This window comes from Pelophylax lessonae (genome assembly GCF_965119305.1).
Source record: "Pelophylax lessonae genome assembly, chromosome: 11".
In the NCBI taxonomy this organism is placed as follows: Eukaryota; Metazoa; Chordata; class Amphibia; order Anura; family Ranidae; genus Pelophylax; species Pelophylax lessonae.
Window position 1 is genome coordinate 221,889,726 of NC_138778.1, and position 144,179 is coordinate 222,033,904.

Here is a 144,179-nt window from a genome sequence, read left to right on the forward strand (position 1 = left end):
TCATTAAAGCACATAAAGGCCACACGTTCATTAAAAAAAAAAAAAAAAACGCTGTGTGGTTGATATTTGCTGTTGGGACGATATTGTGCATTGGATCTTCCTGTTCTTCCAGTTTAAGCATTACCCGCACACTCATCTCCCTGGTAAGAACCTGCTCTTTTGATCTATATTTGGGACCCCGGCTCTATGAAGCTTCTATTCCTTATGCTAATTTCTCGTAACTTTCTGTGGTCGCTTCCCCTGTTTGATTAGAAGAACACAGAATTTCACAATCCCCCGGAGCTTTGTTAGTAAAACCCGACGAGGATCTTAACCTTGTCTAATTTATGCTTTCATTTCTCTCTCTCATATGTGAAGTCTCCTTTAATGTTTTGTTTTTTGCATATGAATGATTTTTTTTTTATTCCCTTTTTATTCATTCTGCAGGTTTTCTGCGTGGGCAAAGCTTTTATTGTGCTTTTTTTTTTTTTTTTTTTCTTTTTTCCTTTCCTTTTCAGATCAACGGCCAATGCAACAGATTTCAGAGGTTTTCAAATGTAATTTTTATGGTTTTTTTTTTTTTTCTTTATTTAATAGGGCCATTTTCGCTGTTTCCATTACCGGAGCCGGGTGACCCCTGAGGTCGGTGGGTCATGTCAACAATTAGGAAATTAGATAAAAGGGGCAATAAGAGTGCTGCTGGTGTGATTAAAGAATCATTTGGAGACAGCATGCTCACCTTTCCTAATGTCACTTCTATTATGAGTGGTGTTAAAGTCATTAAGTGGTAGGGGGGGTGCAGAGGAAATTTGTTTTTCTGAAATAAAATTACTGTTAAAAGCAAGTGAGCTCCTGGTCGCAGGTAGGTAAGGCTGATGTCAAGGAAATGCAACCACTTAAAACAAATTTAGAGGAGAGAGATGGGCGAAATATACAGAGATTGTAGGTAAACAACACGTTGGCTTTCAGTTTAAATATTATTTTTTTGGGAAAAAAATATATATTATTTTAATAAAATCTTGCTTTGCTGATTAACCCTCTGTTTTCATTTTTTTCAATTTTAGTCTTTTTATTAACCACTAAAGCCCCGGAAGATTTTACCCCCTTCCTGACCAGGGCCTATTTTGCGATTTGGCACTGCGTGACGTTAACGGACAATTGTGCGGTCGTACGACGCTGTACCTAAACGAATTTGATGTCCTTTTTTTCCCACAAACAGAGCTTTCTTTTGGTGGTATTTGATCACCTGTGCGATTTTTTGATCATGCGCTATAAACAAAAAAAGAGCGTCAATTTTGAACAAATAACAATATTTTTCACATTTTTTTATATGAAATTCCCCCCCCAAAAAAATGTAAAAATCAAAATTTTTTAACATTTTCGGCCAATTTGTTTTATGCTACATATGTTTGGTAAAAAAAAATCGCAAAAAGCGTATTTTGATTGGTTTGCGCAAAAGTTATCGCGTTTACTAACAAAGGGAAAGATTTTTGTCATTTTTGTTGTCTTTTTTTTTTAACGCGTAATGGCGGCGATCTGCGATTTTTTTTGCGGTACTGCGACATTGCGGCGGACAGATCGGACCCTTGACTGACATTTTTGACACTTTTGGGGTTACAGTGACATTACTACAGTAATCAGTGCTATATACATGCACTGTTACTGTAAAATTGCACTGGCAGTGAAGGGGTTAACTTTTTTTTTGAGAGGGAGGGGTTATGTGTGTCCCTAGGGGCGTGCTTCTAACTGTGATTGGCTGTGGCTTGAGGTGTAGGAACAGTGATCAACGGTCCTACATAGTAGAACCGTATGATCACCATTCTTACACAGGGGAGAATGACAGGCGGCTTGTTTACATTAGCCGCCTGCCTTTCTCCCTCTCCACCGACGATCGCGAGTGACCGGCGGACGATCGGGTCCGCCGGTCACACGCGCGGGGGGTCCGTGACCACTCGGGAGCGGGAGCGCGCCTCCGGGGGCGCGCGCTCGCTCCCTAGACCCTCACAGGCTAGCGACGTAGTACTACGTCGCTCTGCCTGTGAGGGGCTGAACGCTGCAGTAGATAGTCGTGCGGCGGTCGGCAAGTGGTTAAAGGCATCTTTATAAACATACATATTTCACAATACATATTGCATAAAATAAAACATTTTCATCACATCTTTATTAATTCCTCTAGACCTAATGATACCTTCACCTATTTTATGCCTCATTTAACCCCCCCAAATAAATAAAAAAATAAATAAAAAAAAAAAGGTTCTCCAATGGCACTAACTTTTCGAAATGGAGTCAACACTTCAATATGGAATCGACACTCCATGAGAGCTTTTCCTTCTTCCGAAAGAATAAATAGATTCCAAGCTTCCCAAGTTTTCTTATATTTCTCCCTACAATGTCTAGAATTAAAATCCCTCTGTTATCATGTCCTACACAAGATTTGTAATTTTTTTTTAAATTCAAATTCTTCTATTAGTATTAACCACTTCTGGACTGGAAGATTTTCCCCCTTAATGACCAGGCCATATTTTGCGATTCGGCACTGCGTTACTTTAACGGACAATTGCGCGGTCGTGCGACGCTGTACCCAAATAAAATTGATGTCCTTTTTTTCCCACAAATAGAGCTTTCTTTTGGTGGTAATTGATCACCTGTGCAATTTTTATTTTTTGTGCTATAAACAAAAAAATACGACAATTGTGAAAAAAATATATATATTTTTCACATTCTGCTATATAACATTCCCAAAAAAAAAAAAAAAAATCTAAATTTTTTAACATTTTAGGCCAATTTGTTTTCTGCTACATATTTTTGGTTAAAAAAAAAAAAAATCGCAATAAGCTTATTTTGATTGGTTTGCGCAAAAATTATTGCGTCTATTAATCACTTTAGCCCCGGGGGATTTGGCTGCTCAATGACCAGGCCCTATTTTGCGATTCGGCACTGCGTTATTTTAATGGACAATTGCGCGGTCGTGTGACGCTGTACCCAAATTAAATTGATTTCCTTTTTTTCCCACAAATGGAGCTTTCTTTTGGCGGTATTTGATCACCTGTGCGATTTTTATTGTTTGCGCTATAAACAAAAAAAGAGCGACGATTCTGAAAAAAAAAATATATATTTTTCACATTCTGCTATATAACATTCCCAGAAAAAAAAATTATAAATCAAAATTTTTTAACATTTTAGGCCAATTTGTTTTCTGCTACATATTTTTGGTAAAAAAAAAAAAAAATTGCAATAAGCTTATTTTGATTGGTTTGCGCAAAAGTTACCGCGTCTATTATTCACTTTAGCCCTGGAGGATTTGGTTGCTCAAAGACCAGGCCCTATTTTGCGATTCAGCACTGCGGGATTTTAACGGACAATTGCGCGGTCGTGTGACGCTGTACCCAAATAAAATTGATGTCTTTTTTTTCCCACAAATAGAGCTTTCTTTTGGCGGTATTTGATCACCTGTGCGATTTAAATTTTTTGCGCTATAAACAAAAGAAAACGACAATTCTGAAAAAAATATATATATTTTTCACATTCTGCTATATAACATTAAAAAAAAAACAAAAAATTAAAAATAGCAATTTTTTTAACATTTTAGGCCAATTTGCTTTCTGCTACATATTTTTGGTAAAACAAATCGCAATAAGCTTATTTTGATTGGTTTGTGCAAAAGTTATCACGTCTACTAACTATGGGAAAGATTTATGTCATTTTTATTGTTTTTTTTTTACTACTAATGGCAGCGATCTGCGATTTTTAGCGGGACTGCGACATTGCGGAGGACAGATCGGACCCCTAACTGACATTTTTGACACTTTTGGGGGGACCAGTGACATTTCTACAGTAATCAGTGCTAAAAATATGCACTGTTACAGTAATAATGACACTGGCAGGGAAGGGGTTAACACTGTGGGTGATCAAGGGGTTAAATGTGAGCCTAGGGGAGTGAATCTAACTGTGTGGGGGTGTGGCTTATGAAATGATCACAGAGGCCTGTGATCCTATATAGAAGGATCACAGGCGCTCTGTGATCATTCCTGAGAGAAGAACGGTTGGCTGTGTTTACAACAGCTGACCGTCCTTCTCTCTCAGCCGGCAATCAAAGCCGCCTGCCCCGTGCATCTGAGTCCCCGCTGCCGAATGGGGGCAGGAGCTGTCCGCTGTTTTTGCGGTAAAAGTTCGGAATTCGGCCACCAGAACCGCCCAAAATGCAATGGGACAGGAACTGAGCTTTGAAAGCCTGTGATTGGCCCAGAAACATCAGTAAAAGCCGATTGGAGTGACTAGGGGGTCCAATCAGGAGTGAATACGCCTCCCATACGCCCCCCAGTATATAACATAGCCCCACCAAATCTCTAGCACTGTAATAGAGAGGCTGTGGAATAGAGTGGAAGCATTTCTGTTACTCCTGCTGCTCCAGTGTCATTTTGCAATTATTAGTGTGAGGAAAGGGATATGCAGTGTAGTTAGGGTACTATATACCACTATAGTTAGATTCAATAATCTAGTTTTTGTAGGGAAAGTGTTAGGTGTCAGGGTGACCATAGTGTAGTTTAGGGTGAACTGACTTTGCTATGCCAGGGTGACCCCACTATGCAGATTCTGGGTTAGGGGTATACATATATATACATATATATATATATATATATGTGTGTATATATATGTATATACACACACACATATATATATATATATATATATACACACATACATACATATATTTATATATATATATATATATATATATATATATATATATATATACATACACACATATATATATATATATATATACCCCTATACAGAAGTTCAGATGTTATGCCTGCCTCCAAAGACGCCCAAAAAACGCCCAATAAACGCCTGAAACAAAAACGCCCAGGTGTGAAAGGAGGGTAACACCATCCCTGCGCTACTGAAATTCTAAGAAAAATTATCTTTTTTTTCTGGTTCTGGACATGCTACAGAGCTGAAACTTCACAGGTACACTTTTTAGACCCCCAGACACTAAATCCAAAGAAATCTAATTTTATTTTTTTCAATAATTTTTTCAATAATTGGCTCTCTATCAAAAACGACAATTTTTAAGAACTTTTTTTGTGTGATTAATAGTCCCTGGGGCATGACCCAGAACCCTAGGCACTTCTTAGGGGCATTTATTGGGTTTTAGGGCTTCAAAATGGTGTTTTTTGATTCCAGAAGTTCGGGTCCCATTGATTTCAATGGGGTTCTGGAATCCAAACCGAACTTTCGGGAAATTCGGGTGTTCTGGTCGAACCAAACTTTTCAAAAGTTCGATCATCCCTAACTACCAATAGAAACTTTGGAAATGACCACTAGGCCATATCTTAAGGTAGCAGCCCAGACTGCTTAACAAGGGTCCATTGCCTTTTTTTCATCCAGTCGGGCCAGATTGATTGGAAGTTAATTTCCCCAAGTGGCGCTCTCTTACCTACCACCCACCCACAGACCCTCTATCGAGTAGGTCAGTCCAGCGCAGTCACCAACTTTTTAAAAAAACATATCTCAGTAATAAAGAATTAACGTATTTCATCCATTGTTTAACTGTTGGGATGGTGGGGCCATCCAGTATCTTCCTATCAACTTTATAGCTAAATATAGAAGGCGTAGAATCATTGGGTGTACTCCTGGTTGGTACAATTCAGGGTCCAGAGCACCCAATAAGTACACTAATGGATCAGTAGTTATAGAAACTTAAGAAACTAGAGCAGGGATATGCAAACTGTGGCCTTCCAGCTGTTGCAAAACTACAAGTCCCATCATGCCTCTGCCTCTGGCTGTCTTGCATGTGGCTGTCAGAGTCTTGCTATGCCTCATGGGACTGGTAGTTCTGCAACATCTGGAGGGCCACAGTTTGCAGATCCCTGAACTAGAGTAACAATTTGTAACACCTGCGTCCAATATCTCTTAAGTTTTGGACACCTCCAAAGCATATGGATAAAATTGCCTCTATGTGAATTACACTTCAGACATAGAGGTGAGTCTCTCCTACCCCAAAGATTTTTATTTTTAGCAAATGTTGGACATAGAAACCCCATTTTATTTTCCCAAAAATGAAAGCATGGACTGTGGAAAATGTTGAATTTCATTTGAAAATCTAGGTCCCAGAGTCTGGAGGAGGAGTGGAGAGGCACAGAATCCAAGTTGCATGAGGTCCAGTGGGAAGTTTCCACAGTCAGCGATGATTTGGGGAGCCGTGTCATCTGCTGGTGTTGGCCCACTGTGTTTTATCAAGTCCAAAGTCAGTGCAGCCCTCTAGCAGGAAATTCTAGAGCACTTCATGCTTCCCTCTGCTGACCAGCTTTATGGAGATGCTGATTTCATTTTACAGCAGGACTTGGCACCGCCCACACTGCCAAAACTACCAATACCTGGTCACATGATCATGGTATCACTGTGCTTGATTGGCTAGCAAACTCGCCTGACCTAAACCCCATAGAGAATCTGTTGGGTATTGTCAAGAGGAAGATGAGAGACACCAGACCCAACAATGCAGATGAGCTGAAGGCCGCTATCAAAGCAACCTGGGCTTCCATAACACCTCAGCAGTGCCACAGGCTGATCACCTCCATGCCACGCCGCATTGATGCAGTAATTCATGCAAAAGGAGCCCCGACCAAGTATTGAGTGCATCCTATACTGTACATGGACAGACTTTTCACTAAGACAACATTTCTGTAATAACATCCTTTTTTTTTATACTAGTTTTATGTAATATTCAAATTTTCTGGAGATGCTGAAGTTTGGGGTGTCACTAGCTGTAAGCCATAAAAAAATAAAAGAAAGAACTGCTTGAAATATATAGCTCTGTGTGTAAAGCATTTATAAAAAATATCTGAGTTTCACTTGTTGAATTGAATTACTGAAATAAATTAACTTTTTGATGATATTCCAATTTTATGAGATGCACTTGTATTTTTTTTGTTTTTGTTTTTTTTATTGCATCAACATACTTTTTGCATCAGAAGGCTTTTTTTTTTTAAATTAAAATATTTTTTTTTCAATAAAAATTTTGTTTGCATCAGAATCTTCTTTTATCTTTTTTTGTGTTTTTTTTTTTTTTTTACCTTAGAATGCTATAGTTTTTTTTTAGAATGGACATACTTTGGTAAACAACATTTCTGTATTAAAAATATTTTTATTTTGGGTTTCCACTAGCTGTAAGCCTTAATCACCAAAATAAAAAGAAAGAAATGCTTGAAATATATCACTCAGTGTAACGCACCTATATACAATATATGAGTTTCACTTTTTGAATTGAATTACTCAAATAAATGACCTTTTTGATGATATTCTAATTTTATGAGATGCACCCGTATATATATATATATATATATATATATATATATATATATATATATATATATGGCACCCATAGGGTGGTATCCTGGGTACACTACCAGGTAATCAGTGCCACGTCCCGAAATTGAAGCACAATGTTTTGAAAATCAAAAAGTATGGACTTTGAAGGCACATAAACATATCATCAAAGTTTTAAAATGCATTAATTTTTATTATAACAACATCATAAAATCTTATACCAAAATACTTTTCAATTAATTTTGAGACTTATAAAAACACGACTAAGCACTATATGATCCAAACATGGTGTGATCCCCTATATAGGTGTATACTGCACACATGGAGGTTATGCATAGAGCTGGATGTAGGCCATATTTTTTTAATAGAAACGTTTTTATTGATTTTCAACAGAAATGAAAGTACAACGTACAACATGACACTACAAAATGTAGGATACAATACAAGGAACAGTGTATATCACATCAGGTCGGGTAGGATGTAGACCATCTTATTCAGATTCCTCCAGGTGCTGGGGTTCCACTTTACCATCATGGATAGCTCTACATGTTTCGCGACCTGGTGGCTTCTTCAGGAGTCTATAGTGCATCTATTTAAAAGGGAAGTACATTCTTTAGGTACACAATGAATTACATAAACATAACTCATATGTTTCTAGTAGTTCAACACGAGTAAGCGGAACCCCAGCACCTGGAGGAATCTGAAAACAATGGCCTACATCCAGCTCTATGCATAACCTCCATGTGTGCGGTATACACCTATACAGAGGATTTGGAACATATAGTGCTCAGTAGTGTTTTTATGTCTCAAAATTAATTGAAAATAATTTTTGTAAAACGTTTTATGGTGTTGTTTATAATAAAAATGAATGCATTTTAAAGCTTTGATGTTATGTGCATGTGAATCCAAGTTCCAAATGTTTTCATTTACCAAAGTGTAACTAAAACCAACCAACAGAGGTGGAATAGAACGAGGAGAGTCTACATCTGGCTTTATACATTTTCTTGTTGGTCTTGTCCTGCCAAAACATACCAAACAAATCTTGAATGTTCACCAATCCTTTCCGTTTATTGGGGGGCTAACTTTGTTTCTCCTTTAGAATCTGGTTGACCCTAGTAAGTAGCTAAACTTTGTGTATACATTTATCCTTTGGAGCAAGACGTCATATTCCCTACATATAATTAATATGTGTATGTTTTAATGTTGGTTTATAGATCATAATTTGTTTCGGCTCCTGATGAGTGGCCGTGAGCCACGAAACGCGTAGAGCCTAGAAGATATGAAGCCAGATCAATTGAAGACTGACTACATGTTGTTTATATATATAATGTGCTGACCCAAATGTTATTCATTTATTGAATTTATGGAAAAAGTATTTATATGAATTTATGTATTGCATGTACAGTTCTTGATCTGTGTATGTCTTTTTTATATTATTGTACCCTCTATGAAATACTCATTAAATAATATATACCAATATTTTTGATATTCTATATCGTTATCGATATTCACTAACATGACTGACCTCATTTAAAGTCCCAACGCCCCCTATTGCTCCCCCTAATTCCTCCTTATTTTTATATGTATATCAGGGATGGAGGTCTAGTCTTTTTTACACCACAAGATCATGTCCCCTTTTTTATCCTTTCCGTTTATGGTTGATTGGGGATGGCTGGACATTTCCATTAACCAAACTCTCTTTCAGATAGGAAGCCAATCAGACCAGATAACTTTCTTCCTAGAAAAGGGCCAGGTTTGCGCATCAGGGATTGCTTGGGAGTACCAGCCTGCGGAATTGTGACCATGATTCTCGTTTTAGCTGAAGAAGCCCCCTGAGGGTATACACATAGGAATCTACCCACATATTCAAATCTCTCAGGGAATATTTTCTTCTTTCTGGTCTCTATACTGATCTATGTGTTGCTCTAGACGTCATGGATTTTGGTTTGCCCTCCTCAGGTTTTACAAACCAGTGGGCTTCTATGCCCTATGTAAATTATTTTTTTCCCCTCCCTCCTAAAGACAAGGGTTGCCTTCCAAGGAAAATGCTCTAACCTGGTTCCTATAGGAATATACAATATATATATACATGTACTCAAGACTAAAACGTCTATACTGGTTGTTGTACATATTCTATATATCTACAAATAAATATATGGGATACCAAGAGGGATTTCTAACAAGAAGGAGTCCTCCACCCCTGTGAAAATGATATGTAAACATGGGGTAGTACTTATGTACTTAGTCATTTTATATTTATATGTTTTGTACTGATAAATGTTTGTAATAGTATTAATATGTGTCTTGTTGCATTATCCTCGGGCACCCTATCGTGGAAATTTTATAGATAGGCAGCTCCTATCCTTGTATTGATTAGTGGTTCCAAATTAATACCTACTGTAGTAGGAAATAGACACAAAAGATACACTCTTGCATCTTTTCAAATAACTGTTCTGTTTTTTACGTAGGTATCGCATTATTATTACAATTGTACTTTTATGGTAACAAGGGGCGTAACATAGGCAGGCTAATTCTAATCAGGACTCGAAAGAATGAAAACATTATTAGTGCCGAATTACGCCGAATAAACAGAACAGTTATGTGGAAAGATGCTGAGTGTATCTTTTGTGTCTATTCCTCACTGTAGTAATTATTTTTTAATTTGGAACCACTAATCAATACGAGGATAGGAGTTGCCTATCTATAACATTTCCAGAACAACCTATAAAGTCCAATCATTGCATTAACATTTTATATTTTAACCAGGAGATGGTGCCTTTATATCTCTGCCACTACCCTCAAAGCTTTTCCTGGAAAAGGGTGACTGTCAATATAATTAAAAAGATTTTTATTGTGCCACAAATGTGATACAGGTATTCGTACATACAGGGATTGGTACTCAAAGACAATATAAACAAGCCTGCAGGCTCTGCGCAGGATAATCGTGAAACTTAACAGGATTACAGTACCAAATCCAAATTTAGCTGGATAAAAATCCTTAAATAACCTGAGGGAAGAAATGGTAGCACATAGGTACAGAAAATTGTAGGAGACGGGCTGTCAATATAATGCCTGCCCTCCCCTCCCATGCAGTGCTCACTGAAAAATTGACAATGAATCATACACAATGATCATTACCACTAGATATAGGTTAGCTTGTCTACATTCTGTAAATGTTGCAATGTTCTGATTTAATACAAACTCTATAGTTCTAAATCCTTAGTGACCAACCCGCATGCAGCCCTTTGGTATATGATGTGCGGCCCTTGGACCTTGGGTCTGTAGTGGGAACATTGATTAAGGTAATAGCGCAGCCCAATGTAACATGTTCTAAATGTTTTGTATTTGCATATCTCCAGCCATAAACATAGCATGTCCACACTCTCTGACCCTTATTTCCTCTATTACAGGGATGCTGCTGCCAGGCTTATCCACCTTACCAATTGCTCAGCGTCTGCCTCCCCTCTCTGCCAATCCCTACACTGGCTCCCGATTGCCCAGCGAATTAAATTCAAAATACTAACTACAACATACAAAGCCATTCACAACTCTGCCCCGAGCTACATCACCAATCTTGTCTCCAAATATCACCCAAACCGTCCTCTCCGCTCCTCTCAAGACCTCCTACTCTCAAGCTCCCTTGTCTCCTCCTCTCATACTCGTCTCCAGGATTTCTCCAGGGCCTCTCCCATCCTCTGGAATGCTCTACCTCAACCTGTACGGCTATCTCCTACTCTAGCTGCTTTCAGGCGATTCCTGAAAACTCATCTCTTCGGGGGAAGCCTATCACACCGCCAACTAATCTGCCATCAGCTCATTCCCTACTGTTACAACCTCTTGTAACACCCGCCCCACCCCATTAGATTGTAAGCTCTTATGAGCAGGGCCCTCTTAATCCTCTTGTATTTTATTGTATTGTAACTGTATTGTTTCCCTCTAACATTGTAAAGCGCTGCGTAAACTGCTGACGCTAAAGAAGTCCTGAATAATAATAATAATAATGTCAAACTTAATTTCATCGCGGGCCGCATCAGCATTATGGTTGCCCCCCTAGGGCCAGTTGTATCTGAAAGACTATATAAATGTATCTACTGCATTTTCTAAAAAGGAGGATCGCACACCGCTGGTATCATTCACAAGAGACTTTACTAGAGACCGCTCAGAGAGAACATGCCATGGTGTTCCGTCTGAAGTCTCCAATAAAGTTTCTTGTGGATTATACCAGTGGTGTGTGACCCTCCTTTTCAAATGGCATGGAATCGTAGTATTCTCATAATACTTATAAGCAGATGTCCAGAGCACCCCACCCCCCCCCCCCCTTACATCAAATGTCAAGAGCCCACCCACCATCAGAAGTCAAGAGTCTTCCACCCCACCCTTACATTGGTGTACTGTAACAGTGTACTCCCTTAACTTGTGCTGCTGCCCGGAAGAAGCTGGGGGCCAAGCTGCAGGAGAGGTGCAAGGTCCACATGAAATTGCCTGGAGGACCACATTCGGTCCCTGGGCCTTGTGTTTTACACGTGTGCTCTATTGTGATATGTGAAGGAACCCTCACGCTGCTCTGACCTCTCTAGATCTCTCTGGTCAAAAGCCGCTCACACTGCTGTTAAACCACCAATACAAAATTGTAACCCAATAAATCAATATAGTAAAGATTTTTTTCAAATAAAGATTATTGATCCTAGTACTGCCACAAAATGAACATACTCTATGCAAACATGATATTAGTGCACATAGTTCCAAATAACTAAAAAAAAAAAAAAAGTTTCAAATGAGAAACTACATATGACCAACACCATCAGGAAGTTGCGCCAAGGCCAGTGATGTACAACCAATGCTGGAGAGAGTGCGTGTAGATAAAGCGGCTGAAAGGGACTGGAGGAGATCAGTAGTACTGAGATTGGAAAAATTATTTTCAAAAAAGCTAAAACAGTATCTTATGGTAAAAAAAACACATGCCAACTGTTTTTTTTATACGAGGGCTGTAACAAAGGCAATGCAAAGTGGCTATTGTTTTTTTAACTTACATAGGTTGTTTAAATTTAACATTTTGGTAGATTAACTCTTCCTGTATAGTAACTCTTCTTCTTCTACATTACAGGTAAACAATAGATTCCAAGCAAAAGCAACGTACTCTCATTGTCCAACATCTGTAGAAGGCTACAGAATGTGTATGGAGATGACACCATTGATGACACCAAGAGCAATGTCTTCTCATTGGTTACTCTTGTCAATGGTGTCATCTCTGTAAACATTCTGTATCCTTCTGTGGATGTTGGTACAGCCTGCACCCCTCCTTTCTGAAGAACACAATGATGGCACGTTGCTTCTGTTTGGGGGATGGGGGGGGGGGGAGAAGAAGAAGAAGAAGAAGGAGAAGAATGAGAAGAAGAAGAAGAAAGAGTAGAATGAGAAGAAGGAGGAGAAGAAGAAGGAGAAGAAGAAGCAGAGGAAGGGGAAGAAGAAGGAAAATAAGGAGAAGGAGAAGAAGAATGAGAAGAAGGAAAAGAAGAGAAGAAAAAGAAGAAGGAGAAGAATGAGAAGAAGAAGAAGAACAAGGAAAATAAGGAGAAGAAGAACAAGAAGAAGGAGAAGAAGAACAAGAAGAAGGAGAAGAAGAACAAGAAGAAGGAGAAGAAGAAGAAGAAAAACAAGGAAAATAAGGAGAAGAAGAACAAGAAGAAGGAGAAGAAGAAGAAGAAGAAGAAGAAGAAGAAGAAGAAGAAGAAGAAGAAGAAGAAGGAGAAGAAGAAGCAGAAGAAGGAGAAGAATAAGGAAAATAAGAAGAAGAAGGAGAAGAAGAACATGGAAAATAAGGAGAAGAAGAACGAGAAGAAGGAGAAGAAGAAGAAAAATAAGAAGAACTCGGAAAATAAGGAGGAGAAGAAGAAGAAGAAGGAGATGAAGAAGAAGAAGAAGAAGAAGAAGAAGAAGAAGAAGAAAAAGAAGAAACAGAAGAAGAAGAAGGAGAAGAAGAAGAAGCAGAAGAAGGAGAAAAAGAAGAAGAAAAAGAAGGAAAATAATGAGAAGAAGAAGAAGAAGAAGAAGAAGAAGAAGAAGAAGAAGAAGAAGAAGAAGAAGAATGAGAAGAAGAAGAAGAAGAAGAATGAGAAGAAGAAGAAGAATGAGAAGAAGAAGAAGAATGAGAAGAAGAAGAAGAAGAAGAAGAATGAGAAGAAGAAGAAGAAGAAGAATGAGAAGAAGGAGAAGAAGAAGAAGAAGAAGAAGAAGGAGAAGAAGAACTATGCAAGAAGACTTACTCTACCAACATGTGAAATTTGAATGACCTTTATAAGTTAAGTTAATAAAAAAAAATTTGCTCACTGTTACATTACTTTTGGTACAGCCCTCGTAAATGGTGCTTTAGCAAACAAAATGTCATACAGTTTGGGTTTACATCTACCTTAATTTGCTTATAATCTAAGCTGATTACCACCATATTTTCACATCATATTTTATACTTTCATATCATTCTTTATGGAATGAAAATTGGAATGATTAATAATAATTCTCTTATAGATTTATATTTCGTTACTCGTGTTATATCTCCCACACGGATCTTTACACCATACCCATCAATCGACTGTTTTGTTTTTGCACTGTATTCTTCTTTCAATAAAATAAGTTTGGAACAACAAAAAAGTAATAATATTTCACAGATTTTCTTTTGAGGGATCCAGAAATTCAACATGGCTGCCATAAGACTGGGTTACCCCGATTTCACCGTCCAAGATAGAGAATGTGTCTGGTCACATGACCCCGTTTTAATGTGACCAGCCTCTGCTTTACTCATCACAAAGACGAAATCCGACAAGGCCACTCTGATGATTCTAAACTCAATGATATCATTGCAGCAAGTCACCTTTTTCGAAGCCATCTTGCTTCATCTGTGCTATGGAATGATTTAGTAGAGAGATCTTTAATGGTGCAGCCAGCTGTCTCTTACATTACAGCCAGAAATTCAGTAACGTCTGATAAAACGAAACATTCCCCACCTTCTTGCTGTGTAGCAGATAATAATTCTTCCAGCGCCAGCCTCTCAACGTTTCCCCTACCGATTCCTTAAACTCACTCGAGTGCCTTTTTTTTACTGCTGGTGAATAAAGTTGTAACCTAAATTTTCATGGCTTATAAATTGATTTTTAGTTTTCTTTTTGACCTTATGAATTTCAATCAGGTGCGCAACCGTGAAGCCGAATGATTTACTGTCGCTGAACAATAACACTGAACAACGGTATTATCACCGGCACCCGGTGGATTTACTGAGACCCATAACTGAGCTTCCTCTTTTGTAATTTAATCCAGATACTCTAGATAAATTGGTGCGCGGCCTTCGTGCAATCTGTAATCATAATGAACGATGATTAGCATTATGTTAATAATTAGATTAGGCCTTTACAAAATCCACCAGGGATTATTAATCAATTCGTAAAAAAATGGAAGAAAAGGTCGTAAACCTTCACAAAGCTCTACTGAAAAAAAAAAACAAAAAACGAATATATGCGTTTGCTTTGTACTACCATTTTTTGGATAGAGCAGGGAAAGCATTTTGGTCAGGTTTTTATATCTGCCGGTGACCCCAATAAGGAGATTTCTTCCTCCCTTTGTGTCCCTGTGATACCTGTACAGAGGGATGTGGTTGCCAAGAAGACACAGATGCTATCAGAACTGCCTATCTGTATTTAACCACTTTACCGCTGCTCATGTTGATACTACTGCGGCAAAGTGGCTCTTGTAGGTCTGACGACATAGACCTACGTCGGCAGACCCTCCCCCTTCTAGGCGGTGCGCGCGCGCCGCCGGAGGCGCGCTCTAGCTGTATTCAATCACAGCGGGAGTCGGGCCAGGGGAGGAGCCGCTGCTCTTCCCCGATCGTCGGGGAATCGAGTGTGGAGATCCGCCCGCCTGTGTAAACACAAGCGGGCGGATCTCCGAAGTGACAGGCAGGGTCAGATTGCAGGGTTCAGCATAGCTGAACCCTGGATCTGTCCTTGTGTCACTCAGTCACCTCCCCCCACACACGTTAGAAAGCACCAGGCATACATTAACCCCTCCCTCTCCAATAAAATGACCCCCTTCACTGCCAGTGTCATTTTTACAGTAACAGTGCATATTTATAGCACTGATTACTGCAGTAATGTCACTGGTACCCCCAAAGGTGTCAAAAATGTCAGTCAGGGGTCCGATCTGTCCGCCGCAATGTCGCAGTCCCGCAAAAAAAATCGCAGATCGCCGCCATTACTCGTTAAAAAAAAAAAAACACCAAAAATGACAGAAATCTTTCCCTTAGTTAGTAAACGCAATAACTTTTGCGCAAACCAATCAAAATACGCTTATTGTGATTTTTTTTACCAAACATAGGTAGCAGAAAACAAATTGGCCAAAAATTAAAAAAAAAATTTGACTTTTACATTTTTTTGGGGGGAATTTCATGTAAAAAAATGTGAAAAATATTGTTATTTTTTCAAAATTTACGCTCTTTTTTTGTTTATAGCGCAAAAAGTAAAGTGGTTAAGGCTGGTCATACACTAGTAGATCTTTGAACAATTGTCCCTACAAGTAGTCATAAGAACATTGGTTTAAGATTTTTTAGTACAGTCACTGACTTGATGAATAGAAAAGTTAGATATTTGGAAAGTAGATCAACATTTAATTTTGCATAGAATGTTCAATTTTGGAACAAAATGAATTTCCCAAACAAAAACCCACAAACACTACTAGAAATTATTGAAGAATCTTCCATCCCGCTCCTCTGAATTTTCTCATCACTGTGGTCAAGATTCTGATATTTTATGGAAAGTTTAACCCTTCCTGAAGTAAAGGTCCCACCACCAAAAATCCCTGCCTGGTGGTACCCCCACCCCTGTGGCTGCCTGGTTTTACTAGGCCCACTTAACTTACATCGCCACCTGCTGACAATATTTGACACTGCAGCTCCTACATCTAGCTATAACGGTGTTCTATGAGTGTATTATATACAGCAGAATGGACTCAGAATATACTGAGTGACATAAAAACTGGTTGAATGATCGGGGGTTAGAAGCTGAATTTCACTTAACCAAGAAATAAAAATTAGGTTATGTTATAAGGCTGGTGGAAGCCTGTCGTGCAGAGAAGGCTTACCGTTGCCATTGGGCGGAGCTTGGATGGAAACCCCTGAGGTGAGTAGCACAGGCTAGCCTGAGGTGCGGAGTCTAAGTATCCACCGGTCTTCACCAGAGCCTCTGATGGTGAGGATGGATTTGGCTGCAGGTGGATACAAGGTCCCGATCTCCAGGGTCGCCCCATCAGAGGGTAACCGGTCAAGGTCCGAAGATGGATGAGCACACAAGTAGGATCCAGAAGAGTAGTCAAACGAGTTGGGGTCAGGACAGGCAGCAAACAAGCAAGGTCAGGGACGAGCCAAAGGTCAACAGGAATCAGACAGGAATCAACAGGATGCAGGTTCAGGAACACAGAAGAGCTGAAGACAAAATAGCAAGGAGCAAATGCACCAGCTGCTTTTAAATAGGCCTTCTTTGGCACCAAAATGTCCGGGTCAAATGTGAGAACGCATAACGTGCGTTGGGGGTCACGCACATAGCGAACGTGCGTGCGCATGCGCATTAGCTAATTCGCGCATGCGCATTAGCCAATTAGCGGTTTCTAACAGGTTAAATGTAACGTAAGAGTAAGTGAAGTAACTCAAGCTAGCTACTTGATTGGAGCTCTTTAACCGCCTTAGCGGTATCCCCGAGCGTGACTCGGGGTAGGAATTTTCTGCTATTAGCGGTATCCCCGAGTCACGCTCGGGGTCAATGGGCAGAGCGTGCAGACAGCGCAGCGGAGCTTCTCTTACCTTATCCTGGCGATCCAGCGATGAGCTCTCATTGCTGTGACCGCCAGCCGAGATCTCCGCCGCTCGTCTGTCGGTAGGAGGACTTCCTAGTTCCGTTCCCTGCAGCAGCAATGCTGCATGGGAGCGGAACTAGGGAGGGAAATTCAAAAAAAAAAAAAAAAAAACGTTGCACAAAACACATAACACATAACACATTTTATATTATATATATGCATATATATATATATATATATATATGCATATATATATATATATATATATATATATATATATATATATATATATATATATATATGCATATATATATATATATATATATATGTATATATCTATATATATATATATACCTATATACACACACACACACACATATATATATATATAAAATTATATTATTGATTCGATTATAATTCATGCGTTATATATATATATATATATATATATATATACACACACACACATATATATATATATATATATATATATATATATACACACATTATATATATATATATATATATATATATATATACACACATATATATATATATATATATAATATATAACGCATGAATTATAATCTAATCAATAATATAATTTTATTATATATATTATATATTAAATAATAAAATAATATTATTGATTCGATTATAATTCACTTGTTTGTGTTTCAAATTTATCACATCTGGGATGTCTACTAGAGACTTGTTTTGGTCAGGTTTAAGTCAGTAATTACTAAGAATTGTAGGCCTATAATACATAACGCCAAATTTCCATGAAAAGAATTGTACCGCTTTTGGAACAGAATTCCTGACAGAATCATACCGCCAGGGAGGTTAAAGCTGAACTCCAGGCAGGTATAAAAGAAAAAAACACGACTGCACATAAGGTCTTTATGCAAGGTATTTTTTTGTGCAAATTAGCTCCTACAATAAAAATCAAAGAGCCTATGAAACAGAACTGGTCATGAAAACAATTAAAACAAAAGCCTTAAATAAACAGCAACCGTCACACAACATCGGAACTCCTTAAGCATAGACAGATAACTCCCTTCTCCACTCCAATAAAAAAAATCCCTGAACTGTAATAAAGCTAACCAGTTCCCATTAAATAAGTATGGGCTTATCTAGTAAAAAATACTTCAAATTCAAACCAAGCACCTATAACTCCTTCTTTTGGCCCCTAAATGAGGCCCTTCATTCTCCCACAGACTACCCTAATATACAGACCACCCTCACTGCCTGACACCAACCCTTGCTATCCCCATTTACTCTAAAGCAGCCATTCTCAACCAGGGTTCCGTGGAACCTTATGGTTTCTCTAGTGGTTGCTAGGGGTTCCTTGAGCTATGGCTAACTGGCTTTCCATTTGATGGTTCCTGCATAGTTCCAGGGTCAATGACACTTGACAGAGCCAGCTTGAGAACACCAATGAACTTTTTATCTGTCACATTCTTTCCACTGGCCACCAATGTAAAGGACATTTTTCCCACTCGCCACCCAGTTAAATGGTTTTAGCAGGGGTTCCCTTCCTTAAAATGACCTCAATGGTTCCTCTGGAATATCATAGTTGGGAAAGGATGCTCTAATGCCTTGCAAAAACGAGAGATTCCTTTAACAACCCTCAGATATTTAAAATGAGAAAACCTAAATTCTTGGAAAAAGGAGGAGGTTATATTACTGCTATCGCACATACAAAGGGCCCTTACTTTTAAACTCTTTGTCTGTCCCCTACTGAGCACTACCAGTGCCTATCATCCAACCACCTCCGACACAAGCAACCCATGCAAAATATGATTTTAATAGATCCGAAGATCCAGTCTTTTGTCAATCACTCTGTGATTGAGGGCATTCTGCTAACCTACAACACCTTGGACAATAAAGACCACTTCTCCGTAACCCACACTATGCTAAAATGGGAATCTTAAAATGGAAAAAAAAAATATCCAAAAATGGCATAAAGCATGTGGATGTTCATATAAAGCATCCCAATATTATCCTGTTCAAACTTTTGAAATTCTCACCTACTAACTCACCAATATGCTGGAGATTGTGCAGCTAGACGAGATCTTTTTCTCACTGGTTGTGGCACTGTAGATCCCTGGGATCTTTTTTGTGTTTAATTTCTGTAAAGGAAATTTGTACATCCTGTATATTTTTGTATTTTATTTTGTATGTATTGCACACTGCACTCATTGTGCACACAGCAAGAATAATGTTTTCATTACATGTTTGCATTCTTTCGAGTCCTGATTAGAATTAGCCTGCCTATGTTACGCCCCTTGTTACCATAAAAGTACAATTGTAATATTAATGTGATACCTACGCAATCATGTGTATAAAAGCCTTCAATTGTGTCAAATAAAACAGAACAGTTATTTTGGAAAGATGCGGAGTGTATCGTTTTTGTGTCTGTTCCCTACTGCCATAGTTAATAATTTGAAACCACTAATCAATGAGAATGAGGATAGGAGTTGCCTATCTATAAAATGTCCAGAACAATTTCTCTTTTATTATTTTTTCACCTTTTAAACAACACACAAAACTTTTAAAAATCCACTCCCAGTAATTAACACATCATACAATAAAAACATATTCTATTTGAGACACATACTTACATTTCACTGTGGAAATATATAGGATCAAAAGGTTACAGTGGATTTAGTGGGGTTGGACTTTAATGGGTATGGTCTGGCTAGTCAGGGAGCACACATAGAATGTAAAACATTCAAATTTTTATTGTTATAATGGATAAAAAAAATCTCAGAAATTGTCCTAACAGATACATTACAACTTGAAGAGTCAATCAAGAGGAACAAACAAGGACATTCATTATCACTCATATGGTTCGACGCGTTTCGCAAAGTAGTTGAGAAGTAGCTTCCTCAGGAACCATTATGATTGGTTAGTGTCCTTTGTAACTTTTAGAAAAACATACATAAAAAAGGAAAAACATAAAATATGAAATATGAGAACATATCACATATTAAGTTGAAAATGCATGTGTATATACATTGTATTAAATATAAATTATACAAGAACTTTCATGCTCACCTATTGACAAAAATAATCTACCATGACAGTTGTAGCTTCAAACAGCCCATACAAACTGGACAACAGACCTCCAAGATTACCCTCAGGTGGGTCAAAAGAGCCACGAGGGTGCTGTGGATCGGACCAGACCCAGAAAAGCCAAAGGGTCTCAGCAGGTAGGTTGGTGTATCCAGAACAAGGTGGGAATAACAAGCATTGCACTTGGTAAAAATCAACCACCAGTATACCTAAAATGGGACAAGGTACAATAAAGGACATGAAGTCAGGAGTGTTCCAAAAGAAAAAAAGGGGGAAGTTAAATCCTGATCATAAAATTCTTTAAATTGCCATGGATGTGGGCGTGGTACTGGCAATTGTTGGTCATTTGCAGCCTTCAATATTTCTACATACTTACATTTCAGAATTAACACCCTATACCTTATCTACAAAGGTATGGAGCGTAGTAAGTTAAAAAGAGTGTGCTGCTCAAGACTTCGGGGGTCCTATAACTCTTTGTTCTGCCAGATTATCATATCCATAAAGGTACAAATAAATACCCCATTTTAAACAAATAGCCCTACTCTATAACAAAAACCCAAGAAGAATGGAAGGACACTTTTACTTAACACAATATTAAATAATTCTACCTAGATAAAAGGGAATGCACCCCTACACCCAGCCATTATACTATAAGTATTATATCAATACAAACAACAAAATTATATTTTCAAGATACTCTTATAGCAATGTGTTCTCTCTATTAACATCTGCTACATGTATCCTTGTCCCGAGGGTGAATAATAAAAAAAAAACAAATTACCTAGTGTGCACTTACATCAGTGCATATGTAAATTTTTTGATCTCAATGCTTCTGATAGACTCCAATAAGAACAAACTCTGTGCAAAAAAAAAACTAATTCGAGCCCTGGTTTGTCCTTATTGGAGTCTACCAAGCCACCATTCAGATCTGAACAGGATGTCACCATGCTCCATTAAAACAGTTCAAGGCATTTCTACTTTTGCCATCTGGTGAGTGGACAGATTGGTGGAGGGTCTTCACGGTGAAAAGGCACCTGGTAGCATTGTTGGTGTAAATGTGTATTTCTATGTGCTGGAAATGATTTACTCTCCGTTGAGTGGTTTAGGCACACTGCACCAATATAGCAGTTTTTGGATTCTGAGAAGATTTCTTTGGTCACGTCACTATTTCATTCATGGGATTTTATATGTTTGCATAATTTATGGACATTTATTTTAGTGTTTTTCATTGGAAAGCGCTGCAATTATATTTGACTTTATATGATTATTTGGAGGTTGTATATTCACCTTTTATGTTCCAGCTGCTACATATTTAATTTAGTGCTCACTTTTATTTTATTGATTAAAAACTGGTTTGCTCAGACCTTAGTTGGACGCCCCACATTAGTCTTCCCCCATTTACAGGTAACTTCTTTCAGAAGTTGGAGGGACTACTCCCCACTGTAGGGTAGGCATTTATACAACCTGTCCAGAGGGGTCCCTGAACCTTGACACTTGTTACGTGGTTGGTTGGGCTATCTGTCCATGCTTAGTTTCATCCTCTGACAACTGCTCAACTGCTCCAAGTGATCAACCCATCCAGAGGGGTCCCTGAACCTTGACACTTGTTACGTGGTTGGTTGGGCTATCTGTCCATGCTTAGTTTCATCCTTTGACAACTGCTCAACTGCTCCAAGTGATCAACCTGTCCAGAGGGGTCCCTGAGCCTTGACACTTGTTACGTGGTTGGTTGGGCTATCTGTCCATGCTTAGTTTCATCCTCTGACAACTGCTCCAAGTGATCAACCCGTCCAGAGGGGTCCCTGAGCCTTGACACTTGTTACGTGGTTGGTTGGGCTATCTGTCCATGCTTAGTTTCATCCTCTGACAACTGCTCAACTGCTCCAAGTGATCAACCCGTCCAGAGGGGTCCCTGAACCTTGACACTTGTTACGTGGTTGGTTGGGCTATCTGCCCATGCTTAGTTTCATCCTCTGACAACTGCTCAACTGCTCCAAGTGATCAACCCGTCCAGAGGGGTCCCTGAACCTTGACACTTGTTACGTGGTTGGTTGGGCTATCTGCCCATGCTTAGTTTCATCCTCTGACAACTGCTCAACTGCTCCAAGTGATCAACCCGTCCAGAGGGGTCCCTGAACCTTGACACTTGTTACGTGGTTGGTTGGGCTATCTGCCCATGCTTAGTTTCATCCTCTGACAACTGCTCAACTGCTCCAAGTGATCAACCCATCCAGAGGGGTCCCTGAACCTTGACACTTGTTACGTGGTTGGTTGGGCTATCTGCCCATGCTTAGTTTCATCCTCTGACAACTGCTCAACTGCTCCAAGTGATCAACCCATCCAGAGGGGTCCCTGAACCTTGACACTTGTTATGTGGTTGGTTGGGCTATCTGTCCACGCTTAGTTTCATCCTCTGACAACTGCTCAACTGCTCCAAGTGATCTTTTTTTTGTTTTTTATTCGGGCAGGTCTTGCTAATTCATATTGCTTACATGTTCCGTGAAGTTGCATTTTTATGGTATATTTTGCATACCACTAAATAAAAAAAAAAAAAAAAAAAAGAAACTACATGGATTTAATTCCAATACAACCCTCAAAGTTGTGGTACGATAGCTTCTGTCCAGACTCTGCTCCAGGGCTCTGTGGCTCTTAGTTCCACCTCTAGAGTTGTCTCAATACTCGGATTCCTTCAGCTCGCAAACAGTTAAGCACAAAACGCAATCAGGTTCCATTCCATTAAGCAGTCTCTGAAAGAAATTCGCTAATGCAGTTTTATGTGGACAATGGCTTTTAAATGCTTACAGATTTCCAGAAGAAAAAAAAAAAAAAATCTGAAGACAATGAAATGAAAATGTTAATTTTAGTTGCTTGTAAAAGATTCTATTGTCATTCCTCAGCACGCTGTCTGCGTACAAGTGATGAAGGCACACGTCTCTTTTCCCCTTGCTGTACTAATTTAATTTAATTGGCTATCTGCTTTGGTTTACTGAACAACTGGGTGTTAATGATCGTGCTCCACTAATAGGAAGACTGGCGGAAATTAAAACAGCCTCTTCTGATAATAGTATGTTTATTTCCCAAACGCCAAAACCACCCCCATTCCTTTATTTATTTTGGTAATGGTCAGGTCCGTGTACTTATTAGATTTGGGGGGGGGTTTGTTGGAGCTTTTCATTAGAGGAGACCTTCCAAACTTTGACGGAACCGCGCTTTGTGGCAGGATTGCTGGCTGCGTATTGTGGTAGAGCTTCATCCGCATCGATGAGGAACCGGAGTTGTATTGAATATCCATCTTCGAAGTTCTAAGTTGGCAGAATCCACACTGTCTCATTTTCTTTTCCAACTTGAACAAACTCAGACATCACCAAGCAGATAGATTTTTTTAAGTTTAGAGAGACATTATTAACAAAACAATTTTCCAAGTTGAGGTTCAACTCTTTTCGTCAAGAAGTGATTCAAATATGACCAAAGTTAGGTGGAGCCTTCCTTGGCTTTACAAATTTATTTCTCTGTGGACATTATGCCTAATTGAAATATAAATTAACCACTTAGAGCCGGTTCGCATAGAGGCAACACGACTCCTTACTACTTCGGGGGCGACTTGTGCATAACCGTGCACCACGACTTCGGAGCGACTTGCAGGGACTTGACATAATGGAAGTCTATGCAAGTCGCTCCGAGGTCGCCCCGAAGTAGTACAGGACCCTTTTTCTAGGTCGGAGGGACTTGTGTCGCTCCTATTAGAACGGGTCCTGTAGCGGTCAATGGACCACGAGGGAGCGCGACTTGTCAGGCTGACAAGTCGCCTGACAAGTCGCGCTAGTGTGAATGGGCTCTCACTGATCGCCGCATAGCAGATTTAAAGCTACAGGGCGGCTCTCCTGCGCATAATCATGTATATTATTATTAATATTATTGTTATTATTATACAGGATTTATATAGTGCCAACTAGGGATCGACCGATTATCTGCAAAGCTGATATATCGACGGCCCCAGAGGTTACCGATATTGCCGATATTTCGGGAAAGTGCTGTACCAAAGTGATGCCTGCAGCTAGATGCATCACCCCGGTACCGGCATCCATAGCCGACAGTCGGCTGTCTTGTAATGACAGCTGATGCAGCTGAGAAGCCGTTCAGCTGTCATTACAAGGAGCGGGAGGGGACGGGAGGGGACAACACCCCCCCCCCGGGTCTCCCGTCCCACCGGAAGAGCCGGGCTAGCAGCCTGCACGGCTGCCGAAGACCCGATCAAAGCCGCTCTGATCGGGTCTCCATGCAAAAACCCAGAAGTGATGTCATGAGTGACTTCACTTCCGGGTACTGGCGCCAGATTTAGAAAAATGACAGCGTTCAAAACAGCCTGCAGCTAGATGCATCACCCCGGTTCCGGCGTCCATAGCCGACAGTCGGCTGTCTTGTAATGACAGCCGATGCAGCTGAGAAGCCGTTCAGCTGTCATTACAAGGAGTGGGAGGGGACAACACCCCCCTCCCACCGTCTTCCGCTACTCGCCCGGGTCTCCCGTCCCACCGGAAAACCCGGGCAGCCAGCCTGCATGGCTGCCGAAGACCCGATCAAAGCCGCTCTGATCGGGTCTCCATGCAAAAACCCGGAAGTGATGTCATGACATCACTTCCGGGTACTCGGCGCCAGATAAAAAAAAAATGACAGCATTCAAAACAGGCAAACTTGGCGTTTTGAATGTTTTTAAGTGCAGAGGAGGGGTTTTTGGGTCTTTTAGACCCCCAGATCCCTCCACAAGAGTACCTGTCAAGAAAAAAAAATATATATTTTTTTTAAATGTACGAAAATATCGGCCGATACCGATATGCATTGACCAAAATATCGGTATCTGGTCATGCTTTATGTCATTGCAGAAAAGTTTTAATACAAACACTTCTGGTTTCACCCGACCCACTCCCATTCGAACATTGGATTTATTGACCATACTTTCAGCATATGTGCAACATATACAACACTGAGAGCTGAATATTTGTTTTATTTGTTGTTATTTTGTGATTTTTTTTATTGATATAAGCGCTGCGCATACTGTTGGCTCTATATAAATCCTGTATAATAATAATTGATATCCTGGCGATTCTTTATGGGATGACACACTCCATGAGTAGAGAATGAATTAACTTACTGTATATGTAACAAGCGTGGATCCTAAAGAAGCGTTTTGCAAAACGCGCTAATCTGAGACGCCACATACTAGATACTTGCATATACAGAAGATTTCATATAAACATCTTTGCTTTATTTGTTATTTTACCTTTGTAATAACGATTGGAATGATTTTATATAAGTGTGTGATTTCTTGGTGGCGCATATAAAACATTCCCATTTTCCTATTCCCACCTTTTAAGGGCAGTAGAGGGTCTTTAACCACTTGCCCTCCAGAAGAATTACCCCCACCCTTCATGACCAGGCCATTTTTTTGCGATACGGCACTGCATTACTTTAACTGACAATTTCTTTATTACTTTAGGTCAATATGTACAGTATATACGTGATCCTGCACTTCTGGGTATCAGGTTTGAGTGCGAACCGTCTGCTACATATTTTTGGTATAAAAAAGAAATCACAATAAGCGTATTTTGATTGGTTTGCGCAAAAGTTATCGCGTCTACAAACTATGGGAAAGATTTATGTAATTTTTATTGGTTTTTTTTTTTTTTTACTAGTAATGGCGCCGATCTGTGATTTTTAGCGGGACTGCGACATTGCAGCGGAAAGATCGGACCCTTAACTGACACTTTTGGGGGGACCAGTGACATTACTACAGTAATCAGTGCTAAAAATATGCACTGTTATTGTACTAATGACACTGGCAGGGAAGGGGTTATCATTGTGGGTGATCAGAGGGTTAAATGTGAGCCTAGGGGAGTGATTCTAACTGTGGGGGGGAGGGCGTGGCTTGTGAAATGATCATAGAGACCTGTGATCCTATATAGAAGGATCACAGGAGCTCTGTAAACCTTCCAGGGAGAAGAACGGTCAGCTGTGTTTACAACAGCCGACCATCCTTCTCTCTCAGCGGGGAACGATCGCGGGTGTCCGGCGCCACCAATCGGAGACACCTGACCCGTACATCGGCTTCCCCAATGCCAAGCCTAGCTGCCGGCGCGCGTCCGACGTAGGTCTATGTCGGTTTGCGCAGGAGAGGCGCACTGCCGCAGTAAAAAGGCGGCATGTGGTCGGCAACCGTTAACCCCTAATAGCCATTGTCATTAGTCCAAAATGTCTGGGTAATACCTTGTACACACGTTTAAATAATTGTACGACTTATCGTTCGCATTTTGTTACATGATACTAATATCGAATTCAACAATGCGTACTTAGCGTATGATTTTTTTTGTACGATTCTGGAAAAGCTTCCTGGTTGCGTAGCTACGTATCGGATAGTGCAAAACAAAAACAGTGGCAGCCAGGCTTTTTCCGGGTTATTTTTGTGTTTCTGATCATGCGTGGTCTTTGTCTATCGATTTTTAGCGGACGCATACTGTACTGAATTAACGATTGTCGTTTGCTAGGCTAACGTACGACAAATTTTCGTGTCTGTCCCTTCGGATTTTGATGGACAAACTGTCGTGATCGGCTGTCGAAAGCTGCGTACTAACGATCAGATTATCGTGCGATCAAGTCTAAAGCGATTTTTTTCGTACGATTATCTGAACGTGTGTACGAGGCATAAGTGTTCCCTTCACTGGAACTAAAGCCCCGTACACACGTAGCGATTGTCGGCCGAACGATCGGCCGTCTTTTGTCCGGTGCTGTCCTGTCGGTTGAAAAGTGCTAAAGACTGCACACGAACAGCCGACTGCAGAAGTGATGTCATGTGATGGTTGACTTTCCGTGTGTTTTTTCTTCTCTGAGCATGCCCAGTCTTGCAAATCTGCTGTTTGTCGGCTGAATTCTGTACTGACTGAGGAACAATCGGCCGTTCTGGTGTTGGCCAACAAAATTTTATAGCCTGCACAACAGATTCTGTTCGGCCGAAAAGTCACAGTTGGTTGTCGGAAGCATCATACTAACAAGCCGACAATCGGCCGATCGGACGCTGGCCGAATATTTACGGCCGACAATCGCTACGTGTGTACGGGCCTTAAGGGGCCAAGCCCAACACCTGAAAAACAACCCCACACCATAATCCCCCCTCCACCAAATGATTTGGACCAGTGCACAAAGCAAGGTCAATAAAGACATGAATGAGAGAGTTTGGGGTGGAGGAACTTGACTGGCCTGCACAGAGTCCTGACCTCAACCCGACAGAACACCTTTGGGATGAATTAGAGCGGAGACTGCGAGCAAGGCCTTTCCATCCACATTAGTGCCTGACTTCACTAATGCACTTCTTGAAGAATGGTCAAACATTCCCATGGACTCAGTCCTAAACCTTGTGGACAGCCTTCCCAAAAGAGTTGAAGCTGTTATAGCTAGACTGATGCCTCGTACACACGCAACGATAATTGGCCGTGAATTTTCGGCCAACGTCCGATCGGCCAATTTTCGGCTTGTTAGTATGATGCTGCCGACAACCGACTCGGCCGAAAAAAAATCTGGTGTGCAGGCTATAAAATTTTTGTTGGCCGTCAACACAACGGTCGATTTTCGTGCAGTCAGTACAGATTTCGGCAGACAAAAATCTGATGAGCAAGACTGGGCATGCTAAGAGAAGAAAAAACACACGGAAAGTAAACCAGCACATGACATCACTTCAGAAGTAGATTTTTGTTGGCCGAGAAAATTCGTGTGCAGTCTAGGCACATTCCAACCAACAAAACACCACTCTGGACAAAAGTCGGACGATCGGTCGGCCGATAATCGTTGCGTGTGTACGAGGCATAAGACTGGGATGCCATTAAAGTTCATGTGCGTGTAAAGGCAGGCGTCCCAATACTTTTGGTAATATAGTGTAGATGCAGGCAAAGGACTCCTCTACCAGCGCAGTATAGTGTATTGTGTAGAATTCACTTGTCCAAGTAAAGTCAGGGGTGGACCAGCACTATCAATACTTGCAATTCCCCTTTTCAAGTCTCCTTGTTCAAACGGATGCATAAATAGTGTTCTCCAATTAACAATAATGGAGTCCACACAATAGAGTAGCAGGATGAATCCTCCGTCTCCCTTCGGAAAGCCTCCTGCTGACAATGCTTTTTTTGTCCCATGGTCTGCCTTGGGATCCGACCCATGGGATGTGTTGGATCTTAATCTTTAAGGTCAACTTACAGCTGATTGTACTGTTCTCCTCTAACCACATAGCACACGATCTTCCATTCGTGTTCTTTTAAAAAAAAAAGTAAGAATTAGAGGCAATAAACGCAGCTTGCGCCTCCAAATCTTGTCTCCATGACAACAAAGGAAATTTTTTTTTAATTATAAAATAAGATTTGGTGTAAAAACAAATTATTGTGGGATACAGAATTAAAATTGGATCTTGAAGATCATCCCTGATAAATGTTTATCTCTACAAGCAAAGAATAGCTTGCCTTCTGCTGCCTGTGCTTCCTTGAGACGACATCTACATTTTGATTTGCGTTGGAAAGTCATAGAAAAGCCGCTCCAGAGTTTATTATTAGGGATGATCAAACTTTTCAAAAGTTCGGTTCGACCAGAACACCCGAACTCCCCGAAAGTTCGGCCCGGATTTCAGAACGCCATTGAAATCAATGGGACCCGAACTTCGGTAATCAAAAAACACAATTTTGAAGCCCTAAAACCCAATAAATGCCCCCAAAAAGTGCCTAGGGTTCTGGGTCATATCCCAGGGACTATTAATCACACAAAAAAAAGTTCTTAAAAATTGTCATTTTTGATAGAGAGCCAATTATTGAAAAAATTATTGAAAAAAAAAATGAGATTTCTTTGGATTTAGTGTCTGGTGGGTCTAAACAGTGTACCTGTGAAGTTTCAGCTCTGTAGCATGTCCAGAACCAGAAAAAAAAGTTCATTTGTATTAGGCTCGGGTCACACTATTGCGATGCGGGAAGGCTGCGAATTCGCAGCCTGTTCCCGCATCGCACACGCACCCCCGGCAGTTCACACTGCCATATGCGATACGCTGGGGGTGTCAATGTAATCTTAACGACACCCCCAGTTTGATCGCATATCGCAGTGCGATCGTGCAGTTCGCACAGGATGGGATCGCACAAGTGTGAACCGCTGTGCGATCCGATCCTGATGCGGCTGCAAAAATGCCTCCTGTGCGTGTTTGCACCGGGTGCGATGCGAATTTAGCCATACAAACTGTATGGCTAAACTCGCACCGCACAGCTGATCGCATGTAATGTCGGAGCAGTGCGCTCCGACATTACATGCGAACCCGGCACTCGCATGAGTGTGAACCGGGTCTTAGAGTTAATATAGAACAGGTTAGTAGCTTCGCTACTTTTAGACCCGGCTTTTTGTTGCAGGCGTCTTATTGGGCTTTTTTGAGGACATGTTTGGAGTCAGGCATGACATCAGAACTTCTGTGTACGGGTATATATATACACACACACATGTATGTATATATACACATACACATATATTGGTGTGAAAGTAGCAGAAACCTATGCTTGCGCTAATGAAATAATTAACAGGCATATGGCTTCTCTGCTATAACACCTATATGTGTGTATGTGTATAAATACATATAAGTGTGTGTGTATATATACCCCTATACAGAAGTTCAGATGTCATGCCTGACTCCAAACATGTCCTCAAAAAAGCCCTATAAACGCCTGCAACAAAAAGCAAGGTGATAGGGGTGAAGCCACCATCCCGTTCTGTAAGTGTTCTAAGAGAAACAATCTTTTCTCTATAGTGGTCACCCTGACATGGAAGAGTTTGGTCACCCTGCCATAGCAGTCAGAGTCAGTTAACCCTACACTACACTACGGTCACCCTTACACTTAACACTTTCCCTACAGAAACTAGATTATTAAATCTAACTATACTGGAAAATAGTACCCTAACTACTCTAGATATCCCTTTCCTCACACTAATAATTGCTAAATGACACTTTGAGAGCAGAAGTAACAGAACTGCTTCCACTCTCTTCCACGTCCCTGTACTACAATGCTAGAGATTTGACGGGGCTATCTTATATACTGGGGGGCGTATCACTAATGATTGGCCTCTGGACCCCCTAGTCACTCCAATCACATTCCTAGCATTCTCCTGCCCCCTCAATTGGCTTTTACTGATGGTTCTGGTCCAATTACGGGCTTTTAAAGCCCAGTTCCTGTCCCATTGCATTTTGGTCGGTTCTGGTTGCCGAATTCCGAACTTTTTCAGCAAAAAGTTCGGAATTCGGCCGAATTTTCGAACAGTCGATGTTCGGGTCGAACCGATGGTCGACCCGAACCGTTCGATCATCCCTATTTATCATATTAACGAGAAAAGTACAAGTTGATGTTTCAGGGCTTTCGGAGGTGGGAGCAAGCCAGGGGTCCATTTAAATCCTTCAGGCAGTTGATAAGGGAATTTTCTCTAAATTCTCGGTGGTTTTATCAATATTTGCTGCATCATGCGTAAAATTCCTCTTCTCCAGTTTGGTTTTCCTCAGCGCCAAGGTTTGGATAGAGTGGTACAAGTGACTCCCACCAAAGGCCTTATTACAGCAACTTATCTAGCCCCCTTAGAGAGATCTGCTCATAAATTCCCCTTTCCTTCTAGGGCAAAGTGGTTACAGGATATTGGGCCTATCTTGGCCAACATCTGAGATCCTTCGGGCACCTATTCTCTTGTCTTTCTCTCTCCCTCACACAGGCTAACTCAGATCTTTATTATTCATGGGATGTATAGGACCCCGGAATTCCTGTGTGCTATTGACTTAAGAGCGATCTGTCTAAGATGTGGTAATCGGGTGTCCTTGCTACACTTATTTTAATGCTGTCCTCCAGAGGTATTGGGTGGAGGTTGTGGGCACACTTAATGGACTTTTAGATGTGAATCTTTCAGTGGATCCACTCATATGTATATTGGGTTACGTTAATTTTTCTGTCCTTAAAGGGTAAGTTCACCTTTACAGAAAATCTGTAGGGTGAATTTACATTGGACCCCCTTCCCATCCTCCCGGTCCTCCTGTACTGGACTACCATGATGCCCCGCTGTCAGGCACTGAGACACCGCTTTACCGATCTACGCTTTACAATTACGTCATTTCTATGATGAAACGCGTCAAGTTGTAACGCACGCTGCCTCGTTCTGGGCCCTCAGGTGAACCGCACGCCATCTTCCCACTTCCGGGTATTGCGCGAGTCTCACAAACAGACACCGGAGATAGCTGCAAGGCTGGTTTAGGTCGGTAAGGGCACCAGTTTATTCTGTTTTTTCTATTTTTAATCTCAGTATTTCTAATTTGTTATTGCGTGAAGTTTTTATTATAAAAAGGATCTTTTTAACCGTCTGCACAATGAGGAGCCTTTTTTTCTTCTATATCCTGAGCTAATGAAGGCGCAACCCTTGGACCCCCACATACCACCAGGGATCCGGAAATATTGAGACCAAGCCTGTATTGATTTCTGCTGGCGTATGCCAACAGGAATCCATGTGATCTGGTAAGTGGGCCATCTTACCATTTGGCACCGGAGGTGAAGTGGAGGGTCACACCACTACTGTACAAGCATATGCACTTTTATTGCCACCCATTATAGCTGCACTGAAAGGACCTTTTGCACCATTTGCACTTTCCCTTTCCAGCACTATCCTACTACGGACTATATATTTTGTTCCACCCTGTGAATTTACATTGCACTTTATGGACGTTATTTATTTGTTTATTTTATGACTAGTATATGTTTATTTGCTAGCACATTTTATTGCACTTTATGGATGCTATCCATCCACACAGAGATCATTTGTCACCAAATTGATAGTTTATATTTGCACTTTAATATTTGGAACACTGATGGTGAATAATCTTGTTGCTTTTACATTTTTATAATTTTATAAGCATATTTATAATTGTGACACTTTTTTTCAATTTTTAATTTATTATATGGGCACACGGTAGCACTACCTTAACCACTTTACCACCGGAGGATTTTGCTGTCTTACGTCCAGGCCACTTTTTGCAATTCGGCACTGTGCGAATTTAACTGACAATTGCGCGGTCATGCATCGCCGTACTTAAACGAAATTTGCATCCTTTTTTTCCCACAAACAGAGCTTTCTTTTGGGGGTATTTGATCACCTGTGCGATTTTTACTTTTTGTGCTATCAACAAAAAAATAGCGTAAAAAAAACAATATTTTTCACATTTTTTTATATGAAATTCCCCCCCCCCCCCCCAAAAAATTTAAAAATCAAATTTTTTTACATTTTTGGCCAATTTGTTTTCTGCTACCTATGTTTGGTAAAAAAAAATCACAATAAGCGTATTTTGATTGGTTTGCGCAAAAGTTATTGCGTTTACTAACTAAGGGAAAGATTTCTGTCATTTTTGGTGTTTTTTTTTTTTACGAGTAATGGCGGCGATCTGCAATTTTTTTTTTTTTTTTGTGGGACTGCGACATTGCGGTGGACAGATCGGACCCTTGACTGACATTTTTGACACTTTTTGGGGTACCAGTGACATTACTACAGTAATCAGTGCTATAAATATGCACTGTTAGTGTAAAAATGACACTGGCAGGGAATGGGTTAATTTTATTGGAGAGGGAGGGGTTAATGTATGCCTGGTGCTTACTGACGTGTGTGGGGGGGAGATGACTGAGTGACACAGGGACAGATCGCAGGTTGAGCTATGCTGAACCCTGCAATCTGACCCTGCCTGTCACTTAGGAGATCCGCCCGCTTTGTTTACACAAGTGGGCGGATATCCAGACTCGATTCCCCGACGATCGGGGAAGAGCAGCAGCGATCGCCGCCACTCCTCCCCTGCCCCGACTCCCGCTGTGACTGAATACAGCGGGAGCGAGCCTCCGGCGGCGCGCGCGCGCCGCCCACAAGGGGAGGAGTCCAGCAACGTAGGTCTACGTCGTTGGACGGGAACGAGCCACTTTGCCGCAGTGCAGTCAACGTGACTGGTCGGCAAGTGGTTAATATACAGCAGTTCGTTTATACATGAGTATTGTCACATAATATATGCAGTAGGGTTACACAGCCCTCCACTACAGGGTTTAGCGCAGTTTTCTACCCATATCCATTCCTAAACTATACCCATAGTTTGAACTAGCGGCTTCCCTTTCCACATCCAATATCCCAGAGGCGCGAGTGATATTATACTTACATATGTATATTGGGTTACGTTAATTTTTCTGTCCTTAAAGGGTAAGTTCACCTTTACAGAAAATCTGTAGAGTGAATTTACACTGGACCCCCCTTCCCACCCTCCCGGTCCTCCTGTACCGGACTACCATGATGCCCCGCTGTCAGGCACTGGGACACTGCTTTACCGATCTGCGGATTTGAAATCTTCCTGGATTTCTCTCCTATGCTCCAGCGCTGACAGGATGGGCTAGGTGGAGTCTGATCCATGTGATGGTCCTGACCAATCAGAATGCCTCCTATCCATACACGCTGAGAGGTACAGATAGGGGATTAAGCCACGAGGATTTCAAATCGGCGAAGCTGTTCGCGGCTCACAGCTAAATTGCCATTAGTTGGACTTCCCGGCACCCTCCAACCTTTTCCAACTGGATATTGGACCTTAATAAATGTATTTCTTATGAGAAACTTAGCTTTTTTCTTAGAAATGTATTAAAGAGGTTTGATGCAAATTGGTCACCTTGAATAGAACAGATGAGCCAGAGATAAGTTATACCTTAGTTACAGCCCCTTAAGTTAAAGAAGTTGTAAAGGCAGGAAGGTTTTTTATCTTAATGCATTCTATGCATTAAGATAAAAAGCCTTCTGTGTGTAGCAACCTCCCCAGCCCCCCCCCCCCAATACTTACCTGTGCCCCATCTCTGTCCAGCGATGTCCAGGAGTCTCTCGGGACTCTCCCTCCTGATTGACTGAGATACAGCCGCATTGCCATTGGCTGTCAGTGAGCCAATCAGGAGAGAGAGGGGGTGGGGTCGAACAGCAGCTCTGTGTCTGAATTGACACATGGAGCTGCAGCTCGGCACGGGTGCCCCCATAGGAAGCTGCTTGCTGTGGGGGCACTCGCTTGGAGGGAGGGTCCAGGAGCAGGAATGAGGAACCCGAGAAGAGATGAGGAGGATCTGGGCTGCTCTGTGCAAAACCAACTGCACAGAGGAGGTAAGTGTCAGGGTGCCAGGAAACCAGACCACACGGAAATGCAGGTAAAATAAGGCAGTTTTTTTTTGGAGCAAACAACAATAAATGCACATCAAGAGAAAAGAGCAAGATCAGGAACAACCGGGGTCAATTCCAGAAGCTGTTGGTCATCCAAGCCGGGGCTGAGTCCAGAAGCGGGTAGTCATCCAAACCGGGGTCGAGTCCAGAAGCGTGTAGTCTGCCGATGACGGGTCATCTTCCGATACGGGGTCGAGAACCAGGAGAGTCGTCAGCCAAGCCTGATCAAACACAGAGGAACACGGAGAACAAAAGACTGCTAGCAGAGATGCACCTTGGAGCACAAACACAAGGGCAAGGACTGCAACCCATCAGGTGATAGATATAGTCAGGTGTGTAGCATCATCACTGTGCGATGCCCAAGCAGCAGACAAATGATGATGCAATCAGTGTTTATAAGAGGCAGCAGTCTGCACATGTCCAAGATGGCTGCCCACAGGAGGGCAAAGTAAGACCGTGACAGTAAGTATAACATCTTTGTTTTTTTTAATTTTATTTTTTAAATAGACTTTGCAATCACTTTAAGGTTTCATGTCCTTTCAGGTTTAGCTGCATTGATGATGTTATTAAAAATGGGGCCCATAAGAAAAGTTAGATGTTTGCTGGTTATTAGTCTGCCATTTACTTATTTATTGTTTCAGTTGCATTTAGGTATGCTCTATGTGTGTGTTTGTAGTTTTCGGTTTTTATTTTATTTTCTTTCAAATTATTATTTTTATGTGGTGTATTTTGTGTATCTGTTTATGTGATTAAAACTTTTTTCTAATAAATAAAATCTGATTAAAAAAAGAATAACTTAGCTTCTGCTGCCTGTGATTTCTTGAGGCGACATCTACATTTCGAGTTGCATTGAAAAGCCATGGAAACCCCGGCATTTATTATATTAACGAGAAACATACAAGCTGATGTTATATTTACTACTGAAAATGATCATATATGTTCAGTCTGTGTGGAAAAATAGAATTTTTGTAAGAACTTACCGTGAAATTATTCTCTCTGAGTCCTCTGACAGACGCAGCCACTTCATAGTTTTCTCACAAATGGGTAATGCGCCACCTACAGGAGTAGACTAGGCAGTAAAACTATTTAGAAAAACGTTTCACTAGACACACCCTTAGGGGCTGTCCCCTCAGACATTACCCCCAGACACATCCAGCTTACTAATCAGTTTCGTAGCAAGCAGGGAAGGAAAAAGACAACCAACCCCCAAATAGAGGGGCAGGGGCTGCATCTGTCAGAGGACTCAGCGAAAAGAATTTTACGGTAAGTACTAACAAAAATTCTATTTTCTCTTACGTCCTCTGACAGACGCAGCCACTTCATAGTTTCCTCACAAATGGGATGTCCCAAAGCAGTGTAGGCATGAGGGGTGGGAAGAAACGCAACCACTAAACGGTAACGATCCATCTAGGCCAGAAAAAAACGTAGCCAACAGGGCAACAGAATCTCAACCAACAGGAACTAACCCCAAAATGAAAATTCACCCCAGGAAGAGAAATACAAGTCTCTTCAGCAAACAGCAGCCTGCAAAACCTTGCGGCCAAAGGAAGCATCCGAGGATGCCAATAAGTCAATCTTGTAGAATTTTGTAAAGGTGTGTACTGACGACCAGGTCGCCGCCTTACACATCTGAGCCACAGAAGCCTGATGGCGAAAAGACCAAGAGGCCCTCATGGCTCTAGTAGAATGTGCCCTAACAGGGAAAGGAGGAACCTGACCCTTTTGTGAATAGGCCTGAACAATAGTCTGTCTGATCCACTTGGAAATGGTTGCAGCGGATGCAGCCGAACCCCTACGAGGTCCCTCAGGAAGTACAAACAGAGAATCAGACTGCTGAAAAGATTCCATGGCCGACAGGTAAACCCTGACCGCTCGGACAACATCCAGAGTATGCAGAACAAATTCCTTGGGATGCTTGGGCTTTGCACAAAGCAAAGACAAAACAAGTATCTTCAGCAAACAATTCTCAAAGAAAATAAAAAACTGAGACCAGAGTCCCAGCAGGGAAACCTAGTTCCTACTCCTAACACTAGGCAGCAAGAAACTGATTAGTAAACTGGATGTGTCTGGGGGTAATGTCTAAAGCCTAGTACACACGCAACGATTATCGGCCGACCGATCGTCCGTCTTTTGTCCAGAGTTGTGTTTTGTTGGTTGGAATGTGCTCTAGACTGCACACGAATTTTCTCGCCCGACAAAATTCTACTTCAGAAGTGATGTCATGTGTTGGTTTGCTTTCTTTGTGTTCTTTCTTCTCTGAGAATGCCCAGTCTTGCTCATTAGATTTTTCCCTGTCGAAATCTGTACTGAGACTGCACGTAAATCGGCCGTGTTTTGGCGGCGGACAAAAATGTTATAGCCTGCACACCAGATTTTTTTCAGCCGAAAAGTCGGAGTCGGTTGTCAGAAGCATCATACTAACAAGCCGAAAATCGGCAGATCGGACGTCGGACATAAATTCCCTGCCGATTTTCGACGCGTGTGTACGAGGCTTTAGGGGACAGCCCCTAAGGGTGTGTCTAGTAAAAAGTTTTTCTAAATAGTTTCACTGCCTAGTCTACTCCTGTAGGTGGCGCCTTAACCATTTGTAAGGAAACTATGAAGTGGCTGCGTCTGTTAGAGGACGTAAGAGAAATTAGGATTTCCATGAGGAACAGGAATGCTGTATGTATAGACATGTTGAATTCAAATGAGATTTTTTTAGGGCCATTTTGGTCCAAGCATGTTTTAACCACTTGCTAACCGCATCTCTTAGATGTACGGCGGCAGAGCAGCTCTTTTGTGCCAGATCATTTACCTAGTAAGTGATTTAGCACTTCTGGGTAGGGGGCACGCACACACGCCACTGGCGACCCAGCTGTGCTGTGATTAGACACAGAACAAGCCGATCAGTGGGTGTCAGCCAATGGATGTCCACCAGCACCCGCTAATTGGCGAGGAGAGAGACAGGACAGAGCTCTACCTATGTAAACAAGGCAGGGCTATTCATCAGAACACCTCATTGGTCCAACCAGAACAGTCAACTATGGGCCACTGATAACGTTTGACGGGCTCATAATAATAATAATTTTATTATGAGCCCGTCAGACGTTATCAGTGGCCCATAGTTGACTGTTCTGGTTGGACGAATGAGGTGTTATGATGAATGTCATTGCCTTTCCTTCCATTTCAGACTTTAACCATTTGGTGTACTGGGCGATGTGCTGGATGCGTTTCTTCCTGTTCCCCTTAAGTCTTGTTTGACCAAACCAAGGATATCGGACTCGACACCCCCTCTTTGGGCTGGGCCCTGGTTTGTCCATGGGCTGTGAGCCCCCCCCCTCTCCATCTGGCTCCCGTTGGTTGCCTGGCACTTGGTTTGGGTGGTCATTGACCGGATCTCACGGCTTTCCCAATTTATCAGCCTTTGTAATTTGGTGAGCGTAACAAATTTTCTCTACTGTTATGTGCAGATGCAAATTTAACATGTGTTTATTTATGATATAATAACTTTGTATAAAAAAATTTGTTCTAATTGTGTACTTTTTTCCTTGTAATAGTCCGCCTGGGATACTACGTGGTCTTTGAAAAAGCCTCTGTGCGAAACGCGTCAGGCCCATCCCTTCTGGCTGAGACTACAATGGTTATATCATATGTATTTATTGATATGTATTGTGAGACTTGTTCTCTTTTAATAACATTTTTCTTTTTATTTCTTTAATAAACTTACCTATTTTTTCAATATGTTTTGGGTTATTTGAATCTACGCTCACCCATCAGGAGCCTTCCTCAACAATCCATTTCTTTTAATTAGAGGAACCGGTGGTCTTGTACCCTTTAGGGTCTGAGCCCGGCTGCTCTTATACAATTTTAGTCTTACCTCTGTACTTGCCAACAAGGGTTTCTCCACCAAATACTAAGTCATGTTTTGCTTAGGGATCAAATGCTTATTTTACTCACTAAACTGCAAACAATTTATAAAATTTGTATCATTTTTTTTTTTCTGGATTTTTGGTTGATATTCTGTCTCTATCATTTAAAATACACCTATTATAAAAATGATAGACCCTTCATTTCTTTTTAAGTGGGCAAACCTACAAAATCTGCAGGGGGTCAAATAACTATTTTCCCCACTGTAGATGCATAAACAGTGATCTCCAATTAATAAAACCGTATATACCCAAATATAAGCCGACTGTTTCAGCACGTTTTTTTAATGCTGAAAAAGCCCCCTTCGGCTTATACTAGAGTCACAGTCTCATTTACCTTTTCACCGGTCAGTAGAAAGCCCGTACACGTTCGGCTGTTCCCTGGCAGACGGCGCATGTGCTGTGACATGTAGGCGCCGGGTGGCGCCATTTTAAATGCAAGGCGGAAAGGTAAGTGAGACTCCTCCATAGCCCCTGCATCTCCTCAGGAGATGTAGTGCTGCGAGAATGGTACAGGAGATTTTCCTTTACCATGCCCGCAGCACTGTATCTCCTGTGCCATGCCTGTACCATCTGTGCCATGCCTGTTTACCATCTACTGTGCCATGCCTGTGTACCATCTGTGCCATTCCTGTACAATCTGTGCAATGACTGTGTACCATCTCCAGTGCCATGCCTGTATCATCTCCTGTGCCATGCCTGTGTACCATCTCCTGTGCCATGCCTGAACCATCTCCTGTGCCATGCCTGTGTACCATCTCCTGTGCCATGCCTGAACCATCTCCTGTGCCATGCCTGTACCATCTCCTGTACCATGCCCTGCATCTTCTGTGACATGTTGGCGCCGGGCGGTGCCCTTTTTTAAATGCAAGGCGGAAAGGTAAGCTAGATTCCTCCATAGCCTCTGCATCTAGTCAGGAGATGTAGTGCTGCGGGCATGGTACAGGAGATTTTCCTGTACCATGCCCGCAGCACTGTATCTCCTGTGCCATGCCTGTACTATTTGTGCCATGCCTGTTTACCATCTCCTGTGCCATGCCTGTGTACCATCTGTGCCATGCCTGTACCATCTGTGCCATGCTTGTGTACCATCTCCTGTGCCATGCCTGTGTACCATCTCCAGTGCCATGCCTGTGTACCATCTCCTGTACCATGCCTGAACCATCTCCTGTGCCATTCCTGTACCATCTGTGCAATGCCTGTTTACCATCTCCTGTACCATGCCTGTACTATCTGTGCCATGCCTGTACCATCTGTGCCATGCCATGCCTGTTTACCATCTCCTGTGCCATGCCTGTGTACCAGCTCATGTGCCATGCCTGTGTACCATCTCCAGTGCCATGCCTGTGTACCATCTCCTGTGCCATGCCTGTACCATCTCCTGTGCCATGCCTGAACCATCTCCTGTGCCATGCCTGTACCATCTCCTGTACCATGCCCACAGCCCTGCATCTCCTGTACCATGTCTGCAGCCCCTGCACCATGCCCGCAGCCCCTGTTTTGGGTCTCGTGGTGGTCCAGTTGGGTCCAGTAGCTGCTGCATTTGCCATCCTAGCCTTATACTTGAGTCAATAAGATTTCCCAGTTTTTTTTAGGTAAAATTAGGTGCCTCGGCTTATATTCGGGTCGGCTTATACTCGAGTATATACGATAATTTAGTTTTAACTGATAATCTGGGTATGAAGCTAAACATATATGAAGAACGCAATTCTTTTTCCCTTTTTCTAAAGATAATGTAGAAATTATGAAAAAAACATGGAACACAGCTGCTTCTTTCTCTACATTTTCCCAAATGGTGCAAACCACCAGTTGGTTGCCAGCATGTTAAGCGGCTGAAGCTCACGGCTTCCACAACACAAAAAATATTTTTCTCATTAGTCAAAACGTTTCCGATGTCAATCAGCCAGGAAGCAGTAGCAATAATGCAGAGAAACCATGGTGCTCCGAACCAGGGCATTATGGGAGATTAGCGGCGTAAGTCCTAAATTGATTGGCTTGATGAATCTTGAGCATGTGATAAGATGTGGAATCATTACCAGCGTTGATCTGCAATGGTCGAACGGGGCTTCGCCTACCAAAAAGCATTGGTGTTTTCCATCCCCGGGATGTGCGTCCCTCCTCTTCATACTTAGTTTTATTTCTAGTCAGCTTCTATTAGTCATAACAGCAACATAATGGTACCTGTCAATATAGATTTAATCGACTCTGTTTATCCTGCAGTGTCTTGTCAAAGTAAATAATCCCAGCTAGGCATTAATGCTCCAAACTGTAATTGTGGTGGTGGTGGGGGGGGGGATGAGTCACTCACGCTAAGGTAACGGCGCAGTCACTGGATCAGATGGCAGTGATGTCTGCTCAGTGTATTAGAGAGCTGAGAAGAGCCGGCATCGCCAGGATGAAACGCCTGATTCCCTATAATGGAGACAAAGTGATCGCTGTCTGCCCAACACCGCGCCGTCCTGGTAACTATGGAAATGAAAGGACAACCCCCGGGCACGCAAAATGCCTCCATTGGATTTATAAGTACATTGCTTAACATATATAAACTGTGAATGGAATTACACAAAATCCTTCGGAGAAAAAAAAGGCCAACTCTAGCCAAACAGTGGCAAATGGCTGGAACCGGAGTCAGGCTTTCGCTTTCAATATTTTTCATGATTTTTCCAGCATAAAAGAGGTATCAAATATAGTAGGGTCATAGTATCCATAAGCATTGAAGTATTTGTAAGCCTTTGAAATAAAAAATGAACAAAGTATATCCTTCTATAGCGTGTACTTGCCTTGATCCAAAGCACCGAGTGTGATTTCTGTCTCCTCTGCCTTGCCTCTGTTCTCTGCATGAATCACTTCTGACAGCTTATATCAGGGGTCTTCAAACTCTGGCCCTCCAGTTGTTCAGGAACTACAATTCCCATCATGCCTAGCCATGTCTGTGAATGTCAGAGTTTTACAATGCCTCATGGGATGTGTAGTTCCACAACAGCTGGAGGGCCGTAGTTTGAGGATCCCTGGTCTATATGGACACCAGACAATCCTGGGAGATGGCCCAAAACTCCCTCCAGCACACAGCAGGTGATTGACTGCCTCAGCTGGTCATGTTTCCCTAACAAACTGCGTAGGGAGGGGGGGGGGGTCACCTCTCTCCACTCAGGTCTCAGATTACACTCAGCTCCCTGCTCTACATTGTGCAGTGTGTCGCCTGCTGGAGTTGAGAAATGCTGTGTAAATTCTGCGTGTGTACAGCTGCAAAGGAGAGAGGGCTGCAGATCAACGTACAATATATTGTCAAAAGTTTTGGGACGCCTGCCTTTACATGGCATCCCAGTCTTAGTCCATAGGGTTCAATATTGAGTTGGCCCACCCTTTGCAGCTATAACAGCTTCAACTCTTCTGGGAAGGCCGTCCACAAGGTTTAGGAGTGTGACTATGGGAATGTTTGATCATTCTTCCAGAAGCGCATTTGTGAGGTCAGACAGTGACGTGGACAAGAAGGCTTGGCTCACAGTCTCCGCTCGAATCCATCCCAAAGGTGTTCTATTGGGTTGATTTCAGGACTCCACCCCAAAATCGCTCATCCATGAATTTATGGACCTTGCTTTGTGCACTGGTGCGCCGTCATGTTGGAACAGGAAGGGGCCATCCCCAAACTGTCCCTACAAAGTTGGGAGCATGAAATTGTTCAAAGTGTCTTGGTATGCGGATGCCTTAAGAGTTCTCTTCACTGGAACTAAGGGGCCAAACCCAACCACTAAAAAACAACCCCACACCACAGCATCGGTGGGTGCCAGGGGACATCAAGTCCGCCGTACTCGCTGTATAATAATAATCAAAGTTGAAACTTGTGCGCCCAGACTTGGAAATATCAGCTCACATACTAGGTATGTGATCAAGCACAGAGCGGCCGCCCTCTCACGGAATATATACAGTGGGCGGTCCACAAGTGATTAAAGTAGAACTAAAGGTAAACAGAAGTCATAGAAGTCTCTATGATTAAGCCCTCTTGGTGGGCCGAAACACGTCAGTGGTGTGGCCTGGGAGGAGCCAGCTTGAAGCTGCTTTCCCCTTCTACACTTGAGCTTCTTGCTCGGTGGTTCAGTGTTTTATCTTTCTAATTTCCATGTGTATAACCCATAGCTGTCAGTTTTATTTTTGCCATTTGTATCCTATTGTGGAGATTTCCCTTCATTTCCTGTCCCATAGCCAAAACAGGAAGTGAAAAGAAAAAATACTTTTCCACATACCTGGCCATGCCTCACTAAGAGATTCAGCAAAAAACTCCAATTCCGAAATTATTTAAAGGGATTGGTAATTAAAAAAATAGTTATTCTACATACTGTATATCAACCAAACATCAACATAAAAATTGTGCCTGTCCAATAGCTTATGCCCCACCAACCAAGGTAATTGAAAACAGTATTATAAGAACTAATAGCCTTCCTTCCTGGTTGAGATCAGCCATGAAATATGGAGGAGAAAGAGTGGCATTTGAGGAGCTCTCCTTTAAGATGCACAAACTCTGCCGCCTGACTTTCATATCCGCTTCTCGTCTGGCATGTTAATGAAATGAGTGTCAGAGTGATTTATTTGGAAGATATGGCACCGTCAATGATTGATGGAGCCGTCCAGCCTCTCAGACTGTTATAGAAGAGGAGTATCTTTGTAATTAAGACACTGACCTATAAAGCGAATGACCCTTCACATGAACCCATTGTCAGAGGAGGTAATGATGAACAAATAGGAAGGGAAGGGGCATTGTTTTTATCTTTGAATATAGTTTATCTGAAGATGACACAATGGAAGGACGGAAATACTGAAACCGCCGTGTTGGTTTATAAAGCCGGGATCATCTGTGTTCTGGTTGTCACTAATGTTCTCGCCTACAAGGTGGACTCTTCCTGGACACCCTGGTGAGCAGGGCTGGCAACCATTAACTTACCATCATGCCAACATTTTGGTTATGGAAAGTCCATGGAGTACCATACCTTCCTTGCCCTTCAAAGGCAAAAGTAAGATCTCCCAACAATACCCCCATCTCCATGCAATCTTTACCCTCCTGCTGCATTGTTTATAGTTCCACTTATATTTCCAGCACGGTACCAGGCATGTTTGTCTATCCTCCTTAGAAGCAGCTGTGGAGTCCTTTTGGGAAAAGAACATGTAAAATGGGCAAACAGGTGCAGCACTCAGAACAAAGGAACTACTATGCAAGCTTGAAATGGAATCCACAGAGAGGTGCTCTGGCTCAGATGTCCTCCAACCATCAATCAAATCCCAGCAGGCTTCAGATGCCCACAATCAGGATGGCTGCTTGCTGGATCTGGAGCTTAATGTCCAATTAGCTGTATAAATACAGGTAACTTTTCCATATGCAGCACATGCCAATTTTTAAATCATAAGTAGCCACTATCACGGGGGGAAATAAAAAAAAAAACGACCGGAACTCCTCTTTAAGCGTAATAAAATGTAAAATACATTTTACTTGTTTCAAACGAAATATGGAGCCGGTAACTCCAACTTCCATTTAAATTTCTTTATTTGCTTACATGATATAGAATATAAAAAAGGTCTAACACGTTTCGGCAGGAAGCCTTGCTCACAGGCTTCCTGCTGAAACGCGTTACCCCTTTTTTCTAGTCCATATCAGGGATCTCCAAACTACGACCCTCCAGCTGTTGCGGAACAACACATCCCATGAGGCATTATAAAACTCTGACATTCATAGACATGACTAGGCATGATGGGAATTGTAGTTTCTGAACAATTGGAGGGCCATAGTTTCAAGACCCCTGCTGTATATCATAAGCATGGTGGTGGGAGTGTCATGGTCTGGGGCTGCATTCATGCTGCCGGCACTGGGGAGCTACAGTTCATTGAGGGAACCATGAATGTCAACATGTACTGTGACATACTGAAGCAGATCATGATCCCCTCCCTTCGAAAACTGGGCCGCAGGACAGTATTCCAACATGATAACGACCCCAAACACACCTCCAAGACGACCACTGCCTTGCTAAAGAAGTTGAGGGTAAAAGTGATGAACTGGCCAAGCATGTCTCCAGACCTAAACCCTACTGAGCATCTGTTGGGCATCCTCAAAGTGGAGGAGCGCAAGGTTTCTAACATCTACCAGCTCTGTGATGTCATCATGGAGGAGTGGAAGAGGGCTCCAGTGGCAACCTGTGAAGCTCTGGGGAACTCCATGTCCAAGAGGGTTAAGGCAGTGCTAGAAAATAATGGTGGCCACACAAAATATCGACACTTTGGGCCCAGTTTGGACATTTTCACATAGGGGTGTACTCACTTTTGTTAACCGGGGGTTTAGACATTAAAGGCTGTGTGTTGAGTTATTCTGTGTGGACAGCAAATGTCCACTTTTATACAAGCTGTACACTCACTACTCACCTTTCTTCCACTTCCTCCCTCTGCGGCCGCGGCCCGCGCCATCACTTCCTCTTTGCATTGATTCCTGGGAGCTGAACGTCATCGCTCCCAGGAATCAATGCGACGGCACCGGCCCCGCTCGTCACTTCCAGTGCGGCGCCTCATTCCCTGCTAAACAGCTTCTGGGCATGCCCAGAAGCTGTGGAGGGATGACGCGCCTGCACCGGAAGTGACGAGCGGGGCCGGTGCAGGCGCATTCTGGGAGAAGAGGACACGGAAGAGTACACAGAAGAGGATGCACTGGCTTCAGCTGCCCACATCCGAGATGGCAGCACTGGAGAAGAAATTTTCAAGGTAAGTCTTTCTTCTTTCAGGTAAGTGCGACCCGGGACAGTACAGAGGCTATCCATTTATGAATGTACTAGCCCTGACTGTCCCGGTAGTATTTTTATTGAAAAAAAAAATTTGTGGCTTGAACTCCGCTTTAAGGTCAAGGAGGCAAGGAGGCGATGAGGTGATGAGGCAGCCCGGTTTCCAGTATCGCCCACTGTCCTCATCTGGCACGTGCTTTCCAGCGTGGTCCCCGAACCCGGGCCGCTTGCTTATTGCCTCCTTGCTACTGCACGTCTTCCAGAAATCTAACAGCTGCTGGACAGCTCTCTCCACTCTCCCTCACAGATAAGAACAAGGACAAGCGACTTGCATGAGGACTTTTCTATGATATGCCTTCTTTTAACCATGACCCTGTAAGTGTTTTTTAACCCCTTGTGCTCTATAATAAACCTTTTAATATTGCACTTCAAGGCGCCTTTCTCTCTTTCTCATGATCTTTTAGAGTTGCTTCTCCTCTCATAAGTGCTGCCTGAAGTGCCGCCCCCCCACCGGTACTCATTATACTGGTATAATATGTTTTTATTGTATGGAAGTATCCAATCCTAAAAAATGGTCATTGAATTTTTTGTATGTTGTTTAAAATGTGAAAAAATAAAAAAAAATAGAGATTAAAACAAAAAAAACGAGGATGGAGTAGGGCGGAGCTATGGGGGGACGCCCAGGAGGCTTGTCTTCTAAATCTTTGCCAGTGTCCAATCAACTGAAGGCATCAGCCTTTAACCCAAGGCCTATGAATGCTCAGTGTATAATATATTTTTATTGTATGGAAGTATCCAATCCTAAAAATGGTCATTTAATGTTTTTTGTATGTTGTTTAAAATGTGAAAAATTCTAAAAATAGAGATTAAAACAAAAAAACAAGGATGAAGTAGGGCGGAGCTATGGGGGGGATGCCCAGGAGGCTTGTCTTCTAAATCTTTGCCAGTGTCCAATCAACTGAAGGTATCAGCCTTTAACCCAAGGCCTATGAATGCTCAGTGTATAATATGTTTTTATACACTGGTATAATATGTTTTTATTGTATGGAAGTATCCAATCCTAAAAATGGTCATTTAATTTTTTGTACGTTATTTAAAATGTGAAAAAATTAAAAAAATAGAGATTAAAACAAAAAACTGAGGATGGAGTAGGGCGGAGCTATGGGGACGACGACCAGGTGGCTTGTCTTCTAAATCTTTGCCAGTGTCCAATCAACTGAAGGTATCAGCCTTTAACCGAAGGCCTATGAATGCTCAGTGTATAATATGTTTTTATTGTATGGAAGTATCCAATCCTAAAAATGGTCATTGAATTTTTTTTGTATGTTGTTTAAAATGTGAAAAAATGTTAAAAATTGAGATTAAAACAAAAAAACGAGGATGGAGTAGGGCGGAGCTATGGGGGGGATGACCAGGGGGCTTGTCTTCTAAGTCTTTGTCAGTGTCCAATCAACTAAAGGTATCAGCCTATAACCCAAGGCCTATGAATGCTCAGTGTATAATATGTTTTTATTGTATGGAAGTATCCAATCCTAAAAATGGTCATTGAATTTTTTGCATGTTGTTTAAAATGTGAAAAATTAAAAAAAATAGAGATTAAAACAAAAAAACGAGGATGGAGTAGGGCGGAGCTATGGGGGGGATGCCCAGGGGGCTTGTCTTCTAAATCTTTGCCAGTGTCCAATCAACTGAAGGTATCAGCCTTTAACCCAAGGCCTATGAATGCTCAGTGTATAATATGTTTTTATTGTATGGAAGTATCCAATCCTAAAAATGGTCATTGAATTTTTTGCATGTTGTTTAAAATGTGAAAAATTTAAAAAATAGAGATTAAAACAAAAAAACGAGGATGGAGTAGGGCGGAGCTATGGGGGGATGCCCAGGGGGCTTGTCTTCTAAGTCTTTGCCAGTGTCCAATCAGCTGAAGGTATCAGCCTTTAACCCAAGGCCTATGAATGCTCAGTGTATAATATGTTTTTATACCCTGGTATAATATGTTTTTATTGTATGGAAGAATCCAATCCTAAAAATGGTCATTGAATTTTTTGCATGTTGTTTAAAATGTGAAAAATTAAAAAAATAGAGATTAAAACAAAAAAAACGAGGATGGAGTAGGGCGACGCTATGGGGGAGGGGGGGGACGCCCAGGGGGACTTGTCTTCTAAATCTTTGCCAGTGTCCAATCAACTGAAGGTATCAGCCTTTAACCCAAGGCCTATGAATACTCAGTAAGGGGTAGGAGAAGAAAAGCAGCGCCACCTCAGTGTAGATTAAAAGGTTATTTATTACATAAAAACAACGTGGTAACTCACACAGAGGAAATCGTTGATCAGCAAATGGTGATGGTTCATCTGCAAAACTGCAGGGATGTTAGGGAAGTACACTGTGATGGCCGTGGTCCTGGCTGTGCCGGTGGAGTCCGACACTTCCTGTGGTTCTGGCAGCGTTCAGTATCCAGGCTTACATCCAATAGTGGCAGGGGGGTGCTCGCGTTTCGGAGGATGCATGCTCCTTCCTCAGGCGATGCTCTATATACAAAGTAATATGTTTTTATATACTGGTATAATATGTTTTTATTATATGGAAGTATCCAATGCTAAAAATGGTCATTGAATTTTTTGTATGTTGTTTAAAATGTGAAAAATTCAAAAAATAGAGATTAAAACAAAAAAACGAGGATGGAGTAGGGCAGAGCTATGGGGACGACAACCAGGGGGCTTGTCTTCTAAATCTTTGCCAGTGTCCAATCAACTGAAGGTATCAGCCTATAACCCAAGGCCTATGAATGCTCAGTGTTTAATATGTATTTATTGTATGGAAGTATCCAATCCTAAAAATGGTCATTGAATTTTTTGTACGTTATTAAAAATGTGAAAAAATTAAAAAAATAGAGATTAAAACAAAAAACTGAGGATGGAGTAGGGCGGAGCTATGGGGGGGATGCCCAGGAGGCTTGTCTTCTAAATCTTTGCCAGTGTCCAATCAACTGAAGGTATCAGCCTTTAACCCAAGGCCTATGAATGCTCAGTGTATAATATGTTTTTATACACTGGTATAATATGTTTTTATTGTATGGAAGTATCCAATCCTAAAAATGGTCATTGAATTTTTTGTACGTTATTTAAAATGTGAAAAAATTAAAAAAATAGAGATTAAAACAAAAAACTGAGGATGGAGTAGGGCGGAGCTATGGGGGGGACGCCCAGGGGGGCTTGTCTTCTAAATCTTTGATAGTGTCCAATCAACTGAAGGTATCAGCCTTTAACCCAAGGCCTATGAATGCTCAGTGTATAATATGTTTTTATTGTATGGAAGTATCAAATCCTAAAAATGGTCATTGAATTTGTTTGTATGTTGTTTAAAATGTGAAAAATTCAAAAAATAGAGATTAAAACAAAAAAACGAGGATGGAGTAGGGCGGAGCTATGGGGGGACGCCCAGGAGGCTTGTCTTGTAAATCTTTGCCAGTGTCCAATCAACTGAAGGTATCAGCCTTTAACCCAAGGCCTATGAATGCTCAGTGTCCCGTACTGTACGATTAGGATACAAAATGTTTATTTTCCCATTGATTAAACCATGTCATAACTGAGTTTACACATCCCCATGGACCTCTGAAGCAATATCACGCCGGGTGGACTTAGTAACATCTGATCGGACACAACGCATTCCAGGAAATCATTTTACGATGTTGGCGACTATGATTTCACAACCCGGGTAATCCAAGGGTGGCTGCTCCATAAATCTGTATCAGATCAAGTCATCCTGAGTGTCTCATCTCAGAAGTACTAGGCGATATTCCCATGGGTGGGCTAGACCCGTACACGTTAATCTTTTACACCCAGGCTGATGAGACTGTGTGAGCCGGCTGATCCAGTATAATATCTACAATAGGCAGCATGTTCAGGGTACAAAATGTCCTCATATATTCTCATATCCTGGCACTCTGACAAAAGCCGTAACTCACAGCATGCTTAATATCTGTGCATTGGTCAGAGATGAATCAGTAATATTCCTGCGCAGCCTCATCGGAATCAATCATTGTGTTATCAGAGTGCCGAGATCCTCCTGATACAGCATGTACCTGTGTAGCAGAGCATGGGGTCTGTCCTCCAATGACAGGGGGCCAATAGCTTATAGATGATGGAACGTTCCTCTTATTACAACAATGGACTGGGGGTGCCAGCAGGATGACTCTCTTCAGAAAGTCAGAAAATTGACTATAGTCAGCTAAAAGCAATTCACTTTAAAGCAGAACTCCAGGCAGATGGTAAAGGCACATGTAGCCCCCTCCTAGGAAGGTGCTAGAGAGTGAGTATAGTTTTTGGCTCTGTCTGCCTATCAGAGGAGCAGCAGGTAAATTCTATATTCTCACTGCCTAACAGGGAGCAGGATCTGTGAGTTAGGTCTGCTCAGTGTGTGATTAATCTGGTCTGAGGGAGTGTCCCCATTGATCCAATGGGGAGGCACATTGGATAGTGGAGGAAACGTGGCCAATGAGTACACAGGCGTTGATACAGCCCCAGGGATTTGCACAGACTGCTGTGTCGGTGCATTGTAGGGTGTAGTATAAAAAGCCAGGGGCACATGTGCTCAAGGTCTTTGGCTGGTGAGCAGAGTCCCGGAAGGAGGGTGGCGGCTGCCTCCTCTTCTGCAGTGGTTGGAGTATGGCCGCGGGCAGTCAGCCTGGTGAGCCAGAAGTGTGGAGCTGAACCCAGAGGTCCAGGAGGGCTGACTGAAGGAGAACCTGGAAAGCAGTATCGTGAGTGCAGAGGATCGTGCCTAGGGGCCTGACCAGGAAGGGGGCCACTCCGGAGTGGAGTAGTCAGTGGACGGGTGTCCGTTGGTGGATAGAAAAGGGGGTACTAGGTGTGTGCCCTGAAGATAAGTACTAAAAGGAACATTATCTAAGATTCATCTAGTGGCAGGATGAAGCTGCGGCCTGGCTTCATTCTCAGATAGAAGTCCTCAGCATTGTGAATAGTTCAAGTGTTGGAGTATCCCACTCATCCCTTCTCCCATCCCAATTTCAAATAAAACAACAAAAACAACAACCCCTAGACCAGCAATGGCGAACCTTGGAACCCCAGATGTTTTGGGACTACATTTCCCATGATGCTCCCGTACTCTGCAGTGTAGTTGAGCATCATGGGAAATGTAGTTCCAAAACATCTGGGGTTTCAAGGTTCACCATCACTGCCCTAGACTGTTCATTGACTGAGCCAAGAAAGTAAAGTGTTAAGATTCTGCATGCAGTTGCTATGGGTAACCCAGGGGAATCTAAAAGTGTGAAAAACCAGCAGCCCTCAAGGGGGCAGTGCTACACACACATCAATGCAGCTCTGTATTACTTAACACATTATTGGATGTAGTTTGTTAATGCAAGCAGTGGAAGTACCTGAATTTGACCTGGAATCTCTGTACATCAAGAGGAGGACGGAGAAGCAGCACAAGGAGCCATTTAGGTATGCTGCAATGCAAGGAGCATGCTAATAGGAGGAGAGAGTGTCAGAGAGACAAGCCTATCAGTCTGCTGCTTCTCCTTTCACTGCCCAGTTTCAGGGTGGGAGTGAGAAGAAGACCTGTAAGTGTACCTGGTTGAGGCCGAGTTGACGAGAGGGCTTCCATTACACCTCTTGTCTTGTTGATGACAGGATATAACAGAGTGGAACGACTGCCTGCAAGAGGTCCGGGTCGAATGAACTGGTAGCAGATGCAAAGCTGAAGACAATATAACATGCAAGCTGGCAGCTGGCAGATACAGGATCACAGATGCGCGGTCAGCAGGAGTACAGAATCAGGAACCAGGAGCAGAGTCAAAGCCAGGCCAAGGTCAGTATCAGGCAGCACAGACGGTAAGAGAACAGCAGACAGGAAACAAGGTCATGTCACAAGTCAAAGTCAGCAACAAAGATTTAGGAACATCGGAGTCGTCAGGATATGGATATGCACAGAAGATCAGGTCACAGGCAGAAGAAGCTTACAATCACTCAGCAATGATCCTAAGTCCTGTAGGGCTTTAAAGCGGTAGTATACTCCGCTATTTGACTTTTACCTACAGGTAAACCTATAATAAGGCTTACCTGTAGGCAGAGATGTATAATAACTAAGTAGAACTACTTCACTACTGTACTTAAGTACCGAAAGGCGGTATCTGTACTTTCCTAGAGTAGAATTTTTTTCTCCTACTTCCACTTTTACTTCACTACATTTTTTCAATGATTTCAATACTTCTACTCCGATATTTTTTTTTTTGTGCTGCATAGTTACTCGTTACAATTATAAAAATTACCACTGCCAGAACAATAGTTGGCAGGTTTCATGAAGCTCAAAACATGTGTATTATCAGCGCATACGAAAATAAATGCTACTGTATGTATAAATAAAAGCTGCATTTGAAATAATAAAAAACAATATGATGTTCAAACTTTTGACTTCTTTCTTTAATAACTACATAACACAGTACTTGTACTTTTACTTTCAGTACTTGAGTAGCAATTTTTTTTCAAAACTACTGGTACTTTTACTTTCAGTACTTGAGTAGCAAAATTAAAAAAAAAACTACTTGCAATACTTAAGTACAAAAAATGTTGAATACTTTAGTACTTCTACTCAAGTCACTTTTTGATCAAGCACTTGTACTTTTACTCAAGTATGGGTTTCGAGTACTTTATACAACTCTGCCGGTAGGTACAATTAATATCTCCTCAACCTACATGGTTTAGGAGATATTCAACCTGCATGCAGCCGCTGACGTCTGTGGTGCATGCGCTCTGAAGGTCTAGCGGACCTTCAGAGCTCCTTGCCGGATCTTGCCGGAAAGTGAAACTCCCACAACGCATGCGCAGGAGTGACGTCATTGTGGCTCCGGCTACTCACAGCACCGGAGCCGCCGAACCAGGAAGAAACGCAGAGGGAGCATGTCAGCTCCCTCAGCATTGTCCAGACGACCGTGTCGGGCTTCGTTCTAAGGTAAGTATTTCATTATGAGCTAGTATGCGATGCATACTAGCTCATGGTGCCTTTGTCCTGCAGGATTTGTTTTTTTTGTTTTTTTTATTAGTATAGAACCGCTTTACAGCCCATTTATACTGGCGCGACACGACTTTGGGGGGCGACCTGTGAAGTCGCGGTGCACGCTGTGCACCGCGACTTCGGCGCGACTTGCACGGACTTCATATAATTGAAGTCAATGCAAGTCGCCTCCAGGTCGCCCCGAAGTAGTACAGGACCCTTTTTCTAAGTCGGAGCGACTTGTGTCGCTCCTATTAGAAAGGGTCCTGTACTATTCAATGGTGAGCGACCGACTGCGACTTGTCAGGCGACCAAGTCGCCTGACAATTCGCGCTAGTGTGAATGGACCCTTAAGCAAGCCACCCAGTGCCAAAGTCCATCCAAGCATAAACTCTCATGCTCATGATCAAAGCACGAGCAGCATGCTAATACTCACGTGCACGTTCTCATGTAGATGCACACAAGGTCCTAATTCTATGGATCATTCTGTGCGCATTTCTTCGAGCACAGGCATAAGATTAGTTTTCCTGACACCCATGTGGGTACAGGTGTGTGTCTTCAAAGGCAGGAACTTTCAGGAACATGCACCTGCATGGCTGTCAAATTAAGACCAGTGGTTGTGTCTGTGTAGCCCCTGCGTACCAATAGAATGAATGGGACTGTATGCACATGAATGCTCAGAATTTCTGTGCATCCTTTGTGGGCAAAGATGGCCCTTCACACAAATGTACACATGAGGCCTGAGAATAAGAGTCTCATGATGTATGGCTTGTCTAAAGGCAGAGGCGTAACTACAGGGGTTGCAGGGTTTGCAATTGCAACCGGGCCCCATGCTCCAGTGTGGCTCCCCTGTACACCTGGATAGGAGGGGCGGCGGGGGCAGCATGTAGAGAAATCACTGTCCTCCTTTTTGTTTCTGTAGCTGCAGGAGGAAAATGGAGGAGATTGGTTCCTCTGTATGCTGCCCCCGCCAATCCTCCTATCCAGTTCACTTGTGTTCTGCTGTCTCTGGGCCCCTGTGTGCTCCCTTGCCCCCCCCCCCCCCCCCCCACACACACACACAATTAAAATAACAAAAATTAAAAACTACTGACACCAGTGGGTGAACTTCCAGGATCACAAAGGTCACACTTGTGACCGGGCCCTGGATGGCAGGAAGTGGGCCCCAAGATGGCAGGAAGGGGGCCCACTGCAGAACTTGTGAAAGAGTCCCGCTGCAGGACCGTAATAAAGGGCCCCGCAACGAGAGTAAAGGGCCCCAGGATTAGTGGGAAGAGCCCCAGGCTTGAAGGGAAGTGCCCCGGCCAGGGGTCCGGGGGGGCCCTTCGTGGTTTCTTGCACCGGGGCCCTGAAGGTTCTAGTTACCCCTCTGCCTAAAGGGCAACGATGAGTTCCCCCAACTTACTGCAAAATGCCTCTGCAGTAGAGGCTGACCCTTCCTATTTTATAGGTACAAAGACCATATATCCACCACAATTCCTCATTGGCCAAGTCCCAATATACATTATGGTTGGCCCTCGGGGTGGTGAAGATGGGAAGATGTTCCACCACCCACTGTTCTCAAATGAGACATCCCAAGCTGTCTTCTACTCTCAGATGCTTCTGTCTCAGCCAGATATGTTTTATTGATTTCTGGAAATCCAGTCTACTAATGGATACACAATGAAAATCCCCGGAATGGGAAGGCTGAGGGTCCCTGACGCTTCCATAGCTCACTCACCCAGGTCTCGTAATTCCTACCTAAATAAACACTGGTAATTCTATGACACATGACCGGGTCTCAGAGATGATGGAGCCGCCGTGTCCCGCCGGGTCAGAGAGGAGCCATCATTCATGTGTTTGTGTGGAACGCTTCAAAGCCGTGTGCTGAGTGGTATTTATATATGCGTTATGTCTGTTATCATTACATATGAAAAATATTTATTTTTACTTTTAGGCATTTTGAAACATATTTTATATCTCAAGAGAGAGAACTATATACACAGGCTCTGAAAAGGGGACAAAACCCTATATAATCATTCACAGAAACCATTCAAAAGTATAAAAAAAATTTATAATTCAACTGATTTCCATGACTTTCACAGCAAACTACACTCACCGGCCACTTTATTAGGTACACCTGTTCAATTGCGTGGTAACACAAATTGCTAATCAGCCAATCACATGGCAGCAACTCAATGCATTTAGGCATCAAGACATGGTGAAGACGACTTGATGAAGTTCAAACTGGGAAGAAAGGGGATTTAAGTGACTTTGAACGTGGCATGGTTGTTGGTGTCAGACGGGCTGGTCTGAGCATTTCTGGGATTTTCACACACAACCATCTCTCGGGCTTACAGAGAATGGTGAGAAAAAGAGAAAATATCCAGTGAGCGGCAGTTGTGTGGAAGAAAATATCTTGTTGATGTCAGAGGAGAATGGGCAGACTGGTTCCAAATGATAGAAAGGCAACAGAAACTCAAATAACCACTCGTTACACCCAAGGTCATAGGTGTGTGCACAGGGTGTGCCAGGGGTGCCCAGGCACACCCTAATCACCCTGTGCAGCACAGATTCCCCCTACTGCCCTGGCTCCCCTTCTTCCCCTTACCCCCACAGATCTTCTGGCTTCCCTCCACTCCACTCCAGCCGACTGTTGCTGTGGGGATTTTTTTGGATGAGCGGGGAAAGGGGCCGGTAAATATATCATTTGCCGGCCCCTTCCCTTTCTGAATGAACATTGTGAGTGATCGGTAGTGTGTGTTTGAGCTTTGGTGTGCACACCCTAATGCCTTAGGCTGTGCACACCTATGTCCAAGGTATGCAGAATACCATCTCTGAACTCAAAACACATCAAACCTTGAAGCAGATGGGCTACAGCAGCAGAAGACCACACCGGGTGCCCCACCTGTCAGCTAAGAACAGGAAACTGAGGCTACAATTCACACAGGATCATCAAAATTGGACAATAGAAGATTGGAAAAATGTTGCCTGGTCCGATGAGTCTCAATTTCAGCTGGGACATTCAGATGGTTGGGTCAGAATTTGGCGCATGGATCCATCCTGCCTGGTATCAATGGTTCAGGCTGGTGGTGGTGGTGTAATGTTGGGGGGGGATATTTTCTTGGAACACTTTGGACCCCTTAGTACCAATTGAGCTTCGTTTAAACCCCACGGCCTACCTGAGTATTGTTGCTGACCATGCCCATCCCTTTATGACTACAGTGTCCCCATCTTCTGATGGCTCCTTCCAGCAGGATAATGAACCATGTCACAAAGCTCCAATCATCTCACCACTGGTTTCTTCACCATGACAATGAGGTCACTGCACTCCAATGGCCTTCACACTCACCAGATCCGGTCACTGTACTCCAATGGCCTCCACACTCACCAGATCAGGTCACTGTACTCCAATGGCCTCCACACTCACCAGATCAGGTCACTGTACTCCAATGGCCTCCACACTCACCAGATCCGGTCACTGTACTCCAATGGCCTCCACACTCACCAGATCCGGTCACTGTACTCCAATGGCCTCCACACTCACCAGATCAGGTCACTGTACTCCAATGGCCTCCACACTCACCAGATCAGGTCACTGTACTCCAATGGCCTCCACACTCACCACATCTCATCCAATAGAGCACCTTTGGGATGTGGTGCAACAGGGATTTGCATCATGGATGTGCAGCCGACAATTCTGCAGCAGCTGCGTGATGCTATCATGTCACTATGGAGTAAAATATCTGGGGAACGTTTCCAACACCTTGTTGATCCTATGACACAAAGAATTAGGGCAGTTCTGAAGGCAAAAGGGGGTCCAACCCGGTACTAGCAAGGTGTACCTAATAAAGTGTCCAGTGAGTGTCCTCACCCTTTTCTTTCATTGGATTCCAGTTTTTTTCAATCATGAAGGCTCATCTTCACATGTGGGTGTTACCTAAGGAGGTTTGACCCAGTATACTCTATATTATAACAGACCTGGTCAGACACGCCCCTTCATTTCTTCTGCAATATAAGTCGGTGACAAGGGGTGTGGCTGTTACTCAGCACTGACATCACAGAGCACTGGAGTGTGAGGGCAGGAAGCAAATTTCCATAAGGAGACATGGGTATTTTATGTCAATAAAAAATAAAAAAGTTACAAATCCTAAGATGCAGAGTATGTGATCAGAATCAGAATGAGAACAAAAGATGTTAAACTTCAGTTGGGCTTTAATCATACACAGTTGGACAAATGAACTTTTCATTAATTATAAATGAATGGAACGCCGCTTACCTCCAGATTGTTTTCTCGAGTTCCTTTGTGTCTGTACTCTCCGGAGCTGCTGCACAAGTTCAGTTGATAGATGGAAGCACACACACCCTGGAAAGCTGCAGAGAGATAACAAGAATCAGCTTCATAAAAACGCTCATGAGTTACTGAGGGTGATTTGCAAAGAGCGCACACACAAAGATGTCAGTGATTTACAGGATGTGCGCCCGAAAAGCCAACTTGTGATCGAATCCAACAGGCTAAAGCTTTTATTTTTCTTTTAACTTTTCGGAATAAATCACACCCTATGATTAGATTAACTATTCATTCACTCTGTACACCCTATATGAGGTTTCATTTGGTAAAACAATTCCTGGTAATGCTGTTTTTGCTTTTTATCCATCTGTTTTTCCAAGCTGATCTCCTCCAATGTCTTTAAACCACTTCCTGTCTACAGTAAGGTGACCAGATGCCCCTGGGTTCTGAGAACAGTCCCTGATATTAGGCGGTTTTCCCCAGGAAAGAAATGTCCCCGGATTTGTCCCCAGTTCTCCAGTGGTGTCCCCGGCTTATGGGTTGTGCAATAATATGGAACATTTTGCTTGGGAGGCACTTTTCATGCTTTTGACCCCTTTACTATGTGCTTTACATACTCCAGACCCCTGAACTTTGTGTAATATTCACTTCTGACCCCTAGACTCTGTGCTTTACCTATCGCAGACCTCTGCACTTTGTGTAATATTTGCTCCTGACCCATGGACTCTATGCTTTACCTATCCCAGACCTCTTCACTTTGTGTAATATTTGCTCCTGACCCATGGACTCTATGCTTTACCTATCCCAGACCTCTGCACTTTGTGTAATATTTGCTCCTGACCCATGGACTCTATGCTTTACCTATCCCAGACCTCTGCACTTTGTGTAATATTTGCTCCTGACCCATGGACTCTATGCTTTACCTATCCCAGACCTCTTCACTTTGTGTGATATTTGCTCCTGACCCATGGACTCTATGTTTTACCTGTCCCAGACCTCTTCACTTTGCGTAATATTTTCTCCTGACCCATGGACTCTATGCTTTACCTATCTCAGACCTCTTCACTTTGTGTGATATTTGCTCCTGACCTATGGACTCTATGTTTTACCTGTCCCAGACCTCTACACTTTGCGTAATATTTTCTCCTGACCCATGCTGACCCATGGACTCTATGCTTTACCTATCTCAGACCTCTTCACTTTGTGTGATATTTGCTCCTGACCCATGGACTCTATGCTTTTATTTTTTTTTTTTTAATTTTTTATTTATTTCTGGCTCATGGACTCTGTGCTTTACCTATCCTACACCTCTGCACTTTGTGGAATATTCACTTCTGACCCCTGGACTCTAAGCTTTACCTACTCCACACCTCTGCACTTTGTGTATTATTTACTTCTAACCCCTAGACTCTGTGCTTTACCAACTCCACACCTCTGCACTTTGTGCATTTTATTTCCATGACGCCTGAACTCTGTGCTTTACCTACTCCAGACCTCTGAATTATGTGCATTATTTATTCCTGACCTCTAAAACCTGTGCTTTACCTACTCCAGACCTCTGCACTTTGTGCATGATTTACTCCTGACCTCTGAAATCTGTGCTTTACCTACTCCAGACCTCTGCACTATGTGAATGATTTACTCCTGATGCCCGAACTCTTTGCTTTACCTACTCCAGACCTCTGCACTATGTGCATTATTTACTCCTGACCCCGGACCATGTGCTTTACCTACTCCAGACCTCTGCACTTTGTGCATTATTTACTCCTGACCCCGAACCATGTGTGCTTTACATACTCCAGACCTCTGCACTTTGTGCTTTGTTTATTCCCCATCCCTGGACTTAGTGCTTTACCTATTCCAGACCTCTGCACTTTGTGCATTATTTATTCTTCACCCCTGAACTCTGTGCTTTATCTACTCCAGACCTCTGCACTTTCAAAGGGAAGGTATTATGGGGAAGGTAATATTGGGCGTATGCTATAGGCCCCCCAGCAGAGGGAGGAGGGGGAGGCGGACCTCCTATCACAGCTTGAAATGGCAGCAAGGATGGTAAATGTCATTATAATGGAGGATTTTAATTATCCAGATATAGACTGGGCAGAAGGAACCGCGCATTCATCTAAGGCTTGCTATTTCCTAAATGTTTTGCAGGACAATTTCATGGGTCAGATGGTGAATGCACTGACAAGAAACAATGTGTTACTAGACCTACTGATTACTAACAATACAGACCTGATCACAGATATAGAAATACGGGACAACTTAGGAAACATTGACCACAGGTTAATTAGTTTCAGTATAAATCATAGAAATAGTAAACACAAGGGTAATACAAGGACACTGAATTTCAATAGAGCAAACTTCCCTAAACTGCACTCTTTGCTAGAAGATATAAAATTGGATAAAATTCTAGGAACAAAGAACACGTGGGAAAAATGGGAGTGCTTTAAGAACATACTAAAAAAAGGTATTTGCCAGTGCATTCCAATGGGAAATACATTTAAAAGAGCTAAAATAAACCCTGGGTGGCTAAACTCCAACGTAAAAATGCATATAAAAATAAAAAAAGGCCTTCAAAAAATACAAGGCGGAGGGGTCATTGGCAGCATTCCAACATTACAAAGAATGCAATAAGAAAGTAAGAGTGCAATCAAGGCAGCTAAAATAGAACACGAAAGGCACACAGCAGAAGAGAGTAAAAAAAACAGAAAAAAAAGAAATTATTTAAGTATATAAATAGAAAGAAAGTTAGGCCAGAACACATTGGCCCCATAAAGGACGACAAAGGGAATCTGGCTACAAAGGACAGAAAGAAGGCAAAGGTGCCTTTGGGGGAATCTAATATGGAAAAGGACCTGGGGGTCCTAGTAGAGGACAAGCTCAGCAATGGCATGCAATGTCAAGCTGCTGCAAGCAAAGCCAACAGAATATTGGCATGTATTAAAAAGGGGAGTCACTCCAGAGATAAAATGATAATTCTCCCACTCTACAAGACTCTGGTCCGGTCGCATCTCATGTATGCTGTCCAGTTCTGGGCACTGGTCCTCAGGAAGAATGTACTAGAACTGGAGATAGTCCAGAGAAGGGCAACAAAGTTAATAAAGAGACTGTGGGATCTCAGCTATGAGGAAAGACTACAAGCATTGAACTTATTCTCTCTGGAGAAGAGACGCTTGAGAAGGGATATGATATCAATGTACAAATACCGTACTGGTTACCCTAGAATAGGGAACAAACTATTTAGTGAAAGGGAATATAAAAGGATTCACTGCCATTTGCTAAAACTAGAAAAAAAACGATTTAACCTTAAACTGCGTAAAGGGTTCTTTACCGTCAGAGCGGTAAGGAAGTGGAATTCTCTTCCACAAGCAGTAGTGTCAGCGGGGAGCATCGATAGTTTAAAAAAACTATTAGATGGGCACCTTAACGACCACAACATACAGGGGTATACAATGTTTGACATGAGCACACACACACTCATCATAGGTTGAACTGGATGGACTGGTGACTTTTTTCAAGCTCACCAACTATGTAACTACATCCCACTGTTAGCACCATTTGACCATATGCACCATTAGGCTATTAGACCCATTCCTGCCCCAACCATTAAATGTAGGCTTGGTCAAACATAGTGCTAGATGGTTCTACTGGGAACAACTTCAAATGTTCAATGAATATCTACAATATTGAGTAGCTTTCTTTCACATTCCATTTTTCTATTTCAGGAGTTGACTCTTCAGATACACTCGCTGGCCCTGCCTTTTACCCCTCCTGTCCTTATAATCCTTTTTTTTTCTTCTTTGCCTGATTTCTGGAGCCCTCTATCTCCATATTTTCTTTCTATTACCCTACTTCTTCTTCTTCCCCCTTCCAACTACACCTATAAAACTATTGAAAATTTGATGCATATTAGACTCGCTTATGTGACTGACGAAATAGGGATGTAGAATTGACAATTGATGCACTTTGTACCATGTTGTAATACATTTATGTTTGTTTGCTTGATTACGAATAAGTGTATTTGATCATTAAAAAAATTCAGAGTAACTTGTCGGTATATCAAATCCTGATATAAACCTATAAAAAAAAAATGTAGGTGTGGTCAGTAAGATGTCCCCAGGCTTCATTTTTAAAATCTGGGCACTTTAATCTACATGCACTCTGTTAAACGGTCAGGGGTCAGGCTCGGAGACCAGTAGAGAGGCTCCCACCAACCAGCTGGATATGTACAGAAGCAGGTCACCATGTCAGATGACAAGAGCTCATCTGAGCTGCGGAGTCTAAGCACTAACCAGTGTTCACCAGAGCTCCTGATGGTGTATATGGGCTTTGCTGCATGCTAGTACCAGATCGTTGTCCTCAGGATCACCCCACCAGGAGGGGAGCAAGCTGGGGTCCAGTAGCAGATATAGCAGGTAGGGATCAAGCAGAAGAGTAGTTGAGGAACAAGCTAAAGTTTGTTAACAAGTAGTTGCAGATTGGGATTAAGCAGAAGCATAGTCGAGGAACAAGCCAAAGGATGGTAACAAGTAGTTGCAGGTAGGGATCAAGTAGAAGCAAAGTCAAGGAACAAGCCAAAGGTTGGTAACAAATGATTGCCAGTAAGAATAAAGCAGAAGTGAAGTCAATGAATAAGCCAAAGTTCAATAACAAGTGGTTGCCGGTTGAGATCAAGCAGAAGCGTAGTCAAAAAACAAGCCAAAAGTTTGTAACAAGTGGTTGCAGGTAGGGATCAAGCAGAAGCATAGTCAAGGAACAAGTCAAAGGTCTGTAACGGGTGCTTGCAGGTTGGGATCAAGCAGAAGCATAGTCAAAGAACAAGCCAAAGGTTGGTAACAAGTGGTTGCAGGTAGGGATCAAGCAAAAGTGTAAGCAGTAAACAAGCCAAAGGTTGGTAACAAGTGGTTGCAGGTAGGGACCAAGCAGAAGCATAGTCAAGGAAAAAGCCAAAGGTTGGTAACAAATGATTGCCAGTAAGAATAAAGCAGAAGTAAAGTCAAGGAATAAGCCAAAGTTCGATAACAAGTGGTTGCAGGTTGAGATCAAGCAGAAGCGTAGTCAAAAAACAAGCCAAAAGTTTGTAACAAGTGGTTGTAGGTAGGGATCAAGCAGAAGCATAGTCAAGGAACAAGTCAAAGGTCTGTAACGAGTGGTTGCAGGTTCGGATCAAGCAGAAGCATAGTCAAAGAACAAGCCAAAGGTTGGTAACAAGTGGTAGCACGTAGGGATAAAGCAAAAGTGTAAGCAGTAAACAAGCCAAAGGTTGGTAACAAGTGGTTGCAGGTAGGGACCAAGCAGAAGCATAGTCAAGGAACAAGCCAAAGGTTGGTAACAAATGATTGCCAGTAAGAATAAAGCAGAAGTCAAGTCAAGGAATAAGCCAAAGTTCGATAACAAGTGGTTGCAGGTTGAGATCAAGCAGAAGCATAGTCAAGGAAAAAGCCAAAGGTTGGTAACAAGTGGTAGCAGGTAGAGATCAAGCAGAAGCATAGTCAGTAAACAAGCAAAAGGTTTGTAAAAAGTGGTTGCACGTAGGGATCAAGCAGAAGCATAGTCAGTAAACAAGCCAAAGGTTGATAATAAGTGGTTGCAGGTTGGGATTGAGCAGAAGCGTAATCAAGGAACAAGCCAAAATAATGAGTGTTAGCGAAGATACAGATGGCATCAGGAGTAACAAGAGCGAGATATGTGCTGGAGAGAGCACAATAATCTGGCAAACAGGAAGTGCAAGAGCATGGCTTAAATAGGAAGTTCATGGGAGGAGCAAGGTGTTCATGATTCAAGAGAAACAAGATTCAAGGGAAGATTGTCCAAGGAAATGTCTAGGTAGCTGTCCAGCATTTCAGATGGCTCAGCAAGAAGAGATACTGCCAGACACAGCAGAGGTTGCAGGTCCAGATCCTGATAGCGCCCCATGCCTGTGTGATACAGTATGTGTCAGCATGGCTGTTTGTAGACTCCACCAGGGATGCATGTGACAGGGTGACAACATAGGAGCACAACTAGGAGATTGTCACCCTATAAAAGGAAGTGCCTGAGTATTCTTCATGGCTGGATTATCAAAAATTATTTTATTAAAAGCTGCAGATTTAAAAATAAATAAGAACAACATGTAATGCTTTTATGAGGATTCAGCGAATAGGTTTACATTTACTTTCATAAAAATTCAAGCATACTTTTGGCACCAAAAACAAATACTCGGTGACCGAGGCACGGTCCTAGACAGGCCATTCTCTCTGTAACCCTGCCATACCGACTCCCCGGCGGAAAGGAATTCATCAGCCCAGATGCTGTGCTGAATCATTTGCATTTCCCCTTATACAGATGTAAATTTGACTGATGACATCTCAGAATCTGCGTGTCTCACTAATAAATGCTCGGCCCTGTTGCGGGGCAGCATTCCACAGCATTCTGATGATACAAGGCATTCGGATGACAAATGGCCTCCCAGACACCATTACTTAAAATATTGTCAGGATCTTATGCAAACAATATGAAACAGTTGCTGAGCACCAGGCCTGGGAGAAGGAGGAAATATTGAGGCCTTCTGCTGGAGACGATGGCTTCCACTCCTTCACATGACTGAGAATCAAAGTTTCCTGGCTCCTCAATCTGCAGAGATGTTGTCAGCTGTAGCAATGGCTTTATTTTGACTACCAGTAAAATAAAACGTCATTGGTGTGTGGCTGGTCCTTGTTTCAATTTGCAAGCTCCCAGCCACCATTCCATGCAGTTATTTCTGTAGGACATCTGTTTCTTGACAGACCCAAACTCTGAGCTGTCTAAACACCTTCAGGCACCCTCACTACATGAAATGTGAGGCTGCCTGAGCTGCAAATAACAGCCTGTGTATTTCATTCCTCCTTTCTCCTCTCAGCAGCCAAACAGGAATTCCCATATATTGCTTCAATAAAGGTGTATAGTGTTCTTAGGGAACCACCACTATATATGGCTGCTGACCAGAGAGAGAAGGCAGAGAGCAAGAATGAAAGGCACAGACTTTATTACTCATCCCAAAAAATGTACAGCTTGTTCACACTAGCAGTTGGGAGGGGGTGAAACCCCATTGTTAAGCTGTGGTTTTACTGCCCCCTAACCTCTACCCCCTTTAGCTGCAGAGGCAGTGGCTGGGGTTGTACACATCATGTGGCTGCAGCAGGAATTATACTCCCTGTTGCTTGTGAATAGGGCCACCCTGTGGTCTGCAACTGTATGCAATGCATGCAATTGCAGTGCGGGGTTCAAGGAGCTAAAATAGGTGATGAGTAGGCAATACAATGCCTTCTCACCACTTGTCAAAAATTTGGTCTAAACAAGGGTCCTATCTGATTGGAGAAAGGAAGGGTGGGGCAAGGTGGAGCCATTGGGGGAGTTAAGGGGTGGTACTAATTTCCAAGAAGTTAGTCGGAGCCAGTACAGTATGGAATTAGCTTATAGTACAGTGTGGAATTAGCTTATCTCTTGGCTCTAGCTGCTTGGAAAGTTTAAGCAATGGCAGACCTTAAAGGTATGATTTCTCAGATACGCACTGCGGCTGTGGCTACAGACACAGCTGTCAGGGATGCTGCAGGGGTCCAGGCAGGTACCTGTATCGCCTGCCCAAAATCGCACAGGTGCTAGGAGGCCAAGGCCTCCTGAGCGCCTCAGCCCTGAAGCGACCCCTAGGGTTTGCCACCACTCCGGGAGCCACACGAGGAACCCTTCAGCTCCTGCGGCCAAGAGAAAACCTTCCTCACGTGCTGCAGGGGCTGGGAGGAATCGCAACCTGAGACGGGACCCGGGCGGGAGCCCCCCTTCCAACACCCGCTCCAATGCCCAACCTGCTACCTGTCTGGACCATGCGGCTGGCTCCCAGCCAGGTGTGAGTGCAGCTCAGCGAGGGAGTGATATGGATGCTGGTGCTGGACTTTTACCTGGGCAGCCGGGACTAATCGGGGAAGAAGCGGAGGTGTCAGGAGACCACCCAACGTGCCTACATCTGAGCGGGACCAGGCCGGCAGTGTGCGCTTGTCTGATGTGGCAAAGTGTGAGGTTTATGTTTACTTTGAGGGCCCTCTGGGGATGCACCTAAAACCGGAAGTCCGAGAGAAAATATGACGAGAAGAATATATTGAGCTTTTTTTGCTATTGCCATTAAAGAAGTTCAATTTGGATAGAGTTAAACCAGATGAGACGAAGAAGGAAGAGGAGGAGAAGCAGCACTATCAGTTGATACTGCGGATGTTTGCTAATTGGTTGCAGGCGTTCAGTATCTTGGCTGGTGTGATCGGGGAAAAATTACCAGAGCAGTGTTCTGCCCTTTTTTCACCTCTTCGAGGTGGGACCACAAGGACATTAGCTAGTGGATGAGGCTGATGACTCAAGCTAAAGGAGTCAACTCCCCCTTTCAGAGTGGGGTTGGGGGAGCATCCTCCTCTACACCTTTAGCCACAAAACGAAAGGGGTATTGCTGGCAGTATAACGAAGGCACCTGCAAATTTGGAGGTTTCTGTTGTTTTCGGTAAGAATGTTCAGGTTGTGGAGTGGGACACCCGTCCTCCAGGTGTTTCAAACAAGGGAGAAGTTTCAACGCAGAGAAAAGGGAAGACGCCAGTGAAAGTGGGAAAGCTGGCCCGGTTCCTAAGTAGGTATCCTGATAAGGAAGCTGCCGGGCTTTTGCTGAGAGGTTTTTTCGAACGGTTTCCACATTCCTTGCTCATTGACTATTGTCCCCCCAGTTTCTGGTAATTTAAGGTCTGCTAAGTTGCATTTCTCAGTTGTTTCTGAGCAACTGCAAAAAGAGGTAGATTTGGATAGGATAGTGGGCCCTTTTTCTTTCCCTCCACTACCGGATCTAGTGCTGTCCCCCTTGGGTGTGATTCCGAAAAAGGAACCCAATAAGTTTAGGCTTATCCATCACCTTTCGCATCCTCAAGGGGTTTGGTCAACGATGCCATTGACCCTGAGTTGTGTGTGGCATCCTTTACATCCTTTGATAAAGCGATGGCCTGGGTTCGTAGATTTAGAAAAGGTTCACTTATGGCTAAGACAGACATTGAGGCCGCCTTTCGACTGTTACCGGTGCACCAGGGGAGTTTACGTTTGCTAGGTTGTGTTTGGCAAGTTTAATTTTTTGTGGCCTGTCGTTTGCCCATGGGTTGTGTGATTTCTTGCTCTGTTTTTGAGACATTTAGCTCGTTCCTGGAGTGGGTTGTTAAGGACAATTCTGGTTTGTCTTCCATTCTCCATTACCTGGATGACTTCCTGGTGATAGGTCCTCCTGGTGATTTGACTTGCGTGATGTTGTTGGCTACGATACAGCATAAACTCTCCTATTTTGGGGTGCCCCTGGCACTTTGATACAGAACTTACTTAAGATACAGTACATTTTTACACGTGGACTGTGTACAAAAAGGTTTGGTCTGAATGGCATGGGTTGGTAAGTACTGTGGGGGGATGTTTTTGTGATGAAGACAGGCTACAGCCTTTGCTTTACTTTATTGGGCTTAAGGAAGGGGTTTCTGTGACTTCGGTGAGCTGCAAGCTGTCTGGTTTGGCCTTTTTAAATAAGTTGTCTGGTTTTAATGACGTGACAAAACTGGTTTTGGTTAAAAAGGCCCTGAGGGGTTATAGGAAGGGTAGACGGGTCGTCGATTTCAGACATCCTATCTCATTTGCGATGCTTTAAATAAATTGTGGAACATCTGCCTGCCATTTGCTCGTCTTTTGAAAGACTGCTTTTTAAGACGGCATTTGTTGTGGCCTTTTTTGGGGCATTCCGCATCGGAGAGCTGGTAAGTTCATCCAGGCAGGGTGTGGGGGTTTTAGCATTTGGGGATATGAGGCTGCAAGATGATAGAGTTCACTTGTGGATCCGGAAGTCTAAGACAGATCAGTTGGGACGCAGGGTTCTTGTTGACTTGGGTATGGTTCCCCATGCTTCGACTTGCCCAGTAAGTAAGGTTACGCGTTCTCAGCCTGAGAAACCTGGGCCGTTCTTGATCCATGCTGATGGCTCTGCTTTATCTAGATATCAGTTTACTGCAGTTTTTCATAAATGCTTGAGGTTAGCTGGCTTTCATGAGGGAGACTATTCGTCTCATTCTTTTAGAATAGATACCGCTACTGAAGCACCTCGTGGGGTCTGAGTGAGCAAGCTCTACAGTGTATTTGTCGCTGGGAGTCTCAACATTTCCACCTATATATTCGTCCTCACCTGTTATAGCAATGAGTCTTAGCATAGGGTGGGCTAAGGTGTTTTTTCTATGGCTGGTGAAATTGGGGACATGGAAGTACTGATTTGTTCGTTCTTTGTCTGTCCAGTGTAATTTTGGCTGTGTTCTGCTGAATGGTTAGTGCATTTGTTTTGCATGTTTTACTTTTTGTATCTTTCAGGCTCTTCCGGCTGCTTGGTCTGGATCCTTGGCCACTCATATGTTGTTTGGGTGCTAGGAGGGCAGCGGTGAGACCTGAGGGCCGGCAGTTGGGTTTGGCGGGACAGGAAGCCAGGGTGCGGTGAATTGGTATCCCGGGAATGTTGTGATCACTGGTCCTTCCTAAGCTTCAATGGTGTGTCGGGCTAGATAGGCCCCCAATAACTTCTACACAGGATGTGGAAACCTTACAAGAAGACCTTAGCAAAAAAATGGGGTGGGCATCTACATGGCAAATGACGTTTAATGTTGAAAAATTGTACAATACATACATACAATACAATACAATACATACGTACAAAATACAATACATACATACAAAATACATTTGGGTGCCAGAAATAGGAACGCAAGTTACTCACTAGGGGGAGAGCCTTTGGGGGAATCTAAGATGGAAAAGGACCTGGGGGTCCTAGTAGACAACAAGCTCAGCAACAGCATGCAATGCCAAGCTGCTGCAAGCAAAGCCAACAGAATACTGGCGTGCATAGAAAAGGGGATTCACTCCAGAGATAAAACAATAATTCTCCCAATCTACAAGACTCTGGTCCGGCTGCATCTTGAGTATGCTGTCCGCTAGTTCTGGGCACCGGTCCTCAGGAAGGATGTTCTGGAACTGGAGAGAGTCCAGAGAAGGGCAACAAAGCTAATAAATGGACTGGAGGATCTCAGCTATGAGGAAAGACTACAAGCATTGAACTTATTCTCTCTGGAGAAGAGACGCTTAAGAGGGTATATGATGTACTGGCGACCCTAGCATAGGGAACAAACTATTCCACGAAAGGGAATATAAAAGGACTCATGGCAATTCACTAAAATTAGAAGAAAAGCGGTTTAACCTTAAATTGCATAAAGGGTTCTATACCGTCAGAGCGGTAAGGATGTGGAGTTCTCTTCCACAAGCAGTGGGGTCAGCAGGGAGCATCAATAGTTTCACAAAACTATTAAATGGGCACCTTAACGACCACAACATACAGGGGTATACAATGTACTATTGACATAAACACTTATACATACACTCATCATAGGTTGAACTGGAAGGACTGGTGTCTTTTTTCAACCTCGCTAACTATGTTACTATGTATGTCACTTTTGTTCATTACGGCACCGCTCTCCATTTCCAGTGATTCAGCTTTTTCTTCCTTTAAATATTACCGTAATAGTGAGATCACAGCATTAGACTGGTAGGGGCCCCTCCCGTGGCCCCCAAGGTCAGCATTTGGCGGTGTTGAGCCTGCCGTGGCTGTTCCTGTATGCAGTAACACTGTCTGACCCGCTGTTTCATGAAGACATTCCAAGTTTTTAAAAAGTGCTTTGCCTCACAAAGTACACAGAGTTTCTGTGATTTACCATCTGGTCAAACAACATGAATTAATGGAGCCCATTAATCATGGCGTGTAATAAAAAAAGTTTGTTGCATTTCTGGTATTTTAGCTGAAATATGCTTTATGCTGTGAAGGAAAATCAGTACAGGGTGAGTGTTATTTACTGTCCCGATGGGCAAGATTGGAAATATGCATTGATTTGCATACAGCACAATGGGGGCTGTCGATAATGTGTCTGTCTGAGCACTGTCCGCATTCTCTACAACAAGACAACTCACTACCAGTGCTTATTAAAAGCTTAAAATTCAGTTATGGGTGGAGGCTGGAGGCCCCAGTTAACCCTCGGCTTCAAATACCTCTCATGACCTCCACCCGTGAAAGAGTTAGAACCTCTGTTAGGTATTTTCTGCTGTGCAGGGTCGCTGATAAAGCAGTACAGCCAGCCCTCCTCTACTGGGTCCAGGCCCCATCAGTTCAAAAGTGGGGCCTGGGCACTTGCCAAGCAGGAGCGACTGCTGTACTGCCTTATTGCCAACCTTTGTGGCCGCTCTGCCGTCTTTTCCTCCTTTTTCTTCCTCCAGCTGTACTACAGGGGGATTTGTATCTGTGTCCCCACCCCCTGCTGTCAGGGCCTTCCTGTATGCCCCCCTACCCTGCCAGCTTCCCTCCTTTCCTCTCCTGCCAGCAGCTACTGAGGGCACACAGGGAGATGTTTCAGGATGAAAGGGGGGGATGCGGCAAATATGTCCTATTTTTAACAGCCTCTTCCTTTCTGCAATGAACACAGTGAGCAATTGGCACCGATCACTCACTGTGTCCATTCATCACTTAAGCATAGTAAATTGTGTTTACTATGCTTCATACATTCACAAGGATAAAGAAAGTATGGGTTTTAGGGCCCAATTGAAACAGGAAAACCAAGGATCCATTTTAGTAAAAATTAATAATTTTATTTAGATCATATAAAAATACATAGTGTGGTACATGAGGGATTCCTGAAACAAACAGAAGCAACCCCCCATCTATTCACCAAAACATGACAATTAAAAACTACAGCACAGAAATATACCCCTTGTAGGGGGCTAATACATGCTTCAAGCTGATGTTGGTGCGAGAAGTCTCTGTTGTTATTCGGTTTGAGGGGCCCAATGAGCCAACGCGTTTCGCATCGGGCTTCGTCAGGGCCAAAGAGACCGAGCAATACCGATATTTCTGTAGTATGTATGTATACAATAAAAAACATAGATTAGAACAAATGTATATATAGTTGTTCAAGCACATTTATGGTATCCAATTTATATCACAATATTTCATAGAGATATATATATTGTGGACGATCATAAATTGGATACCATAAATGTGCTTGGGCACCGTCTTTAGTCTGGGGATTTCATAGTTACATAGTAGGTGAGGTTGAATAAAGACAATAGTCCATCCAGTTCAACCTGTGTAGGTGTGTGTGGCTGTAATCATCTCGCATACCCCTGAATGTTCTGATCCTTGAGATGTAAGTCTAAGAGTCTTTTGAAAGCCACCATACTACCCGCAGAAACCACCTCTTGTGGTAGAGAATTCCACAATCTTGTGGCCCTAACAGTAAAGAACCCCCCACGTTGCCTGAGGTTAAAACACTTCTCCTCTAATCGCATTGTATGCCCCCGAGTCCTCATGCAATCCCTTCGACTGAATAGCTGTTTTTCTATGCCGAGATCACCATTGAGATATTTATAAATTTGCTATCATGTCCCCTCTCAGGCGTCTCTACTCCAGGGAGAATAAATCAAGGGATTGCAGACGCTCTTCATAATTAAGGTCCTTCCCCACAGTACTTTATTTTGCCACTAGATGTCTGATGGCCGCCGTAAATCAACTAATTTCCTTTCAGCCCAGTTCATCCTGGACCTGCCCCCAGCCTTGTGACTGGACAGTGAAAGAAGCATTCTCTGCCCAGTCTGCACTCTCTTCCTATCTGCAATGCAGGCAAATGCAAACGCTCTCCAGTTCTGCTGTACAGGGCGACGCTACGCCGTTACGTCGTTACGTGGAGGAGATGTGGCGGCCATCTTTTTGGCTATACAGCACAGTACACTGAGAGGATTCGTCATCACCGATCCGTGATGCCTGTTTCCATTGCAACATTGTAAGTGTTTTTAAGTTTTGTGTGGGAATACAAAGTTTAAGCAGTCTGCGCTATGAAGGTGTCCCTGCTCTTTTGTTTCATATCACACAAAAGCTTGAATTTGCCAGTCCTGGACCTGTGAGTGGAGGATCGATTCTCAATCTGTACTTTTGGCTCTTTTGATCTCTGTAATAGAGATCATCGCTATCTGGTAAGCAGTGGTGGTAACAGAGTGCTTGGTGGCGGTTCTCCGGTTCTAAGGTCTTTCACCTTTCTTCAGTTTGGAGTGAACACTATATGGACTGCTTTTGTTCAATTGATTTGGGACATTTGTTTGGATTTAGCGCCAAAGATATTGCTATATTATTGATTACTGAGCTGTGTTTATTCTTGCCTTATATACTGTATCTACCTAGAGTTCAGCTTTAACCACTTTACCACTAGAGGATTTTGCTGTCTTACGTCTGGGCCACTTTTTGCGATTCGGCGCTGTGCGACTTTAACTGACAATTGCGCGGTCGTACGACGCCGTACCCAAACGAAATTTATGTCCTTTTTTCCCCACAAACAGAGCTTTCTTTTGGTGGTATTTGATCACCTGTGCGATTTTTACTTTTTGCGCTATAAACAAAAAAAGAGCATAAATTTTGAAAAAACAACAATATTTTTCACATTTTTTATATGAAATTCCCCCCAAAAAAATGTAAAAATCAAAATTTTTTTTAAATTTTTGGCCAATTTGTTTTCTGCTACCTATGTTTGGTAAAAAAAATTCACAATAAGCGTATTTTGATTGGTTTGCGCAAAAGTTATTGCGTTTACTAACAAAGGGGAAGATTTCTGTCATTTTTGGTGTTTTTTTTTTAACGCGTAATGGCGGCGATCTGCGATTTTTTTTGCGGGACTGCGACATTGCGGCAGACAGATCGGACCCTTGACTGACATTTTTGACACTTTTGGGGGTACCAGTGACATTACTGCAGTAATCAGTGCTATATATATGCACTGTTACTGTAAAAATGACACTGACAGGGAAGGCGTTAATTTTATTGGAGAGGGAGGGGTTAATGTATGCCTGGTGCTTACTGACGTGTGTGGGGGGAGGTGACTATGTGACACAAGGACAGATCCAGGGTGCAATCTGACCCTGCCTGTCACTTAGGAGATCCGCCCGCTTATGTTTACACAAGCAGGCGGATCTCCACACTAGATCCCCGCTGCTCCTCCCCTGGCCCGACTCCTGCTGTGACTGAATACAGCGCAGTCCCGCTGTGACTGAATAAAGGGGAGTGTCTGACGACGTAGTACTACGTCATCAGACGATAACGAGCCACTTTGCCGCAGTAATATTACTGCAGGCAGACGTAAAGTGGTTAAAGTGTATGTAAACCCAAGAGCAAAAATCTAGATGCGGTGACTATTCGTTTTCAGGGTTTACTTACATTAATTCCACCAGTTTTTTTTCTGCCATTAACACCCTTCCTGTCCTTGGGTGGTAAAGCTTACTCCCTGCACTGTATCTATAGCAGGTTGGTTGTCCTCCATAGTAATGTTTGATAGTCCACAGAAAAGAACTGGAAAGACTGATATCAGTTCAGTGCACAGGAAGCTACAATATCATTGAATTTCTTGCAGGAACAACGGGTATTTTCGGGACTTGCAGAAAGTGTAAAAATTATGAAAAATTTGATTTTTCTAGTTAGTGAAAAATCAGTATATTAAGTGACACAAGATTTAGAGACAATTGGGGTATAATACAGGAGGACTTGGACGCTGGCATTAAAAAAAATAGTGTTCCATTCCGAGTATGGCTCAGTTTGTAGAAAAGCAGTACTAGGTGTAGATCGGAAACAGCCAGGGGTGGGACCATGGGGCCCCATACAGTCTACCTTTTTGGACCCCCTTTGACCCACCCTTGACCCCACCCCTGGCCCCTCTCCCGTCCCGGCTTTTAACATGTAATAGCATGAGCCATGACAAGTCCTCTATTAGACCTCCAGATCTCTCCTCTAGCCTCCAAAGCATCTGATCAAACTGAGGCTGCTACTCCTACAGGGCTTTGGAAAGCCCTGTTTTTTTATTTTGCAGAAATGTACTGTAAAGCTGCCCAGGCCCCCCTGTTGAGCTGATAGGGTCGGGCCCAGTGAAACAGGACTGGCTGTACAGATAGGCCCGGAGCAAAAAAAAAAAAATAGGCGCAGGGCCTCATGATAGGGTTGATAGGGGACACAGGGAAAAGGAGGTAGGATAGGGTTAACTGGTGGGCTGTGGCTGGTGGTGCAGGAAGAGGATTGGATTAGGCCAGGTAGGGGTGGGGGTTCAGTGGTGGTAACATTGGGTGGGGCTCTTTCCGGTCAAGCAGAATCGTGAGGATCAGCAGAAGAAGAAGGAGGAATCTGCTGTGCTGCCCCTGAATTTGCTCTTAAGATGGCGGACTTGGACTCTTTGCTCGGGAGGCTGAGGGAGGCTGCCGCTTCGCGCGGCTCCTCCTGGCTGCAGGCGCAGGTCTCCTCTATGCTTGGCGGGGAGCCTGCGGCAGCGGGGGATGGGCGTTCCCGCGCTCGGAGGTCACGGCCTCCGGAGCGTTACAGCCCGCCAGTGTCCCCACGTGCTGAGCGCCATTTCGGGAGCCCCCCTGTGGACCCTCCAGGCCCGCCGGCCCGGCGCTCTCCTGCCAGGACCGGCGGAACGGCTGGGAGGAATCCCCCTCATCGGCGGAGTACGTCCGGGCGGGGCCCTGCCCGTTCTGCCTCGCCGGCCCCGCCCATTCGCCGGAGTGCAGCTGGATCGGCGGCCGCCCCGACTGGTGAGGACCGATCGGTGGGGGCGGCTCAGCGTGGGAGACGGCCGTTGGCGGCCACCAGCCAGTCGGGCGGAGCGGCTGGTGGCTTGAGTCTGCGGGAACCCCGGTCGGGGGTGGAGGCGGGAGAGTCGGACGTGGATGGCGGTGGATCGGGGCCTAGCAGGAAGCGGCCCAGGCGCGACGAGGCTGGACGGTCGTCAGGTCTGCGGCTGGGGGGGACTGGCGGTCGGCCTGGCCCCTCTGTGCTGGCTGCTACTGCTCCGGTGGAGGATCGGGACGATCGGGAGGAGCGATCAGAAGGGGAGCTGTCGGGCTCTGATGTCGGGGAGGTGCCTGTTCCTGTGCCAGCGGGGGATGCCGGATCTGCGGCGGTGGGGCCTAGCCCTGCCCGGCCTGGTGAGTTCTTTAATGTTCAGTCTTCCTTGTTGTCAGTGTTGCAGGCTTTGTCTGGGGGGTTGGGGACTGGGCCTGGCCGGAGGGGGGCCGGGGGGATGCCTCTGGGGTCGGGGGTCCCATCCGCCCCGCGGGGGGCCGCGCCCGCTGTAGCGGGCGCCGAGGTCGGGCTGGAGGGATTGCTGGCGGGGCTGCGGTCTCTGGTGCAGCGCTTTGAGGGGGTGTCAGGCGGCGGATCTCCAACCGCGGCTTGGGGTCAGGGGACGGCCCCTCGCTCGGCGCCGGCGGGCGCGGTCTAAGGTGAGCTGGGGGCGGCGGCTGCGGCTGCCGCCCCTGAAGTGCCTGTTTCGGCGCCGGGCGTGGCGCCGCCCGCGCAGGCGGTGGGGGACAAGGCTGCGGATCCCAAGTCCACAGGTATGGATGCGGATGCGGTTCGGCTCGCGGATGCGGCGAAATGTGAGGTATATGTTTGCTTTGAGGGGCCCTTGGGGGCGCACCTCAAGCCCGAGGTCAGGGAGAAGATTTGGAAGGACGAATACGTGGAGATCTTCTCGCTGCTTCCGTTGGAGAAGTTCAACTTGGATCGGGTGAAGCCGGAGGACTCCAAGAAGGAGGATGAGGAGCGGCGGCGCTACAGGTTGATTCCGCGCACGTTTAGCAACTGGCTGCAGGCTTTCGCCATCTTTGTGAGTGTGGTGGGGGAGAAGAGGCCGGAGCATTGCTCCGCCTTGTTCTGTTATTTGGACGCCATTGGCGAGGTGTACCGGGTTTATGGCGGGGTTGCTTGGCTTCGGTATGACGAGCAATTCCGCCAGCGCAAGGCGGTTCGCCCTGCTCTGCATTGGGATCATAAGGACATTAGCCTGTGGATGCGCCTCATGACGTCAGCGCGGGCGTCGTCTTCCTTTTTTCCAGGGATGGTCGGAAGTTAGAGTGCCCTGGGACAGCCGGCCGCAAAACGTCGGGGGTTTTGTTGGCAATTTAACGAGGGGACTTGCAAGTTCGGGTCCTCGTGCCGCTTTAAGCACGAGTGCTCCGGCTGCGGGGGCGCGCACCCCCTCTCCCATTGTTTTAAGCAGGGCAAATCGCGCTCCGGAGATGCTCAGCAGAAGAGGGAGGACCCTGGTGATGGTGGAAAGGATGCGTCCTTTTCTAGGTAGGTATCCGGATCGGGTGGCGGCTCGTTTGCTGGAGGCCGGGTTTTCGGGGGGTTTTGTTATTCCTTGCGCCATGTCCGCCGTCCCCCCGGTGGCGGACAATTTGCGGTCGACCCGGCTTAACCCCGGGGTGGTGTCGGACAAACTGGCAAAAGGAGGTTGCGTTGGGCCGCATGGCGGGGCCTTTTCCTCGGCCCCCTTTGGCCGATTTGGTGGTCTCCCCTTTGGGGTTGGTGCCCAAGAAGGAACCTGGCAAGTTCCGCTTGATTCATCACCTGTCCTTTCCCAAAGGGGGGTCGGTTAATGACGGCATTGATCCTGAGGCCTGTGCGGTGTCTTACACTTCTTTCGATGCGGCCATATTTTGGGTGCGTCAGTATGGGCAGGGTGCGCTGATGGCGAAGACGGACATCGAGGCCGATTTTCGGCTGCTTCCCGTCCATCCCCAAAGTTTTCGTCTGTTGGGCTGCCAGTGGCTGGGTTCATTCTACGTGGACTTGTGCTTGCCCATGGGCTGTTCAATATCGTGCGCTTTCTTTGAACAGTTCAGCTCGTTCGTGGAATGGGTTGTGCGGGAAGTGGCGGGGGTCAATTCTGTCATCCACTATCTGGATGACTTCCTGTGTGTGGGCCCTCCTTCGTCTACGTTGTGTGGGGTTCTGCTGGCCACGGTGCAACACGTGGCGGTGCGCTTCGGCATTCCGTTGGCGGCTGATAAGACGGAGGGCCCTAAGACGGTGATTAGTTTTTTGGGGATCATAATTGATTCCGAGGCCATGGAATTGCCCGAGGACAAGCTGCTGGATCTTAAGTCGGAAATTTGCTTGCTGGTGGGGAAGCGGAAGGTGCAGCTTAGGCGGCTGCAGTCTCTCCTTGGGAAGCTGGCCTTCGCGTTTAGGATTACGCCGATGGGCCGGGTTTTCAGCCGGCGTCTGTCGGCGGCCACGGCGGGAGTGCGGTCGCCGCATCACTTTGTGACGTTGTCCGCGGAACATGTGGATGATCTGCGGGTTTGGCATGTCTTCTTGACGTCATTCAATGGGCGGTCACTTTGGCAACGGGGCCCGGTCAGCAGCTGCGATCTTGAGTTGTATACGGATGCGGCTGGCTCTACTGGTTTTGGCGCCTTCCTCAGTGGTCGGTGGTGTGCGGAGCGGTGGCCGGCGGCGTGGAGCGAGGCTGGATTGTTGCGGAATTTGGTTCTGTTGGAACTTTTTCCGGTGGTGGTGGCGGTGGAGTTATGGGGGGCGGAGTTCAGGGACAAGAAGGTCCGTCTGCATTGTGATAACATGGGCGTGGTGCAGGTTATCAAACGGCTTTCCGGTTCGTCTGCGCTGGTAATCAGGTTGTTGCGCCACTTGGTCTTGCGTTGTCTGCAGTTGAATGTTTTCTTGTATGCTGTTCACTTGCCTGGGGTGGAGAATTCGGTGGCTGATGCTTTGTCTCGGTTTCAGCAGGTCCGTTTTCGGGAGTTGGCGCCGGAGGCGGAACGACAAGGGGAGCCTTGCCCGCCGGAGCTGTGGCACATTGTGTCGGGATCGCCGCTGGTTTGCTCCGGAGGTCGCTGAGTGATGTCACGTGGGCTGCGTATTCCAAGGTATGGAGGGAGTGGTCGGTCCTGCTGGATTGGGTCGGGGCGGATGCGGTGAGTATGTTTTCTCCGTCTCTTGTGCTGTACTTTCTGTGCTTGAATTTTGAGCGGGGGGTGTCAGCGTCGGCCATAGGCCGTAAGCTGGCGGGTTTGGCCTTCCTGTTCAAGATTTGTGGCCTTCCGGACGTTACGAAAGACTTTGTGGTCCGCCAGGCTTTGAGGGGTTTTAGGCGGGGTTCGCGTCGGCCGGATGGCCGTCGCCCGATATCGTTCGGGATGCTGGGGGAGTTGGTGCGGCAGGTGGGCTGCTCCTGCTCCTCTCCGTACGAGGCGTTGTTGTTCAAGACGGCCTTTGTTCTGGCCTTTTTTGGGGCGTTTCGCATTGGGGAACTGGTGAGTGCTAATAGGAAGTCTCCTGGGGGCCTTTTGGTGGGAGAGGTGAGTTGCTCCGCGGATGCGGTGGTGATTTTTCTTCGGAGGTCCAAGACCGACCAGGCAGGTAGAGGTACGTATGTTCGTTTGTACAGGGTGGGGGGTTCTCCCCTCTGCCCGGTGGCGGTGGTACGGGAGTTTCTTGGGGCGCGCCCCCCGGGTTGGGGGGTCTTTCCTAGTACACCTGGACGGCTCGTCTGTGTCTAGAATCCAGTTCAGGGCGGTTTTGAGTAAGTGTTTGGCTATGTTGGGCTACAGGCCCGGGGATTATTCTTCGCACTCCTTCCGCATCGGGGCGGCTACGGAGGCTGCCAGGTGGGGTGTGGATGATTTAGTGTTGAGGCGTATTGGTAGATGGGAGTCTAACCGTTTCAAGTTGTACGTTCGTCCTCATTTGTTGTGATTTGTGGTACGTCGGGGGGCTCCGTTGTGTGTCTTGTTTTGTCATGTTTTCTTGCTGTTTCATTACAGAGGGAGCTGCATGCCTGATATGGATCGTGGGGCATTCTTATGTGTTCTGGGGGGGCAGGAGGGCTGAGGTGCGGCCCAACGGGCGCCAATTGGGTTTTTCTCGGGAGGAGGCTGTTGTCCGCTGGATTGGCGTGCCGGGTTTGCTCTAGTGCAAGGTCCTCCCGGAGGTGCATCGTTTTGCTCGGTTGGACCGAGCCCCGGGCGTCCTGGTACTGCACACAGGGGGCAACGATCTGGGGGTCCGTTCCATGCGCCTGCTCATACGAGATATCAAGTTTGATTTTCTCAGGCTGCGCACCTCCTTTCCCGACTTGGTTATAGTTTGGTCGGACATTGTGGGGCGGACCTCCTGGCGTTTTGCCAGGTCCGCTGCGAGTCTGAATAAGGCCCGTATTAAGGTGAACAAGGCTGTTGGCCGTTTTGTTTGCCGTAATGGGGGAGTGGTGGTCAGGCATGGGGAGCTGGAGGTGGACACGTGGCGTTACTTGCGGAGTGACGGTGTGCACCTGAATACTGTAGGTACCGACTTGTGGGCTCTTGGGATTCAGGATGGAGTGCAACGGGCTCTGCGAGTGTGGCGGGGCTCACAGGTGTAAGGTGTCACACCTGTGAGCTGTGGCGGTTGGGGGTCTTTGGAGGCGGTAACAGGTTTTTTGGTCAGTGCATAGGGTGACCCATCTACGGTATGGAGCCCTATAGTGTATCCCGGTTAATAGGGGTTTAACCGGGATGTGTCAACAAAGGGTATCAGTGGAAAATGTGTTTGTTCCTGAGCTGGTGTCTCGCGGCTGGGGACCGTTGGGTTTTTGGATACTGATACCATTTTTGAATTGGATTTTTGGTGCCTCCCAAGACCAACAACCCCTGATTCTCTTATGTGTACTGGAGTATTTATGGTTTACTGTTTACAATGTTTTAAATTGGTTGTTAATAAAATGGCCTAACAGGCCACAATTTTATCCAAAGTCGTTGTCAGTGTCATTTGTTTAGAAGGATTAGAAGGTGGGTGGTTCATGCTAAGATCAGGAGTGGGCATCGGTCATACCCTAATCATGCCTTATCAGCGGCCCTGGTGGGACCCGTGCCCCTAATGAACTCCAAGAAACTGATTTTACGGCAAGCACAAAAGTCCTATTTTTATTTCTAATTCATTAAAGGACACAGGTCTCGGAGATAATTTGGGATGTTCAGAAGCAGTCCAACTGAGAGGTGGGCAACAGCAAAAAACAGGCTCACACTATAAAACAACTGAACTGGGGGAAGCTGCCTGGAGGACCTTATGGCAAAGCTGGCATCAGATGAGGCCTGAACATCCACCTGCCGGAGAACAAAAGACCAGGTGGCAGCCTTGCAAATCTAGAGAACAGTAAGCTGATGCAGAAAAGCCTGAGAGGCACTCACAGAAACAGTAGAGTGAGCTTTTACAAGAAAGCTTTAAAAGGACTCGATGCTTAAAACGATAAGCTTGAACAATGATCTGTCTGAGCCACCAAAAAATGGTGGAATCAGCTGGTTCCCCTTTACAGAGATCATCAGGAATGACAAAAAGGGAGTCGGATTGAAGAACAACGTCCTGATTAGGTGTAAGACCAAAACCACTTTAGGAAGAATGGAGACTCTACGTCTCACATTATAATTGTGTTAGACCAGAAATGGTCATTACAGGACAAAGCTGCCAACTCATTCACGTCTCACAGACGTGATGGCAACTGGGAAAACAGCCTTGTGAATAAGAGGGGAAAGTGGAAGTGTCCCTGAAAGGTTCAAAACATTGAAATGAAGGAACGCCAGACCAAAACAGGATGAAAGAGTTCAAGACAATTTTAAATGTTGGTAGAAACGTCATATAAAAACAGTCAGCACGTTTCGGGAGCAACATCACTCCCCCTTCATCAGGGCATATCACAGGATAAAACTTGAATGGACTCAGAGAAAACATTCACTTCACAGATCTATATTAGAACCAGTACTAAACTCTCCTTGTGGATTAACAACTTAACAGCAGTTGCTGGACAGCAATGTAGCAATGGAGGTTCAAAAGGTGGGTTTTAAAGTGCAGAGAGAACCAAATTCAAACCCCATGGAGTCACAGGTGTTTGCACAGGAGGAGCATCAGAAAATATACCCTGTACAAAAGTCTTAACCAAACATTGGGGGGCTAGTGACCTTGGGAATAAGATTGCAAGTGCTAATATTTACCCCTTAATGAAATCAGAGCCAAATTGTCAGGTCACCTGTGGCCAGGTGACAACTGCACCCTGTCGGAGGCATGGGTGCAGCGCAAGGTAGTGAACCCGATAGCAGACTGCTGCAGATGGACCGGAACGTGAGCCCAAGATTCCCCAGGGCGCGGAGTCTAAGACCCAGCAGGTGTTGACCAGAGCCTCTAGTGGTGAGGATGGACTTGGCTGCAGCTGGGCCCAGGTCGCGGCCCCTGGGGTCCCCCAGGTCACGCTCCGTAGGGAGAGAAGGGAAGCAGCCACTCAGGACACACGGAATGGTGATGGGTAAGCCGAGGTCGGGGTAATAGGCAGACAAGGGTAAACAAGGGACAGACTAAAGGTCAGGGTAACAGGCAACCAGGAATAGTCAGAGACAAGCCAAAGTTGGTACACAGAAAAGTAGATCAAGCACACGGCAAACAGGAAACAGGAAACAAACACTGTTGAACAGCAAAGCAGACCTGCAGTGCACTGGTTAATATAGACTTCCTGTGATGACCTGGGGCGGGGCAGGAACAGGAAGTAGAAGTGATAAAAAGGAACCAGAAGTGCAGTCTGACCTCTAATACAGACATGAAGGGACAGGTAAGCTTGCCAAACACTATTGCAAGTCCATGACACAAATGCTGATCCAGGCCTCATTGCAAAAAGGTCAGGGATCTTTTCCCAGAATATTTTCTGGGATGAATACATCTTTATTAAACCAGGGGAAATATGCCTTCCAAGTGGAATGGCAGACCGCATGCAATATGCTTTTAATAGAGTATAAGTTACTGTTTCAGAAAGGCCTCTGTCTCCAAAGACCTGGCCTTCAACAACTTTGCCATGAAGCCAGCTAGTAAACCAGTCCTTGAGAAAATAGATCCAGTTGAGCTAAGACAGCCCACAGATGTGTGTCAGGAGTCTGATCAGGTCAAAGTACGACGTCTGCCTAGGCCAATTTGGAGCTTTTGGATGATTACTATCAGAGTGTTCTCCATCTCGTGCTTGTAAAACAGACATGGAAAGACCGTCAGAGGAGCAAAAGCCATAGATCAGGTTGTGCTGATTCCAGGGAGCCAGCAGAGCATCCACTGCTACCGCCAGAGTATCTCTTCACTTGAAAACAGACCTATACAGGTTGTTGTTGAATCTAGAGGCCAAGCGGCCCACATATGGTGTCCCCACCTTTGAAAAGATTACTGAAACTTTTCCAGGTGTGGGGACCATTATACCTGGTCCAGACACTGCCTTCCAATTGTTCACACCTGGAATGTTAACACTAGACAAGCTTGAAACCTGAGGTTCTGCCCAGATTAGAATCCTTTCTGCCTCTCTTACTATGTGAAGACTTCTGGTTCCTCCCTGATGGTTGATGCAACTCACTGAGGTGGCACTGTCTGAATTAATGCAGATCGAATGACCCACCCATCCAAAAAATTGGGCTTTGTAGGGATAACCAAATCACTCAGAGCTCCTGTATGTTGATTGTGAGATGGGATTTCCCTGACATTCAAGTCCCATACACAAAGAAGATGTCTAGGACTTCTGCCCAGCCCTTCAGCCTGGCATCTGTCAAGAGGATCTTCCAAGATATTCGGAAGAAAGACTTCTCTAACCCCAGAGGTGGATTCCTGTGCCCCCAGGCCAGAAATTATTTGGTATTCGGTATTTTCTAAAGACTGAACCCATTTACCCCACAATGAGAGAATGTTGAGTTGTAGAGGTCTGTGGTGAAACTGAGCAAAAGGAACTGCCTCAAAGGAGGCTACTTTGGGGAGGGGACACAGAATAAACAGTAGGGCCACAAACTGGTAGTGCTTTGGCCCGCAGAAATGTTGAAATGCTGAAAAACTGTGGACATGCAAGTACGTGGTTGAGACAGGCTGATCTATCTTACCTTATCTTGCCTTACAAAAAAACTTCTATCTTATCAATCTAGATCAGGGTTTCTCAATTAGGGTTCCTCCTGAGATTGCTAGGGGTTCCTTGAGCAATGAGCAATTTCTGCCTCTCAGATAAGTTCCCAATGACACCATTGTTCCTTTTAGCTATCTGTAAGGGGGTAATTCTTCCCAATGATGACAAGAGTAAGGAGCATTCATCCCACTGACTGTCACACCAATGTCTCTTGATTTGTAGATTTAAAATTTTTTAGCAGGGGTTCCCCGAGACCAGAAACTTTTTTCAAGGGTTCCTCTGTGTTGAAAAGGTTGATAAAGGCTGCATTAGTGTGACAGTCAGTGGGAAGAATGCTCCTAATGGCCCGAATACACGATAAGAAAATCGGCCGAAAATTTTCATTCAGCGAGCGATCGGCCAATATTCTACTCGTTAATGCCCAGCCATCAATTAGCGATATTGATATTGTGAACCAAAAATACCGTTTGAAAAACCTGAAAAATTCTGTCGTCTCGTTTGCGAATGAACGATATTCTATACGTTAGTGTTGAGGTCGTTCATTTGAAATCTGTATAACCTCATCACTCATGCCCGAAAATATTTTTCGATTCGACTGTTTCGATGGTCGGCGGGCAACGGTCGGCCGATATTCGGACCGTGTATGTTGGCAACGTTTTCGACCAACAAATACTTTTTCAAAAGTTGATGGTCGAATGATCGGGCGATATTCTAATTGTGTATTCAAGCCATTACTCTTGACATTATTGGGAAGAATTACCCCTTACAGATAGCTAAAAGGAACAATGGTTGCCCATTTCTCAAGGAACCCCTAGAAACCTCAGGAGGAACCCTAGTTGATGGTCTAAATTCTCCTTGATGTAGGAGGCAGTATAATGCAATTGTCTTCGAATCCAATGTCCTTTTACTGAATGAGAAGGAAAATAATTGAAGCCACCACACCTAATAAGTGGTAAGCTGCAATAAGTGGCATTTTTGTTCTTGAGTTTAAATATACTGTATTTTCCGGCGTATAAGACAACAAGACACAAAAATGGGGGGTCGTCTTATACGCCGAGTATAATATCTCCAAGGTAACCTAAGTATAAGTATTACCGGTAAATGTATTCTCTCAAGGCACTGGCTGTGTGGGAATCCTGTACCGGTATACCGTATGTACCTTAGCTTCGGCTACATACAGTGTACCGCGCTGAGACAATAAGGGAGAGCGATGTATTCTATTATTGAATGCAAAGCCTGCTCGGGTTGGCAGAGTAACATCAGCCCGCCTCTCTGACTCTGCCAGTCCGAGCAGGCTTTGCATTCAATAATAGAATACATCGCTCACTGTGATTGGCTCAGCGCGGTATACTGTATGTAGTCGAAGCTACGGTACATACGGTATACCAGTATAGGATTCCCACACAGCCAACGTCTTGAGATTACATCTACTGGTAATACTTATACTTAGGGTACCTTGGAGATATTATGAGAGATTACGTGTATTACAGTACTTGGGGTACCTTGGAGATCTATGAGAAATCTGATGTTTTTCCAATGGTGTTGCCTTGCTTCGGGAAGGGGGGTAGTCTTATACGGCGAATATAGCCCAAAACCTATGTTTTAACTTGAAAATTAGTGGGGTCGTCTTATACGCCGGAAAATACGGTACTTTAAGCGCTGAACATTAAAGTCATATATTGCCCAATAAGTGACAGATTGTAAATTAAGCCTGCAACAGCCGTTGCTGGCTAAATTATGGCCTGTGTGGTTTATCTCGGCATCAATGGCAGAATTCCTGTCTCATTTGGAATTAAACCTGGAGAAATGACTGACTTCCACAAGGCTCTTCTTTTTCTGAAAAATGGCAGCCGGTGCCTTCCCTGCTCAGCCATCGGTGGGTAAATGAGGAGCGGCTGATTGCTATTAATTTACAAATCTGTTTCTCGTCTCATTCCTGGAGATGAACAAATAGCTGGAACATATCAATCATGGAGCACGGAGGTTGTGCTGTCGCCTGGCTTGATTCAATCACGTTAGTGCACATTTCACCAGCGCCTCTACATGCATTATTCACAATGAAGAGCGATACACGGGGGTTTAGTGTCTTCCATCTCTGCTGTCACATTGTGCCAAGTCCCTCCCTGTGTGGAAAATGTGTCTTCATTTTTGCAGCAGATCAGTGCCATCTTTCTTCGTTAGCCTTACATGGTGGGTCACGGTAAGCAGCTTGAAGTCAGCTTGCATGGGTGACAGCTGTCTTTCACTGTACTGAATTTGCAAGATCTGAATGTGTGAGGGTCCAAGTACATGGCACAATTATATCAAGAAATGGGAATGATTCAAAGCCTTTCTTGCAACAATTGAAGACTATTAAATGCATAGGGAATAATGGCAGAGGAATTATAAGGGATTTTAGCATTTAGATTAAAAAAGCCTCTATGCAACAGCCTACTGATAGTGGCCCCTCTATGCTGAGATAAGGGAAGGAGGCTTTAACTGGAAGATTAAAGTAGGTCCCAGAATCTTTGGAAGATGGGCAGAACTCTTACCAGGTGTCAGTTTGTACAACCTATTACCCCAACCCATGTTCTCTGGTTGAGGGGGGGGGGGGGGGGGGTACATCATCCAGTTGTATATGAATATTACAACTATATGGATGATGTATCATTCTGCCATGATTGTTGTTTTTATGTGAATTTATTTTAAATTGTACACAATAAAATATATGTTTTAGATATCCTGTTTTTCTGCCATATGAAGTCCCATGGCAGAAAAAAAAAATAGGTTGAATATGTACATACAGGGATGTTGGCAATACATAACTCCATATAGATTCATTTTATTTTTTACCACCTGTCAGTCTTGCTGAAGCATCTGCTCATCGGTGGCCAACAAATCTGTTTTCTCACAGTCTTTACCATGGCCATGTATTAATATTAATATTATACAGGATTTATATAGCCCCAACGGTTTACAACATAAGGGCAGACAGTACAGTTACAATACAACTCAATACAGGAGAAATTCAGAGGGACCTGCTCCTTGGAGCTTACAATCTTACTGCTGAATACTACATTTCTATACTATCAATTATTATATCGATTTTATATTGATATTATAGTCCTCGGCTGTCCGGGACACTCCCTCCTGATTCGCTGAGACACAGCAGCGGCGCCATTGGCTTCCACTGCTGCCATTTAAAGTCAGTTAGCCAATCAGGAGAGAGAGAGGGGGTGGGGCTGAACCCATGGCTCTGTGTCTGAAATGACACACGGAGCTGCAGCTCCACTCGGGTGCCCCCATAGCAAGGTTCTTGCTGTGGGGGCACTCGACAGGCGGGAGGGGCCAGGAGCACTGATGAGGGACGGAGGATCGGGGCTGCTCTGTGCAAAAACAACTGCACAGAGGGGGTAAGTATATCATGTTTGTTATTTTTAAAGAGAAAAAAAAAAACTAAACTTTAGTATCACTTTAACCAATTGCCGACTGCCACACGACTATGTATTGCGGCAGTCAGCCTCTCCTGGGCAAAGTGACGTAGGGGTACGTCACTCGCCCAGGAGCCTGTAGGGGGCGAGTGCATGTTGCCGGCCCCGCTCGTCCCCTGCCTTCCGCGCGTGTGACCTGCAGCTCCGATGGCCGCCGGCCACTCGCGATCTCACTCAGGAGAGGGAGAAAGACAGGCGGTTGATGTAAACACAGCCGTCTGTCATTCTCCCTTAGATCATCACTGAGGCTATGGGATCCTGCAATGTAGGATCGTATGTCTCTGTGATGATCTAACAAGCCACGCCCCCTGATAGGTAAAATCACGCCCCTAAGGACACACTTAACCCCTTGATCACCAATAAAGTTAACCCCTTCCCTGCCAGTGTAATTTTTACAGTAAAAGTGCATATTTATAGCACTGATTACTGTAGTAATGTCACTGGTACCCCCAAAAGTGTCAAAAATGTCAGTCAGGGGTCCGACCTGTCCGCCACAATGTCGCAGTCCCGCAAAAAAATCGCAGATCGCAGCCATTACTCGTTAAAAAAAAAACAATAAAAATGACAAAAACCTTTCCCTTAGTTAGTAAACACAATAACTTTTGCGCAAACCAATCAAAATACGCTTATAGCGATTTTTTTTTACCAAACATATGTAGCAGAAAACATATTGGCCTAAAATGTTAAAAAAATTTTGATTTTTAAATTTTTTTGGGGGAATTTCAAAAAACTCTGAAAAATATTGTTATTTTTTTCAAAATTGTCGCGATTTTTTTGTTTATAGCGCAAAAAGTAAAAATCGCATCAGGTGATCAAATACCACCAAAAGTAAGCTCTATTTGTGGGAAAAAAAGGACAACAATTTAATTTGGATACAGTGTCGCACGACCGCGCAATTGTCCGTTAAAGTCATGCAGTGCCGAATCACAAAATAGGGCCTGGTCTTTGAGCAGCCAAATCCTCCGGGGCTAAAATGGTTAAACAAAATACAATTTTGTTACATAATAATTTGTTTTTAAATTAACTGAACTCGAATGACCCAAAAATCAGTAGAGTGACTAACCTTGTCAACGTCTAGGTTCTTGGAAGGCAACTTGTATTAACCAACTGGCTGTATCTACCATCAAAATAGACTTCAAGGCCCTCAGCCGCAACTACACCGGCTCGAGGACTTTTACTATTAAGACACCCTCGATACAGCCAAATGACTCTTAACCATTACTGTCTTAAATTGTTACCAAGGTAGGTACACCCACACCTGAGATGGGCCCCACCCCTCCTTTTCCACCTTTTAAAACCCTCACAGCCTTCCAAGACCCTGAGACCCCTGCTAACTGCTATGACAAACACTCCTGAAAGCCGACATTCCCAAAACCATACTTTCCCCCAGTCCATCCCCATCCTGGGTAACCCCATGAACAACATTACCCTGAAAATGAGAGCACTACTAAACCCAGAAAAAACAAGAGTAACTTCAAAAGGGGAGGGAGAAGCTAGTTCCACGCTGTCCTGCCCCGACTGATTCCTAGGACCCCAGAACCACCCCTTACTCTCCCAGTGACTCCACCCTACCCCACCCTTCCTGTCTCCAATCAAAACTGACCCTATATCTACACCAAAATTATTTATTTAACCCCTGCGATTCTCCTATCCTTTCCTGCTAACCTAGTCATGTCCGGCCTTCCGCCTACTGTTTCCATCCATCTCCAGGCCTCATTCTCTACCTAAAGGTAAGCCTTAATATAGGCTCACCTATAGGTGAAAAAGTGGAAACACACACCTCCACCCCGCCCAACTGGGTCAGAGGAGAAGGGGAGGGAAGGGAGGCGGGTGGAGCGCATCGCAGTTCCCAAGGACAGACAAAACCACGGACAACACTGCTACCAAGTAGCCAATATCAGCATAAATTATTGTATTTAGAATAACCTTGACGGAATGGGATGAAACCTTGGAACTATTCACCTTTTATTATGGGTCTCATGACACACTCAGTAATATGCCATTCACTTGGGTCTCGGCTGCTTTGTGATCTCACCCATATCTTACTTTTTTTAAATTTTTACCTTTATCTATCATAATACCATGCATTTTTGCTACTATTATAGATATATACTCCTAGAAGTGAAGGGTTTGAGATCCCCTTTCGGAGAGCCGTATTGCACAATTGTTGATTCATCATGGCTGCTTGACACACACAGGCCTCGCTCCCTCAGTTCCCTGGCTGGACACACACTCGCATGACCCGCTACCTCCAATAATTATATATACCCTATATTATATTGTAAGTTATATTCTGACTGGCTTGAGACCTTGTGATTATTGGATATATACTGTTTCTTATTTATGTACATTCTTCCTAGATACTTAAACTATGCCTACTCCCGACGAAGTGAAATTTGTTCACGAAACGCGTTGAGTCCTCTGCAGGCCATTTCTGCAAGTTTATACATGCGCTCTATTGTTTCATGACTGTATACAATTTTTTATTTATGTACCTTATTTATGTTATTATCATGACATTATTATATTACCTTGTACCATTATTATGGTCTTATATATTTACAACTGTATCATTTATGGCTACTACCATTATTTGGGGCTATATATATTTAGCAGTACTGGTTTTACTAATAAATTTACTATTCATCCTACATGGGTCCTTTTTTCTTATTTTATTTTTATCCCCATAAAGTAGCTGGTCACACCTCATATAAAGTCCCAAGTGTTTTAATTATACTTGTTTTCGCTCAAGAAGGTATCTATGGTGAAATGTGTTTGTCCACGAGCCGATGTTGCACGGCTGGGGTTTTTTAAGGACTAACCCCGATACACAATCTGAATTTGATTCTTTGGTGCCTCCCAAGACCAGCAATCTTTATGTTACGGGTATTGGATTATGTGTTGTTTCTGTTTAAAGAAAATTTTATGTTGTTTATTTGTTAACCACTTGCCGACCGTCGCAAGTACATTTACTGTGGCGGTCAGCCCCTCCTGGGCAAAGTGACGTAGTACTATATCGCTAGCCTAGGAGCCTGTAGGGGGCGAGTGCGCGCCGCCGGAGGTGCGCTCCCGCCCCCGCTCGTTCCCCTGCATCCACATGCTTGTGACCGGCGGCTCTGATGTCCGCCGGTCACTCGCGATCTCCCAGTGGAGAGGGAGAAAGGCAGGCGGCTGATGTAAACAAAGCCGCCTGTCATTCTCCCTGGTGTAACTGCAGAGATCATACGATCCTGCTATGTAGGATCGTATGTCTCTGTGATTACATCACAAGCAACACCCCTTTACAGTTAGAAGCATGCCTTTAGGGACACATTTAAGCCCTGCATCTCTAATAAAATGAACCCCTTCCCTGCCAGTGTCATTTTTACAGTAACAGTGCATATGTATAGCACTGATTACTGTAGTAATGTCACTGGTACCCCCAAAAGTGTCAAAAATGTCAGTCAAGGGTCCGATCTGTCCACCGCAATGTCCCAGTCCCGCAAAAAAAAATCGCAGATCGCCGCCATTACTCGTTAAAAAAAAAACAATAAAAATGACATAAATCTTTCCCTTAGTTAGTAAACGCAATAACTTTTGCGCAAACCAATCAAAATACGCTTATTGCAATTTTTTTACCAAAAATATGTAGCAGAAAACAAATTGGCCTAAAATGTTAACAAATTGTTGCCAGTTATGTCTATTATTGCTGGAGGGGGGGGGGGGGGCTGTGTTGCTGGGGGGTAAATTGTTGCTGGGAGGGATCTACTGTTAAGGGAGAGGTTTATTGTTGCTGGCTGTTGGAGGGTGTATTAATGCTGGCTGCTGCAGAGAAATCTGCTGTTGCTTCTGGGGTTCAATTGTTGCTAGGGGGGGACAATTGTTGTGGGGGGTCTATTGTTGCTGGGGGGAATTGCAGCTGGAGGGGGTCTATTTTTGCTGGGGGTGGGGTCTAAAAAATTCCATACAAAGTAGCACAAAATGATACTTGGTTCTGTACAGGGCCAGACTGGGAATAAAATTCAGCCCTGGAAATAATTTCATACCAGCCCCATTGCATTATTATACCGACCCAAGAGCATAGCGCCATTATTTTCTTGTTCATAAAAGGGAAAATCTGGCATTTTAAAGCACATTTGAAGAGTGTATTATATATAGATAAGAAAGATATGAAAGCATGTAGTGCTTCATATATATGAGCAAATTCCGGTTAAAAGTGGTAAAAGTGCGGACATGATAAAGGAGATGCAGGGGCTGCGGGCATGGTACAGGAGATGTCAGAGGCTGTGCAGACATGGTACAGGAGATGTCAGAGGCTGTGCAGACATGGTACAGGAGATGTCAGAGACTGTGCAGACATGGTACAGGAGATGTCAGAGACTGTGCGGACATGGTACAGGAGATGTCAGAGGCTGTGCGGACATGGTACAGGAGATGTCAGAGTGTAATGTTCTGGTACCTTTGGGTACCTTAATTACTCTTTCATAAGTGTATGCGCCCCACCATTCTCTTTTGGTAAGGTGCGCATACACCTTTAAGACTGATGCTGTCATCACTGAGCGCCGGACTGATGGCTATTTAGATCGCCGGCTCTCACTCACATGTGTTCATTCAAACTGCTTTGTGCCTTGATGCTAACCTGTCTTGAAGCTCTCATGCTTGCAAGCTTACCTCGCTGTCGGACCCACGCTGCGCTGATCCCTGTATCCCGCTACCGGATCATCCGCTCTTGCCGAACCTCTCCTCTGCTACATTGCTATTAGTGATAAGTACCCCGTAGGGGAAACCTCTATAACTTTCATACTAAAGCTTACACTATCTAGCTCTGCATACTAAGGACTATTACTACATCTGCATTATCTAAGATTGCTAGCTCTTGAGCCTACTACTACCTGTTCTTGCACTGGGTTGATCTCTCTTGTATGTCCACCTGCTACTCTGTCATCTGCTACCATACATGATTGCTAAACCTATCTGCATCTCATCTGCTACTATCTTACTTTCAAGAACATTTCCTTTCAAGTGTCTGTCATCTACCATCTCTACCCAACCTGTCTCTTCAGCCTATCATCACTGTGTTACTATATACATAAGCCACTCTAGGAAACATCTTATTGAGTGTGTGTATTTAATTGCTGAATTGAGATCCTCCACACATGATGAGTCATTGAGAGTTGGGAATGGTGTCTCAGCGTTTCTCTACATGACTACTGAAGTGGAATATTTCTGCAGCTGAAAATCCACATCATACATAAAACGCGGGAGCGTTACACAGAGGCTGTGCGGACATGGTACAGGAGATGTCAGAGGCTGGGCGGACATGGTACAGGAGATGTCAGAGGCTGTGCGGACATGGTACAGGAGATGTCAGAGACTGTGCGGACATGGTACAGGAGATGTCAGAGGCTGGGCGGACATGGTACAGGAGATGTCAGACTGTGCGGACATGGTACAGGAGATGTCAGAGAGTGTGGGCATGGTACAGGAGATGCAGAGGCTGCGGGCATGGTGCAGGAGATGGCAGAGGCTGCAGACATGGTACAGGAGATGCAGGGGCTTCAGCCATGGTACAGGGGATGTAGGAGATGCAGGGGCTGCGGGCATGGTGCAGGAGATGCAGGGGCTGCGGACATGGTACAGGAGATGTCAGAGACTGTGCGGACATGGTACAGGAGATGTCAGAGGCTGGGCGGACATGGTACAGGAGATGTCAGACTTCCGGACATGGTACAGGAGATGTCAGAGAGTTTGGGCATGGTACAGGAGATGTCAGAGGCTGCGGACATGGTACAGGAGATGCAGAGGCTGCGGGCATGGTGCAGGAGATGGCAGAGGCTGCAGACATGGTACAGGAGATGCAGGGGCTGCAGCCATGGTACAGGGGATGTAGGAGATGCAGGGGCTGCGGGCATGGTGCAGGAGATGCAGGGGCTGCGGACATGGAACAGGAGATGCAGAGGCTGCGGGCATGGTGCAGGAGATGTCAGAGGCTGCGGACATGGTACAGGAGACGCAGGAGATGCAGGGGCTGCGGGCATGGTGCAGGAGATGCAGGGGCTGCGGGCATGGTGCAGGATATGCAGGGGCTGCGGGCATGGTGCAGGAGATGCAGGGGCTGCGGGCATGGTGCAGGAGATGCAGTGGCTGCGGACATGGTACAGGAGATGCAGGGGCTGCGCGGACATGGTACAGGAGATGTCTGGCACTGTGCGGGCATGGTACAGACGTCAGGCTCTGTGCAGGCATGGTACAGACGTCAGGCGCTGTGCAGGCATGGTACAGACATCAGGCGCTGTGTGGGCATGGTACAGACATCAGGGGCTTTGCGGGCATGGTACAGACATCAGGGGCTATGCCGGCATGGTACAGACGTCAAGCAATGTGCGGGCATGGTACAGGAGATGTCTGGCACTGTGCGGGCCTGGTACAGACATCAGGGGCTGTGCGGGCATGGTACAGACGTCAGGCACTGTGCGGGCATGGTACAGACATCAGGGGCTGTGCGGGCATGGTACAGACATCAGGGGCTGTGCGGGCATGGTACAGGAGATGTTTGGCACTGTGCGGGCATGGTACAGACGTCAGGCGCTGTGCGGGCATGGTACAGACATCAGGGGCTGTGCGGGCATGGTACAGACATCAGGGGCTGTGCGGGCATGGTACAGACGTCAGGCACTGTGCAGGCATGGTACAGACATCAGGCGCTGTGCGGGCATGGTACAGACATCAGGCGCTGTGCAGGCATGGTACAGACATCAGGCGCTGTGCGGGCATGGTACACACATCAGGCACTGTGCGGGCATGGTACAGGAGATGTCTGGCGCTGTGCAGGCATGGTACAGATGTCTGGCGCACCACACTGGATATCCAGAGCAAAGATCACACACACACCCACAATGGAGGCAGAGTTCAGGCTCCTTACCGTTACCAAGAAAAAAAAGCCCTAGAAAATGGGACACTCAGCCATAGCATGGATGAAACCTGACTGCTCACTCAGACTCTCATGACTCTGTGACCTCAGGCTCACCCCTCACCTGCGATCACATGCTGATGCTGATGGCGCGTGACGTCTCGTTGTCTGTGTGGGAGACTGGGAGGGGGAGGGATCGTCGGCTCCGTGGCAGCCAGTCAGCTCGCCTCAATAACTTGATGCACCAGCACCGCCGTCCGCCGCGCAGGGCGCAGACGCAGCCGCCCCGTGACGTCATGCCGCTCACATCGGCTGACGTAGAAAGAGACGGACGGTCAAGATCGTCATTCTGGAGCGCAGCGGGGGCCGGGGGCGGGGCAGTGCAGCCTGCATAGCGGCCATCATCAGCGGCGAGCGGCCCCAATCAATGCAGCGGCCGGAAATACTTAAAGCGGCGCTGCGGGCTGCCCTATTAAAGGCGGCCCACCAGGAAATATCCCGGTATCCCGGTAGGCCAGTCCGGCCCTGGTTCTGTATTCTCTAAAGGGGGCTGTACTGGGGGTGGGTAGGAGATGAAACCTAGGGTAGTATTTTGTTGTGGTGGGTCTATTGTTGCTGGGGGAGGACTATTGTTGCAGGGGTCTATTGTTGCTGGAGGGTCTATTTTTGCTGGAGGGGGTCTACTGTTGCTGGGGGATCTATTATCGCTGGGGTGGGGTCTCTAAAATTCCATAAAAATTACTTATTCTCTAAAGGGGACTGTACTAGGAGGTGGGTAGGGGGATAAAACCTAGGGTGGTATTTTGTTGTGGGGGGGGGTCTATTGTTTCTGGGGGAGAACTATTGTTGTGAGGGTCTATTGTTGCTTGGGGGGGTCTACTGTTGCTGGGGTGGGGTCTATAAAATTCCATACAAATTACTTAGTAGCACAAAATGATACTTGGTTCTGTATTCTCTAAAGGGGGCTGTACTGGGAGTTGGGTAGGGGGATGAAACCTAGGAACTGTGCTCAGGTGGGTAGGGGATGAAACCTAGGGACCATGTTTAGAGGTGGGTAGGGGATGAAACCTAGGGGCCGTGCTCAGAGGTGGGTAGGGGGTGAAACCTAGGGACCGTGCTCAGAGGTCGATAGGGGATGAAACTTAGGGACCGTGCTCAGAGGTGGGTAGGGTATGAAACCTAGGAACTGTGCTCAGGTGGGTAGTGGATGAAACCTAGGGACCATGTTTAGAGGTGGGTAGGGGATGAAACCTAGGGACCGTGCCCAGAGGTGGGTAAGGGATGAAACCTAGTGACCGTGCTCAGAGGTGGGTAGGGGATGAAACCTAGGAACCATGCTCAGAGGTGGGCAGGGGATGAAACCTAGGGACCGTGCCCAGAGGTGGGTAGGGCATGAAACCTAGGAACCATGCTCAAAGGTGGGCAGGGGATGAAACCTAGGGACCGTGCTCAGAGGTGGGTAGGGGATGAAACCTAGGGACCGTGCTCAGAGGTGGGTAGGGGATGAAACCTAGGGACCGTTCTCAGATGTGGGTAGGCGATGAAGCCTAGGAACCGTGCTCAGAAGTGGGTAGGGGATGAAACCTAGGGACCATGCTCAGAGTTGGGTAGGGTATGAAACCTAGGGACCGTGCTCAGAGGTGGGTAGGGTATGAAACCTAGAGACCGTGCTCAGAGGTGGGTAGGGGATGAAACCTAGTGACTGTGCTCAGAGGTGGGTATTAGATGAAACCTAGGGACTGTGCTCAGAGGAGTGTAGGGGATGAAACCTAGAGACTGTGCTCAGAGGTGGGTAGGGGATGAAACCTAGGAACCGTGCTCAGAAGTGCGTAGGGGATGAAACCTAGGAACCATGCTCAGAGGTGGGCAGGGGATGAAACCTAGGGACCGTGCCCAGAGGTGGGCAGGGGATGAAACCTAGTGACTGTGCCCAGAGGTGGGTAAGGGATGAAACCTAGTGACCGTGCCCAGAGGTGGTTAGGGAATGAAACGTAGGGACCATGCCCAGAGGTGGGTAAGGGATGAAACGTAGGGACCGTGCTCAGAGGAGTGTAGGGGATGAAACCTAGGGACTGTGCTCAGAGGTGGGTAGGGGATGAAACCTAGGGACCGTGCCCAGAGGTGGGTAAGGGATGAAACGTAGGGACCGTGCTCAGAGGAGTGTAGAGGATGAAACCTAGAGACTGTGCTCAGAGGTGGGTAGGGGATGAAACCTAGGGACCGTGCTCAGAGGAGTGTAGGGGATGAAACCTAGGGACCATGCTCAGAGGTGGGTAGGGGGCGAGTTTCAACCTAGGGACCGTGCTCAGAGGTAGGTAGGGGGCGGGTGACTCAGATGGTAAAAAGTTCCTGTACCTATTGTCTGAGAAAAAAAAAAAACATGGAGAGGATGCAGTGAAAAGAGATTGAAGAAGATCAGCAGCACTGAGATGTTACAAAGGATGGAAAAAGGATAGAAAGGTGAACAAAAATTATTATATTAAAAAAATGGCAGTTATTTACTATGCACAGCGCACAGAGCAAATGTCATTCGGCAGTTAGGGTTTGCATTGATATCGTTAAACTAGCGAGCGTAGAGAGCTGGCAGACAACAGGTAAGACATTGATAAGATTGTGTCCAGCATCCAATGTAATTCGCACTTGTTGTAAGATGTAAAGTCCGCTACAGGGAAGCACAATTTGAAACATGGTCACACTGCCCTCTAGAGGCAGACCTCAGTATAGCACAGACATGTCGCTTTAATATATAATACAAAGCTCGGTCACAAGGTCACAGGTTTACACCGCCACAGATTGTGCGCCATTTATCCAGGAATTTTTTTTAACTCTAGCTTACTGAACAGAACAACGTGCAGAAGGAAAGTAAGCACTGACAGCTTCTTCACATTCCATGTATACGGACATGACTACAGCAAACAGAAGCAGGCTATTTCTGTAGGCCCCAATGGGTTACTGCCATTTATACACCACCACCTTTCTGAATAGACCCAATAATGCAGATGTGGCCTTATATACACTCACCGGACACTTTATTAGGTACACCTGTGCAATTGCTTGGTAACACATATTGCTAATCAGCCAATCACATGGCAGTACCTCAGTGCATTTAGGCATCTAGATGTGGTGAAGACGACTTGCTGAAGTCCAAACCGAGCATCAGAAAGGGGAAGAAAAGAGATTTAGGTAAGTGTGAACATGGCACGGTTGTTAGTGCCAGACGGGCTGGTCTGAGTATTTCTGGGATTTTTACACACAACCATCTATCTTGTTTAAAGAGAATGGTGGGAAAAAGAGAAAATATCTAGTGAGTGGCTGTTGTGTGGAGGAAAATGCCTTGTTGAGGTCAGAGGAGAATGGGCAGACTGGTCCCAGATGATAGAAAGGCAACAGTAACTCAAATAACCACTCGTTACATCCAAGGTATGCAGAAGACCATCTCTGAATGCACAACGCATCCAACCTTGAAGCAGATTGGGCTACAGCAGCAGAAGACCACACTAGGAATTAAGGAAAAAAGGTTGGGACTTTGAATGAGGACCCCTGTTTTTAATGTACATTGTTGGACAGGTTGATTCTGTTTGTTAGCAGACTGGTCAGTAGGTAGTTAGGTTAGGTTAGGGCCGTTTGTTCTCACGTGCCTCACTCAAAGTCCCAACCTTTTTCTCCTTCATTTCCATCACAGGGATGGAGACGCATTGTTTTACCCGGCTTGTGTCTCATTTAAAGTCCCAAACTGCCTTTACTTTACATAGAATCGAGGATGGAGGTGCATGTTCCTCCGCCGGTCATTCTTAGGGTTGACCCCATGGCTATCACATAGCCAGTATATTGTATTTGCTTATCATTTTGCAATACATATTGAAGGTCAGTCATAGATGGGGGCAGGTTGGGGGAGGCTTGGGTTACCTCCATGCCCACCTGTCCCTCATCTATCCATTAGCTAGCATGTGCTCCCACTGTGGAGACACCCATAAATTAGTAGTGTTAGGACTGCAAGTTATACAGGGTGCCGTGAAGGGGCCTTGCAGCTTACACTTACGTTTGCAAATGTGTGTTAACTAAACCCCTGTTTTTAAGAAACACTTGTCTTTGTACTCCTCACCTGGTTGTCACCACACACGTTTGACACCATCGGAACTATATAAGTTTATCTTGGTTCCAGTAATCCATGTCCTTAGTCTGCTTGTTTCAAGTAAACTGTTTGTGGGCTTTCTTGTGCATCATCTTTAGAAAAGGCTTCCTTCTGGGATGACAGCCATGCAGACCAATTAGATGGTGCGGCGTATGGTCTGAGCTCTGACAGGCTGACCCCCACCCATTCAACCTCTGCAGAAATGCTGGCAGCACTCATACGTCTATTTCCCAAAGACAACCTCTGGATATGACGCTGAGCACGTGCACTCAACTTCTTTGGTTGACCATGGCGGGGCCTGTTCTGAGTGGAACCTGTCCTGTGTAACCGCTGTATGTTCTTGGCCAACATGCTTCAGCTCAGTTTCAGGGCCTTGGCAATCTTCTTATAGCCTAGGCCATCATTATGTAGAGCAACAATTCTTTTTGAACTTTGAACTTCCAGTGACCAGTATGAGAGAGTGAGAGCGATAACACCAAATTTAACACACCTGCTCCCCATTCACACCTGAGACCTTGTACATACTTGCCAACTGTCCCGTTTTTGCTGGGACAGTCCCGGCAAATAGGAACATCAAACATGTAACACAGGCGCATGAGTCACACAATAGGCCAAAGTCCATATGGATCAAATACAGTCACTGAGTGAGATAGGAGGGGAAAAAAGTCCACCAATTTAGGACAGCCTTCAAGAAACCAAAGCCAGGGGTTCCACAGGGCTACAAACAAAGAGAAAACAGAGGCGCCTCTAAGTGTAGACTTTATAACACATTTATTAATAAAAACATGCACTCACATCTGTAACAAAGTTCTCGTGAAAAAAAAAAACTAGGCTTCACAGGCTTGCTGTGAAGAAGGAGCGCGGCTGCCTCCCCCCGGCAGTACGCACGCTCGGAAACGCGTTGCACTTTCATGACGTCATCTCTGAACCAAGCCTCGCTCCCACTGACAGACTACGAGCTTCTTTCCTGTTTCCAGCGCTGCCGTTACTGCCGGCCACGGCGAGGAGGGCTCAGTCCCAGTAGGACGGCTGCACAGACTGGATGATCACGTCCAGGGCTTTTTTTCAGAGGGAACGCGGGGGAACGCAGTTCCGGCACCTCTAGCACTGAATGTATGCCATGACAAGGGGTGCTGGAGGGTCTTCTGATGCTGGATCTATTGATGCTGGAGGGGATCTATTTTTGGATGGCAATCTATTGTTGCTGGTGGAGGATCTTTTGATACTGTGGGTTAATTGTTGCTGGAAGGGATCTACTGTTTGGGGAGGGGGTCTACTGTTGCTGGCTGCTAGAGAGTCTATTGATGCTGGCTGCTGGGGGATCTTTTGCTGCTGCTGGGGGTCTATTGCTGCTGGGGGGGGGAGTCTATTGCTGCTGACTGTGGGGGATCTATTTTATTGCTTTTCTTGTTATCATAACCAAATTCTCTACAGTCCACTACAAAATTATACTTGGCTATATATTCTCTAAAAGGGGCTGTACTGGAAGCTGGGTAGGGGGTGGATCCAAGTGTGGGTGCTCAGAGGTGGAACCAAGGGTTAGTGCTCAAAAGTGGGTAGGGGGCGGAGACACAAAGTAACTTAGAAAGGGGAGTTCCTGCACCTATTCTCTGAGAAAAAAAGCCCTGATCACGTCTACCACCCATCTCATCTCGGAACCATCGGAATGGGTTTTTTTCTCACGAGCACTTTGTTACAGATGTGAGTGCATATTTTTATTCATAAATGTGTTATAAAGTCTACACTTAGAGGCGCCTCTGTTTTCTCTTTGCCGGCAAATAGGAGCCTGTCCCGGGTAATTTACATTGTCCCAGTAATGTACTTATTTACACTTTTTACTTTATTCATATTTACATTTCTTGTATGGTCACACCTGAGCACATTTGACACTTTAGAATTGCAGGGAATTGTGATGAGAATTTTAAACTTTAGGCAGAAGTAGTGCAGCTGAATGAGAGAATTATTCCAACTCTGCTACTTTGGCCTTAAGTTTTAAATTCCCTTTTCAATTTCCTGTAATTCTCTCTTTATTGAGTAGACCCTATAATCTGATGATAAGTAGGCAGAGATTAATTATGTGGAGTGGGCGGAGCTTTAGGGAAGTGGGTGTGGTAAGTAAGTGATAGCTGTGTTGCAAAGTGTCCCTGGAAATTTTTTTCAAATGTTGGCAACTATGGTTGTAATGAACCCATCAGTCACGTCGTTATCTGTATGTTCACCATTAGCACTTATCAATTATTCCAAGGTTTTTGGTGTATAAGGATTGGTACATATAATTTGTGAATTTATATATTTGTCTGTGAGGTGTTGAGTTTTACTACGTATACATGCATTGAAGGAACACATTTACCTATTTGCACAGCTTATACATTGTTTTGTGAGAATTCACTTCTTTCTTAGGATTGATACCTACCTTACTCACCCCTCAGCACCATATATTGCAATTAGTGTTTTATACAGATTAAATGTTTTACACACTCAGAATTATTGCATCTGGAGGGTATTCTTATATGCACACCAAACAATTGCTGGTCTTGGGAACCCAGCACAATATTAATATCGAGGTGGGGCTCCCCTATCATATAGGGGGGTGTAATCACAGGAGCCAGCATACCAAAAATATAAAAAACAAAACAAAAAGACGTGTGCACACCCAAAGGCTACCTCCTCATATGTTTATTGAAAATAATAAAAGAAATACCAGCAACATATGTCCTGAAAACCTCTCTCTCCACATATACCCATTGTCAGGATGGCAGGTGGAGCCTGACTAATAGAGAGAATTCTCACCTGATGAAAGGCCGCGGTAGCAGAGCTGGATGCCGGATGGACACCAAGGTAAGTACTCTGATAAGGACACAGGTTCACCTGAGGTGCGGAGTCTAAGTCAGGGGAGGACTGGCAAGGGGGGCAGGGTGGCAATTGCCCCCCAGGCCACTCTGAAAAGTGGTAAAAACTGATAAAAAGGCCTCACTCAGGGCTGGATTAATGTAGGGGCCAGACACTGTATACAGCTGCAAGTCCAAAACCAGGTGGGCATGGATGGTAAGCTGATTCGATGGTTCAATGGGCCACTTGACTGGACTTGCCCCCCAGACCTAAGGCTGCCAGCCCTCCCCTGGTCTAAGTGTTAGCTGGTTTTCACCAGAGCCCCTAGTGGTAGGGATGGACTACGCTGCAAGCTAGCACTAGCACCCAAAATCACCCAGCCAGGCAGAGTGCAGGTTCTCGATCCAGAAGCGGAGAAGCAGACAAGGGATAACCAAAAGAGTAGTCAGACGTAGTCAGCCAAAGGTCAGGGCGGGCAGCAAGTAGCAAGGTCAAGAGGAAGCCTGGTCAAACAATCAGGAACAACAGGTACACAGGAACACAGGATCACAAGGAAGAGCTGAAGATAACATAGCAATTACCTGGAGTGACTGCTGTGTTTAAATAGGCCGTTTTGGCGCCAATTTATTAGCCTCAAACTATTCCAAGGTAGACTCAAACTATTCCAAGGTAGCCTCTGACTATTCCAAGGTAGCCTCGAACTATTGCAAGGTAGCCTGGAGCTATTGTAAGATAGCCTCGAGCTATTCTAAGGTAGCCTCTAGCTATTCAAGGTGCCTCTTCGTACGCGCATGCGCATAGGCATTCGCCAGTTTGCGGCGCCAGTGCGCCTGTGCATGGCAGTGGATCCCTGACACCCATATATCAAACCTCCAACCCTCCCTCTAATCTCTTTTTTATGCGGTCCTCCTATGCCTCGTTTCCACTGAGCGGGAATGGTTTGGGTCGGTACATTTTGGAAGGGTTAGAATGGTCCAGCCTATTCAGGTGAGCGTTTCCACTGCAAGTCGGACCGCCAGGGGCCATGCAGGGTTCACACCAAATGTGGTGTTTGTTTTGTGCTTTCGTTTGACGTGAGCATTGACGTTTTCCTGTCCACCAATCAGTGGAATGTATCGTGTGACGCCAGTAGCTCCGCTCTAACCATACCGTACCATTTCCTATGGCCCTACATCTGAAGGAGGACCAGGAATGGTGCGGTTTGGTTCGGTTGTATGGGCCACTTTATAATGGAAACACTCAAAATAGTGTACCGTACCCAATTGACCCGAACCGATCCGCTCAGTGGAAAGGAGGCACTACAGGGAGCTGGGGCAAGATACCCGTAGATAACCCTCAGAGTACTCCTGCCCCAAAGGCACCTGCACGTTCATATGAATCATATTGACCTACAGGGACCGCGATCTAGATGGCACTCCACCTTAAAACCACAATGGGTGAAGGTAGTGCTCATGCCAAGGCCAGCAATTGCCCAAGTGGTCCACCACATGAATGTATTTTTACATTCCTTAAAGTGAACCTGTGACTTGGCTCATTCAAGGCAAAGTGGCAAGATTTCTAGGTAGCTCCCTCCTGCTGATACTTACCCTCTCCATGCTCCTGTGTTACCCCCCACCCCACAACCACACACACACAAACACACACACCAACCCCTTTGTTCCCTATATTTGCTTTCAAGAGACTTGAGTCTGGGTTGGTCGGTGTCGAAGCTTATATAGCGTTGCTGGCCTTCTAATAATCTGGCATTTGGCTGCTCATACATTGAGCATTGCATCATTGGAGGGATGGGAAAAAGTTACGTTTCCCCTCCCATATCGTTAAGTAAAAGGTGTTTCCAAGGGCTCTGACAGGTGAACTTAGTGGCAGGAGTAGCACAATGAAGGAAAGTATAAGCGGAAAATTAAACAGGGTATCCGTAGAAATCTTGGTATGATGAAACGCGTAAGGGCGTGAGCAACACGGTCACCCAGGCAACGGGACACTGATCGGCAGCCTCGGTAATACTCGTGGACTTCTGGACGCTGACGAGCGGGACGGAGGCCCAGTAGGCTCCTTAACGCGTCTGCGGTTGCTGTATATTGTTTTATCCACGGAATTGTAACTGTTCATTTCTGTAAGTGCATATTTGGAGGGGGGGCGGAGTATTAATAAACTTGTTATTGTTTAGTTGCGATACTGCTCTATGTGCCCTTTATTTCCTTCCCATGCACTACTCGTGAGAGAGAGTTACAGCAGTGAACAGGGTTGTAAAAGGTTTCTCTGCAAGTGGATGGTCTAACTGTCCGGATGTGTTGGGAGGTCTGATCTGATGGGCTTGCTTTGTAATAGGATGTGGTAAGTGCGATTCCTCTGGGAGAGGGGACATTGGCTTGGCTCTCTTGGCTCCAGCACTGGTAAATATTCCCTCCTTGGATCCTATTGTAGCTTCATTGGATTAATATCCCATGGACTTTATTGGACTGGAATTCTTTAGTGATTTCTCACAGGGATCATTTTTTAGCGCTGCTTATGGATATTAATTTAATCTATGTGTTAAGTTGATATGCATCGTGGTTTTAGGCTATCAAAGGAACCTAAAGGAGACAGTATGAGATTGTACATTCTATAATGCTGTGTGTGGTGGCGTTGCATCAATTTATTTTACAATGATAAAGCAATAAAGAAAGACAACTAGATTGTTAAGTTGAGTAGACAGCTTAAGGGCCAGCCATCCTTGGAAAGCATTAAGACAGCATAAAGTAGCCACAAGTGTGACTAGAATGACTTTCTCCACTCCGTTCTCAGTCTTTGTTATTTTTCCTCCTGTTCTAATTGATCATTAACAGTATCCTAGGCAGTGATCACCAGCAAGACTGACTCATGGGTCACCGCAACATGTTCCGGAAGGGAAAGACTTTAAACAACCTCCAACACAGCAAAAGCTTTAAATGGCTTCTACAAGCTCAAGAGGACCATAATAAAGTTTTTCTAAAGCCCAAACTGTTTTATTTAGAATCTAGGATTTTCTTTCTACCTTTTCCCCATTGGGGAGGTTTCCCTTCAATTACTTTATGTCCAGGAGATACAACAGAAAGTGACAGAAAAGACCTCCAAAGTGAGAGAAGTTACCCTCTTAGAACGTTGTCACCGGAAGAGGTGTTCCCACTGTTTCATTTGTGGTGAGAACTGTAATATTTTGGATTTCCCATCCCTTTCTGGTCACATGGACAAATAGTGAGGGCGCATCTTCCCAGACACCAATAAAATACTTGCACATTCCATGCAAAACACAAAAACTAGCTTTAGCAGGGGGTTGAAGAACCCCCAATACCATCAAGTCTTGCTAATATCCAGGGACTGTCTCAGCTTGGTTTTCACTGCTGAAAATAATATACCACAAAAGCCCTCTTTATAGCACATTCTTTAAATAAGGGGGTGTTGGTGCCATTTCCTTTTGGCCAGTAGATGGCACCCTCACAATATATATATATATATATATATATATATATATATATATATATATATATATATACAGGGCTTTTTTTCTCAGAGAATAGGTGCAGGAACTCCCCCTAAGTTACTTTGTGTCTCCGCCCCATACCCACCTCTGAGCACTAACCCTTGGTTCCACCCCTACACACCTCCGAGCATCGACCCTTGAATCCACCCCCTACCCAGCTTCCAGTACAGTCCCTTTTAGAGAATATAGAGCCAAGTATAATTTTGTAGTGGAATGTATGGAATTTGGTTATGATAACAAGAAAAGCAATAAAATAGATCCCCCACAGCCAGCAGCAACAGACTCCCCCCAGCAGCAGCAAAAGATCTCCCAGCAGCCAACATCAATAGACTCTCTAGCAGCCAGCAACAGTAGACCCCTCCCTTAACAGTAGATCATCCCTTCCAGCAACAATTAACCCCCAGTATCAAAAGATCCTCCACCAGCAACAATAGATTGCCGTGCAAACATAGATCCCCTCCAGCATCAATAGATCTCCCAGCAGCCAGCATCAGTAGACCCTCCAGCACCCCTTGCCATGGCATACATTCAGTGCTGGAGGTGCCGGAACTGCGTTTCCCCGCGTTCCCGCTGAAAAAAAGCCCTGAAAAAAAAAAAAAAATATATATATATATATATATATATATATATATACACAGTATAGAGTGGGTCATCTGATGGATTGGGAGGAGCCTGTGCAAGGAGCAGGAGTGGGATTCTGGAGCTGGTCCCCATGGGACTCGATAGGGCCTATTCTATAGAAATTTAGTGCTTGCAATTATTGTTATTCCCCGGCTAGTGAATAAGTGGAGAGGTCCATTTGCCCTGGATAGGAGGGAGTCAGGAACAGGACATAAATTACCTTATCTGGGAAGGTATCGACGACTGCAACCATAACAATGGGAAGTTACTAGATGAGCTCCTGCAAACTTCAGCACAACTGCCCAGAAGGGTAGTAGGCCTTCAGGCTGGGATCTTCTCCTCTTGGACAAGACCATGCTGCTTCAGGCCCCAAACTATTAATGCCTTCCTCAACCGCCTACTGAGCTTTCTCACCCAGGAAGACCACATAAAAATTCAGGGCAAAGGTCTGCCTATTCCAGCCGCCCCACTGATTTGCACCAAGTTCTCTTCCCATTCCCATTCCAATACAGCAGCACTGGAGCAGTTTCTCAAGGGGTTAAAGCAGTGAACAGTCACTAGGATCTTACATCCAGGCCTATACTCACAATGTCCCTGTATACGTGGATGCCCCTGTTCAATATCAGCCAGACACTTCTCCTGTAAATCTCCAGGCTAGATCCTCTGGGATTCCCCCTCGATCCAAGTCCAAGTAGTTCCAGCATATAGGCACCCCCAGCTCTTATTGAGCTGGGACCTCGATGAGCTCCTGCAGACTTCAGCAAAACTTCCCAGAAGGGCAGTAGCTCTTCAGGCTGGAATCTTCTCCTTCTGGACAAGACCCTTATGCTGCTTCAGGCCCCAAACTATTCATGCCTTCCTCAACCGCCTACTGAGCTTTCTCACCCAGAAATTGGCTAAGACCACATAAAAATTCAGGGCAAAGGTCTGCTTATTCCAGCCGCCCCACTGATTTGCACCAAGTTCTCTTCCCATTCCCATTCCAATACAGCAGCACTGGAACAGTTTCTCAAGGGGTTAAAGCAGTGAACAGTCACTAGGATCTTACATCCAGGCCTATACTCACAATGTCCCTGTATACTTCAATCCCCCTGTTCAATATCAGCCAGACACTTCTCCTGTAAATCTCCAGGCTAGATCCTCGGGGATTCCCCCCATATAGGCACCCCCAGCTCTTATTGAGCTGGGACCTCGATGAGCTCCTGCAGACTTCAGCAAAGCTTCCCAGAAGGGCAGTAGCCCTTTAGGCTGGAATCTTCTCCTTCTGGACAAGCCCCTTATGCTTCAGGCCCCAAACTATTTATGACTTCCTCATCCGCCTGCAGGGCATTCTCCCCCAGAGATATTCTGAGACCACAATGGTCTCCCTCTTCCATACTTCATTTTAGAATACACCAGAAGGCAGGGAGAAGTAGCTGAGCCTGCAGCCAGTGGGACCCAGAGCAGCATAAAAATAATCACACACCGCTCCAATTTTTACGGAGGAGCCAAAAAAAAAACTATATTTACCCGAGCCTCTCCAAACTATTCTAGGAGGGTGCTACAAGTATATTTGTTGGCCTTTTAGAAGAAGAAGCCTCTTAGTGGTGCCCATGAATGAACAATTTGCTCATGTGCGGACATTTATTTGTTTATTTGGGGCTTTTGGAGCCAGTTCAAAGTGCGCTCCAGTCAACACATGCCATGGTGTTTAGTGCTAGGTGGTCAAGCAATCTGCAAAATATTTTTGTATATTACCATTAGCAACCAGCTAACCGCTCTGCTTTGCATAGTGCTAGAATACATTACACTCTCACTGATATGCTGGTTTGTCTTTAAGCAATCGGAGGGTCAGAGTAAAGAATGTAGGTGATGAAATCATTACCGAGCTCCGGTGTTGAGGTCATCTCAGTTTTGCAATATTGGTTTATCGGTGGCAGCATGAAATAAATGGTGGCCACACAGTACGTCCTCTTATAGAGGGTGACGGCAAGGACAGGCCTACAACATACAGAATGTATTGTGCATGGAAGTGATGACACCACAGACTTATTTTTGGGGCAGATCATCTGAGTCGGCAGAATTATTAGACATATGTAGGACAAGGGAAGAAGCAAATGAGCAGATAGCATTGATGTAGCTACAGGAACTGAACAGAGGGGGACTATAGAACATGGTTTGTATTACAGAAGATGATCAGCTTGAGGTTACATTTTTCTCAGAGAAGCATAGGAGTAGTGCACTGCACATGTAAAAAAGGTGACATCTTTACCATAAGAACAGCTGACGTCAGTGAAGGAATGACAACGGAGAACCTGTGATAGATTCACAGCGGGAACTTGCAATCAATCAAATTGATTCCTAATCCTGGATGTACCAAGTGTTCACTGGAAAGGCACCTCATCAGTAGAGCTGATCATTTTCAGAGACACCCTCTCCCCAACTTCATCCATCTGCTATATATTGCTCTCTTCTTTTGATTGATAACAGCCTACTCTGAGGCTCGGTTCACACTGCCGCAACCTTAAAGACGCCTGACTTATGGTGAGACTTTGCAAGGAGACTTCTTAGTGAATTAGTACTACTTTAAGGCACAAGTTTGGATAGAAGTCGCCTTGAAGTAGTACAGGAACCCTTTCTAAAGTCAGAGCGACTTCAGTAGGGCTAATTAAGACCGCTCTCATTGACTAACATGGGATTTCACATGTCATGCGTCTTGGGGTCTCACAAGTCGGATCCCAAGTTGTAGCAGTGTGGACCGAGCCTTACCTGCTCCTTCTGCTAACATACCACCAGTGGCAACTGGTGCTCCATGGGCCAGGGGGAGGGGGCCGCAGATGGAACACACCATACCCCCCCGGACCACACCAGGCCGCAAACCATAACCCCCCCCCCCCCAGGACCACAGCAGGACAGGGGACAGGACAGAGGGCAGGAACCCCCCCAACCCCCACTTACCCTGCCTGGACATCTGCAGCAGCAGGCGGCGGCTTCGGCTTCTTCCTCCTGTCTTCTGCGTCTCCTCCCTCCTCGTTCCATGCCCAATGGCATGGCTTTCCTTTCAGCCAATCGGGAAATGGGTCTCAAGACTCGCTTCCTGATTGGCCAGGAGGAGGATCCATGTAACAATAGCGAATTTTCATTCGCTATTGTCACACAACTGGGTGGGCTGTGCCCTGAGCCCACCCTTTTTTTTAGCCTATTAAAGCCTCTGGCTCTAATCACATGGCTAAAAAAAAAAAAAAAGCCCCATTGAAGTCCATGCGTCTGGCGCCCCGCATGTAGATTAGGGGGGTCGGACGCATGGATGGGGGGGCAGCGCCCCTGCGCCCCCAATGCACCAGCCGCCACTGCGTACCACCCTTAGTGCATGTCAGGGAAAATAAAAAAAAACATATTAGGGATGTCTCTTCAATACATGCACATTTCCCCAATATGTATCTCTTTACAAAGGCCACAAGTACCGAACACCTCCATACTTCCTGTAGTAGGTGACAACGCTGTCTCTGATGTACTGAAATCCCAAACCATGTTGTCAACTCTGCCTGAGTCATCCCCTGCTAGACTACAGAACTTCTTCCCTTCTCGATGGGCTTGATTTAGAAAAGGAGTAGAGCATGTTCACTTTCAAAGTCAATTTTTATGTATCTTATGCCTCGTTTCCACTGAGCGGTATGGTATGGTTCGGTTTGGTACTGTACGCAATTTTTGCTGTTTCCATTGTCAAAAGTTGTAAATGGTACCCTAATTCTGAACCGTACCGTACCACTTTTTTGGTACCCTTTCGTTGGGGTACCAAGCACATTAGTACCGTACCAACAGGGTGGAGCAATACTGTTGAGGTACTGTTGAGCTTAGGTACTGTTGGCAGTGGAAACGCAAGCCTGATCAAGGTGTACCGTCCTGAACCGTACTGAACTGTACCAAACCGAACCGAACCGTACCGCTCAGTGGAAACGAGGCATTAGTGAACGAGACGAAACAAAGTGAAGATTTGCTTTGTAGAGAATACCCAACCATGTACAAAAAAAATTAAAACAGATTTTTGCTCACAACTGATTGACTGATTGACATCCGCACAACTTCACCTTGTTACTAACCGAATAGATTTTCCATTTTTTGCAAAATGAATGTTCTATTAGCTTAGTAAATTAGGGGTACCTCAGTGGCGAAACTACCAGTGTCGCAAAGGGCCCTGGCATTCCACCACCGCGGGGGAGCCCATTGTGGGACCGTAAGGTTCAGATCACACTGCTGTTACCCCAAAGTCATGCGACTTGCTTGCGACTTCCCTGCGATTTCCTTGCAACTTGCTTGCGGCTTTTGTGAGTTAACATTGAAGTCCATGGTACTCAAATCGCACCAAAGTCACAGAAATAAGTGCAGGAACCTTTTTTTTATCGTCGCTGTGGCTTGAGTCGCATTGATCAAGATGGCACCCATTGAAATAAAGGGCCCAAGGCTTGGTTGGAAGGGCCCTGGGACCAGAGGAAAGGGTTCTGGGACCAATGGAAAGGTTTGCCAACTAAGTTTCAGAATAAAGGTTAGGGGGTTAGGGTTAGGGTTAGGGTAAGGGTTAGGGTGTTAGGGTTAGGGGTTAAGGTTAGGGTTGCCATATCCTGGCATATACTGTGCCTTTAGAAATCTCTGATTTTTACGAGATCAAGACATACAGAATCTACCGGCATGTGTCTTGTATCAGCACTGTTATTGGCTACAACTTCAAACTGATGTTCTGTCTTTACTTTGGAGGGGGGGAGGAGGGAGCACCCCTAAGGATTCCCAGGGTAGCCCTAAATGTACATATACCACAGCTGCCCACGCTTATGGCCAGTACACACGATCGGAAAATTGTATGGATTTCGGAGCGATCTTACAATAACCTGATCGTTAGTACAGAGCTTTCAAGAGCCGATCAGGACAGTTTATCTGATATTATCTGATCAGACAAGCACCAGAATTTTTCTCGTATGATACCAGATCATACGATTTTCAATTAATCAGTACAGCTGTCGTTCAAAAGTACAGTGCCTTGAAAAAAGTGTTCACAGCCCTTGAAATTTTCCACTTTTTTTCATGTTACAACCAAAAAAACGTAAATGTATTTAATTGGGCTTTTATGTGATAGACCAGTGATGGCGAACCTTGGTATCCCAGATGTTTTGGAACTACATTTCCCATGACGCTCAACTACACTGCAGAGTGCATGAGCATCATGGGAAATGTAGTTCCAAAACATCTGGGGTGCCAAGGTTCGCCATCACTGTGTGGCACATAATTGTGAAGAGGAAGGCAAATACTAAATGATTTTCAAAATTCTTTACAAATAAATATCTGAACCCCCCCCCTTTACTCTGATACCCCTAACTAAAATATAGTGAAACCAATTGCCTTCAGAATTCACCTAATTAGTAAATAGAGTCCACCTGTGTGTAATTTAATCTCAGTATATATACAGCTGTTCTGTAAAGCCCTCAGAGGTTTGCTAGAGAACCTTAGGCCCCTTTCACACATGCTGTCCGTTTGTCCGTTTTTCATCCATCCGTTGACGGATGAAAAACGGACATCAATGCATCTCTATGTAAAAACGGATGACAACTGATGATCATCAGTTAACATCCGTTTTCATCCACTTCCTTCAATGTCCGTTTTTTTGAACGGATGAATGCCCTATTTTTCATCCGTCAAAAAAACGGATCGGACGAAAAACGGATGACAACGGATGAAAAACCGATGTCAACTGATGACAACGGATGACAACGGATGAAAAACGGACGACAACAGATGAAAAACGGATGAAAAACGGATAACAACTGACGAAAAACGGATGAAAAACTGATGAAAAACGGATGAAAAACTGATACATTTGACGTGACTGAACTGATGAACTGAACGGACCGTATGTGTGAAAGGGGCCTTAGTGAATAAACAGCATCCTTAAGGAAAATTTCAAGGGGTATGAATACTTTTTTAAGGCACTGTACACCACAAATAGATTTAAACACGTTACATTACTTCCGAATTTTTATTCTTTCGTTTTCTGTAATTTTGTAATTATTCTGTAATGTTTGTAACTTTTGTAAACTCTTAATTTTTGATATGAGATTAGCATGATCATTCATCCGATAATCTCATCGTGTGTACCAGGCATTAGGAACTATGTTCCATGAGAAACAGTCAGACCCTTTAAACCAGAAAGCATGTATGAGGACTGTACCAAAAGTAAAACATAACTTTTTTTTTATATTTGCTTACATAGGTTCTTCAAATTGTACATGTAAGTAGAATAACTCATCTTCCAACTGCCGGTTCACACTGATCCGACTTGTCAAGTGACTTGGTTGCCTGACAAGTAGCTTCTAATGCTGTGCAATGGAACCGTTCTAATCGGAGCGACTCAAGTCGCTCCGACTTAGAAAAAGGTTCCTGCACTATTTTTTGGCGAAGTCGGAGCGACTTGCATTGACTTCCATTATGAGAAGTCGTTGCAAGCCGCACTGAAGTCGTGCTGCACAGGCGACTTCATTAGTCGCCCGAAGTCGGGGCGACTTAGAGCCGGATTAGTGTGAACTGACTCTAAAGTAATTCTACTTTTTATTGGTTGTAAATAATGGATTCCAAGCAGAAGCAACGTGCCTCATTCAGTTCTTGACAAAGGAAGGGTGCAGGCTCTCTGACATCCACGGAAGGCTACAGAATGATTACGAGGATGACACCATTGACAAGAGTCACCAATGAGAAAACATTGCTCTAGTCAATGCATACTTGCCAACTGTCCCTTTTTTCCAGGTGCAGTCCCTGCAAATAGAAGCCTGTGCCAGGTAATTTATATTGTCCATGGAAGCGCCTGTTAATCGGGCTGTCCATAAATGTTACGCAGAAGTAGTGCAGCTGAATGGGAGAATTATTCCAACTCTGCTACTGTGGCCTTAAGTTTGAAATTCCCTTTTTTAATCTCCTGTAATTCTCTCTATATTGAGTAGACTCTATAATCTGATAAGAAGGCGAGATGAATTATGCAGAGTGGGCGGAGCTTCAGGGAAGTGGGTGTGGTAATTGATAGCAGTGCTGCAAAGTGTCCCTGGAAATTTTTTTTAAATGTTGGCAACTATGTCAATGGTGTCATCTTCGTAATCATTCTGTAGCCTTCTGTGGATGTCGGACAAACTGCATCCCTTCTTCATTAAGAACTCAATGACGGCACGTTGCTTCTGCTTGGGATCCATTATTTGCCTGCAATTTAAAAAAAAGAAGATGAAAGAAGAGTTACTAAAAAGCAGGGGTCTCCAAACTGCCTAAACAAAGGGCCAGCTTACTGTCCTTCAGGCTTTGTGGGGGCAGACTGTGGCCAGTGAGAGTAGAAAATGCCCTGGTGTCAAGGGGAGTAAACAATGCCCTATCATTGGTGTCAGTGGAAGGAATAGTGCCCTATCATTGGTGTCATTGGGAGGAATAGTGCCCCATCATTGGTGTTAGTGGGAGGAATAGTGTCCCATTATTGGTGTCATTAGGAGGAATAGTACCCCATCATTGGTGTTAGTGGGATAAATAGTGCCTAATTATTGATGTTAGGGGGAGAAATAGTGCCCCATAATTGGTGTTAGTGGGAGACATAGTGCCCCATCATTGGTGGCGGAGGAATTGTGCCTCATTGTTGGTGTCATTGGCAGGAATTAGATCTCAATGTTGGTGTCAGTGGAAAGAATAGTGCCCCATTGTTGGTGTCAGTGGGAGGAATTGTGACTCATTGTTGGTGTTATTGGCAAGACTTAGACCTCACTGTTGGTGTCAGTGAGAGGAATAGTGCCCCATCACTTGTGTCAGTGGAAGAAATAGTCCCCCATTGTTGGTGACAGTGGGAGGAATATTGCCCCATTGCTGGTGTCAGTGGGAGGAGTAGTGCCCCTAGGGCCAGATAAAGGCAAGCAAAGGGCCACACTCAGCCCCCGGGCCTCAGTTTGGAGACCACTGCTATAGAGGAATAGTTACTCTACCAACATGTGAAATTTGAAAAGCCTATGTAAGTTAATAAAAAAAGCTATGCCCACTTATAGTTTACTTTCAGTATAGCCCTCATATCTCTTTTTCACAGACAGAACTTATCTGAGTAGAGGAAACATAAGGTTAGCTACAAACAGGGGCAGACTGGCAACTTTCAGCCCAGGGGGCAAGTACAAACAAGAGGCCCATGGTGCAGCGACTCGACCCCCCTCCCACTCCTTGGCCTCCTTCTGACCCCCATTCCAGGCTGAAGCCCTGCTCCAGGTACTCTCTACTCACTGGCTAAATCAGGGTTCCCAACCTGGCCAGCAGGGAAGGCTGGGGGGAGCTGGGACAGCTCGGTTGGGGCTGGCCAGGGCAGAAGAGTCTCCAGTGGGGCATGGAACCATCTTCTGCTCAGACATAGTTTACACCATCCGTGCTGGGGGGGGGGGGGGGGGGAGGGCTTTCTGTGCTCTGTCCTTGTCTTCAAACCGCTCTCAGTAGGTCAGTGGCGGGGACTTTTTACTTCTCTCCACAAGGAATCCTCTAGGCATATCTGTGATCAGAAGCGGTGCAGCTTTTTTACAGGACATTAGAGTGGCCCAGGGGGCAGTTGCCCCCCTGCCCTCTGGCCCAGTCCTCCCCTGGCTACAAAGACACATTTCCTGACTTGTTCTTCTACTTTTCACTGTGATCAGGTGACCTGGAACTACACCCATTGCCTCCTATCCACCACAATCTTCAGGTACATACTTGGGAACACTGAGCCCCCAGTAACGGAGATTGGCTGTGGGTAGTAATAAAATGGTTAATCAGTGGCAGAGACTGTCCAGTACACTGGAAAATCTCTGTGATGGATGTCTCACATCCGCGATGCCCCCTGGCTTGGATTGGTCACATTTCCACAGAAATCAGATTGTCTTCTGTTGGGCTGCATGATCCACAAAGGGCCGTCACTTCATTTTACGAGCCATTGTTCTGTCACATCAACTGCGCGGAGCGGGGGAAATGAAGATGCTCGGGATGAGATCAAGTAAATATTGATCAAGCCCAATGAAAAAAAACACAGAAACGGCGTGATATATTGCCAGCCATCCGACGTTACTCAGAATTGAGACTCAGAGCTGAATTACTGGAAGATGACTTCACTGCTACAGGCCAAAATCTTAAAGTGACACCTCAGCTGGCCTCCGTGATATCAGAATGGCGCTGTCCTTGGCTTAACGCCTAAAATATAAGGAGCTAACAATATAATGGCTGCGGAGCTGTCCACCAGCTGGGGGATATTATCTTGTGTGTTACATTTCTGGGCTCTGATATTTTACCTAATTACCCAATGCTGCCATGACTTGACATAAGCACTTGTAATTGGGGAAGGGCCTGTTGTCTGATTTATTGTCAGGACTGTATCTCGGAGGGGGGCTGAATCTACGATTCTCTGTTGTAATTAGTGGGGCTGTGTGGAATATGTGATTCTAATCTTGTAAATATAGAGATGCACAAGAACAAAGGTGGGCAAGCTGGAGAGAAGGCAGTATGAAGAAGACATGGTGCCCGAATACCTTTGTATTTACTTCAAAAAACAACCGTCGTGGTACTTTTGTACATACATATTACATATATTTACATAGTAGGTGAGGTTGAATAAAGACAATAGTCCATCCAGTTCAACCTGTGTAGCTGTGTGTGGCCGTAATCATCTCTCATACCCCTGAATGTTCTTCTCCTTGAGATGTACGTCCAAGAGTCTTTTGAAAGCCACCATACTTCCCGCAGAAACCACCTCTTGTGGTAGAGAATTCCACAATCTTGTAGCCCTAACAGTAAAGAACCCCCCACGTTGCCTGAGGTTAAAACGCTTCTCCTCTAATCAGTAGCGTAGTGTGGGTTGTCAGCACCCGGGGCAAGGCAAGTAATTTGCGCCCCCTAACCCGTGGGATTTTAGCACTTGAGTCTCTTCCACTAGATTAGTTAAAGAAACCCTTACCCCCTAAGCACATGTATTGTTTGTTATGAAAATACTGATGTAATTAAATAGATCCCCCTTTAGAGCAGGGTCCCCCATAGAACCTCCTTTAGAGAAGGGTCTCCATAGATCACCTTTTAGAGCAGGGTCCCCATAGATCCCCCTTTAGAGAATGGTCCCCATATAATCTATGGGGACATTTATCTAAAGTGGGGAATCTATGGGGACCCTGCTCTAAAGGGGGATATATGGGGACCCTGGCCTGCTCTAAAGGGGATCTATGGGAATCCTGCTCTAAAGGGGGGATCTATGGCATAGATCCCCTTTAGAGAAGGGTCCCCATAGATCCCCCTTTAGAGCAGACCAGGGCAGGTCCCCCATAGATCCTCCTTTACAGCAGGTCAGGGTGAGGTGAAGTCCCCCATATAGATCACCCCCCTTACAGTAGGCAAGGGTGAGAGGGATCTGTATGGGGGACCCTGGACCTCACCTGACCCTGGCCTGCTGTAAGGGGGGATCTATATGGGGGACCTCACCTCACCCTGGCCTGCTGTAAGGGGGGATCTATATGGGGGACCTCACCTCACCATGGCCTGCTGTAAGGGGGGATCTATATGGGGGACCTGGTCCCCCATATAGATCCCCCCTTACAGCAGGCCAGGGTGAGGTCCCCCATATAGATCCCAGGTCCCCCATATAGATCCCCCTTACAGCAGGCCAGGGTGAGGTCCCCCATATAGATCCCCCTTACAGCAGGCCAGAGTGAGGTGAGGTCCCGTCCCCCATATAGATCCCCCCCTTACAGCAGGCCAGGGTGAGGTGAGGTCCGGACCCTGGCCTGCTGTAAGGGGGGGTTCTATATGGGGGACCCCAGACCTAACCTCACCCTGGCCTGTTGTAAGGGGGGATCTATATGTGGGACCTCACCTCACCCTGGCCTACTGTAAGGGGGGATCTATATGGGGGATCAGGTCCCCACATATAGATCCCCCCTTACAGCAGGCCAGGGTGAGGTCCCCCATATAGATCCCCCCTTACAGCAGGCCAGGGTGAGGTGAGGTCCCGTCGTCCCCCATTTAGATCTCCCCCCTTACAGCAGGCCAGGTTCCCTTTAAAATAGATCCCCTTTACATAGTCTTCTTACTCAGTCAGACAGTGACTAGTACAGCCAGTACACTACTCCTACCTTTTTTTCACCTGTCCCGACCGACCCCAGGCTAGGTTTTCCTCCTGCTGCAGCACCACTGTCACCAGGCTCTCTGGCCTCTCACCTGCCTTCTTTGCTGAAATTTCTGACTCCTGTCCTGTTGTGACTCCTGTCCTGTCGTCCTCCTCCTCGCCGCGCCGGCTTCTTCTGCTGCTGGCCTGGTGTGGTTCTTCTCTCCCCATCTCCCGCGCTGCGCTGGGCGGCCGCTGCACGGGTTAGTCCCTCCCCCAGACAGTCCATCTCCGCACCGCACGCCTGGCCTGTCTCCCCCCACCACCACTGTGGGCGACACTGGCTGGATTGGATTCGGGAGCCGAGCTGCCAAGCCGAAGCAGTGAGAGTGAGCCAGGGGCAGAGTCGAGAGCAGACTCAGCGGGCGGCGGCGGCCAGCCTATGACAGATTGAGTGACTCAGTGACATCTGACATGACACTGCGGAGCGGATGCGCCCCCCCCAGATGTTGCGCCCGGTGCGGCCGCCCCCCCCCTGCACCCCCCACGCTACGCCACTGCCTCTAATCGCATTGTATGCCCTCGAGTCCTCATGCAATCCCTTCGACTGAATAGCTGTTTTTCTATGCCAAGATCACCATTGAGATATTTATAAATTGCTATCATGTCTCCTCTCAGGCGTCTCTTCTCCAGGGAGAATAAATCAAGCAATTGCAGACGCTCTTCATAATTAAGGTCCTCCAATCCCCAAATTAGTTTAGTTGCCCTTCTCTGGACCCTCTCCAACTCCAGCACATCCCTCCTGAGGACCGGCGACCAGAACTGAACAGAATACTACAGATGCGGTCGGACCAGAGTTTTATAAAGTGGAAGGATTATTGTCTTATCTCTGGAATACATACCTTACGTCAAGTAATTTGATACTGAAAGTAGACCTGTGCATTAAAGTGTGTTTGAAGGCTATTTGAATAGAGCATGGCTAAATAACCTCTAACAATTTTTTATTTTATTTTTTGTCGCTGTCTGTGCTCCATTGAAGAGATGTTCCTTCATGTCCTATCTCAAAACACAACAGGAAGTGAGAGGAGATCTTTCCAAAGTAAATGAAATCCTCTCCAGTGGTCAGCAAACCAAGTATCCCCATTGGGAAATTTTTTCTCTGACAACTCAAACTCCATAGGCCTCCTGCACACGGGACGTTTTTACAGCGGCTGTTTTTGGTGTCATCTGGTAAACTCCCCAGCATGTTATTCTATGCAGTGGCGGCTGGGGCTCCATGGACCACACCATACCCCCCCCCCCGGACCACACCAACTCCAGCCCGCACACCATACCCCCCGATCGCCGGCTCACTCACCCTGGCTCACTCCTTGGCCAATAGCATGGTAGACAACCACGTTGTCTACCATGCACAGAGTCCCCTCCTAACTCTGATAGAGCCGGCGGCCACCCAGCCATCCATCTCTACATTGACTCTACTCCATGGACTTTGTATCTATATATACACCTGAAACATTTATCATTATTGTGTTTTTTATCAATATTTTTTGATTCTCTATATCTGCTTTTATATCTATTGTTTACATTTGTTTTTATAATTTTCCCCTCACACTGTGGGTTTAATAGCGCTGGTCCAGCATCTGTTATATATTTCTGTATTCGCCAATAGCATGGCTTCTCCTTTCGGCCAATTGGGAAACGGGTCTCAGGACCCGCTTCCTGATTGGCCAGGAGACGAATCCGTGTGACAATAGTGAATACTCATTCACTATTGTCACACAACTGGGTGGGCTCAGGGCGCAGTGCTCTGCGCCCTGGGCACACCCTTTTTTGAAGCCTATTAGAGCCTCTGGCTCTAATCACGTGCTTCAAAAAAAAAAAAAAAAAAACCCATTGGAATCCATGCGTCTGGCACCCTGCATGTAGATTAGGGGGCCGGAATGGATGGGGGGGGTGGCGCCCCTGCTCCCCAATGGACGGGCCGCCACTGATCCTATGTGTTCATGCACACATAGGCTGTTATTAGCAGTTTTTGTCAGGGGGTGTTTTCTGGCTGGGAAAAAAAACTCCAGGACTAGTGGGTTTTAGGAGGCACTTTTAAGCTGTAAAAACGCTCTAACTCTGATAAAAGCTTAAAAACGCTGAAAAACTTCGAAAAACACGGCTATTTGGCGTTTATCATTGTTTTTGAGCCATAAGCTTTTGTGGAAGTATAGTTTTGCTTAAAAAGGCTAAAAAAACGCCACAGCTGAAAAAAGCTAAAAAACGATGCAAAGCTCTACTGCAAAAAAAAAAAAATTAAAAAAAATTAAAAACTGCTTCTACAGCTTTCTACTGGTATTTTGATAATGTCCAGTGTGCATGAGGCCTTGCTCCAGGTGACAATGATCACCGGTACAAATAGAGAGGTGAGTCTCCCCAGATATAAACCCTTCTACTCTCTATGATCTATGGATGGCTTTAGATGTACTTTAAAGGGGCACTCAACACTGGCCAAGGCACGGTTCACACCCTTGGTTCAGTTTGTTTGTGTTTCGGGCACAAAGAAGCATACTGTGCCCTTGACCACTTGGAAGTGGTGGTCCCGGCCTCAGTTCACATGTGAGTCAGGGAAGCTTATTTTAGTGTGAATTAGGGTTGCACTGATACCAGTATCGGTATCAGTGGCGATACTAAGCATTTGCAGGAGTATCTGTACTCGTGCAAATGCTCTGATACCTGAAACATGATACATTTAGGCTCGGTTCTTTCAGCTGTTAGCGGGATTCCCCCACTGACAGCTGAAATGTATTAAAAAAAAATAAAAATCAGCAATTATCAGTTGTTAAGGAGTGGGTCCGCAGCGTCCTTAACAACCAATGACTCATTTAGCTGTCAGAGGGGTTCCCCTGTTGACAGCTGAAGTGTAAACAAAGTCCTGGCAATTGGAACTGTCCATAAAAAAAAATAAAAGCAGGTGAGCAATGTTTATCAACAACATTGCTCAGCCACTGAAATAAAAAGAGAAACATTGTTTCTTTTTGTATCTTTCTGTAATTTAATGCAGTGTTTCTCAACCTTTCTTCGGTTAAGGCACCCTTCAAAATGATGGACAGTCTTGAGGCGCCCCATTCTGAAATGTAAAAACTATTCTGATAGCTTTACAAAATGCAGTAAAATCAATAGACATAGGACACCCAACGTTAGAGGTGATTTATTCTTCCAAAGCAGATATGCTTTTGCAAACTGATACTGACTAGTATTCCAATATTTCTCTTCTTCCTCAGTTTTTCTCCATCACTTAGCTAATGAGACCCCAAAGCTGATGGAGAGAGGCAAGGGAGGGTCAAACAAGAATGATACGCAGGCAACTGACATTCTCCTTATCAACCGATGATGTCATTGGTCATTAGGCGGTTGGCTGCTAAAAGGTTGTAATGGTGCACAATGAAAACCTGGGGCTTTGTGTAACTAAAAGTCAGCCTTCATCCACCAACTGGCTTGTATACAATTTTGGGGCAATTTTTAGGCATTTTGCCAAGGCACCCCTGAAGAAACCTCAAGGCACCCCAGGGTGCCTGGGCACCCTGGTTGAAAAAGGCTGATTTAATGTACAGATCAAAGGGATGAACTTCGATCTGCATAGTCAGTTTAACCACTTAAAAAAAAAAAAAATATATATATATAAAAGCAGGTGAGCAATGTTTATCAACAACATTGCTCAGCCACTGAAATAAAAAGAAAAACATTGTTTCTTTTTGTATCTTTCTGTAATTTAATGTACAGATCAGGGGGTCTGCAGAGTCAGTTTAACCACTTCTGGACTGGAAGATTTTCCCTCTTAATGACCAGGCCATATTTTGCGATTCGGCACTGCGTTACTTTAACGGACAATTGTGCGGTCATGCAATGCTGTACACAATTATAATTGATGTCCTTTTTTTCCACAAATAGATATAGTCAGAATAGTATTGACTTGTAAAGAAATTCTGGCGCGACAAAGGCAAATAAAGATACATACTGGTGTAGTAGAAGATGAAGTGTAGGGCCATTCTTTGCTTCTGATCATGAGCGTTTCTTTTTTTTTTTCTATTTGATTATTTCCGTACGATTAATGTACACATTAAACCAAAATGAGATGTTGTGTGCAGGTACGATAAAACTTTTCTACCTTGCACCCTCCGTTTTTGTCTTCTGAAAAGTCGTAATCGGCTGTCAAAAGCACTATACAAACGGTCAGATATTGCAAGCGGGAAACACAGTTAAAAGTTAAAGTAATGTACTGCCGTATTGCAAAAAATAGCCTGGAGGGGAGGAAATCCTAAGGAGGTGAAGTGGTTATGCAGCCGAGAACACAGGGAATGAGATAACATACAAAAAAACTTGAAAAAGGTATTAATAATGTTTTTTTTCTAGCTATACAAAAATGTTTTGCCTTTTATTTCTATTTTAAACTGAATGGATTGTTATACAAGGTGATTGTTTACAATCACTTTTAGGCCAGGTTCCCACATATGCGAATTGAATGTGGCTTTCTCCGCATCCAATTTGCATTACAGATGAGCCTGACTGGATCTCAATAGAGTCGGTTCACACATGTCTGGGGCGGCCATGGTCCAGATTAAAGAAGGGTCCTGTGTGTCTTCTGGTCTGATTCAGGTGTGAATTCGGACCAAAATTGGCACCTTAACCGATGAACAGGGACGCACTGGACCCCAGGCAGGAACCCTTGGCAGGACATGTGTGAATGGAGCCTGAATCTTCCTGTAGGATGGCCAAGGGTTGAAGAAAGGACCTCTGTGTCTTCTGGTCCGATTCCGATGCGAATTCAAGCTAACATTTGGACCTGATTCTTACCTGAACCGCTGAACAGGGACGTGCCGAACCCCAGGCAAGAACCTGCAGCCGGACATGTGTGAATGGAGCCTGAATCTTCTGGTAAGATGGCCAAGGGTTGAAGAAAGGTCCTGGGTGTCTTCTGGTCCAATTCAGGTGCGAATTCAGGCTGACATTTGGACCTGATTCTCACCTGAACCGCTGAACAGGGACGTGCCGAACCCCAGGCAAGAACCTGCAGCCTGACATGTGTGAATGGAGCCTGAATCTTCAGGTAGGATGAGCAAGGGTTGAAGAAGGGTCCTGTCCATCTTCTGGTCCCCATGTAGGTGCGAATTCAGGCTAAAATTCGGACCTGATTCGCACCTGAACCAGTGAACAGGGACACACCGGACCCCAGGCACTAACTCAAGGCCAGACATGTGTGAACAGAGCCTGAGCCTTCCGGTAGGATGGCCAAGGGTTGAAAAAAGGTCCTGTGTGTCTTCTGGATTGATTCAGGTGCAAATTCAGGCAAAAATTCAGACCTGATTCGCACCTGAACCGGTGAACAGGGACGCATTGGGACCCCAGGCACTAACCTGCAACCAAACATGTGTGAACAGAGCCTAAGTCTCCCGGTAGGATGGCCAAAGGATGAAGAAAGGTCCTTTGTGTCTTCTGGTCTGATTCAGGTGCGAATTCAGGCTAAAACTTGGATTTGATTTGTACCTGAACCGCTAAACAGGGACGCGCCAGACCCCAGGCAAGAACCTGCGGCCGGACATGTGTTAATGGAGCCTGAGTTTTCAGGTAGGATGGCCAAGGGTTGAAGATGGGTCCTTTGTGTCTTCTGTTCCCATTCAGGTGCGAATTCATGCAAAAAATCAGACCTGATTTGCACCTGATATGGTGAACAGGGACGCATGGAATCCCAGGAACTAAAATGCCAGCAAACGTGTGTGAACAGAGCCTGAGTCTTCAGGTAGGATGGCCAGAGGTTAAAGAAAAGTCCGGTGTATCTTCTGGTCCCATGCAAGTGTGAATTCAGGCTAAAACTCAGACATGATTAGCACCTGAACCTGTAAACAGGGACACAACGGACCCCAGGCATGAACCCGCACATGGACATGCGTGAACGAAGCCTAAGTCTTTCTGTGGGATGGCCAAAGGTTGAAGAAAGGTCCTGTGTGTCTTTTGGTCCAATTTAGGGGCAAATTCAGGCTATAATTTAGACCTGAATCTCACCTGTACCGGTAAACAGGGACGCAGCGGACCTCAGGCACAAACCTGCAGCCAGATATGTTTGAACGGAGCCTAAGTCTTCCGGTAGGATGGCCAAAGGTTGAAGAAAGGTCGTGTGTGTCTTCTGGTCTGATTCAGGTGCCTATTCAGGCTAAAATTTGGACCTGAATCTCACCTATACCGGTGAACAGGTACGCAGCGGATTTAGAAAGGTAGCAAGATGTGGGGCCAGGGTTGGGATTTTAAGGGTACCGTTATATAACCAATAAGAAAGATGTATCTACAAAAACATCTAAAAAGTATATAATTTATTAATCACATAGAGTGAAAGAAATAAAGGTACAAAACAAAGACATTACTGTTACAAGATAACATGAAACATCATCATGGTAACAACATAATTGATAAAATATCGTCAGAGATAATTTCCTTGAAATTGTGGACAGGACTAGTCAGAGGTCACAGTCAGTCTGGAGGTGCCAGGACTGGTGTGTGTCCCTCTAATCGGTCCGATTTCAACTACCCGACATGTTTCGCGGTATATACCGCTTCTTCAGGGGTACAAGGGGTGTAACTTGGTAAAAAGCCACTAAAAAATGACAAAAATAGATACATAGTTATCATACATGTGTTGTAGACAAACGTACATACATATACATGTTCGTTTTACTGTTTCGAATATCAGTGTGTGTCAAGTATGGAGCAATTGGCGATAGGCCCCTCAAACTTCTGACACAGGTACGTCATTTATTCGATCACATGGTAGACATTTTACTTACATGAGTATACAGGAAGGATAATCTACACTGGCATGTAGGCCAAGGCATATATATGATACTCCCAGTGGTGGGACTGATGGTTCATGGCAAACGGAGCGTACGCAGCGGACCCCAAACACGAACCTGCGGCCGTACATGTGTGAACGGAGCTTAAGTCTTCCGGAAGGATGGTCAAGGGTTGAAGAAGAGTCCTGTGTGTCTTTTGGTCTGATTCAGGTGTGAATTCAGGCTAAAATTCGGACCTGATTCGTACCTGAACTGGTGAACAGGGACGCACCGGACCCCAGGCACCAACCTGCGGCCGTACATGTGTGAACGGAGCCTAAGTCTTCCGGTAGGATGGTCAAGGGTTTGAAGAAGAGTCCTGTGTGTCTTTTGGTCTGATTCAGGTGTGAATTCAGGCTAAAATTCGGACCTGATTCGTACCTGAACCGGTGAACAGAGACGCACCGAACCCCAGGCACGAACGTGTGGCCAGACAGGTGTGAATGGAGTCTTCAGGTCGGATGGCCAACCTTCTCAGGGCACCGACATCTGCAAAATCCCAAATACACACCACAAATTTTTAAAAAAGAGAAAAAAAGGCAAATTACTAATAAAATAATAAAAGATTGAGTTACCATTAAAAAAAAAAAAACAAGAGCAAGCTTCTGAAGCAGTGAATCCTCCTTGTCATGTTTAAAAACGCTTGATATACTGGAAATCTCCTCATTTTTTTTTTCTGTTCTGTGCAATTACGATGTACGAAATTCAGCAACACTCGCTGACTTTTCCCCACTCTAAAAAAAAAACAATTTCGATGACATTTCTGTTCCTTACAATATTTTTTTTTACTTGCACCCATGTAACCGGAGAGACATGAAATGGCCATAAACCCCCGAACGATGTGATCAGATCAATGTTCGTGTGTTCAGATCTCTATGGAGGAAAAGAGGGTAAAGCGGTAGAAATGTAGACGTTGTCTTGCACAGCCGCTCCGCTACGCTCTCTGTCAGCATTCGGGTACCCAGCTGCATTTCAAACGCCGCTTTAAAGTGCCGTCACTCAGGATCAGCCTTCAAGATTCTGATGAATGTGCCGACAGATAAGGGCTAATTGGCAGACTGGCTGAGCCGGTTTTTGATGACACAGTGGAAACAATGAGAGACAGGAGGCACCAAAGAAAGTTTAGAGAGAATAATAAAGGCAATACAAAGACATTTTAGGCCACGAGACAGCCGATGCAGAGAATGAGCCGTTTTATAGACAAGACGGAGAAGAGAGGAGCTGCAGAATCAAATGCAATTAAAGTACAGACTATATGCGGCAATGTTTCTTCACCGGGGACACTGACATATTAATATCAGCATTGCACCATATGACAATCAGACAATTAATGTGGCTGAGTGACCTAATCCTATTCCGAGTATGCAGAACACTAGAGTGGAGGAGGATACTTTTATGCAAATTAGTCCTTTGTTGATGAGACACCTGAACAAAATATGTTTCTAATCAAGTTCCTCCACCCCAAACTCGCTCATCCATGTCTTTATGGACCTTGCTTTGTGCACTGGTGAGCAGTCATGTTGGAACAGGAAGGGGCCATCCCCAAACTGTTCCCACAAAGTTGGGAGCATGAAATTGTCCAAAATGTCTTGGTATGCTGACCAGTGTTAATTTCGTCAACTAAAACCGACTAAAACGTTTTCGTCGACTAAATTAACACAATTTTAGTCGACTAAAATACGACTAAAACTAAAACAATTCAGATGACTAAAATACGACTAAAACTAAAATGGCATTTTAGTCAAAAGACTATAACTAAAACTAAATCAAAATTTGCTGCCAAAATTAACACTGGTATAAATAATAACATATTAGATTTTTCACTCCAGGACCAGCAGTAGTATATAATGAGTTTGGAAATTGTAGAGAAATGCTTAAATAATGCATTACAAATTACAATTGAACTACACCCATTCGATTAGAGATGACTAAAATGTAGGATGTTTTAGTCGACTAAAATGTACTGGAGTTTTAGTCGACTAAATACGATTAAAACTAAAACACTTGCAGAAGACTAAAATGGGACTAAAACTAAAATGCAATTTTAGTCCTAAGACTAAGACTAAAACTAAATTTAAATTTGCTGCCAAAATTAACACTGATGCTGACGCCTTAAGAGTTCCCTTCACTGGAACTAAAGAGCCAAGCCCAACCCCTGAAAAAACAACCCCACACCATAATCCCCCCCTCCACCAAATGATTTGGACCAGTGTTAATTTCGTCGACTAAAACCGACTAAAACGTTTTCGTCGACTAACACAATTCAGGTGACTAAAATACGACTAAAACTAAAATGGCATTTTAGTCTTAAGACTAAAATACGACTAAAACTAAAATGGCATTTTAGTCAAAAGACTATAACTAAAACTAAATCGAAATTTGCTGCCAAAAATTAACACTGGGGCATGCTCAAAGCATAATAACATATTAGATTTTTCACTCCAGGACCAGCAGTAGTATATAATGAGTTTGGAAATTGTAGAGAAATGCTTAAATAATGCATTACAAATTACAATTGAACTACACCCATTTGATTATAGATGACTAAAATGAGTTTTAGTCGACTAAAATGTAGGGCGTTTTAGTCGACTAAAATATACTGGAGTTTTAGTCGACTAAATACGACTAAAACTAAAACACTTGCAGAAGACTAAAATGGGACTAAAACTAAAATGCCATTTTAGTCCTAAGACTAAGACTAAAACTAAATTGAAATTTGCTGTCAAAATTAACACTGATTTGGACCAGTGCACAAAGCAAGGTCCATAAAGAAATGGATGAGTGAGTTTGGGGTGGAGGAACTTGACTGGCCTGCACAGAGTCCTGACTTCAACCCGATAGAACACCTTTGGGATGAATTAGAGAGGAGACTGCGAGCCAGGCCTTCTCGTCCAACATTAGTTCCTGACCTCACAAATGCGCTTCTGGAAGAACGCTCAAACATTCCCATAGACACACTCCTAAACCTTGTGGACAGCCTTCCCAGAAGAGTTGAAGCTGTTATAGCTGTAAAGGGTGGGCCAACTCAATATTGAACCCTACGGACTAAGACTGGGAAGCCATTAAAGTTCATGTGCATGTAAAGGCAGGCGTCCCAATACTTTTAGTAATATAGTGTATGTGGCAGCATGGCAGTGGGTTTTAAAACTGTGTCCTGTTTTGTGTCGGGGGTGTCCGCAATCAGCTTGTAGACAGGTGCAGTCTACTTTCTCCACTTCAGGTGGGGTTTATAATCACAATGGCATTGCAGAGGGAGAGGAAGTCAAGAGGATCATGGTTCCTCTATGGTTTCCTGGGTCACTGGGGAAGCTATCCGGTTGGATGCTGCTGACCCATGTGACTCTGGTGGCCATCTTGGGTCAGGCAGAGTCTTTTTAAAGTGCTTTTCCAATTTTTTTTGTTTTACAAATAACAAACATGTTATACTTACGTGCTCTGTGTAATGGTTTTGCACAGAGCAGCCACAATCCTCCACTTCTCAGGTCCCCCGCCTGCGGTCCTGGACCCTCCTCCCTGCTTAGTGCCCCCAGAACAAGCTGTTTGCTCTGGGGGCCCTTGTGGGTGGTCGTTCCTGAGTCGCCTCTGTGTGTCTATAAGAGCATAGCTTGGCCCCGCCCCTTCTCCCTTACTTGACAGTAGCGGGAGACTCCTACTGTGTCTCAACCAATGGGGAGGCAGAGACCTCGGAGAGCCACTGCTCTCGTGCACATTGCTGGATTGATATTGGGCTCAGGTAAGTATTAGGGAAGGCTGAGGGGGGAGCTGCACACTGAAGGTTTTTAACATTACTGCAAAGAATTCATGAAGGTAAAAAAACCTTCAGCCTTTACGACAACTTTAGGACTTTGGCTGCCGGACTTGGTGCGCTGTGGGTAGTGTAGGGACAGGTCACTCATCTGTCAGGGACAGTGAATGGAGGTAGGGAGAGGTTCCAGATGAGTAAATGGGAAATGACAGTGACACACCATCCTTCCTGGAAGTCTCCCCATTTGGGCACGGACTGGCCACGCCACATTCCACCCGTCAAGGCAGAAACAAGACCTTCTCTGCTACACATCATTATTACCTTCTATGAGTGTTTCGGTCAGGTACCTTCCCCCCCTGCCTGTTGTAAATTGTGAACATTAATGTTAATACAAGTTCTATTTCTGCAACTGGACTGAGTGTTTCCTGCTGCCGCACCACCAGGGCCGCTGATAGGGGGGGACCACCAGCCCTCTTGTAGGGGGCCCAAGCACACAGGGGGGCCCACACAGAGATGGGGATTAGTGATGGACAACAAATACAGAAATCTTCCTCCAGCACCTGAATCTGATCTGTTCCTCTCCCTGCTATCAGCTTTTATCTGCTGAGAAAGAGACAGTCGTCCCTCACTAATCCCCCTCCCTGTGCGGCCCCCTTCCCAGCAGTGGCTCTAATGTTAGCTCTGCTCCTGAGTTTATCTGTAACTTTGTTTCTCTCCTGCTGTCTCTCTGATCCCGGAGCTCCAAGTGCTCAGCCTGTATATTTTTTCATCTCATCTTCATTTTTTTTTATTAACATCGTTTTTTTCTTTTAGATTTAGCAGGAATTATGCGAGTTATGTTATATTTGTGTCTAATAATAGTGATTTTGTTGTAATTTTAGCTAAATATATCTTTAATATTTTCTTGGGGGGGCCCTGCAAGGTAGTCTGTACGGGGCCCCGCGATTTCTAACAACAGCCCTGCGCACCACGCTGCACCTTCCATGAGCTGCTTCAGGACTGTGCTTGTACTGAAAGCACTTCAAAGCAAACTCTTGATCACATGGTCCCTGCAACAGCCAATCACAGAGATCAGATGATTGCGAAGCCAGGAAATGCCTCCAGCATTAAGAACCCCATGAAGGACCGGCAATAAGGGATTCATTATTAAATGTATTTGTTTACAATGCAAGCAGGGTAAGTACCTGGATTTGACTTGGTATTAATGTCTTGCAATTCCTGTACAGCAGAACTTATACTAGGGAGGTAGAAACAGCACAAAGAGCCAATCAGTTGTTCTACAGTGCTTATTTGCTAATAAGTTGCATGCTGATAAGAGGAAAGAGCAGAATGATAAGAGAGATGAGCTCCAGTCACAGAATGGGGGAAGGATAAGACCTATAACTTAACTGCAGCAACAAATCTGGTCTTCTTTCCTGCCAGACAGGACTGTGCTGTGTGGCATATCTATGTACATTTCAAGACTGGATAGACAGCAAGAAAAATCCTTTGCCAGGTAAATATACGTACATATTTCATCTATGTATTTAGTAATGTGCCTAGATCCCAAGAACAAAAATGTATGGTTGTATTCGTTTTCTCTTTTCAGGCCAAGAACATTTTCAGCAAGAACAGAAAATACCTGTGGAGTCTCCAAGAAATGCAGTGTCCTTGTCATTTCCTGTGTGCTGAACTGGAAGCATTAGACAACCTTTATTTCCTTCTGTGAACTACTAATCCAACCTACCCTTCATGTAATCGAGATGAACAAAGGTAGACATGTTTGAAGTCCAGAGTGGGTGTCAGTTATGGTTCCCTAAAGTTGGTACATTGGTGGTCATGGGAAAAATGTTTCTTATGTTGGCGATCAGTGGGAAGAATGCTCCTTACATTGGTGGCCAGTAGGAAGAATGCTCCTTACATTGGTGGCCAGTAGGAAGAATGCTCCTTACATTGGCGGTCAGTGGGAAGAATGCTCCTTACATTGGTGATCAGTGGGAAGAATGCTCCTTACATTGGTGATCAGTGGGAAGAATGTCCCTTCATTGGTGGTCAGTGGGAAGAATGCTCCTTACATTGGTGATCAGTGGGAAGAATGCTCCTTACATTGGTGGTCAGTGGGAGCAATGCTCCTTACATTGGTGATCAGTAGGAAGAATGCTCCTTACGTTGGTGATCAGTGGGAAGAATGCTCCTTACATTGGTGGTCAGTGGGAAGAAGGAGGAAGACACACCCAAGGAGCTCTCTGTGAGAACCAGCCCTTTTCAAGCCTGGGCCTTGCTTGCTAGCTTGGCCCAGGAACAATGCCTGATCCTGGGGGAGGCCCTGGGAGGGATCCCCCTGATGACACGGGGCCTAGTGAGGAGGAGGTGGAGGACCTGTCTGTGGGTCCAGGCCCTGGTGAGAATGCGGATGTCTTCAGCCAGAAGGTTATCAATCGTTTTAGGGCGATTGGGAGAGCGGAAGAAAAACTTAAAGGTTTGAAGGCTGAACACAAATCCTTCAAAACTAAGTATTTCCAGGCCTGGAGTAAAAATCGCACAGCCATGAAGCCTGAGTTGCAGGAATTGGAGGAAAAGGTGAAGAAACAATCTTTATTATTGGAAAGGCTGAAAGACGGAAGTGGAGCATTTAAAGAAAAATTTGACAATGAGAGGAGATTTACCAGCCAAGCATCAGCAAGTTCTGTGGATCAGCAGCCTCGGTTAATGGATGACCCGGCTCCATCTGCCTCTGCACCTCTCCCCCCATGCCAGAACTGGGAATCACCAGCGGCAACCAGCCAGGGGGTTGAGAGTGGACATGGATCCCTGACATTTATCCAGGAGATGGAGTCACCCCTGAAAGCAGACAAGTTTGTCTTTTCTGATGATCCATCAGAAATCCCTGAAGATGGGCAGAGGAGATACAGGCCAGCAAAGCTAGTACTGGTGGAGAAATCCCAGTATACCATGCTGCCTTCCAGCATGTCTGCCCCACCTGCTGTAGTGGATGGTGTCCCAGGTGAGAAGGAACTGCATATTGCAGTTATTGCTGAGGAGAAATCCGGTGCAGACATGCAGGGTAAATCCCTGACAGAATCACCAGATTGTGAAAGAAAGGTGGATGGACCTGCATCTAACACCCCAGGCATAGATTTTTCTGCTCCTGCTGAGACCAGTAGTCCCTCTACAAGCAAAATGGCTGCAAACTCCAAAGAGTTTGCTTCAGCTGAGTTTCCCAGTGTTCCAGGGTTGATTGACCAGCTGTTTGCTGGTGGGGGAGGGGATCAACATGGTGTTGCAAGTGGAATGGAAGTAGCAATGGAAATATCCTGCAATGCTTTACCTGCTGCTATGTTAAAACAGGATTCTATTTCTACAACTGAAAACTCTGTCCCAGTGGAAGAGAAGATGATCGCTGAAACTCTTACCAGTGCAGCAGCAGCTATGGATTCTGCTGTGAAGACAACAGCAATAATAAATATCCCAGCAAGTATAAAAAATGACATTAATGTTAAAGCAATGAATGTGGTGGGTGGTGGTGAAGGGGTTAGTAATGCTGGGAAAAATGAAAATGTTATTTCTCCCCCTGCTCAGCAGAGGAAAGATTTGATTGCACAGATCAATCCCGAATCTGTGCAATCGTTATCTGCTAAGTGTGTGTCAGATAATTTAAAAAAAACTGATGGATTTTCTGCTGGGAGGAATGTTGGAAGCTATGCTTCAGCTTTGGGGAGTCGCACCAGGGTGGGTGGTGGGGATTCTGTTAATCACAATTCAGGGAGGTTTTTTGGGGGGCAGGTTAGTGGGTATAGGAGGAGGAATGTGGTACAGTTGAGGTGGGAGGGGGAAGGAACCCCAATAGTAAGGGGGAGGGTGGCTGAGTTGATTTTGGAAATGGGGTTTAAAGCCTGTGATATTTTTGCTTTAATTTGCCCGGTGGGGAGTTATGAATTTGATTTATCGTTTGTAAAACCTGAAAGTTTGGATCTCTTCTGGGAGAGATTTAGGAGGTGCAAGGGCCTTCAGCAGTGGAGAGGTTTGGTGCCAAAGGTAATTTCAAGGCAGCCTTTGATAAAGTCGGTGACCATTCTGGTGCGTAACGAATCCATACCAGAGGCTGATTTATTAGTATGGCTACGCCGATATGGCGAGGTCCTCACTCCACTGCGGAAGGTCCTTGATGAGCATGGGATATGGACAGGGGCCTGGACAGTGTCACTAAAATTGGGGGTGCTGGGCGATGTAGTTCAGCACCTTCCCTGCTCAGCCTTTCTGGGTAGGGATAGGCTGACCATTTTCTACCAAGGTCAGCCTAAGGTGTGTAATAAATGTGGTGATAAAGGCCACTTTGCATCGTCCTGCACCCACAAGAAGTGCTCACTGTGCCAGGATTTAGGCCATTTGGCCAGAGAATGCACCCAGATTCGGTGCAATTTGTGCCAGCAGCTGGGTCATCCATATAGCCAGTGCCCAGAGGCACTGCATAACTTGCCAGGATTGGAGACTGAGCTGCAGAGGCTTGATAAAGAAGATGAAGCAGCTGAAGTTAGAGAGGAAATTGTTGTTGCCCCTCCTGTGTCTGTTGTGTCAGATTCTGTTTCCCCTAGTGATGTGGTCCCTGAGTCTGTCCCTCCTGTGTCTGTTGTGTCAGATTCTGTTTCCCCTAGTGATGTGGTCCCTGAGTCTGTCCCTCCTTTTGTTCCTACATCTACTGTGCGTAGATCCTCCAGACTAGCGGAAGCTGCTGGGGGGGCGGGTATAGTGGATCTTCCCCCTCGGCCTACTCCACCTCCAGTCCCTGTCTCTCGACACCGCAAACGCGGCCAAGAGGGTGCAGGGGTGCTGGATGGTGGTGGGGTCGATGGGGTTGAGGGAGGGGTGTCCATGTCCCATGTCTCACCCTCTGTTGTGGAGGATTCGGATGATGAGGGGTGGGAGAGGACAAAGAGGAAGAAAAAGAAGAAGAGGAAGACCAGTAAAGCGGTCATTTCTTCCTTACAGTTAGAGCCAGGAGGGGTTCCTCTTGGCAACACATTTTCGGTTTTATCAGGGGAGGAGTTAGTATCTGATTTATCTACTTCTTTATCATCTATGGATGAGGGGGAGTCACATAGTGTAAAGAGAGCTGTTTCGGGTGATGAGAGTGTGGTGGAGGTTAAGAAACGACTACCCCAATCATCCTGATGGCAGTGCCCGCTCTGATAAAGGTGGTGACCATTAATGTCGCCAGCGTGAAATCTGCAAGAGCTCGTGATATTGCCTTATTTTTGCTCAGTGAGTTTGATGCTGAGATTTTATTTTTGCAAGAGACCTGGCTCAATACTTTGGCCGATGTCCATCTAGCAAAAAGGGAGTGGAGATGCGGTCCCTCCTTTTGGTCTCTTGCGGCTGAGCCTTGCAGCGGAGTTGCGGTTCTTTTTAAAACCGATATGGTAACATGCCGGCGGATAATTGAGGTAGAAATGGGGAGATGCATGGTCTTAGACGTCTCTGTTAGGGGGCAGGACCTGCGCCTGATCAATATCTATGGACCGCAGTCAAAATGGGACAGGAAATGCCTCTTCACAAAGATCAAGCCCTTCCTTTTTACATCCCAGCAGGTTGTCTTTGGAGGTGACTTTAACACCATAATTAGGCCTGAAGACAGGAGGGTCTCCATAGACAGGCTGGGTTATGATAGCGTTTTTCTTAGAGATATGGTTAGACAAGCAGGCCTGGTAGATGTGCACATTAAGCACTGCCCTGGCAGCACTGGATTCACGTTTCAGAGAGGGAATAGTCAGAGTAGGATAGATAGGTTTTTTTTAAAGGAGAACTCTGCTTTCTCGGCTCCTGAGTTGAGGGCGGTGGAGTTCTCTGACCACTGTATGCTGTCTGTGACTCTGAATGCCTCGGACACTCCACCCAGGGGAAGGGGTACCTGGAAACTGAATTCGGCTCTCCTGGAAGATGTAGAGGTAAGACAATCCTTTGAGGATTTTTTTCAGGCACAGGTTTCTATTCTGGACTTTTGCAGCAGTAAGTCAGAGTGGTGGGAGCTTGTGAAACAAAGGGCGATTGGACTTTTCAAGGCCATAAGTAAGAAGAAGCAGCTTGGTATGTATATTGCCTACCAGCATTTGCGGAGGAAGCTTGATCGTCTTGTCTCGTATGGAGGAGATCCAGGGGAGATCTCGGAGGTAAAGCTTCTTCTTAGGAAGTGTCAATACGACCGGCATGCCTCCTTGGTTCTGGAGAGAGATTATGGGAAATATCACTCGCCTGATCCTTACCAGAACTGTAAGCAAGGCATAGCAGTTAAGACGGTCATAGGTCTGAGGGATAGTACGGGTTCCCTGGTGAAGTCCAGATCAGGGATCCTGGAGATCTTCAGGTCATATTACGCAGACCTTCTGGGAAGAAAGGACCTTAGTCGGGACAGGATGGAAAGCTTTCTGGATTCTACTCCAGGATTGGGAAATGATACATTGCCTTTGATGGATTTGACAGAACCAATTTCAGCGGATGAGGTAGTTCGTGCTATAGAGAAGCTGGCTACCAAAAAGTCGCCTGGGCCAGATGGGTTGACAGCTGAATTTTACAAGTGTTTTAAGTCCATTCTGGCTCCCTTTTTAGCGGAGGTTTATAACAGCTGTTTAGAAGAGGGTTCTCTCCCTCCCTCCATGAGGCAATCCGCTGTGATTCTTCTGTCAAAAGGTAAAGACCCCTCAATAATTGAGAACTGGCGCCCCATCAGTCTTCTCAATGTTGATAGAAAGATCTTGGCGAAGATTCTTTTTTGGCGCTTGTCGTCAGTAGCAGGCGATTTGTTGTCCAATCATCAGCACTGCTCGGTCCAGGGCAGAAGTACCTTTTCAGCAATTTTAGCTGTCCGGGAGGCTTTGGAGCGATGCAGGGCTGCTGGATGGAGAAAGTACTTGCTGGCATTGGATCAGGCGAAGGCTTTTGATCGAGTCAATCATGAGTACTTGTATTTGCTACTTGGTAGATACGGCCTGCAGGGGAGGTTTATTGATTGGCTGAAAACATTATATAAAGGGGCTGAGAGCTTCCCACTTGTTAATGGTTGGGTTGGACGGCCTTTTGAGGTTGGCTCTGGTGTGCGCCAGGGGTGTCCTTTGAGCCCCCTGCTATATGTATTCGCAATCGACCCCTTCATAAGAAGGTTAGAGAGTGGATCGTTGTGTGGGGTGCCTTTGGGCATTGCTGGTGTGCCGCCTTTGAAGGTCGTGGCCTATGCCGATGATGTGTCTGTTATTATCTCTGGGATGGAGGAGGCGCAGGAGGTGGTCTCTGTGATAAAGCAGTACACTGAGGCTTCTGGCTCTAAAATCAATCATGAAAAGAGTGAAGTTTTCTGGATGGGTGAGGAGGGTGAAAGCTTCGAACTTCCGGATGCCTTCCCAGAGCCCCAGCAGGAAATTAAAGTGTTGGGCATCAAATTTGGTCCTGGTGACTATGGTCATCGAAATTGGGAAAGCAGGTTGTTGAATGCCAATGCCAAGGTGGCAAGCTGGAAGAAATGGAAACTTTCCTTGAGGGAAAGGGTTGACTTGATTAAAACTTACCTGATCCCAATCTTTTTATATGTCAGCTTTGTCTGTATCTTGCCGGAATCTCTCTATGCAAGGGTGTACAGCTGCTTTTTCCAACTGTTATGGGGAAATAGGCTGAACCTGATCAAACGCAATGTAACTTACCTGTCCAGGCGGGAGGGTGGTCTAGGAATGGTCAACCCTATAGTTTTCTTTTCTCTGCTTTTTTTAAAGTATAATCTTGGTAATATGTTAGCAGAGACCCCGCCGGGATGGGTGGGTATTTTTCAATCTTGGTTTAGGCCTTTTCTGCGATGCTGGGAAGATGGCGGGCCAGTGAAAAGTCTGAGAGTCCGACATGGCAAGCTTCCGGCTTATGTTGCCCCGTGTCTGAAAATACTTAGGCAGTGGCAGGTGACAGTGGGGGATATCAAGTCCCTCCCCAGAAAGCTTCTGGAGAAGAGGATTTTGGGCTCTGCTTTCAGTGTGTCGCTGACTTTAAGGGATTGCCCAGGCCCCATAATGAGGGAGGGGTTGCGTTTAATTAACTTAGGAAGAATCCCTTTGAAGTTTAGGGATCAAGCCTGGCTCGCTTTCCATGGAAGGCTCTATGTGAGAGGGAACCTGAAGCATCGCCCTGTGGATGATCGGGATTGTCCTAGAGCGGAGTGTGTTGGTAAAGTGGAGTCTATGGACCACTTTTTGCTCCAGTGTCCCTTTAACATAGAGGTGTATAAAAGGGTGGGGAGGGCTCTAGGCATCCCCTTTCTCTATCGCATGAGTTATGCGGAGTGGGTGTACGGGGCATTCCCGACTCGCTGGGATTTTGATTTGAATACACTTTTTCTAGTTAGTATAGTTGTCCGTTACTTCACGTGGAATGCACGGTGCCAGATTACCCTGCGGAAGAAAGTCCTCCCTGTCGAGGTGGTGGTGTACGATATTCTTGGTGAGGTTGGGAAGATTCGGGGTCTTGAGAAGGGCAGGGAGCCTCGAGCGGTCTGGATAAGGGCGTGGAGGAATATCAGACCTGCTTTTGGTGAACTGTCCATCTCTGGGTGAAAAGCTTTTTTCCTATGCTATTTCTTTCACGCCCTTAGCTTTTGTTAGTTAATATCTTCATTTTTGAAGAAGGGCTGCATGCATAATGGGAGTGGTTTTGTTTCTTGACCTCGCAGGTTTGATGTCTGGTGTGGTGGTGTGAGTCTTATTAAGATAATTTTTTCCGGTAATGATGTGTTTCATGATGTGAGTTTTGTTTTTGCTGTAAAGGCAGTCTTTATTTGAGAGCAGAATTTGCTATGTATTTTTTTTCCCCCCTTTTTCATGTAAATATGTATATATTTATTTATGTATATTGATTTTATGCTTATTGATTGCAAGACTTTTAATAAACAAAATTGGGAAGAATGTCCCTTCATTGGTGGTCAGTGGGAGCAATGCTCCTTACATTGGTGGTCAGTAGGGATGATCGAACTTTTGAAAAGTTCGGTTCGACCAGAACACCCGAACTTCACGAAAGTTCGGCCCGGATTTCAGAACCCCATTGAAATCAATGGGACCCGAACTTCTGTAATCAAAAAACACCATTTTTAAGCCCTAAAACCCAATAAATGCCCCTAAAAAGTGCCTAGGGTTCTGGGTCATGCCCCATTAACTATTAATCACACAAAAAAAAGTTCTTAAAAATTGTCATTTTTGATAAAAAAGCCAATTATTGAAAAATTTAAAAAAAAAAAAAAAAAGAGATTTTTTTTATTTTTACTTTGGATTTAGTATCTGGGGGGTCTAAAAGGTGTGCATGTGAAGTTTCAGCTCTGTAGCATGTCCAGAACCATAAAAAAAAAGATCGTTTGTATTAGAAAACTTTAAGCACAGGAATATGGCTTCTCTGCTGTAACACCTTGCCGGTTTAATAGCAGGCATTTTTTTGGGTTCTTTGCAGTCAGGAAAAACATCTGAACTTGTGTATAGTAGTACTGTGCACAAGTTCTGATGTTTTGCCTGCCTCCAAAACCCCCCAAAAAATGCCAGCAAAAACACACCTGGGCATTTTTTTTTTGACGCTAGCGTTTTTTTTGGCATTTTTTGGGGTTCTTTTGAGGCAGGCAAAACATCTGAACTTGTGTATAGTGGTACTGTGCACAAGTTCTGATGTTTTGCCTGCCTCCAAAACCCCCCAAAAAATGCCAGCAAAAACACACCTGGGCATTTTTTTTTTGACGCTAGCGTTTTTTTTGGCATTTTTTGGGGTTCTTTTGAGGCAGGCAAAACATCTGAACTTGTGTATAGTGGTACTGTGCACAAGTTCTGATGTTTTGCCTGCCTCCAAAACCCCCCAAAAAATGCCAGCAAAAACACACCTGGGCATTTTTTTTTTTGACGCTAGCGTTTTTTTGGCATTTTTTGGGGTTCTTTTGAGGCAGGCAAAACATCTGAACATGTGTATAGGGGGTATATATAGGCATATATGTCTGAATATATACCCCTAGACATATATAGGTGTGATAGTAGCAGAAATATATTACTGTAAATGATTTCATTAGCGCAAGCATTTATTTCTGCTACTATCACACCTATATATGTCTAGGGGTATATATTCAGACATATATGTCTATATATACCCCCTATACACATATTCAGATGTCATGTCTGACATCAAACATGTCCTCAAAAAAGCACTGGCAGTGGCAGCCCCTGCAGCATAAAAAATGCTTGCTGGTGAGAAGCCATATTCCTGTCCCGAAGCAACACAGAGAAACGATCTTTTCTCTATAGCGGTCACCCTGCTATGGAAGGGTTTTGTCACCCTGCCATAGCAGTCACTGTCAGTTAACCCTACACTACACTACGGTCCCCTGACACTTAACACTTTCCCTACAGAAACTAAATTTTTGAAGCTAACTTAAGTGTAAAGGAGCACTCTAACTACACTAGATATCCCTTTCCTCACACTAAAAATAGCTAAATGACACTTTTAAAGTAAAATTAACAGAACTGCTTCCACTCTCTTCCATGTCCAGTATAACAATGCTGGGAATATGGCGGGGGCGATCTTATATACTGGGGGGCGTATTCACTAATGATTGGTCTAGGGACCCCCTAGTCACTCCAATCACATTCCTAGCATTCTCCTGCCCCCTCAATTGGCTTTTGCTAATGGTTCTGGTCCAATCACGGGCTTTTAAAGCCCATTTCCTGAAGCATTGCATTTTGGGCGGTTCTGGTTGCCGAATTCCGAACTTTTTGGGCAAAAAGTTCTAAATTCGGCCGAACCTCGAACACCCAATGTTCGGGCCGAACCGATGGTGGACCCGAACCGTTCGATCATCCCTAGTGGTCAGTGGGAAGAATGTCCCTTACATTGGCGGTCAGTGGGAAGAATGTTCCTTACGTTGGTGATCAGTGGGAAGAATGCTCCTTACATTGGTGATCAGTGGGAAGAATGCTCCTTACATTGGTGGTCAGTGGGAAGAATGTCCCTTCATTGGTGGTCAGTGGGAGCAATGCTCCTTACATTGGTGGTCAGTGGGAAGAATGTCCCTTCATTGGTGGTCAGTGGGAGCAATGCTCCTTACATTGGTGGTCAGTGGGAGCAATGCTCCTTACATTGGTGGTCAGTGGGAGAAGCAGGGGGACACACTGGAGCTCTCTCTGAGAACCAACCTTTTTCAAGCCTGGGCCTTGGCTGCTAGCTTGGTCCCGGAAAAATGCCTGATCCTGGGGGAGGCCCTGGGAGGGTTTCACCTGATGATATGGGTTCTAGTGAAGAGGTGGGGGACCTGACTGTGGGTCCAGGCCCTGATGAGGATGTGGATGACTACAGACATAAGATTATTGATCGTTTTCGGGCGTCTGGAAGAGGTGAAGAGAAACTTAAATGTTTGAAAGCTGAACATAAAAAATTCAAAGCCAAGTACTGCCAGGCCTAGAGTAAGAATCATTTGGCCATGAAGCCTGAGTTACAGCAAATGGAGGAGAAAGGAAAGAAACAATCTTTATTATTGGAAAAGCTGAAATACAGAAGTGGAGCATTTGCAGAAAAGTTTGAGAATGAGAGGAGATTTGCCAGCCAAATATCAGCAAGTTCCATGGATAAGCAGCCTCAGGTAATGGATGACCCGGCTCCATCTGCTTCTGCACCTCTCACCCCATTTCAGGGCTGGGAATCGCCAGCAGCATCCAGCCTGTGGGTTTGAGAGTGAACTTGGCGCCCTGACTTTCATCCAGCAGATGGAGTCACCCCTGAGAGCAGATAAGTTCCTTTACTGATGACCCTTCAGAAGTCCCGAAGGATGGGCAGAGGAGGTACAGACTGGCAAAGCCAGTACTGGTGGAGAATTTCTCAGTACACCATGCTGCCTTCTAACATGTCTGCCCCACCAGTTGTGGTGGATGGTGTCCCAGTTGAGAAGCAGAAAGAGAAGGAGCTCTACAAACAGCTGCCTGTTGAGTTTTCTGCTGTGGAAGATCACTCTACAGACTTGGAAGGAAAACCCCTGACAGAGATGCCTTTTTACCATCAAGGGTAGGCGGATGGACCTGCAGCAAGCACAACGGACAAGGTTTTCTCTGCTCTTGCGTCTGCTGAGGCCAGTAGTACCTCTACACTTGCATGTGGCAAGATGGCTGTCAGCTCCAAAGATTCTGCATCACTTTCACCCGAGCCTCCCTGTGTTCCAGAGCTGATTGATGCTGATGGGGGAGGGGCTCAGCACAGTGCACCATGTGCAGTGGTGGCAGCCATGGAAGTCTCCTCTGTCAGTAATGTTTCACCTGTTGCTGTTTTAGAGCAGCCTTCACTATAATCAGCTGAAAGCCCTGTCCTGGTGGAGGAGAAGATACCTGTTGCAGGTAAAACAATTATGAGTACAGCAGTGAGTATGGACACTGTTGTGAAGACCGCAGGAACTATGAATGTGCCAGAAAATGACAGCAGTAGTATTGATAAAGCAATGGATGTGTTGGTGGTGGGTGGTGAAAGGGGTTAATGTTGCTGGCATAGGTAAAAATTACATTTCTCCCCTCGCTCAGCAGAGGAAGGATTCATTGGGTTCAAAACAAATAGATGGATCTTCTGCAGGGAGAAATGTTGGCAGCTATGCTTCGGTTTTGGGAAGTTGCAATCATAATTCAGGGAGGTTTGGTGGGGGCTGGTTAATGGGTACAGGAGGAGGAATGTGGTACAGCTTATTTGGGAGGGGGAGGAAACCCCACCAGTAAGGGGGAGAGTGGCTGAGCTGGCTTTAGACATGGGGTTTAAAGCCAGTGATATTTTTGCTTTAGGTTGCCCAGTAGGCAGTTATGAATTTGATTTGTCTTTTGTGAAACCTGAGGGTTTGGATCTCTTTTGGGAGAGATATAGGAGGTGCAAGGGCCTTCAGCACTGGAGTGGTATGGTACCAAAGGTGATTTCAAGAGAGCCTTTGATAAAGTCGGTGACATTCTTGGTGCGTAACGAATCAATACTAGAGGTTAATTTGATAGCTTGGCTATGCCGATATGGCGAGGTCCTCACTCCACTGCAGAAGGTCCTTGATGAGCATGGTATATGGACATGGGCCTGGACAGTGTCACTAAGATTGAGGGTGCTGGGCAATGTAGTTCAACACCTGCCCTGCTCAGCTATTTTCTACCAGGGTCAGCCTAAGATTTGTAATAAATGTGGTGATAAAGGCCACTTTGCATCGTCCTGCCCCATCAAGGATTTAGGCCATTTGGCCAGAAAATGCACCCAGATTCTGTGCAATTTGTGCCAGCAGCTGGGTCATCCATATAGCCAGTGCCCAGAGGCACTACATAACTTGCCCGGATTGGAGACTGAGCTGCAGAGGTTTGACAAAGAGAATGAAGCAGCTGAAGCTAATGAGGAAACTGTTGTTGCCCTCTTGTGTCTGTTGTGTCAGATTCTGTTTCCCCTGGTGATGTGGTCACTAAATCTGTTCCTCCTGTGTTTGTTCCTATCTCTATTGTGCATAGATCCTCCAGACTAGCGGAAGCTTCTGGGGGGGAAGGTTTAGCGGGTCTTCCCTCTCTGCCTACTCCACCTCCAGTCCCTGTCCCCCGACAAACATGACCAAGAGAGTGCAGGGGTGCTGGATGGTGGTGGGGTTGATTGGCTTGAGAGAGGGGTGTCCATGTCCCATGTCTCACCCTCTTTTGAGAAGGATTCAGATGATGAGGGGTGGGAGAGGATAAAGAGAAAGAAAAAGAAGAAGAAGACAGTAAAGCGGTCATTTCCTCCTAACAGTCAGACCCAGGAGGGGTTCCGCTTGGCAACACATTTTCTGTTTTATCAGGTGATGAGTTGGTATCTGATTTGTCTATTTCTTTATGTAGAGTGTGGTAGAGGTTAAGAAACGACTACCCCAATCATACTGATGGCAGTTCCCACTCTGGTAAAGGTGGCGACCATTAATGTCTGCCGGTGGTAACGTGCCTGTGGGTAATTGAGGTAGAAATGGGGAGATGCATGGTCTTAGACATCTCTGTTAGGTGGCAGGACCTGCGCCTGATTAATATCTATGGACTGAAGTCAAAATGGGATAGGAAATGCCTCCTCACTAAGATCAAGCCCTTCCTTTTTACATCCCAGCAGGTTGTCTTTGGAGCTGACTTTAACACCATAATTAGGCCCAGGCCTGAAGACAGGAGAGGCTCCATAGACAGGCTGGTGGGAGCTTGTGAAACAAAGGGCGATTTGACTTTTCAAGGCCATAAGTAAGAAGAAGCAGCTTGGTATGTACATTGCCTACCAGCATTTGTGGAGGAAGCTTGATCATTTTGTCTCATATGGAGGAGATCCAGGGGAGATCTCTGAGGTAAAGCTTCTTCTTGGGAAGTGTCAGTATGACCGGCATGCCTCCTTGGTTCTGGAGAGAGATTATGGGAAATATCACTCGCCTGATCCTTACCAGAACTGTAAGCAAGGCATAGCAGTTACGACGGTCATAAGCCTGAGGGATAGTATGGGTTCCCTGGTGAAGTCCAGATCAGGGATCCTGGAGATCTTCAGGTAATATTACGCAGACCTTCTGGGAAGAAAAAACCTTAGTCGGGACAGGATGGAAAGCATTCTGGATTTTACTCCAGGATTGGGAAATGGTACATTGCTTTTGATGGATTTGACAGAACCAGGATGAGGTAGTCCATTCTGTTAAGAAGCTGGCTACCAAAAAATCGTCTGGGCCAGATGGGTTGACAGCTGAATTCTATAAGCGTTTTAAGTCTTTTCTGGCTCCCTTTTTAGTGGAGCTGTCTAGAAGGGTGTTCACTCCCCCCCTCCACGAGGCAATCTTCTGTGATTCTTCTGTCAAAAGGTAAAGACCCCTCAATGATTGAGAACTGGCGCCCCATCAGTTTTCCCAATGTTGATAGAAAGATTTTGGCAAAGATTCTTTTTTGACAATTGTCGTCAGTAGCAGGCGATTTGTTGTCCAATCATCAGCACTGCTTAGTCAAAGGTAGAAGTACCTTTTCAGCAGTTTTAGCTGTCCGGGAGGCTTTGGAGCAATGCAAGGATGCTGGATGGAGAAAGTACTTGCTGGCATTGGATCAGGCAAAGGCCTTTGATCTAGTCAATCATGATTACCTGTATTTGCTGCTTAGTAGATACGGCCTGCAGGGGAGGTTTATAGATTGGCTGAAAACCTTATATAAAAGGTCTGAGAGCTTCCCACTTATTAATGGTTGTGTTGGACAGCCTTTTGAGGTTGGCTCTGGTGTGTGCCAGGTGTCCTTTGAGCTCCCTGCTATATGCCTTTTGCAATTGATACCTTCATAAGAAGGTTAGAGGGTGGATCATTGTGCAGGGTGCCTTTGGGCATTGCTGGTGTGCCGCCTTTAAAGGCTGTGGCCTATGCCGATGATGTGTCTTTTATCATCTCCGGGATGGAGGAGGCGCAGGAGGTGGTCTCTGTGATAGAGCAGTACACGGTGGCTTCTGGCTCTAAAATCAATCATGAAAAGAGTGACGTTTTCTGGATGGGTGAGGAGGGTGAAAGCTTCCATCTTTCGGGTGCCTTCCCAGAGCCCCAGCAGGAAATTAAAGTGTTGGGCATCAAATTTGGTCCGGGTGACTATGGTCATCGAAATTGGGAAAGCAGGTTGGTGGATGCCAATGCCAAAGTAGCAAGCTGGAAGAAATGGAAACTTTCCTTGAGGGAGAGGGTTGATTTGATCAAAACTTACCTGATCCCAATATTTTTATACAGTATGTCAGCTTTGTCTGTATCTTGCCAGAATCTTTCTATGCAAGGGTGTACAGCTGTTTTTTCCAACTGTTATAGGGAAATAGGCTGAACCTGATCAAACGCAATGTAACTTACCTGTCCAGGCGGGAGGGTGGCCTAGGAATGGTCAACCCTATAGTTTTCTTTTCTCTGCTCTTTTTAAAGTACAATCTTGGTAATATTTTAGCAGAGACCCCGCCGGGATGGGTGGGTATTTTTCAATCTTGGTTTATTCCCTTTTTACAATGTTGGGAAGATGGCGGGCCAGTGAAAAGTCTGAGAGTCCGACATGGCAAACTTCCGGCTTATGTTGCCCCGTGTCTGAAAATACTTTGGCAGTGGCAGGTGACAGTGGAGAATATCAAGTCCCTTTCCAAGAAGCTTCTGGAGAAGAGGATTTTGGGCTCTGCTTTCAGTGTGTCACTGGCCTTAAGGGATAGCCCAGGTTCCATAATGAGGGAGGGGTTGCATTTAATCAATTTGGGAAGAATCCCTTTGAAGTTTAGGGATCAAGCCTGGCTTGCTTCGCATGAAAGGCTCTATATGAGAGGGAACCTGAAGCATCGCCCTGTGGATGAGCGGGATTGTCCTAGAGCAGAGTGTGTTGGTAAAGTGGAGTCTATGGACCCCTTTTTGCTCCAGTGTTCTGTTACCATAGAGGTGTATAAAAGGTTGGGGAGGGCTCTAGGCATCCCCTTTCTCTATCGCATGAGGTATGCAAAGTGGGTGTACGGGCATTCCCGACTCGCTGGGATTTTGATTTGGATACACTTTTTCTAGTTAGTATACAGTAGTTGTCCGTTACTTTACGTGGAATGTACGGTGCCAGATTACCCTGCGGAAGAAAGTCCTCCCTGTCGAGGTGGTAGTGTACGATATTCTGGGTGAGGTTGGGAAGATTCAGGGTCTTGAGAAGGGCAGGGAGCCTCGAGCGGGCTGGATAAGGGCATGAAGGAATATCAGACCTGCCTTTGGTGAACTGTCCATCTCTGGGTGAGGAGCTCTTTTCCTATGCTATTTCTTTGACGCCCCTTAGCTTTTGTTGGTTAATATCTTCTTTTTGAAGAAGGGCTGCATGCATAATGGGGGTGGTTTTGTTTCTTGACCTCGCAGGTTGGATGTCTGGTGTGGTGGTGTGAGTCCTACTAAGATTATTTTCTCCGGTAATGACAGTTTCATGATGTGAGTTTTGTTTTTGCTGTAAAGCCATTCTTTGTTTGAGAGCAGAATTTGCTATATATATATATTTTTTTTCCCTTTTCATGTAAATATGTATATATTTATTTATGTATATTGATTTTATGCTTATTGATTGCAAGACTTTTAACCACTTAAGCCCCGGAGGATTTGGCTGCTAAACGACCAGAGGGTATTTTGCGATTCGGCACTGCGTGACTTTAACGGACAATTGCGCGGTCGTGCAACGCTGTACCTAAAGGAATTTGGCGTCCTTTTTTTCCCACAAACAGAGCTTTCTTTTGGCGGTATTTGATCACCTGTGCGATTTTTTGATCACGCGCTATAAACAAAAAAAGAGCGTAAATTTTGCAAAAATAGCAATATTTTTCCCTTTTTTTTTATATGAAATTCCCCCCAAAAAAAATGTAAAAATCAAAATTTTTTAATATTTTCGGCCAATTTGTTTTATGCTACCTATGTTTCGTAAAAAAAATCGCAAAAAGCGTATTTTGATTGGTTTACGCAAAAGTTATCGCGTTTACTAACAAAGGGAAAGATTTTTGTCATTTTTGTTGTTTTTTTTTTAACGCGTAATGGCGACGATCTGCGATTTTTTTTGCGGTACTGCGACATTGCGGCGGACAGATCGGACCCTTGACTGACATTTTTGACACTTTTGGGGGTACCAGTGACATTTCTACAGTAATCAGTGCTATATATATGCACTGTTACTGTAAAAATACACTGGTAGTGAAGGGGTTAACTTTATTTGAGAGGGAGGGGCTGTGTGTGTCCCTAGGGGCGTGATTCTAACTGTGATTGGCTGTGGCTTCAACTGTATGCAGAGTGATCAATGGATCTACATAGTAGATCCATGTGATCATCTCTCATACAGAGAGGAGAATGACAGGCAGCTTGTTTACACAAGCTGCCTGACTTTCTCCCTCTCCCCCGCCGATCGCAGAGTGGCCGGCGGCGATCGGGTCCGCCGGTCACACGCGCGGGGGGGTCCGTGACCACGCGGGAGCGGGAGCGCGCCTCCGGCGGCGCGCGCTCGCTCCCTAAACCCTCACAGGCGAGCGACGTAGACCTACGTCACTTTGCCTGTGAGGGGCTGACCGCCGCCGTAGATAGTCGTGCGGCGGTCGGCAAGTGGTTAATAAACAAAAATTGGGAAGAATGTCCCTTACATTGGTGGTCAGTGAGAAGAATGCTTCTTACAATGGTGGTCATTAGGAAGAATGTTCTTACATTGATGGTCAGTGAGAAGAATGCTCCTTACAATGGTGGTCATTAGGAAGAATGTTCTTACATTGATGGTCAGTGGGAAGAATGCTCCTTACATTAGTGGTTAGTAGAAAGAATATCCTAACATTTGTGGTTGGTAGGAAGAATGTCCTTAAATTGGTGGTCAGTGGGAAGAATGCCCCTCACAATGGTGGTCATTGGGAAGAATGCCCTTACATTAGTGGTTAGTAGAAAGAATATCCGTAAATTTGTGGTTGGTAGGAAGAATGTCCTTAAACTGGCGGTCAGTGGGAAGAATGCACCTTTCAATGGTGGTCATCGGGAAGAATGTTCTTACATTGGTAGTCAGTGGGAAGAATGCCCTTACGTTAGTGGTTAGTAGGAGGAATGTCCTTACATTTGTGGTCAGTGGGAAGAATTTCCCTTATATGAACGATCAGTGGGCAGAATGTCCTTACAGTGATGGTCAGTAAGAAGAATGTCCCTTACATTGGTGGTCAGTAGGAAGAAAGTCCCTTACACTGGTGGTCAGTGGGAAGAATGCCCCTTACACTGGTGGCCAGAATGCTACTTTTACAGCCCAAAAAATATTAGTGTCATGCATTTGGCTCTGGAACTATGCAGGCACTATCAAATGGGAGGTTGATCCGCCAGAGCTTAAGCCACCCCTAGCAACTTCTGAAGGAACCCTGGGGTTCCACAGACCTCTAGCTGAGAATAGCTGGGTTAGTGCAGCAGGTGAGTGCAGCAGGTGATCCCAGCAATCAGACGGGCTGAAACAGCCAACTGGATTATTCTACACATACAATACTGGAATAAAAAAAACAAATGTGTCCTCTTTATCTCTAGGCTTAATTTTCAAGTCTGACTGGAGTGTTCTTTTAAATAGGAGCAACACCATTCTTTCCAAACAGAGATATAAATCTTTACCCATTTCACAGATGCCAGTCTCCTCACGTGGTAGATTTCAAGGCACCGCTAAAGGCATTAATTAAACAAAAAGCGCAATTCCTGTAACGGGGGCAGAATATCGTCCTAACTAAAAGAAAAATAAAACTGTAGCAAAGGACATCAATCTTCCCTTCTGGAATTCCCTGTCAGTATAATCTTAAAATGCTCCATCAGAGTAACAAAACTTTATAGTTGTGTCATGCCTGTGGCTAGTGCAGCTGAATCTATGAATATTGTCAGCCATTAGACTGCAAATAATGTCTGCGGACAGCCGGCTTATAGTCTTTATTACGCGTGTTATTTAATTCTGTATTTCATAGCGGGGTGAGTGACAAGCCTGGAATGTCTTCTCAGCTGCTCATGCATAGATCATCTCAAGGTGAGCGGCAATTTACAAGGATTTACCTGTTTTATAGAGCCGACACATTAAAGAGACAAAACTTTTCTATCTCCCTGTCCCAGGACAACTCCTCAGCTTATTTACCAAAGGAAATTAAAAGATGTTTATTTAATCCTTAAATTAATCAAAGATGGCTGCTGTTGATTGCTATGGGTCACTGCACTTTGCTGCCTGAATAGGACACGCCTATAATAAAAATACACTCACCGGCTGCTATTAGGTAAGCCTGTTCAATTGCTTGGTAACACAAATTGCTAATCAGCCAATCACATGGCATCTAGACGTGGTGAAGACGA